The sequence below is a fragment of the Manis pentadactyla genome, chromosome 1 (genome assembly GCF_030020395.1).
Source record: "Manis pentadactyla isolate mManPen7 chromosome 1, mManPen7.hap1, whole genome shotgun sequence".
Taxonomy (NCBI): Eukaryota; Metazoa; Chordata; class Mammalia; order Pholidota; family Manidae; genus Manis; species Manis pentadactyla.
The window spans coordinates 138,419,951-138,539,095 of NC_080019.1; the positions used below are offsets into that span (position 1 = coordinate 138,419,951).

The 119,145-nt window shown below is 36.2% G+C and overlaps 1 protein-coding gene across 1 annotated transcript; it reads right to left on the bottom strand.

Moving 5' to 3' along the window:
* Positions 1-4,340: 4,340 nt before the first annotated feature.
* Positions 4,341-100,900, bottom strand: LOC118910409 (multidrug resistance-associated protein 1-like). Its single transcript, XM_036881526.2, has 28 exons — positions 100,702-100,900; positions 85,587-85,648; positions 71,639-71,786; positions 70,759-70,901; positions 64,544-64,721; positions 56,531-56,785; positions 54,228-54,293; positions 51,858-51,995; positions 50,305-50,451; positions 48,417-48,501; positions 48,258-48,324; positions 47,765-47,891; positions 38,924-39,100; positions 35,930-36,097; positions 34,621-34,783; positions 29,681-29,756; positions 23,828-23,888; positions 23,164-23,383; positions 21,343-21,497; positions 19,323-19,478; positions 16,109-16,308; positions 15,169-15,295; positions 13,732-13,833; positions 11,233-11,376; positions 9,299-9,457; positions 7,896-8,062; positions 6,725-6,919; positions 4,341-6,431 (listed from the first exon to the last, which is right to left on the bottom strand). The coding sequence occupies exons 1-28, from the start codon at positions 100,771-100,773 to the stop codon at positions 6,302-6,304; spliced, it is 3,888 nt and encodes a 1,295-aa protein (XP_036737421.2). The 5' UTR covers positions 100,774-100,900; the 3' UTR covers positions 4,341-6,301.
* Between the last annotated feature and the right edge of the window lie 18,245 nt (positions 100,901-119,145).

The following is a 119,145-nucleotide window of genomic DNA, read 5'->3' on the forward strand; positions in this document are numbered from 1 at the left end:
AGTTTTTTTAAAGAAATATGTTTAATTAATGTAGTCTTTTCAAATGAGCCTTTAAATAAAAATCAAGTAGACTTGATTCTCTAGCACTAGTTCCTGTGGTTCCTTCTTAGTGATTTTAACTACCATTGCCGAGGGACTCAAATATGTGAGAAAATACAGTGACCCTTCCATTATTTATTTAAAAAAATACACAGTGCCCCATCAAGGTATGCAGCCTCCAATATGGGTTCTGATCATCTATCTCTACTTCCTAATATTCACTTCCATGTGTAATCCTCTTCCTTTGAATTTGGGCAAGATTTAATGACTCATTACTGGAAAACAGAATATGGCAGAAGTACTTGGGTTGTCACTTCCAAAACTGGGTTATAGAAAGACTGGTTTCTGTCTTGATGCAAGTTGCTTCTATAAGGACCAGCTAGCCTGCTGGTGAATACAGGCGGAGAAAGGCCCTGAAAGATGAGAGGCATGTGGAGGTGAGTAAGCACGGCTCTGAGAGCCTTAAAAGTGAACCCTCCAGCCCTAGTCAAAGTCTTCAGATGATGCAGCCACAGTTGAAATCTCTTGAGAGACTAAACCAGAATCATCCAGCTAAGTGGTTTCTAGGTTCCTGACCTGTGGAAACAGAGATGATGCATTTTTGTTGTTCTAAGCTACTAATTTTTGAATTGTCATTCAGCAATAGATAATAAATGCTTACTATATGCCAGTAGTGTTCTAAATGTTTTAGTAACACCAATTTAGTTCTAGCAAATTTATGAATAGGTACTATTATCCCCATTTTTAGATAGGGAAATTAAAGACACAGGTGTTCAGTAATTTCCCCAAGATTTACAGCTAAAAAAAAGTCCAATCTATGCTTGTGTTGTGCTGTCTTATCAATCACATAATACAATCTCATAGTAACTGTTTTGTTCAGTTACTTAACTTCTGGATAGTATCCATGAAAGACCTTTCATATACCAAGTAATGTTAAAATTAAACATTTATGTAGTACTGTTTAAGCCTTCCCATTTCTGACAAGCCAGTTTGAGTTTACAGAGTTTTTAAATACAAAATGGAGATGGCAGTACCTGATTCGCTGGTTTTTCTGAGTGCCCGGCACCAAGAAAGTGCTAAATATCATGAATAGATATGATAGAAAGATAGGGAAATGAGCAAAGAAGTTGAATAACTTGCCAAATTTATGTGGGATTATAAGAAAATGCCATGATAAAATAGGTTTATTATTTTCCCTAAAATCCTCAAGACCCTGATTCTATGGGTTTAAAGTTTCTGCAAGTCACTGAGATTTCTCCTGATAAAATATAAAAGAAGATAAATTTGCCTTGGTAGAGCATTTATTTCATTTGGAAAGGGTAGTTTACCTCACATTAAGTTATTTGGACATTAAGACAAGAATAAATGCAGTTTAATTTATACTTCATTGAGTGAACTATTATTTGGCTTATCTAAAAGACCTAAAATATTTAAAATGATAAAACACTTATAACTTTATATAAAACACATAAACATACTTTTCCTGTTAAGAGTTCATCCATTCACCTTAAATTGTCTAACATGACCTATACAGTATTGGAAATTGGATCTCAATTACCAGTGATCACTACCCTTCCTCTGTTTCCCAAGTGGCTTAAATGTAGATAATTTTGTCATGGATGAAAGACTGGCAAAAAGTTTTGGCAGACCCTACTAAGTGCTATTGCAGTATATTTTCTGTCATACTTCCAGAACCCAGATTTTGTTTGTTTGTTGTTCATTTGGGTTTTCTTCAGAGCAACAACCCCTTCTTTAAAAACTATTTCCTTTAAAAACTTGCAGGTGGGGGATAGCTATGTGACACAATGCTAGCCAGAGATGTAAGCGTAAATCAGTAGGTAGAAACCATAGGCTTTATAAACTTGCACACTTGAATTATAGAGAATGTCTTGCTCCTCACCATTCCTTTCTCTTGGAATGCAAACATGATGCTGGGACAGAAAGCAATGGGTTTTGTGACCACCAACCAACAGACATGGTTTGGGTGGATGGTTGAGAAACACAGAAGTAGCCCAATGATTTTATAGAGCCACCCTGGCCAACTCTGTCTTCTCTACCTTGGGACTTCTGAGAAAAATATACCCCTTAGGGATTTTTAAGCTTCTTCCTTTGTTTTCCTTCTTTTCTTCCTTTTGCTTTGACCCTTATTATGACTCTTATATTTACAACACTTACTATGTGGTTAAACATTCAGTCAAATTGTTGGATTTGTGCTTCTGGCCAAGATGGAATAAAAAAGAACTCGTTCAACTAAATTAACAGAAAAAAATATATGAAACAACAGTTTTCAAGGTTTTACACATTGTGGTCAGCATTAATTCTTGTCCTCTACTTCTGTAGAAGCTTAAATCTAGGAATATTTATGGGGAAGCAGAAGGCTGTTCTGTAATATGTGGAAATTGTTCACAAATTAAACAGAAAGCCTAAAGCAGATGTTCAGAGGGTATAAGTGGTGACTGAAGTTGCATTAGTACATATGCCTAGTTCCCATTGCACTCTACTGTGACATATTTCAAATCACTAATTTTACTCTTTGTGATCACCACATTGCATTTTCTACTGTGTGTATTGGAGTAGAAAGATAGCAAGGAAACAAGGAATCATTCACAAGTATATTGATGAACTGAGTTTCATAAACATGAATTTCAAAAATTGATCCTATATCACTTCCTTTGGCACAGAAAATGCATATGTGTCATTTCCTCCTAAATATTTTGGGACAAGTATCTTAAAAGTTTTCACAAATAGCAAATCTTTTTTAAATTTATGGTCTTTTTACATTTTATTCATATGGCTATTCATTTTTAATTTGTTATTTGTGCTGCAATCATGAGATAAAAGTTTCCTATCTTTGTTCAGTGGTAACTAACCTTGTGCTCAGATTGGTCAGTATGTGAGCAACCCTGGTTAACTAGTCAGCAACAATCAACAGAATCCAGTCAGCCTTTACCTAGTTCATACCCAATACACTGGTCTCATTAACCTGGTGGCAGAACAGCCACATGAACTCCCAAGATAGTCTTCATTTCCATTAGAAGATTTAGAGAAATGTGACTCACAATATGGCTGAAGTCCTGATTTCTGTATTCTATAGATGGTCCACTTGTTTGGAAAATGACAGTTAGAAAAGTGGAAACTAACAGAAAAAGATCTATCCTGCTGCTGCCATCTCAAGCTTGTTTAATGTCACTGTATGTGGTATATTGTGTACCAGTGGGGACTATGTCTTATTTTAATCTCCAGTCTCCCCCAAAGTTGCTGTGTCGTATGGAACAGACTTTCATAAACATTGGCTTCATTTTTCCCTTTTTATTACTTAATAGTGTGTCCCATGATGTGATTTTGTTTGTAAATATGGGACTACAATTATAAGGAGCTCTGATTATTGGTATTTAAATAATAACTAATATGTTATTGAATGTTTTCTCTATGCCAGGACTGTCGTGTTATGTTTTGTATGATTTAATGCCCCCAAATCCTTAGAAGTTAGGTTGAATGAATTCTCAAGTAAGCCCAGAGAAGTAAATTAATTTGCCCAAGTTTATACAACTAGAAAGTGGTGAGTTGGGGTAGTACAGGCATCCTGTTTCAGGATCCTGAACTCTTTTAACCACTATAATATTTTCTTATTTTCTTGATTATTTTTCCTAAAAGGCCCTCTAGTTCAGCTAGAATTATGTACTATTAGTGTGTATATTAAAATACAGCATTACATTTTCTTAACACTTTGATATCAAAGCTATGTATAAGAGTATATGAAATCACTGTTATTAAACCATTTTTGACCTACAAAAATGACTGTTTCATATGTTTTAAACTACTCTATATTTGCAGAAACATCCTGCCCCCAATCTTTAATCCCATTTAGTATGCTTGCAAAACTGCTGGTTTCAAATTCTTCTTCCCCATTTTTGAACTACAGAGTCTTTTAAAGTGGCTCTTTCAGAACTGAGACACCTTGGTAGAGAACTAGAAAGAATATCATAAGTTTTCTGGTCATGTAGACCTGGATTCTACATTTTATTGGCCAAGAGTCTCTCCAAATCTTATTATTTTGGTAAAATGGGGTGAATAATAATACCTTTTTTAATATTCTTTAGAGAGGATTGAAAGTAAATGAATCCAGTGTCTTGTTTATTACTTGGCATATGATAGGCTTTTAATAATATTCTCATTATACTAAAAGAATTCAACTAAAGGCTGCTTAAGATTTTCCTTCTATCAGCTAAGGTAAATATTTCTGCAAATTGAAATTATAATCATTATTTTCTTAAACTATTTTGAAGTTAAAATCTTTAAACAAGTCAATACAATTATTGGGTAAACATGTTTTATTTTATTCAAAGTGCTACCACTCTGTTACCCTCATATTGAGTACCCTGCACTTTGCTTCTAGTGTACTTCAGTGTTTAAATAACCTTGATGAACATAATTAAAATGAGACTGAAATATTAATTTCTCAAAACACAGTAAGATTATATTTGATTAATTCTGATTTAATCATTTTTATGTTTATTTTTGCTTTCTTTTTACTCTTTATAATGTGTATGTTGTGCATGTGTATGTATATACATATTTAAAACTGCACATACTCTAATTATATAGTTTGGTGAATTTTCACAAACTGAACCAATACTTAGACCCAGATCAAGAAACAAAATATAACCTTAACCTAGAAACCCATCTTGGACACCCTTGCATTCATTACCCCTTCTCATCAAGGGTAGCCAATTTCCCTACTTCTAATAATATAGATTAGTTTTTCATCTTTTAAAAACTTCTGTATAAATAGAATTATGGAATCACATAATATTATTCTTCTATGGTTGCCTTCTTTCACTCATTATATTTGTGAGATTCATCCATGTTGTTTCCTGTAGCTGTTCATTCATTCTCATAGCTGTATTGAGTTTTATAGAGTTCCACTGTATGAATATACCAGTTTATCCATACCACTGTTGATTCCCTATTAGAGTTTTGAATTATGCAGTATCTCTGACTGATTTAACATAGGTGTAAAGAGGCTAAAACATTATCTTTTAACTTACATTAATGAAATATGTATGTCCCTTTCTTACTGGAATTCAGCAGATATTATTCAATGGTTACTGAGCTCAAAAAATAGTAGACACTTCAGAGATTGTAAAGGCAACACTTTTAGTAGCTTACATTTCAATGGGAGGAGGCTTTAGATAATACAGGGTTTTATAATTTAAGGCAACTTTTCATAAATACCCCTTAGACACGTAGTAGGTAAAACAAAGGTGCATAGAAATGAGAAAAGGAGGATGAAATAAATAATTGATGGGTCTTAACATGTTAAAATATTTTATTAAAATCATCTTGGAAGGAAAATACTTTTAAAGTTTGAATACTTCAAATTTGAAGGGAAATTTGGAGAAATAATGTCTCCAATTCATAAATTGACTAAATGAAAAGCCTTGGTTAGTACTACAAATCAAGAATATTGTGAGTGTATACAATCTAATACATAAATCAATGAAGTTAATCCAGCCAAAAAATTATGTCCCATAAAAATACTGTTTCTTTCTTATTCAAAGTAAATAGTACAAATATTATAAAATACTGTTTTAAAATAAAGTACACCATAACATTCAGTTAATATATATTTACTGTTTCTAAAGAGCAGCTGAATAACTCAATATTTTTTCTGTGATTTGTTCATTTTACATACTGTACAATAGTTCAACACATATTATATATGTAGATAAATACCTGTATCTATCATATTATTCTAAAATGCCTAGTCATTAATTCCACAAACATTTGTTGAGTATCAACTACATGAAAGGCACTATGCAAGGAAACTGACATACAAAGATGACTAACACTAGGTACTTGCATTCAGGTAGGTTTAGAGGAGAGAGAGACTAAAATAATTATAATAGGTATGGTCCCTGCCATGATACAGGTATGAGCATGGGGATGGATAGTGACAGCATAGAAGAATGGCATCTAGATCAGACAAGACGGCAGAGGGGAAATTCAGAGGGTGCTTCATGGAGAAGGTGACTCCTGAGTATTTAGCACTTCAGGCAACGTGGAGAAGGCAGCTATTCTAGAGGGCACAGATGTAAGAGAGAAGGTTAGGTACAGCCCAGGAAGGGTAGAACTATGGTGCTTATTGGTATCTGTGCCAACATGTAACCAGAGGCCTGCCATTGTGCACTTCTCCCCCATCATTTTTTAAAATACTAATCTATTTTTTTACTCAGTATAACCAATATATAGCTAAAACTATTTATTTTTTTGTCCCTGAGTCTTGTGTTATTCCAGCTTCTGTTAGCATTTCAAAGAAAAGTCCTTTCTGGTGTATCAAATTCTGTGGTGTTTCAAATTCTATAATCCGTCCATGGCCTAGAACGAGTACCCTGAAATGTGAAAAAAATTCAGTCAGATCACTTATAATCAGTTTTCCAGCTCACTCTTTCGGTTCTTGCGAATGTAAAGTTTAAATTACTGTGTAAGTTATATGACAACTGAACTCAAGAAGAACACCAGGTTTTCTAATATTTTTTAGCATTACCATATTCCTCTAATTATTTTGGAAAATTCCTTCCTTACTATTCAAGAAAATTTTGTATCTCAGCACAGTTACAATTCCTTATAAGTAACAAGTGATTAGTGTGTTCAGATTTGCTTTATTTCTGAAAACAAAGCATACCTATCTGAATTAATGATAGAATGCAGTCTGTGAGCAATTGTCAGGATGGTGCAATCGGAAAACTCCTTCCTTATTGTGGTCTGCACCAAGTTATCGGTCTCAAAATCGATGGAGGCTGTTGCTTCATCCAAGATAAGAATTTTTGTTTTTCGAAGCAAAGCACGAGCAAGACAGATGAGCTGCCTTTGTCCAACACTGTTAAAAAAAAAAAGTAAAATAATTTCAACAGTGGGCTTTATGGTCACACACTTCCTGTTCTAAAATTCTGATTAAATTGTTATTCATTCTCTTTCTAACCCACACATTCATTCATTCTTTTATTCAAGAAATATTTATTGAGTGGTTACTATGTGCCAGAGACTCATCTAAGCTATTTATTTTTTGGAGATAGGACAGTGAAGAGAAGACACAAAAAAATCTGTTTTTGTGGAGTTTACATTCTCATGGGGGAGACAAAAAGTAAACAAGCTAAGTGAGTAAAATGCAAAGTAATAAGAAGAATTCAAGCACAGAAAGGGAGGGTTTAAGGTGTGGGTGTGGGGTAGACATTTTAGACAGATGTGCCAAAGAAATCCTCACTGAAAAGGTGCCTTTTTATTCAGGACCTGAAGGGAGGGGAGTGAGCCATACAGATTTCCAGTGGAAACTTGTGCCTGGCAAAGGGAACAGCAGATGCAAAATTCCTGAGGTAGTCAGGATCTAGTCTGGCATGTTCATGAAATAGCAAGGAAGCTGACGTGATAGTGAAAGGCAGTGGGAGAGTAATCGAGAATCTATCCAGTCAGCAGTGCAGGACCCGTGTGTATGTAGCTCACTTTCTTTAGGTCTCTGGTTACACGAAAAGGACTATCATGACATCCAGCAGCCATGAAGAAAATGAGCCCTTTACAATATATTTTTTAGGAAGAAGTCTATTTGAGTAGGAGTTTTTACAGAAGAAGATTCAATTAAATAGTGACTTTTCATACTGCATTGTTCCTTTTTTCCCCTTTATCATAGTTTTCCAGCTGGTGGCTGCTATTTTATTCCTTGTCTCTCTTCTCTGGAGGGAAATCAGCAATGGTGAGCTTTAAAGAGACCAAACAAGGTCCTTGGTGGATCAGAAGTGATTTCCCTTTGAGGCTAATTCAAGTTGCTGAAGAGCCTGGACTGAATAGCCTGGTGAGCTTACCTGAGGTTCTCGCCACCCTCTGCGATCTCATGCAGCAGCCTCTTGGGAAGGGACTGCACAAATGCTTTCAAGTGACAGAGTTCCAGCACCTCCCACAGCTCACTATCAGAATACTTGTCTAGGGGATCCAGGTTCATCTGAAGGGTTCCAGAAAATAAAACAGGATCCTAGAGGAAAAAATAGTCACTGGTAATCTTACTGTCACATGAGGCATAGATACATTTTTTAAAAATCAGACTCAGAAAATTGTCAAACCTAAATAGTTATCAAATTCATTTTATGTTGAAAAAAGCAGAAGGGAAACAGAAAAGCTGTAAGTTAGATGAAATCATTATAAGCTTCCTGATTCTTTTTCTCCTCCCCTTATTAACAATATGAACATCAACTATGACAATGGTGATGATAGCTGGCATCTAGTCAAGGATATGATATGATATAGAATTGAATAAAATAAATATAAAGTATAGTATGTATAAAATATTATCATTCAGCACACCAAACCAGAAATATAGAAGTCAAAATCCCCCAAAAACTATAGTGAAAAAAAGAGACATTAGTCACTCCTCACTTATAAATAAATGCAAGTATAGTAAAATATAGTCTCACCAGGCATGTTGGTGTATTGGAAAGAGCATGGACTTGTCCTCAGAATTCTACTCAACCACTAGCCTCAGAAGGGGATTCCCTACCAGGATTCCAGATTTTACTCAAATATAGTATATTTATAGTATACTTGTAGTATATTTGGTGTATTTGTAGTATTTATACATATATATGCTTATACATTTATAGCATAAAAAATATCAAGTATATATAAATACACTCAGTAAATATATTTATATTATTTTAATATATTTTTAGTAGATAAAATATATTTCATAGATGCTCAGCTTAAATTTCCCAAACTCAGTTGAGTAAGTCATCTTTGACTATAGAGTCATATTCTTGAGCCAATTTGCATATTTGTTAATGATCAAGTCCTCTGATGTCACAGATGGAAAAAATCAAAGGTCTTGGGAAAAAAGATGTAACTGAATTATTGTTCTGTTTATTTTTTTTAATGTTCTAAACTTGAGGTGAAGAGTCAAAATCCTACACTCAAACCACTAAGGAAAAGCCTCAGTAATTTTTTTCTTCTAAGAATACCAATGCATTTCAATCTGATCTCTTTATTTGAATTTTATTTGAATTTACTATTTTGAAAGAAATGTGCAAAGTGAAATACTGGTTTTTCAAATAGATAAATACACAGGAAAAATGCTATCAATTATGTAGCAATTTTCTATAATACATTTTAAATGATCTGGCTTCCAAAAATGAATTCATATGCTAGGAAAGAACACTTTAAAAAAAATGTTCACCTGGATGGAGTTAAGAAAGACTACTGGCAAAATAGTCTTTACCTGTGGTATAATATTAAGTTTGCCACGAAGGTCATGAAGTCCAATAGTTGATATGTCAATTCCATCAATAATAATTTTGCCTCCTGATCTTTCCACAATTCTAAATAGGCAATTTGATAGTGTTGATTTGCCTGCTCCAGTCCGTCCCACAATGCCAATCTGTAATGAAATGATCATAAACAGTTTGCACTTTACTTTTTGTAATAGAGTAGGGCCTTCTGCACTCACAACAAATAGTTACGTGTTGGGTCAGTGGGATCTAATTTTGCCAACCGGAATAACCTTGACTGTTATGGAAGATGTCATATGACGCTAAGGATCAGTCTTTATCCACAGACTCCTTACTCACTGGTAAAGCTTGAGGTAATATGTGTATTTCCTCTAGTTTTTAGTAATTTAGTTACCGCCTAACTAGAGCAGCAGCTCCAGAAAGATCAGGTCATCCCTGAATGATCTTCCTAGCCTAGCTATTATGGGTGTGGCCAAAGGAGACACTGATAATGGGCTGGTTTTCCTGGAACTTTCAAAATGAGGTTTCTCTACCCTTCCTCCCAGCTAAACACAAACAAGCAAGCAAACAAAGCTGACAGGAATCCTTTGCCAGATAGGCTAGAAAAACTAAAGGAATGCCTGCAAATTTCCTTGGTGTATCAAACAACTACTGTATTAAAACTGTTGAGGGTGGCCATAGATAATGTCTGAGGACCTTGGAGTCCTGGCCAAAACCATCAGCTTGTCATAAACATCCATGACTGCACATGTGGCTTTGACCATAAGAACTAAACCAAAGTCTTCTAGAAGCTGGTTCATGTCTTAGTGTTAATAGGAACACTAGGCAGAGAGAACATTCAAGCAATTGGTTTGTCCTAATAAAAATCTTACACACTGTACCAGAAAGAACAAAAATATGTTGAATTAATTGGGTTAATCAAAACACCACAATGTTTTCATTTGTTCCAAAAATATTTCTGTCCTTGATGCCACTGCAGTGGACCTGAATTACAGGGTTAAAGAAATAGATGGTTGGGGTTATAAATGACAGGTTTCTGAAAAGAGGAAAGTGGGACCTTGCTATTAATTAAAAATATTTCTTTTACTTATTTGTAAAATATATTTCTGATTAGGGAAATAATATGTTTTTGTAAAACATTTTGAGAAATATAGGAAAAAGTACAGAAGTAAAATCCCATCACCTGGAGAAAACCACTATGTTTTATAATTGTTTTCCCAGGGTTTTTGCTAATGTGTATATTTGCTTTTTTAAAACACAAAACTGATGTATCAGTAACAGTTTTGTATATAGCTTTTAACTAAGTTACATCCAAGCATTTTCCCATCTCACTAATAGTCGAACTCATAGTATGAGAGAATAAATGGCAGTTACCAGGGGCTGAGGGGTAGATAAAATGGAGAAATATTGGTTAAAGAGTACCAACTTTCAGTTATAACATGAATAAGTTCTAGGGTTCTATTATACAGCATGGTGACTATAGTCAATAATACTGCATTGTACATTTGAAATTTGCTAAGAGAGTAGGACTTAAGTGTTTCTAACACATCCAAAAATAAATAAATATATAAAACCCTAGTAACTATGTGAGGTGATGGATGTGATAATTTGATTGTACTAATCATTTCATTATAATATACATATATATCAAACTACCTTAAATATATACAATTTTTATTTGTTAATTATACCTCAATAAGCTGAAAAATTATACTAAAATCATGTTTTACAATACAGTATAGGCAATTTCAAAAATATATTTTTTATTTATACAGGAAAAACTATATACACCAACCACATGTCTTTATTACTTTTATATGACATTTGAAGAAAGATCATCTCATATTCAATGACATACTTTGGCCATAACAATGAATACATTCAGATAAAACAGAAAGTGGAACTTATAAAATATATATGGTACCTTCTCTTCTCCATGCGTCTGGAAAGTGATACCTTGTAATGCCAAACTGAGATCGTCTCGGTATCGAGCCTGATAATTAATAAACTCCACTATCCCTTTATTGGGCCATTGTGAAGGGGGCCTTTTAGCCATTATCCAGGGTGCCTTAAAACAAAGAAATATTCTTTTAAGTCTAAATACAATTAAAAATACCTTTCTCTCGAATCGATAATTCCCAGGCATATAAACAAAAGCAATGAAGCAAAAGTGATTTAAAAAACAACACTTACAGACATTATGATTTTCTGGAAATAGTTTTAAATATTACCAACATAAATGTTCTCACCTAGTTATAAGAAAATCTCAGAAATAAATTTTTAGAGATAACCTGGCTTCCCATCTCCTAACAGGTTCTTAAGAAAATTCTTCTAAATCCTTGCAAAGTAGCCAAAAGTAACCTGCCTGAAATTTTAGCTGAAATGAGGACAGCTTGTCATTCATTCATTCCCCAAATACTGAATATTTACCTATGCCAGTAGTGATTTAGTTGCTGGAGATTCAGCAGTGAGCAAAACAGATAAAAATTCTTGTCTTTATGGAGCGTACATGCTGGTGGGGAGACAGGAAGAACCACAAAGCCTGTCAAATGTTAGGTGACCATGAAGCTTTGAAAGACAGGAAAGAGGCAAGGTTAGATGTGTGCGGTGGAATGACTTTAAGTATGGTGGTTAGGAAAGACTTGACTGTACGTGATGAAGGAACAAGTCATATGCATATGGACTGAAGAGCTTTCCAGGCAAAGGGAACTAACTACATGTGCAGGACCTGAGACTGGGGCCTGCCTGACACACTGGAGGAAAAGCAGGAGGTAGAAGATGCAGAAGGGTCTGGTGTCTGGGCAGTGAGGCTAGGTGTTTTCACGAGGGAGACATCACCAGTGTCAAACGGTGACAAGGGCAGGTTCAGTGGTGGCGGATGGAGATTGGCCAAAAATGAATGAGAGAGGAAGTATAGGCAATTATCCCAAATAATTCTGCTGCACAGAGGGGTTAGAGAGGGATGAATAGGGTTATGTGGACAAATTTACTTCCTCCACATCACGAGTTTTTTGCAACAGCATTTGTCACAACTTAAATGAAATTATATAAAGGTGACTTTTTAAAACAGACATGTGTGAGAAGCTTACTAAGCTGATAGACAGTGACTGTAATGGGACATATGGTGAGGAATTGATAATAGGGGGAATGTAGAAACCACAGTGTTGCTCATGTGAACTCTGACCATAAGACTGTATACCAATACTGTAATAAAAAAAAAAAAGGTGTGTGTACTTGTGTGTGTGCACATATTATATTGTATTTTTCTAATATGAAAAGAATATATATTAAAAGCAAAAAAATTAGAAAATTAGAAAAATACATATATATATATATATATATATATATATATATTTGTCATTTCATGGCAATAGGCTGAGCAAATTGCATATTGGTAAGTGGAGACTGAGGAAGGTAGACTAATCTTTCACGAAATTGCTATGAAAAAGGAAGGTAAGGCCTAGGGAAAAACCCAGAAGAATATTCAAAGTTCAGGGAGGAATTGGAGGATGTAGAATGTATTTAGCATATTTATAGGCTGAGAGGAGCACAGGATCAGGGTGCTGAGATGTAGCAATTAGAGGCGGTGGTTAATGGAGCAAGGCCTGAGAGAAGACACAAAGGGATATCTCCCAAAATACAACTGGAAATACTGATTTTTTTGTTTGGAGGAGGGATACCTCTTCCTCAGAGTTAGGAGCAAAAGAGGAAAATAGCTTCTGAAGTGATTGAGGAAGATACAGACATTCAAGTCACCTTTAACATCTGCCCTGTTAATTCATGGAACCAGGAGGCAGAAGAAACCCAGATTAGTAAAATATGTAAATAACTCAAATATTATACTCTGTCAATAGTCTGATTCTTCTCCCTCCCCAACTATAGTTATTTAAAAGGAACAAAACTGATCGATTTATTCTCCTCCTCCTTCCCATGCACAGAGGCTAATGGTGAGCAAATGGAACAGAAGGAATAAACAGTAAAAGTGTACTTAATTAAAAAATTCCACAATCAGACTTTAAATAATTAAGAGATGACTATATTAAAATACTTTTCTCATAGCAAAATCCTCACAAAGTTGTAATCTTTGTATTTCTACTCTACACTAGTAGAGGACCAGCTGCTGCACTGTTTAAAACCAGATGATCATATTTCATTTTTATGACAACTGGAATAGGGATGTCTCTTACAATGTATGTATTGCCCTAATTTAATTTACAGTGTTGCTTTTTACATTTTAGTAGTATATATAATAACAGTGTATTTTATAATAGATTGGGTTTTAACTTCATTGAAATGCCGAATATTATAATATGAATTTGGGAATGCAAGTTTTGTTTAAAATTTATTATTTTAAATGTCAAATCAAGGTCCACTACCATATCTTTACCCTGCATCCATTTAATGTTCATTTAGGAGCACTTACCTCTTTATGCATATTTTCATATTCACAAACTCTTTCAATGGAAACTGCATTGGTTTGAATTTCACATCCTTTCCTTACCCAAAAATTCAGAGACTGAGTAATCTGGGAGGCAAAAATCCAAAAGCTTAATGAATATTCTTTAATCTTTCACATAATATTCATAATACTTTATAAGGTTTCACTTTTCAGGGTTTTCATAAACTTTATCTCTTCTGATTACTTGACTTTAGAAGTAACAATATACATATATACATGTAAGTATTTCTTTAAGTATATTAAGCTCACTAATATCATAAGTATTTGTTATTTGGCAGAAGATAGAATGAATATAGTTCAACGTATTTCAAAGGAGTCCATGCTTATTGTCAGAAATGATGAATACCAAGGTTGGTGGGATATGCTTCCAGAAACGTGCACCCTAAAGGAGAAAAAAAACATGTGCAATGTCACCTTTGGCATTCCTCACTACCTCCTTCCATCAGAAGGTTCTCCTAACTTTCTGAAAACTCTGCTCTCTCTTTTCTTTTTTTTAAACTTTACTTTCTTCTCACCTTACCCCCAAGTATAGGTTCTTCAAAATTGTTATTCAAACCTAATTTAAAAGTCAAAAAACTCTGGTAATTCAGTTTTTTCTTGAGTTTGATTCCAAACTGAATGACAGCCAACCTTACCTGAACTGATGTAGGGCTCTTTATTTATTTAACCCAGTTAGGGTGTACATTCACACATTTCACTGCAGAACAAGTGGTTTGATTATGGGATTCTGCCCCAGGCCCTGAATACATAGATGTACCACATGTTCTTTCAAGAAACCTAAATTATGAATTCTGAAATGCAAGTGACCTCAGGATTTTAGATAAGGAACTAAGAGTATGTGCCCAAATTATCTAGACTACCTTTTAAATAATGTAGAATTTTATTAAGCAGTTTACAGAAGTTTCTCTTTAATAAAGGGGTCATGAACACATTCATATCATGGGCTTTGAAGTATAATATAAAAACAGGGCTTATTAGGGAAAAACTTAGAAGCAAAAAGAAGCAGAGCATATATTGTCCCCTTAGCTTGCCTTATCTCTCTGTTTCACTGGGCAAACTGGATGGACAGGCAAAGGTAGGGAGGGGCCTCCCCCTGTTATGCTCTCTAAATCTATAAGGATAGGAGAGCAGGAAACTTGTGGGTAACTGTGTAACAGCAGGAGTTCCGCAGGCCTCTGAGCACTCAGCCTTGGGTATCAGCCTGTACTTTCTGTGAGCTGACTTAGAACTGCTGAGCCAGCTTCCCCCTAGTAGTAAAAAACAGGAAGAAATGAGCCTCCAGAGCAATCCAGATTTGCCTCTCATTCCTTAGTTAATACAATCTATAATTCAGACAGGCAAAGAGAGTTTAATTAATTGTATTGTAAACATATCATATGCCAACAAATCGTTATTACTTACATTTAGGGCATAGGATATGGACAAACCAACTACTGCTGAATCTATAGAATTGCCAGCCAGCACAGCAAGCAGTGCAGCGAAGAACACCATTAAGTTGCCAAGAAATTCAAGTCTAACAGCCAGCCACCTGTAATAAGGGAAAATATTCCTAAACTGAGAAGCAAAAATTTTTCGTGCACTTAGGATGAACTCTCTCCTGGGATATGGAAAGTAAGCATCAACAGCCACTTTTTTTTTTTCCTCACTTCCTTAGAACTTGGTCAAACTTAGGATTGTTGCATAATGATATAATAAAGGATTCCTCTTTAATATAATATAAAAAGCCACTTTGCTTTTGCAGAACTTTGCCTTAAAACTTGATTGGAATTAAAAAGCAAAAGGAAAGAACATTAGCTAAAATGATGCATTATATTTTAAAATGCTATTGGAAAATTAATCATCTTCTGAATACATACACTTTTTTATGTAATAAAATTAGTCTCTAAAAGTTAAAATGTGCTCAACTACTATTTAATAGGTCATTTTTCTCCGATTTGTGAAATTATACTTTCAAATTTACCTTCAAATTCAAAATATTATAAATTATTGTATATAAATAAAATATATTCTACAAATATAAAATGCAACAGAATCATATCATTAGTAATTCTAATAGCATCCTACACAAACTTCAAAAAACTTGGGACCTTATTTTCACTTAAAGTAGCATGTACTTTTTATATGAATATAAATTGATACACATTTACTTAAATATATAGACATGAGGAAATATTTAATGCTTTAATAATAGAAATATTAAATAATAGAAATATTTAAGGCTTTAATCTTTTTTAAAATTATTTGATGAAATCCCATTACAAAACACTTTCTGTTTAGAAATCAGTGAACAAGATATCTAAGTAAGAATTACTCTTGAACTAGGTATTTTTATATGACTTACCGGTTTGAAATTACATTATTGTAGAAACAGACCAGGTTTTCATTCACCACATCTTTGTTTTGCTGGATAAACCTTTGTTCATGTCCAAATGCCCTGATAGTGGACACTCCTGCTAAAGTCTCACTAAAATGGGAAATGACGGGAGAGTGAGATGCTCCTGCCAACCGTCGAATCTGCCGAGAGCTTGCCACATAATATCTCTAAACCAAAAACAGAATGAGGCAGTTGGAAAGAGGTAGCAGAAGTTGATTCAATGGTTTGAAAATGGCAAGACACTGATGTGGTGGGTTTAAGAGTGCCCCAAAATGTTAAGTTCAAGTTCTAACCTCCAGTACCTGTGAATGTAACCTTATTTGGAAATAAGATCTTTGCAGAAGTCATTGATGATCTCGAGTTGAGATCTTCTTGGATTTAGGATGGGCCCTAAATCCAGTAGTGAATTTCCTGATAAAAATAGAAAAGGAGAAGACACAGATACAAGGAGAAAGCCAGGTGAAGAAGAGACTGGAGAGAGGTATCTACAAGCCAAGGAAAATGCCAGGGACCCTGACAGCCACCAGAAGCTAGGAATGAAGCACAGAATAGATTCTCCCTCAGAGCCTCCAGAAGGAAACCAGCCCTGCCTTCACTTTGATTTTGGAATTTTGGCCTCCAGAACTGTGAGAGAAAAAAATTTCAGTTGTTTTAAGCCATGAAGTTTTTTATAGGAGCCCTAGGAAACAAATACATTCTTGTAACAGTAAAAAGCCCAAATTCTGGACAACACAACTAGAACATAATTGGGCCAAATTTCACTTTGATAATGCTCTGAAACAACCATCACTGAGTACTTACAGAGGCAAAAGCTCTATGTCACATGTTGAAAATGCAACCAGGCAGTTAACCCATTAATGAAGGATGCCAACTAACTGCACAAACGATAGTGTTTTTGTAACTAAATAAAATTATGGGAAAATTTTCTTTATCTTTTTGTTATGTAAAACACCAGGGCAGCCAGTTATAATTGGCTACTTCCCCTCTGACTTGGGTTAAAGACGATGAGGATGGGTGGAGACTGTGTAGAGCCAGAGGGAGAGTGCCCTGAGTTAACTGCACCATCTTTCATCAGCCCCTGATTAACTGCTACAAACTGGAAATGAAAAATCAAGAGTTGCTACATCATGCAATTTTTTCAGGAAAATCTGTGGATCTGTAATTTTACATAAAATCTCTGATGTTAAAGGCCTTTGTTTAGGTAAAACAGTGAGCAAGCTCAGCAAAAACATATCTGAAGCTACATATGGTCTAGGAGCTGGCAATTCATAAGTTTATAAGCTCTATGCTTAGTGCTCTGGAGAAAATAAAGGATTATGGTATTCTGGGTGCAAGGAGATTTAAAAGATTGTCATAAATTTTCATAAAATTTCAGTGAATTACAGAAGGCCTGAAGTCCTGCCATGAAACTGTCCATAACACTTAGTTTAAGAATCTTTGATCTAGAACAATGAGTCTCATACTTCAGTAAAAACCACCTGGAGGATCTGTTAAAAACACAGACCAATGGGCCCCACCCTGAGAGATGTTTTATTTCCCCCACCTTTATTAGGGTATGATGAATAAATAAAAATTGCATATATCTTGGTTATAAATTATAATTTGTTTTTAGAAGAGGTCCAACGAGAGGTTCTGATTCAGTAGGTCTGGGGTATGGCTCATGGGTACAGGGAACACAGTTTGAGTAGCGCTTATCTAAAGCAAACGTCTTATTTCACAGGGGAAAGCAGTAAAGACTGGAAAGGGAAGTGAAGCACCAAACACAGGAGTCAGAAAACTGACTGGAATTTGAGGCTCCTGAGTCTACATTCAGGGCTCACTCTAAACAGTTCCCCCTAAGAAGAGTTTTCTAGACTCTTTACCACTCCCAGGCACCCTGTTATAGTTTACCAACCACAAAACTATCCCATAAATTCCTATTTGTGACATGACTTATTTCTGTTTTTATTTTTGTTTTTAAAGCAGGTACAATTGACTCTCAATACCATTTCTCAGTTTCTAGATTTTTTTTTTTTGTAAAGATAGGGTCTGCCAACGAGGACTTAGAGTCTTATTGAGGAGACAACTTGTGGTCTACTAAAAAAAAGTCTATAATACTAGCAGCATAATACATCCATAATACCTGGATGAGTCAAGTCTTTGCACTATTTGGAAGAGAATGCTTCACATGGAAAATGGAATATGACTTACACCATGAAGGGTAAGTAAGATCTAGACAGGCAGAGAGAACGGAGAAAACATAGGAAGTAGGAGCAAGGATGATAGCATAGGCGTAGAAATGAGAAAATGATTAACATTCAGGTTTGGGTGGATTAAACTCCTATATGAATTTTAAAATGTAGGATTTGGGAAAGCATTAAACTACAAGAACTGCATCCTTTTGTATAAAGAGCCTCAAAATACTTTTATTTTTAATTTAAAGGTGTTAAGAAATTTCATTTACACTGTAGCCTCACAGTGACATAATTGTGAAATTCAAACTGGTTGAGGATATTAATTGGAATATAAAGATCTGTAAGTATCATGAAAGATCTTAATTCTTCCAGCAATAGTTTGCTGATATCAGGGATAACAGGACCAAAAGGCAGTATCTGTTTCTTTCTTGGACATGCAAGCAAAATAATGCTCTGCTAACCTGTAAACAATCCATAGGTTTTGTGGTGGTCATAAAGATGCACAACTCAGTTCTGCTGCAGGGAGCAGAGCTGACTGACAGCCCAGATGGTCATAGCTGCCCATCCAGTTCCACTCCTGTTTAGCATGGAGGCCACTTTTCCCATAGGTTGCTCCCAGGCAATGCCTGAGCAAAGCAGGGGGTGGCTAAAGCAGGCCCATTCCAGGGACACACTGGACACACCAGTGGGCAACAGTTTGTGCATTTTCCATTCATTCAACTGAACCTTATGGAACTGTTCTGCAGTCCAGGACTTTTCCTACCCAACCCTTCTACCTCCTTCTTCTCCCTCATGGGAATCAGACCTGCATGGCTGTCTGAGGGCTCATCTATCCTCTCCTGCACCTTCTCCTTCAGCTTTTACAGGCATTTCCCCCAGTCACTTTCTAGCATATTTAATACATTCTTGGAGTCTGATTTTTGGAGAACTTGGACTACTAGGCAATTGAAGTGGGTCTGAAACTATATTTGTATTATTAATACATATTAAAAAATCCATGGACTTACTTGTATAGTGAAATAGAGGAAAACCAAGGGAATAACCCCCAGAATGAAGAGTGGTAGAGCTCCCACAATGACCAAAACTGTTCCAGTAATATCCAAAGTACAATTCAGCCAGGTCCGTAAGTAGTAATGGAAACGCATATCAATTATAAACATGTCCTAAAAAATTTGATATTTGGTCATTATATTTTTAACTCTTAATGGTTTAAAATAAAGGGAAGAAAAAATACATCATTCAAAATAAGAAAAACATTTGCCCAGGCGTAACAATCTGATTATTAAATAAGTATAACTACATGGTCTTTGCTCTCTCCAAACCACTCCCGTACATTTTCTCCTGTGATCAGTTAAGAGGGTGTTTTAGGAACTTGATGTCTATGGTCAAGCAATTTGTATTTCCCAATGACAGCCTCATAGCACCTAATTTATATGAGTAAATCCAAACTCTGTTCAGAAAAGAGTCCAAGCCCCAGTAGTTCAGGCGTTCAGGAGCAGTGGCCTACCACTATTCACTACTTAAAAATTGTAGAACACTCCTGGTCATTCTTATCCACTGAGAGCATATCCAGTGGTCTTCTTGGGTATCCAGATCCTACTGATATCAGAAAAGGGGAAAACAAAATAATCTTCATTTACAAAATTAGAAACCAAAAGATGGAAGTGGAGAATAAGAATGAGGGAAGGACATGAAGATCATACATCTATTCACATGATTTAATCAAGTCTATGTGGTATAAGGTATGACCTGAGAGAGCCCAGGGAATGGGAAGAACCCAACCTTGAAGAGATGCACTACTCAGTTCAGTATGAACTGACACAAAGAGTGGGGATAGAATTCCATTTATTCTCAGTCTTGCTTTGGGATTTCCTTGATCATCTCATACACCAAAGAGTGTAAGAGCATCATATTTAAATACAACTTCCCTGCCAGTGTTTGGAACACACCTACCATATTCTGGTGTGTTCAAGACCCAACTGTTTGATGTGTTACTGTATAAAAATGATAGTTATTCAGCAGGGTCATAGAGAAATGTCCACTGAGATAAACTGAATACTGGTAATCAAATTCTTCTATAAATTCTCAAAGAATAGCATGTCCATTGGTATGATTAAGCATCTATTATGCTGAATACTTTCATTTACATTTTCATATTTTATCCTCATTTTCCCATGTACAAACACCAAATTTTTAAAACATATATACATAAATATATTGGCATATTTTAAGGTTATGAACCTACACTGTTTAATACTGGAAGCACTAAAATATATGGTTATTGAGCTCTTGAAATGTGGCTACTGAAAATTAAGATGTGCTGCAAGAATATAATACAAAACCAGATTTTGAAGACTTTGTAGGAAAAAAAAGAATGTAAAATATTTAGTTAATAATTTCATATTGACTATGGTTTCGTACAATGTTTCAGACATTGTATTAAGTAAAATATTTTATAATTAATTACTTTAACTCTTTCTTTTTATTTTTTATTGCAGCAACTAGAAAACTTTACATTACCTATGTGGCTTGCATTATTTTTCTATTGGACCGTGCCATTATAAGTGCTTAATAGTAAACACAGTGAGGAAAACCCTAAAGGTAAGCAGAGACACTGGGAAGCTCCACCCATCGCCCATTTACTATAATGGAGTAAATAGCTTTCTTAAAGGCAGAGTGTTTAAAATTCCAGATACCACAATATAGACTTACATTTTCTTCTTCATCTGAGTCTGAAGAACTGACTCTCAAACTAAATGTGTGTAAGAACTGGAGTTTTAGACACCAAAGCACATGTTCTTCTTGGATTATTTGAGCAATTTTCAAGGGCTTTTTAAATTAAGTGTGTAAGATGTGATACTATTACATAGCAATCATAGATGTCCCAAGAATCAGACATAAAATAACAATGAAATTTATACTAAACATAACCTCATATTTTTAGGATATTTTTTTACAAATGAGATTATAAAGTACTTGACACAGATCATCATTTTTAGGTATTTAATAAAGTATGGCTTTACTTACCTTGGTGAACCGATTAATGATCTGGCCTATGGGATTGGTTTCAAAAAACTGGAGTGGGAGGTGCAGCACATTATCCAGCAGCTGAACATGCAAAGTTCGAGAGGCAGCCAGGGATCCTCTGGTGAGCACATAGGCTCCAGAGCAGACAAGGAGACCTAAATCATTATGAGGGGCATGTTAACATCTTAAAGGAATTTTGTATTTTAATTCTCAAAAGGTTGCTTATAGTAGCATTGATTTTTTAATGGGAAATTCAAATACCAAACTTAAAAATGTGTAACGGTGGCCCAAATTGAGTTTAAATGTATATGGTGCACTGGAAATAAACATAGATGGTGTGATAGACTGCCATGCTATCAAAGCCGGGCTGTAATTATTCACAGGCATGTACTCTCGAGAAATACACAAAAGATAAGAGAGCAATCAGGTTCACACAATTTTAGCAACCTATTAACTTTATGATGTCCTTTATAACTGTATAACTTTATATCTGCAGGATAATGTAATAGGGTAAAAAACAGCAGAAAAATGCATCCACACTTCCTATCAAATGTGTCCAAAATTGAATTCACCATTTCTCTGTTCTACCAATTAAGACTTTGTCCTGGTTTCCTTGCTTTTGTCTTTATTGTTCTCCAATTAAACAAACTGAACTTTGAAATCATGACCAATGCCCTCTTCTTACTTACCCTCAAATCACCAATTCTAACACGTTTTCACTGCAATGTCTTCCCTATCCATCCCTTTTCTCCAGTCCCATGGCAGCTCTCCGACCATTCATTTATTCTTTGATTCACTCATCCCTTATTTATTCAATCCTATTCTCTTCCCTATTCACTAGTTAGCACTGGACTAGATGTTTTGGGTGGCTCAGAGATGGATCAGGTAAGAGATCTTTCTGTACTAGATTATCTCCCACCAAGACCCCTGAAGATACTGGATTATTCCTTCCCTACCATTTGCAAATTTTCCCTCGTCTCTGACCTTAGTTCCTTCAATAAAAATCTCTTTTTTCAACACTGATAATTTATTCTTAGGTAGAAAAATAACTCCAGTTATGTCACTTATCTTCCTCAAATTGACATATTTTTCCAGTTGTCTTTCCAACTATCATCTTCAACACATCTCCAAACTACCTTCCCCCCTTGTTTTTTTTATTGCCCTACCAATAACCTGAAGACACCCTCATGCATGCCTACACCCTCCTTACCTTCCCCATCCCTGTCTTTGTTCACATCTTTTTCTCTGCATCTACCACCCTCTCACTTCTGTGACCTCAATCCAACACATTTCAATCCATCTTTTTAGTGTCACTTCAAATGTCAACTATTCCTTGGAAACTACCTTAATCTCTTGAACAAAAACAGCTTTCCCCTGCTCTGAATCTTCACAGTGCTTTCTTTTACTATTTTTATAGCACATATTGCTTGCCATGTAGTTTTAAACTTTACTTAAAATGTAGTTTTTAATAGACTCACTGATCTTCCCATCACTCACATACAATAAATAGCCATGTAATGAAGACTTTGTCCTGAATGACTAAACATATGAGCCTCAGTTTCCTCGACTGTAAAATGGGGATAATAATATCTTTTTAAATGGACAAATACATTATTTAGTGTGGGCCATGTAACTGCCACATATAAGTTCTGGTTTACTCAAACATGGCAAATTAAAAACATATGCATTTAAATTGTCACAAAATATCTGAAAATCATGGCATAGATTCTGTTTGAAATAAAATGACACCCAGATGCTTGTCTGTGAATCATTTAGGCCAGAAAGAAAGAAGAGAAGCAGCTGGACTTTTTCTTTCCTTACCTTGAATTAATCCCAATAATCCATAGATGTTAAGTTTATTATTTCTTATTTGTTTCCACTCTGTGAACTCATTCATGAGCTTTGCTTCCTTTGACCAGGCACTAAGCCATAGATTCTGTCCAATGCCCACTAAATTCTGCCCAAGGTAAATGGCCACAGTCAGCCACACCCAGAGCCAGCCAAAGGCTTGAAGGTACTTCAGAAAGATTGAGAACTTTATCTAAAGGCAAAATTGGCATAAAATTAGGTTACTGTACTTAAAAGTCAGACAAGCTAGACTTAAATCCTAGCAGATATTTCCTAAGCTTTATGACTTTGGTCAAATCACTAACTCCCCTGACCCTCAAATTACTCATCTGTGAATTGAAATAACAGTAGCTACCTTATAAAGTGTTAGCACAGTCATAAGCACTTAAAGATAAATGCTCAAATAATCTTAGTTACTGTTATTAGTAAACAAGAATATACATAGCTAATAACATGTAATCCTAATTAAACATCACTATAATAGCCAAACAGTTCCATTTTATTTAATTTCTTAAAACTACTATATGGCAACCCTCCTCAAATTCAATGAAAAATGAATGGTATTTTTTAATAATGCAATGCAATCTTTTATATTTCAGTGGTTAATAACAATAACACTAGTTTTTCTGGTGCTTACCCCACCAATAGGAATCTTCTCTTTTTTCACTGAGAACTGTTTTCCTTGATCCAGTGAGGGCCTGATAAAGCAATACAATGTTCACTTTTTGGTCTCAAATCAACCAGACATTTTCTCTAAAGTTATACCTTCTCCACCATTTTGTTGCATATTCCTCTACTTCTTTAACAGCAAGCTGACCTGCCCTAATGATAACATTGTTCCTTTAATCTTCAAATAGACAGATTGTTTATTTTTTCACACCCCACATATTACAGAACCAGGACATAGTGTCTGAATTTTCACTGCTTCTCTAGATAATTATGCTTCAGCCTTAAGCCAAATTCCTGTATTAAAGCTAATGCCACCTGGTGGTACCATAATATATGCCTTGTCATCTACTTGCCTCCTTGCCTAACAGAGGAATTGCATCAGGCTCATTCATCCCACTTTGTTCTGCCACCATCCTGGGTGACGTCATACCTTACATAGACAACTGTATTAAACTCTGTCTCTTTTCAACTTCACGACCTTCACACTTCCAGGATCCTTCATCTGCATTCTACTTTGGCCATCAACTTTCATGATCTAAGCTCTGAAACTTATTACCTGGAACTAACCCACTTCTGAAGCCCCACTCTAAACATTTCAGTCTCTGGCCATAACCTCTTCTATTTCAATTACTTTCACTACATTTGGTTTTTATTTCATCTTGACTCTCAGTTTCCAAATCCAGCTTTCTATTATCCTTGTGCTCTAGGATGATCAAAGATCCTGGTTTACCATTATTCCTGGTTTTAGCATTATCTATCCCACATTCCAGGAAACTTTCATTCTCCGGCAAACCTATGCCCTCTCTATATTCCCTTCATTATCCAGCCTATACTGTACTCTATGATTACCATTTCATCCAAACTGTGGTATTACTCTGAACTCTCAGGCCCTGTTTTCCTTCTATTAAACCTGTGTTAAAATCCACATGTCAGTCTTTGTTACACTTTCTCACCACCTGTGAACTGATGCTTTAAAAAATCATACAGTCCTCCAACTTGGTTCCACTACAAATTAGTATCTTCCTTTCACCTGAGCTGTTAATAGTACCTAGAAATTCTTGCATCAGTCTCAGAAGAGGGCCCACATCCTGCTTGATGGAGAAAATAGAAGCTGACAAGGAAGACAGTCACCAACCTCTACGTTTATCTGCATCTCAGCCAGTCTTCTCTAATTCTCTCCTGTAACAAAGGTAGTTCTCCCTCCAGAGCTAAGGATAATCTTATGACCTAAATCCCCTTCTGTCCCATTTTCTCAAAATATATTTATTAACTAATATTTATAATGTTTCCACATTTTCCTGTCAATGAGTCATTTGACAGTGCTTGTCAAAAATACAGATTATACAATTTCCTCTCTAGAAATCCGTCTTCTAAACAAATGACCCAAGGGTTCTTAAGACAGATCTAGGAAACCCTGAATTGTTCCCTCTCTTCTCTAATCTTCACCTTCTTCCATTTTAGTGACTCCTTCCCATCTGCCCATAGACAGCAAATTCGTCTCATTGTAAAGAAAGAAGATGCTCCCTCTCTCAACTCTGTCTCCCTTCAGTCAGCAATTCTACTTGCCTCCTTTTTATAGCCAAACATTTTTCTTCCAAATCACCTTTTCCTACTCAAACTTTGTGGCACCTGGTCAAAACTGTTTCAGCAACAGGGCCATATGATACAAGAAAATACTTACTGCTATATCCATGGGATACTTTGAACATTATTTCACATAAACTCCCTGTGACATTTAACATCATTGACCACCCCCTTGTCTAAGGGACCCTGATGTGTGTATATTTTCTCCAACTCTTTGACCCTCTGTTGGTTCCTCTTTAGGGTCCTTTCTCTGCATCCCCTTCGATGTTTATTTCCTCAGACTCAGTTGTAGTGGATATCTCCTTTGTATGCTTTACATACTCCTGAACAATCTCATCCACTCCCACGGTTTCAATAACCTTATTTAAGTGCAAAGCTCAAATTGACTTCTCTTGTCCATATCCCTCCCAGATCCATAGAGCAAAATGCTGACTTGCCATCTACTTCACCTCTTTGCTTATTTATCTCATCCACACCTGAAGTTGAACCAGTTATTTTTCTAGCTCCTCTAAAGCTTTCTCTGGCTTTGTAAAGGGCCACAACACTTCTGTCTTAATCTTGGCACATTTCCAACCAGTCACTAAGTACTCATCAATTCCTCTGGAATTGTATTCTCAGAGAAATATTTGAAAAATACTGAACATTAAGGCCAAAGAATATCATAAGAATATTAAGGACAAAGAAGGAGGGGAGGAGGGACAAGAGAGGAGGAAGACAAGCAAAGAAAGACAGATTTATAATCCTATGCGCCAGATAATGTCTGAAGACTTGTGGTGCTGACATGCTTGTGAATATTGCTATCGTCTTTTCTCTATGTGTGTGTGGTATCAAAATACAAATGTTCTTCTATAACTGGTCTTCAATTTTAAAAAAATTTTACACATGGTCTTTGTAACTGAATGTAATGAATCTCAAATATGATTCTATAACAACACTGTATTTTGTCATATGGCAACACAATACTTTATTATTTTAACAAAACAGTAGTTAAAGTGGTTGCAATGTTTCCTACTTTAATTATTGCTGTAATGATCATTCTTTTTACGCATCTCTCATTGTCATTTTTAGGGACACAGAACCATGAGGTATTCTAAATTCTAAGCATTTGATATACCTAATATCAAACTGACCTCTAGAAATATCAAACTAAGGTGTATGCCTCCATTTCGCCAGGTTTCCCAATGTATTTATTTGACTAGGCCAGTAGTTTTTCCCTTCCTCCCTCTGACACTAGTGTCAAAAAACATTCTGAAGGAGTGGCAGTACACGCCCCTTGGTCAGCTTCGCTGTCAGGAAAAGATACACTATTTAACAGACACTTCCATTGGAATAGCTCCTGGCATATGATTTGGGTTAATTACTTTCATCATCCTTCAAGCCCTTGGCATGGCTTCTGTCTGGATAAGTAAATTTAGCACTGGTGTCAAGCCAAAAAATTAAATCTTAATGTAGCTGGATATAAAATGCTGTGAAACCCAACTGTTAAAAGGGAATTAAAGCACCTTAATTAGATATAACTAACAAAGACCAACAATTTATTGGGCACTATACAAGAGGGTGTTGCTTTTCCAAACTACAGTGGTTTTTTTTTTTTTCCAGAAAAAATACTTAATTTGGTTCAGAGCACTTTGTTGCAAATAAGTTTTATTTGAATTTTAAAAGAGCAAATTACTTTATGCTGGTAGAGAAGTTTTAAAAATGAGTCTTGTTCTGTCCTTCAGAAGCTCTCAGGAAAGTTGGCACAATACCCTTCTGCATATTTTTGTATAAGAGATATAAAATTAACATACTGAAACCATTTTCCCTGAATGGAGCATACAGTTGCAAAATACAGAGTACCTACAAGAGGACTAAAGAGATTAACAGAGTCTGACATGAAAGCCAGAAGGCGGCAGTCTAGATACTAAAATAACATTACCAGTTTATTTTATTCAAAGATAGTAATAAACGTTTAAGGAAAAAAACTATATATACCGTATAAATTTAGACCAAAAATGAAAACTAAAATGTGGAAGTAGTTTAGATTATTTTAGTCCCTATTAGAAAATTGAACTAACATCATAAAGAATTCTAATTCTTAAATTTCGGAGGAAGGGATTCTCAGACATTATTTGGTCCAACTGTCTTCCTTTCCACCTGCTTACTGATGGGCAGTTAGCCAGTTTCCCCATGAGGAACTCATTGTATTCTACCTCAGTGGAGCCCATTGTAGGGAGCCTCTAAGTGCAGTCAAGCTCCTTCCTACTTATATCTTTCAACCTGTAGTCTATCTTGATTCTGCACTAACTGGAAATAATTGGGTGATTTAAAAAAAAAATTATGTTGAAAAGCCAGGAAAATGTTCTCATTTACTGTCTTACCAAATAGTATAGCAGATTAAAAAAATAAATACTAGAATAGGAAATAGCACAGAAAGTAATAAACTATGAATGCATAGGAAGTAGCAAACATGCACATATTTTGGAAAAATTAAAATACATTTCTGGTCTCTCAAACACAAGATAGAAAGTGATTTAATTACTATGATTAAAAACAAGAAAAGACGGGCATAGGGGGGATTCGTGGACATCCAGTAATATTTTTATCACAATCATTAAAAAGTAAGCTCAATGCTGGTTTGACATTGGATTTGAGATTCATTGAACTAAGTTTCAAAATGCTGGCTCCAGTTTGAGCCTCCACAACTCAAGAAATGATTAGAAACCAATTCTGAACAAAAATTTTTAAGGATTGGGATTCTTTCTTCAAGGAGAAATTTCCCAACAGTTTGTTTCACAGAAACCTTGAGGGATTCGATTTAGATAGCATGACTAACATTTATAATAAGGAAAATTGATTAAGTTACAACAATACTTACTGATTCTTAAGTTTTTAGCTTTTAAGCAAGCTACTCATTGAGGGCATGGTAAGACTATACACAGGGGGAAACTTTCTTTATAATTTAGAGATGTGTGGATCCTACAGCACATGGATTTCCAAGACTGTTTAAGGGCTTCTAGACTTGCTTTTCTAGAAGATCCTTAAAAACTGACACTCATTTAAATGAAGTTATATTTATTTAACTTAGACCATTTATTGTTATAATGGTCAAAAATAAAATAAATGATGGATTAAAGATCCTTGACTCTTCTTTCAGTCTCTAATTATTTATTCATCCATTAAAAAACTACTTGTTCAAAACCAGTTTGTATGTTATTAAGCGTTTAACTGAAACTTGTTTACATGGCAACAGAACAGTGAACAGACGAAAATTCCTGCTCTTACAGTTTATAATCTAGAGGTGAGAGAAAGATAAAAGTAAATAAGTAAATTTTTCAGTATGCTGAAGATTAATAAGATCATGGAAAAAAAAATAAATCCAAAAGGGAGTTGGAAGTATTGTGATACAAAATACTGTAGGTAGACAATCTTCACTGATGAGGTGATATTTGAACAAAGTCCTACGGAAAGTAGGTGAGCAAGCCATTTGGGTATCTGGGAGAAGTATGCCCAAGGCAGACAGATCAAAAAGAGCAAAGGACCTAGGGTGGGAATGTGGCTCATTGTTCCAGGAAAGGAGTCAGTGTTGGGGGAGCAGAAGTGTGAGGGGTGAGGTTTAGGAGGTTCTGAGACCAGAAGAGTAGACGGGGCCAGGTCCTGTTTGACTTTTCAGGTCATTGTAAGGATTTGGGATTTTACTCTGAGATGTGAATCCTTTTGAGACTATGAAATCTCAAAAAAAGAAAGCATAATATAATAAAATTAAATCAAAGTTTCATTATTTTTATTTCTCTCTCACTTCCTTCCATCCCTCTCTCCATCTCTTCCTTCCTTCCTTCTTTTTTTCTACACAGATTTTTCAATTCCTGTACCAAATTCATATTTCTAGGTCACGTATTCTGGCCTGATAATCATCCCAGTCCATTGTAGAATTTTATGTCTAAAGCCTATTTTGACATTCACATCTGTAGTGTATACAAATGCTATGGGTTGAGGATATTTTTGGCACACACACAAAAAATCACAGTAGATTTCTACTACTACAATTTGGCTAGAAATTACTGAGAGTCTAATGAGCTTATGTTTCCCACACTGTCACATCCATCTAACTTATAGTTTAAAATTTAGAAACCACTAAGCACATTTAATATCCATTATAATGTATAGATCTTTTTTATAGGATTCATTTTAAATGCTAAAAGAAATATAATTAATTAGACCATAATCTCAGTCAGCCTGATATTATCCTAATACTCACCTATCATTTTGCTCCAGGATTTGGTCTTTCAGTATAGTCCTGGAGTTGATTACACTGACTTGCTTTAAAGCTTGAGCTGGAAAGGAGGATGATGACTGCTTTTATATCCATATAAGGAAACAATATACAATATAGAAATCCAACGAAAGATTATACAAGTTGCAGAAATTTTTGTGTGCTAGATCCTCAGCTATACTGAGAATCCCTCCCTTTTCTGCATTATTTTCCCTTCACCTAAAATGACAATGAAACTAAGATTCCATAATGAAAAAGCCCATAGAGAAATTCTCTTTTGGATGTTAGAGAGGGATGCTAACTTGTTTTGGGCCTTCCACAGAAGAGCTAAATATTTTCCCAAGAGGAACACAACTCTAGTCTTTAGAAGAAAAATGCAATTTCATCAAGCTTTATAGACAAATGTGATTATTGTGAAGATTATTAAGAAAACACAACAGTAAATACCCCAAATGTCTGTCACGTTCTTATTAATGTCACTAATACCAATAATAGCTTCCTTTGTGGTGGCACTGTTGTAGATGTTTTATATAGACTTAACTCTTAATTCTCAAAGCCGCTCCTATGAGGAAGATACTATAATTACCCTTATTTTAGGGATAAAGAGATTGAGGCACAGAGAAGTTAAGCAGGTCTCACAAATCCAGGTCACACATCAGGAACTATAAGACTAAGGTTTACTGCTGTTAGTGAATTTAATAGGAAACATCCCAAAGCTGTTTTTTTATAGTTTGATAATTAAGCTCCTTGAATTCAGACTTGTCATCTTTAAAAGGAAGAAACTGGACTTACAGATTTCTCAGGTCTCTTACATGAATTCTGTTTTCTTATTTCTAGAAGTAAACATCTAACCCTTAGTGGAAGAACCTGATTTACATCAGCTACCTCTATGAAACATGGAATTCCATGTCTCACAAAATGAAAATTCAGTTTGGAGATGTTTCAGCCTCTCTTGTCTAAGGAACATTCTCATCATTATAGTTTAAAATAATAATGTTTATATTTATAAATTTATAATTTATAGAGCACTTTCACATGCATTATATAATTTAAGTGCCAAATGAGCTGATAAGATAAAAAGAATTGGTAAGCTTACCCATATTCTGCAAGGGAAAAAATGCAATTTCATAGGATAGGATAAGTGACTTGCCTGAAACTCAAAGTTGTCAAAGACATACAGAAAGAGAGAAAGTAATCTGAGCCATACACTCCTTTTCCTACTATGTCAAGTACGTGTTCTTATACATTTGATACAAAGTTTAAGAGTCTGGTTGGCCTCTGGCATGAAACAGGGCAGCATCCAATTCAAATTCTGCTACTTACAATCAGTCTTAACTTCTGCAAGAGATCTAATCCCTTTGTAAAACCAGGACCATGTACATTCAGGAGGTATCAGGAAGGATTAAATTAATGTAAAAATTGTGGACATATTGACATAATTAATACCCCAAACATTCTAGCTATCATCAGTATTATTAGCCTTGACTAAACCTATAAATATCTAAATTCATCCTTAGTCTTCCTATCTTTCTTGATTAACCCTTTCCTCACCACTGATACTCTTATATAGTAAGTATTTCCATGAGGTAGGGCTTGTTGATTTTTCAATTAAATGGATTTTTAGAGATCCAATGTATCCAAACCCAAATTATACTATAAACACTACTCTTCTAAGTTACCTGTTGTCAACTCCAATAGTGAAGGAGAGAATAGAAAAAGAAATGGCTGTATCATAAGCAGTTTGGGGCGCGGGAGTGATAAAAATGTGCACTGTTCAGCTCCATATCAACTGCTGGGGAAAAAAATCTACTTCAAGTCCTATTTTTTTATAAATGGAAAGAACCAGAGGAGTTAAGTCATTTCTGTGAAGACACATAATCATTCAGTGTTAGAACTAGAACCCAGGACTCCTAAAATTAATCCACTGTTTTTTACACAATGTTGTGCTGACTTTTACTCCCACTGTAGTGTGTCTGTCACATAAAGGACTGTGTACCTTTGAAAGGAATTCTTGAACAGACTCAAAAGCAAAAAAGGATAAATTACAATAACTAAATGACAGATCACATAAGAGTTTTAGAACTGGGGATCATGCTTCTCAAAGCCCACTCTTTTGGAATGTCCCTTTCCCCTAAATCCCAATAAAAATACTCTCAGATATATTCTGATTTTTCCTGATTATTTTTGCAAATAATAAAAAAAAACTCCCTCAACATCCGCGGGAATTGAGGCAGAGTGTAAATGAAGGCTTGCATGCCGTATTTCTATTTATTTAGCAGTTACAGATTGAACTGACAGATTCATAAATGAATTCCATAGTTTATCCTGACCAATACACCTTCCATCCACCTGGAAGGCAAGGACTGGTAAGAGCTCCTCTGCAGAACACGGCAGCCCTGGGCAAGGTGGGCCCTGTCAAGGTCCTTGCCCCCTTCTCTCCCACCACGCCTTTATCTGGCATCATGTCTGTGGCCACATCAGCCCATATGTCCAGGCTCTGCCCACACCACCAACCATCCAAATTCAAGAATAATATTGCTTTCTACTTGTTACCATAGAGGACTCATGTACATAATGAGGTATATAAATGTAGAGAAGGAATGATATGAAGGGGATTTAAACAAGAGCGAGTTCCACAACTTTCAAAAGACACACTGTTTGTATTTTTTGGTAAGTTAAATACTGAACTTAAAACTTGCACATTGCCTTCTGTTAAAGCTACATTTCCCAAAGTAATCTAACTTAAAAATAAATGGCCAGGTGAGGCTGTGGAGAAAGGGGAACCCTCCTACACTGCTGGTGGGAATGTAAATTAGTTCAACCATTGTGGAAACCAGTATGGAGGTTCCTCAAAAACTACAAATAGATATACCATTTGACCCAGGAATTCCACTCCTAGGAATTTACCCTAAGAATGCAGGAGCCCAGTTTCAAAAAGACATATGCACCCCTATGTTTATTGTAGCACTATTTATAATAGCCAAGATATGGAAGCAACCTGAGTGCAGTAGATGAATGGATAAAGAAGATGTGGTACATATGCACAATGGAATACTATTCAGCCATAAGAAAGAAACAAATCCCACCATTTGCAACAACATAGATGGAGCTGCTCAGTGAAATAAGCCAGGCAGAGAAGACAAGTACCAAATGATTTCCCTCATTTGTAGCAACTGAAGGAACAAAACAGCAACAGACTCACAGACTCCAAGAAGGGACTTAGCAGTTACCAAAGGGGAGGGGTGGGGGAAGGAAGGTGGGGAGGGAGGGAGAAGGGGATTGACGGGTATTATGATTGGCACACATGATGTGGGGGGATCATGGGGAAGACAGTGTAGCACAGAGAAGTGTAGTGACTGTGGCATCTTACTATACTGTTTGTTGAGCAATGACTGCAATGGGGTAATGGGAGGACATGATAACATGGGTGAATGTAGCAACCACATTGTTTTTTCATGTGAAACCTTCATAAGAGTGTATATCAACAATACCTTAATAAAATAAAAAAATAAATGGCCAAAAAGTACAGTGGCTGATAGTTTTTTAAATCATCCCATTAACTCCGAAGGAAACACACTTCCAGTAGAAACAATGGAAGGAGATTTACCCATCTAACAGCTACTGAATACCTGCTATTTGCCTAGTACTAGGCTACATAAGTGTTGGGGATGGAGAAAAATGGCAAAGCATCTCTTCATTCTCATCCTAGGACATACTCATAGACATCTCTTTCCTATACACTAAGCATAAGTTATTACTTAGCTTGGCCAAGTAGGCAAGGGATCATTTCCAAAGCTGCCAACATTAAGAGAAGTACTCCTTTTATTAAGAATGACCACAGACATTTGACGATACATGAGATACTTTGGGATGAATCTACACATAAAACATTTGAATTTAAGAAAGAAAGAAAACCAAGGAATAAAAAAGCAGTACACAACTAATGTGGATTAGCTTAGGCTCAAAAAAGAAATACATCAGCCATACAGCTTTGGCTTTTTATTTCAAGGCATTCAACTAATACATTACACTGATATTATTATAAACTGGTTTCATATTTTTATGAACTTTATATCCAGCTAATGTGTGAAGGGAATTTATGGATAGCAGTTCATGTAGGAAATACTGAGACATAGCTATATATTCCTTCTTTTACCCTGAAATGATGAAATAGTTAATAAGTTTGACAGTCATTTCTCAGTGATGTTCTGGAAAGGGACCAGGTAGGGATCATGATGGTGGTCTACACGAGAAACCATTTCTAGCTGGAAGAAGAGATGACGGCACAACCAACTTGCAGAGCTGGGAAATGAATGATCTCTGAAATATATTAAGCCAATGCTGGATCTCAAACATTCCTGTGTCCTAATCAGTTAAGGATCAAACCACTTCATTTACATAAACATCTATGAAAAAATTTAAAATGCTAGGAGTATAGTATAGCAACAAAAATTAGTAACTAAAATAATTATTTCATAACTGTTAGACAAATATCATTCCTCTTGTCCTTCCTCAGATTCTTTTTCTTTTATTTCTATCTCTCAACATGCAATAATATATTTAAAATATTTATTATTCATTTGACATGGATTTATGCTCCCTGTTCTTAACTTAAAAGAAAGGAGAAAGTTTAGACCCATTATATTCTAGACGGCAATAGATCTTATAAATCATCTAATCTGTTATTTCAGAGATGAACAAATAGACCTTGGGACATAAAATATTGCTTAAAAATCATAAATAAAGTTGATTTTTAGCTGATGTGTCCCACTGTATGTATTTCTTTTCTGGAGAAAGGAAGGTGTTTATTTAGCTCCTTTTAAGCAGGATGAAAAGCAGAAAAAAGTAAAGAAATCAGGCAGCTAAAGGACTTTCAGAATGGTAGATACAGTGTATCTTAGGCTTATTTTTCATTGTGTCCTCACCTTTTTCTTGTTCCCTGAAGGCCTGAAGCATGTTCATGAGGTTTTCAGTTTGAGACAGCAGTTCCTGGTACGTTCCCATTTGTGCTACTCTGCCACTCTCCATGACAATAATAAGATCCATCTGTGGTAGAAGTGTGAGGTTGTGTGTCACTAAAATACGAGTCTGAAAAACAGTGTTTTATTCCTTGGGTTACAAAAAATAGCAAAAATAAACTATTTTAAAATAGTTGCATTCATGTTTTTTTTTTTTTTGTCTTTACTATTTCAGAGTGTAATTCTTGGTAGGTACCTGTTTAAGGCAGCATATATTTCACAGTGAATGATGATAAGCTGCTAGACAAGAAAAAGTAGTTTGCAAATGTTTTTGACCCTTTGGTTTGAGTATTCTTCATTCATTAAAATGCATCAATTTAAAATAATTTCACATCTGTTATTCTTGCTTCCCTTTTTAGGGTCTGTAGCATTACAAATAAAGTGTTGGTTCGAGTCACAATTCATAGTCTTTATATTTAAATCTTTCCATATTATTGTATACATACATGTGATATTGAATGAGGAGTTTTTATCTTAGGTTCATTTAAATAAGTAAAGACATTTTTCTATTATCTACTGAGATACATATTTTGTACATTTATTTAATTTTTCCAGAGTGCTCTATATTAATAAATATATAAACACCTATTATGAAGGAAGGAGCATGACTCTGTGGTCAGACAGACTTAAAATCTCTGCTGTTCTTAAATTAAGCAATTTACAACAAGTCATTTTAAGCCTCAAGCTCTTTCATATGTAAAACAGGAATAACAATACCTATCTCCGTGACTTACTATAGGTACCAAATAACTAACTTACTCCCAAACATGGTATGCCTTTGGTAAATATTAATTCCTTTCTTCTTGGCCCCTTCACAAAACAACTGAATTGTTATTATTGCTAAATTACTAATGCCAATTTTTAAGTAATACATAATCAATAAAACAAATTTACATAAGCATACTTTGCATTTTTCAAATTAAAGTTAATTAAACTATAAACAACTCACTTTGACACATAAATCCCCTTAGAATATGGGGATTAGTATTAGTCTCTGAGGTAACAGTCACATAACTTGTCAGAGTAAATGGGTAAGTAAAACTTTAAAAATATTTCATTAAAATTTGTCTGTAAAAAAGCAATATAACATCCCATTTTTCAAGTGAAATTTGACTACTTTGCTTCAACAAATAAAGAACATATTGGAATATTAGGCACAATGCTATGGAGGATATCCTCTCTGTCCCCAAAAAAGCGTAAGTAATGCTATGGCTACCTTGTTTTTCAAAATGCCTGAGGATCCAATCACTTTTTCAAAAAGTTGCTTTCCAACATGAACATCAACTGCCGACAAGGGATCATCCAGGAGGTAGATGTCAGCCCCACTATAGACAGCTCTGGCCAGATTTACTCGATGCTTCTGGCCCCCACTCATATTTACACCCTGAAAATGAAAAAAAAGCAGGAGTAAAAAAGCAAAGACCAGAGGGAAAATGTGTAAATCTCAAAGCACAGATAGTTACACCCATATTCTCTTCTGTAGCAGAAGTAGACAATAACTCAAGACTAATGCTCAAGACTTTATCCTAAAAAGATTTACTCCCACACCCCATTTCCCAGTGCTACTAATTTGTGCAAAGTAACAGATACAGCTACTTTCTCTGAATTGCTGGCTCTCAAAAGTAGATACTAAGGGTTAAGGTGAAAAGAGTTTCCTATTCCCTGAGAAGTCTTGCCTGTGGGATATTAAACAAGACTTTTGGCTGCCAACCATATGCTGACACCAGTGATCATTTTTAAATTGACACACGGGAAGTTAAGAATAATAGCTAAATTACCAAAGCAATAATCAACATGTCCTATTTTCTTCGGTAGAAAGATTAGTACAAGTCTTGTTGGCAAAAGTACAACTTTAAGAAGCTAGAATAAGGAATATACATCACTCCATGCAAGGATTAAAGTCAACATGTACAGCCATGTATGAGAATTATGGGGCCAGACCCAATTTACTTGATTTATTTAATATTTAATTTTCATAGATCTTGTTTAAAAGCTCTCCGTGTAGCATGGAACTTAGTTAGTTACCTGTAACTTCTAAATGTCATTCCTTCTTTGTCTTTCTCTTCCCCCATTATTCAACAAATATCTCCTTTGCATAACTATAATCTGGGTGCTATGCTAGCACTTGGGATTCAAAGATAAATGAAATTGAGTTTCTGTTATGAGAAGGTCACAGTTTAGCATGGCAGCTGGGTATGAAAAAATATATATAAAGTAATATCATACATATATATGTGAGAGTGTATGTGTTTATGTGAGATTATAACTGCCCCCAACTCATGGGTTTGTCATGAGCATTTAATAAGATGAGGGTGAAATATTCAGGACAAATCTAACACCAAATACACATATGAACAACATTAGCTATTATCACCCAATCACTCCTCTTGCCCATCCATCCTCTGCCTTGTCTCACCTATCCTGTAATTACTGCCATCATCTTGCTTAAAAATCTTAATGCCCACATCACTCTCTTCCCGTCATCCATAAGCAACAGCAAATTTCCTAGTATAAATCTAAGATACTTACATTCTGGTATTAACTCATCTGTCAGCTACCCTTTCAAAGCTGCCCTCAACTGCCTGTGGCCTGCTAACCAGACTTGTTTACTCATCCCATTGCTAGCGACAGCAATACCTAGGTCAGTTGTTCTCACTAGCCTATGAGATCCTACCTAGTAATCCTTGCATTCCCAAAACATTGAGACGGTCTGACTCTGGGTGATTATAAATACTGGTAAAGACAACTGATAATATGATTGGCAGAGATCTACTAGGCTGCAAATCCCTTGAAGGTGGGTACAGCTCTCTTGCTCACCACTATGTACCCTATAGCAGATTAAAGACTAATCAGAGTTTGTGGTCAATTGAAGAATGCTAAAGGAAAGATGAATGGAAGTGAGGGAAATTCTACATTTGTTATCTTGGCTGTGTCAAAAACAGATTTCGTTTTGCAAAATTCAATTACATGTTTATTTTAAAGTGCCTCATCAGATTTGGAAAAATTTAATTTTAAAAAGCAGAAATTATAAATGGCAGTAACACTGAAAGCCTACATTAAATCTATAGCTCATATTTTAATTTTTTTCCTCCTTAAATTAGTTTTACTTACATACTGTTACCAGCTCTTTCATATTATTAGAGATTGGCTCTATCAGCCTAATGTTCAATGTATATTAATAAGTTTGAAGAAATCACATTTCTACATAACTTAAGCAGTGGTACCATTTTGCCTAGTAACAGTGAAGACACCAGAAAAAAAAAGAGGTTAGAAAAAAATTAAATCAGTTTAATATTTTAAGAAAATACATGAAGCCATTATAAGTCTAGTTAAAAGGAATATTTTATCTCATCCTTGATTTTATTATTTCTATATTCTACAGTTTTGTTCTGTGATAGATTTTATGTATTAACTTACCTAACAGGTATATTAAACAACATGAGGCCAGGGGTACAAGTGCCTAACAATGTTATGCCTACTCTCCTTTCAGAAATTCAAAGCACTCAATAAGGATTATTTACTCTCCTTCATAGTACACGTGAGTTACAGGCAGAGGCTGCCTTTGCATTCAATGGAGATTTTACTCGAGTTGGGGATAATCTCTCAAGTCATGATATCTCATTTTGTTCTATTTTGTTTAACTCCAAAACACTGAGCAGCATGACTACTCATTAACACAACAAAAATAAAATAAAATAGAAGAATAAAATGATTAGGAAACAAGTTTCTCTTAAATAAGAGGAATGAGTAAATGTGGAGTAGGCACCTAAATGAGAACATCCACCCAGAGCCTCTTTAGAGCCCAGACTCAGTGCCTCCACTGGAGACTGGTGCACAGTCTCCCCTGTCCTAGGCTTGTCTTTGTGCATAAGAGATAGAGGAAAGAACAAATCTATTATTTATTCATTAGACAGTGAACAGCATTATGTCAGAACTAAAATAAAGTGTTGATCATCCAGTTGGTGTACTTTCATGTCCTCACATGGATAGGAACAACAGAATTTCTTGCTGATTTTTAATCTGTTTTCCAAATAGTCAATTACAAATAATTATTTGTCCTTAGTACTGCCATCTTTTTCATAGGAATCCTATAATGATTTTTTAAAATTATAGTTACATAGCTGTTAAAGACATCAATTAAAAACTATAAATATTTTATTAGCACAGCTGAAATTTTATCCCTGCAAATGACAAATTATATATTCCTTACTCTTTCTCCAATCTCAGTGTGATCTCCATTTGGTAACTGCTCCAAATCGGGAAGGAGAGCACAGGCTTCCAATACTCGCTCATAAAACTGCTTCTGCATGACGGAGCCAAAGAGAATGTTTTCTTGTAAAGTGCAATTCTGAATCCAGGCTTGCTGGGAAACATAAGCCACAGAGCCCTAAAAAAGAAAGAAAATAAAGACTCTTTACAAGGGAAAATGAGAAGTTGCATGCACCATGTTAAGTTTAGGCCATCGTCTTGCCTTCTTTATCTTTAAATTGAATTTTTTAAAAAATCTAGGTTATTTCTTAAATGTTAGTATAACCTATTTACATTTTAATCTTATATATGCTTATTAGAGGCCACTTCAAATGAGTTAACTTGAGTTTTTTATTTACTTTCACTCTAGTATCTATCAAAATTATTTTTTGGTGGGATTATCTGTTTCTGGTGGGATTTTCTAGTAGATGCTGAGTGTATTAGTCAGCACTGGCTGCCCTAGCAAGGTACCATGGACTGGACGGTTTAAACCATTAGGTTCCCAACCTTTTTTGGCTCAGCACCCACTTTTTCAAAGAGTGATTTGATAAGGCCCCCTTAAGTGAATTATACTATACTATACATAAAACAAGGGCAATTTTTTTCAAATCATTTTATTAGAAGAAATTAACAATATTAATATACTGCTCAAAGTATAATTAAAATTTAAAAAATTAGAAAAGTATGTATTATTTTTAAAAATTAATGAAACCTTTATTAGTGAGTGGGTTGAGCTTGGTGAGATGACACTAATTTTTCAAAGTTTGATGTTATTTTTGAAATCAGCAATTTTAAATCGTCATGTTTCACCATTGACAATTTGTTTATTTTCTTTGTTAATAGATGGCTGATCATGCTAAATCCTCTTTCGACTAAATATGATGATGGAAATGCAATGAAAAACTTCTTTGCTACAGCCCATAAGGCTGGATTTAATATTGGAATTTGCCTTTGAAGCCCAAATTCTTGATATCCATTTTTTAATTTCAATTTCATCTCTTCATTTGTTGACAATTCTATCAACTCCTCCTGCAGTGATACTTCTGCTATTTGTAGGTTCAAGGAAGGTTCTAAGACAGTCTGGAATAATCACGCTGAGTAAATCCTGAAATCTATTTGTAAAATCTTCTTTAAGTGCTTCCAAATGCTGGCTATAAACCAGAATGTCATCATCATTTGTTTCCACTGAAAAAAGATTTAGAAACTGATAAAACTGTCTTTGACTCAAATTTCTTTTGTACAAGTCAAGTTTTGGCACAGAAGCAGAAATAGTTGCCTTGGCTTTGATCAAATTCACTGTTGAGTATTAATCAAACCTTTCATCGCGTTATGCGAGTATTGCCCAAGGGGGCGGCGGCTGGTCCCCAATGACCCGTTAATATGTCTCTGACCAAAAATGCTCCCTCAGGTTTCTTCAGCACCCACCGGTGGGCAGTACTGCCCCCACTGGGAACCAGGGGTTTAAACAAGAGAAATGCCTTTTCTCACAATCCTGGAGGCCAGAAGTCTGACACCAAGTTGTTGACAAAGCTGGTTTCTCCTAATGTCTATCTCCTTAGCTTGTAGACTCCTGAGTCTCCACATGCCCCCTCTGTGTGTGTGTTTTCCCAATTTTCTCTTCTCATAAGGACATCAATCATATTGGATTAGGGTCCATCCTACTGACCTTATTTTAATTACCTCTTTAAAGACCCTATTTCCAAAAACAGTCACATTCTGAGATATTAGGGTTTAATGGCAGGCAGAAATACAGGTATGAGCAGGATGAAAAGAGGATGGGGCCCACCAGGACCTCAGGGAGTTAACCAGATAAAGCCAGAGAGCCAGAAGGATTCAGAGTTAAATGCCCTCTGCAGTGTGAGTTCATTCCACAAGCTCTGAATCTGGGCTGACCTTGAGACTTGCTCTAGCTAATACAGGTGAGATAGAGCAGAGACAAGCATCATGATTAATTTTCCTTAAAAAAATGCCAAGATATGAATTGCATAATAAGAACAGGAGGGACTTATCTTAAGGCTAAGATTCCATTTTGAAAGAGAATTTGAAAGTTAGATTCCTGGCCTGTTTTTGGGTAATCAGCCAACAACCTATCTGAAGGAAAGCAGTCTTAACTGATACGTTCCCAGTGTCTGGGAGTAACCATTGTCTTGGAGAGAAACAGAAAGTTTATCCTACAGGATTGTCTAGAAGACTGACTATGAATAATGACATATTGTCTCTCACCGTAGATAGACATCATGAGACCTTGAGACAGGGACCATGGGTGTAGTCAGAGTAGGGTGAGGGCCTCTGGGAAAGGCAGGGAGGAATATTTACAGTCAGAGCAATGTAACAATGGGCAAAGAAGTCCCCATTGAAACTCTGTGCTAAGCATTATGCAAAGTCAAGGTCACACTAATTCTCTAGGGAAAGATACCAGACTAAGAATATAGACATTTTCAGTGAGATCAGTTAAAGGTCAAAAGGCCAGGAGCAACTTGGCCTGGAATATTTGAGTGTTCTGCAAGGGTATCTCAGCATAACCCATGACTTCACTGTGAAGAGCCCTAGCAGACAGACAAAAGCCCAGCCCACCTTGAGGGCAGGGCAGTTGATGCAAGTCCACACCCCTAAGTTTTTTTTCATGTTCTCGAAAAATCCTCAACTGCCTATAAAACCCCCTAGACAACGTACCACTACGGGCTCTCTTGTACCCTCCTAGCATAAGCCAGGAGCTCTTTCGTCTCACTTTATCTCTAAATAAAAGCCTGTACCTTGCTCTCCTACCTTGAGTGTTTGTGAAGCTCATTCTTCAGCTCTGCAAACAAGAACCCTGGCATCATCTTCATGACAAACCTATGCCCCCTGACCCCTTACCTTTATCCCATTCTTGAAAGCCTTAAAAGACAGAATCCTAAGCCTTTAAATGCATCTCCTCTCTGAGGTTGCCCACACTCCCCTTTCTTGGAGTGTGTATTTTTAAAAGACTTCTTACTGCTCAATTTATTATGTTTTGTCTCTGTGCTCTCCCAGTGGTGTCTTTGTTACTTCCGTATTTCATTCTATTTTCCAGACTTTAAGCACAAGTCTTCTCTCTCTCTGTCCTGCCTCAGAGAAGTAAGGAGGGGCTAACAAGAGCTCTGATTTGAGCTTGCAAGTTCCCATCAATGAGCTTCCCTTCCTCTCTGCTTTATTCAGGTAAGCCTGCCTTTGTCTACCTTGACTCTGTCCATTCCTCCCTTAGAGTGCATTCAAGTAAAGCTTTTGCTCTGCTTCACCACTATGTCTCTACCCTTCAATTTTTTGTTGCAGCGGGGACAAGAACCGAGGAGAACAAACTCAACCCCCTAACATTAGGGCTTCAACATATGTGTCTAAGTTGCAAGTTGTTTACTTGGGATTGCAATATAATGAGTTATAAGAAATATGTATTTGATCATTCAGATGACTAAATATATATATTCCCCAAGTATAGTTCGTCTTCTTTACAGTTCCTGAAAATACTTCAGACTCTTAAAAGTAAAATGGGTGTCTTGTCATGTTAATGGACTTTTGGACTCAACCCAAGGAGGTTAAATTATCCAGTGGCCAGTGATTTAGTCAATCTTAACTATGCAGTGAAGCCCTCACAAAAGCCCATGAGAGGAGCAGATCATCCATTTTGCATCCTGCTTCTCTGTTGGAGAGAGCTTCCATGCTTGGGGAACCAGAATGCTTACACATGCCAATTGAACCAGGCCCCAAGCTCCACAAGGATAGAGGCTCCTTTTATTTGGGACTTTGCCCTATACATCTCATCATCTGGCTGTTAATTTGTATCCTGTAGGTATTTCCAGAATCTCTCACCTGGCCTTAGTGCAACTCCATATCAATAGGCGTTTCCAAGGGGTGGAACAAAGTAGTCCACCTACATATCATTAGGAATTTCCAAGGGGTAGGGAGAAGTAGTTCATCTCCCTATCAATAGGTAATTACAAAGGCCAGTAGGGAATATCTGGACCAGAGAGGTTGGGTGGGGTCTCTTCTGCAGCTGGGTTGCAAGAGACATGGGAAAGAAGTGGACTGCTTGTAAGAAATAAATGGTTTTTTTCCCACTTTATTTCTCCCTTTGACTGATTTTGGTTTCAAAGATATTTGCCCCAGCATTTCCCCCCAGGAGTTACAATCCCTTACAGTATCATTTACTAAACTGGTAAATGGAAGTGTTTTCCTGAGTTCTGTGAGTCACTCAAGGAAATTATCAAACCTGAGTGGGAGGTCATTGAAACCTCAAATCTGTAGCTGGTTGGTCAGAAGCACAGGTAACAGCCTAGGGCTTGTGACTGGGTGTGGAGTAGGGGTGTGGAGGTCAGTCTTGTAGGGTGGACCCTTAACCTCTGGGAATCTGGTGCCATCTCCCTGCAGATAGCATCAGAATTGAGTTTTCAGACGCCCTGCTGGTGGTCGAGAATTGCTTGGTGTCGTGTTTAGGAAGACCCCCTCCACACCACACACATTGGAACTGGGTCCAGGAACCCAAAAGGAGTTGTGGAACCCAGGGATTAATTATTGTAGGAGGAAAAGAGGAAGGATCAGAAAGAGGGAGAAATCGCACTGTGATCCAAATCCGACAAGGCTTAGGCCAACCCTCCATGAGCTGGAAGAGTATTACCCTTCAAAGTTGTTCCATGTTAGGCTGAACTGGCCTGGCCTTTAAGAGAGGACTCAGCCAGGCCTCTCAGCAGCTGAGGCCAACCCTTCAGGGGTCTGCTGACTTGCCTTTGTACTCTCATAGCTGGGTGACAAGTCCTTCCTAGAAGGGCAGCACATCGCTGTGTCTTCTACATACTCACTGCTCCTAAATTTGTTCTTTGATGATTTTATATCTTGAAATGATTCCTGAATATATGAAAGTCTGCTGTATAAAATGTCCTCTTAACTAGCCCTTCTTTTCTTGTAAAGGGTCCACAGTATTTGAACTAGAGACTTATCATTCAATCTGCCCCATGGACTCTACCCAAACATTGATTTTGGAGTGTTTATTTGGACTACTGCACATTCTATAACAATACCAAACATTTAAAAATTCTTTCTGATCTATATGTAACTATTAGCCTTTTGATTTCTATCAACTACTTTAAGGATCAAAAGATTAAGTTTTAATTCTTCTTTGTTGAGTGTGTGAGATGTAGAATGGCTTTTGATCCAAAACAATATAATTCTGATCTGACTTGATCTTGAACACAAAAGTAATTGCTCTTGAATTGACTTGCCTAGTGAATAACCTTTGATTATAATAGCATATTAAATCAGACCTTGGGTGATAGAGATATTGAACACTTGCTACATATTAGACAAGATAAGGGGGAACAGAGGACAACACAGGAGAAAAGACTGAAGAACAGAAAAAAATGTCATATAATATAAAACAGAAACTGACCACTATTGTGAGGTATGGGTTCCATGTAATGATATAACAGGAGCTGAAAAAGAGTTAATCAATTCCCACAGAGAGAAAAATTTTTCCTTTCATTTTTATGATTGTTTGCCTCTCACATACAATTGAAAATGTGTTTTTGCTTCATTTCATTCTTAATAATGAAACTACAATAGAAGTTATGCTAATGCAAAAAAGGTCTCTAGATCTCCTATGTTTCACCAAAGATAATTGAAAACTGAATACTCTGCATGAATGGAGCCTGGTGTGAGTCTTCTGACACTGGGAATAGGGAGTTTGAACATTGTGATGGTATGCCACAAAAAAGTGCTCATGTGAAACCTTGAGAAACAGAAAGATGTATACCGAGGCACTTTGTAGACTAAACGTTAAGTTTGCCATGTTGTTATTATGATTATTAGTACTAGAGAAAATTAGGATGACATTTACAAATTTAGGGTTTAAATGTTTTGGGAAATAATTCACAGTATGATACTTCAAATTCTGCCACTGACCTAGACCAATGGGCTTGGATATTGTGGATAAAGTGGCCAGTTACATGGACAGAAAATATCCTCCTTCTTTGACGATTCTAGCTAAATATAAACATAGGGTGTCCTCTCTGCTTTTATGATTAGAAATAGCATTGGTATGTTTTTTTTCATCACCATGAACACTTTCTTAGTCACAAACTGTCAAAGGTATCAGAAATAATATTTAAATCTTACCATGAGCACCTCAACGATCATGAGGAAGACAATAATAACCATAAACATTCATAGGGAGCTGTGACTCTGTTCCAGGAACTAGGCTAGGTCTCTGCACATTATCTTATTTAATCTGCTCCTTAGCCTTTTATGCTTAGTATCATTTGTGCATTAAGTGGAACCAAGAATTGATGCTGTTTTTATCTAGATCAATACCTAATTATTTTTCAAGATCAAATAAAAGGCTACTACTCTCTGATTATTTTTCTAACTCTTCAAAGCAGAATTTGTTATTTTTTATACTTTGATTCTTTTTTTATATCTAATTTAAACACTTATTATGATTGATCTTAGTATCTCCCTCACTATACTATGAACTCTGTAAAAAGAAGGCAATATCATATTTGTATTTGTTTCCTTGGTACTAATTGCAAGGTACTAATTGATTGGTGAAAATAGCTGAAGGAACTAAATGAAAATAAAACCAATATGACAATCACTATATTTTTAAAGGATAGTCACTGGCCTAGGAAAAGTTATAGTCATCTTGAACTATAGACAAATGGCTGATGGCAATCATTATGAAGAGCATAGGGCTACAAAGATAATATACTTCAGGTTAAAAAGTACTGGTGAGGTAGGTAGAGCAAGGACATGGGACAAGCATCAAGATTAATTTTTCCTGCCTATGATGAAAAAGTGAGAAAATATAAATAGTATAGTAAGTACAGGAGGGATACCATCTTAAGGCGAAGATTCCATTTTAAAAATCAGGGATTTAAGAGGTAATATTCCTAACATTCTTTATGATAATTAGCCAACAACTGACCCTATCTTAAGGTAGGGCAAGCAGTCCTAAATAGTATGTTTCTACTGCTTGAGGATAACCACTATGTTGGAGAATAACAGGATCAATAAATTCCTTGTGTTAAGTTTATCTTATAGACTATCTAGAGGACTGACTATGGATAATGATGTAATGTCTTCTCCAGAGACAGACATCATGAGACCACATGTTGAGCCTATGCCCCCTCACCCTTTGCCCCATTCTTGAAATCCTTAAAAGACACAAATCCTAAACTTTAAGCAGGCCTCCTCTCTGAGGTTGCCAGCACTCCCCTTTCTTCAATATGTACTTTGCCATAAATAAAGATGTCTTCTTGCTCACTTAACTGTGTTTTGTCTCTGTGTTCTTCCAAGCCTCTTGGGAGGTTAATAAGAGACCGCTTTCCCAGTGGTAAGCCTCTTTGTTACTTTGCTATTTCATTCAATATTCTAAAACTAAGCACACGTCTTCACTCTTTCTGTCCTACTTCAGACAAGCAGGAGAGGGTTACTAAGATCTCTGATTTGGGCATGCAAGTTCCTGTCACCTGGGTGACCTGGATGTGACAGCAGCTGAACAATCATGCTCTTTAGTATTAAATCAGACCTTGCCCAAAAGTCTCCTTTCTGTGCCTTTGGGAAGTTCTCAGAACATAATCTCATTCCATCCAGTGCTCTGTGGTTCCTCCAAATCCTGGGGTGGCAGGGGCTTAGTTCTCACACAGTGCAGATTCAAGTGGATGCTGGATGCCAGAGGACCCTGAATTGGCAAGGGATTTTTTCTATGCAAAGCAGGAGTTCAATGAAATTCCCTTGCCTCCCTCTCTGCAGCCTGCATGCCTGCTGCCATTCACTACTCTTGCTTTAATGAATTCCTTCCTCACCCATACTTGTACGGCCCACGCGAGAATTCTTTCTTATTCAGACTCCAGAACCCTCCCCCATCCAGATTGAGGTTTCACCTAGTGCAGAGGGACAGACCTCCCCAGATGCAGCTGCCTGACAATCGTGGCATTTATAAAGTGCAATCCTATCATCAGAAGAAGTCCTAGAAATCATACTTGACCCTAAACTAAGTAATAGTAATCCTGACAGAGAAAAGAATAAATTAAACTATTATCATTAAAGAACTGGAATCAGGAAAGATATGAAGAAAAATAAAAGGAGTTGGAGTTCATTTTTCTTGGAACAACTGAAGAAATTGGTCTCAGAACTGTAGAGCTTCTCCATCTTGTCAGAAGTAAGGAGGGATTAGACCACTATTTTACTTAAAAGTTAGGTCTAAAGAATAACTCGTTAGCTAGACTAGTGCTTCAGAAAGAAACAGCTGATTAAGAAAGATCTTGTTGAATTCCTATTTCTATTGACCTTGAAGAATAGAACAAATGGCTGAAAGTAGATTTCTCCATTGTCCAAAAGCTAAAATTTAAGTGTCAGCTGTTAATATTGTTATTTTTCTGAAGTTTTTCTAGGTCAAAGATCCTACCCATGACCAATTATAAAACTTCTTAGAAATGAAATGGCTGCAATTACGTAGGGAACATTGCAATGAATAATAATTAGAAACCTAATCCAATTAAAGTATAAATCACATTCATTTCTCTATAATTGGTTGCAATTCAGTTAGTATCACCAAACAATTACCATAAGCATTCATAAATGATTTGCTGAAGTATTTGGAGGACAGAATTTTGTTACTAATCCATCCATAGCTAATCAATTTCTGTGGAAATTGAAATGTTTGTTACAAACTAGAAATGCCCATTAAATACTTGCATCCTCAATTCAGTTTGATAAACTCTTATTGACATTAATAGTGTGTTGGCTGTTGCCTATTATACTAGGAGATGTGGGAGGAATGTATCATTGGCTTTACCTTTCTTTGAACTACTCCTGTAAGTTTCTCCATCTCCCCGAGAATGGCAGAAAGCACAGATGATTTTCCAGACCCAATTTGCCCTACAATAGCCACCAAAGCTCCTTCTGGAATCTTTATGTTTAAGCTGCAGGGTAAGAAAGGGAGAGATGATGTAGGAAGTTCTTCTTACAGTTGATTCTATCATCCTAGACAATTTACAGCACTGAGCACCATTCTTAACATTGCTGCTATTCACATGATGATACATCATTCTACAAACACCCGACCTTCCAAATGCAAATGAATGCTGCAGAGGAAATTAATAGAAAAAAGTGTTAGAAAGCAAAAAAATAAAAAATGATAAGTACAGTGAGAGGCTTAAGAAAAGTCTGGTAAATTTCAATATATTCATCTTCTGCTTTAAAAACTCTAAGAAATAAAACTATGCAATATTATAGAATTCAATGCTAAAAAAATCCTTGCTTCTAATTTTCTCCAAACCATGACTTACTCTTTTAATACTGGAATCCTTGTTTTATCCCAGGAGAAGGAAGCATTTGTAAAACAAACAGCATGATCTGGGAAGAAAAATAATTACAATGAAGCATTTTAGAACCAGTTATCTTCAACCCAAAAGTCAAATAAACATTGAATTCAAAGAACTGCTAACCTCCTGTGTAGTTTATTTCAATATTTTGAGGAAGAAGCTCCTCACTGTTGAGAAAATCTTCCAAACGACCCAATGATATTCTTGTCTAGAAAAATAAACGCAGATGGAATTTATTTGGAGTTTAAGTAGAATCTAAACTAAGAAGCATTTACTGTGATTTATAGCATGATTACATTTTTTCATGCAAATTCAAGATACTGAGATGAATCTTCAGCAAGTACAGTTTGTTTTCATGTTTATAAATAAATTAATACCTAAAGATAAGGAAAGTTGCAAGAATCAAGATCAAAACAAATGTCCAATCTGCAGGAAGTCATGAGACTAAGAAACAAAAATTCCTCAATGCTCTAATAAAGCCATAATAACTCAGTAATTTATAATTATAAAAAGATTCATTTTTAAAAGCAACTTCAGGATTATTGAATGAATTCTGCTTCTGAGTATATTTAAAATAGTAGTTTTGGCAGTAATTACTTTTGGTTACAGTAAAATAGCTATAAAATGTTTAGCTACAATAGGATAAATAACTTCATTTTTTTCCACTGAAACTGACTTCCATGAATCTCTAGTATATTTTTATTCACTTTATGCTAGGAGACATCTATTTTTAATAGATAAGATGTAATTGGAAAGTTCAATATTTATATTTGTTGCAGAAACCTTTATTTGCCACTGGTAAAGTGGCTGGTCCTGGGGCGAAGAAAAAAAAAAGATGTAATTGGGCTGTGGTTTTGTTTACCAAGTGAGTCATATCAGTACGCAGGGCTAGCTGTTTTTCTGTTTTTCTTCTTCTTTTATTTCTTTGACAGTTGTTCTCTTTATTTATTTAGTGAAGGCAGTAACATATCACCAGGAGTTAGAGACCACTGAGATACCAGATCCTTAGCTAGATTCTAATTTCAAAAGCAGCACAAAACTGTTACTCTAAGAATGACATTTTCTTTAGATGTGTGCTGTGAAATGATTGTAAAAAGCACCCTATTGATACTACTACTATGCCCTCTGTTGGTGATTATTAGTAAAATAATATGAAAAAAGTATGATGTAACAAAAATGGCTTGACTGGTGTTTACCATGTAATTGTGTTACTCTTTATCCAACTAATGTAAAATTTTAAAGGCAAAGTTCTTAGATGAAAGAGCTGGTTCCAATAAGCAAAGGATCACTTTGTTTATGAACGCAGACTTGAGTTGAAGGATTTGATGTGGGACACCCAGACAACCCAAACCTGACATTCAAAAAATTTAATTGAGAACATTTCAGGGCAGAGGGAGCTATGAACTCACTTCTTTATAATCCCTGTGGTTTTAGCAGCCTTCTACTCATTATAGCATCGGAAGAGCCTGCAGTGACTGGAGATGACAATAAAGGAAGGCTGAACCAGAAACATCATACACGGTTTGTTGGCAGCCTGGTATTATCAATGCACTCACTTTTCTCCCTACTTTATTCATTCAGTGTAGATGAAATGCTGCTAAACCCTGGGAAAACATTCAGATCCAGCTCTATAGGAAGCACATAGTTAAAAAATTTTCAACTAAAAACAGAAAATGAACCCTTGATTGCATAGTATCTCACACCAGTTTTTAAAAATCTAAATAGACTAACACTCAGCTAAAAAAACAAACAAACCAGTATCTTATATTGAAATAATTAAAAGTCTCTCTGATCAAAGAAAAAAAAAAAAACACAGTCAAGGAAGACATGTTTCCTTCCATTCTATAATCTTCTCTATTACTCATTAATTCAGGGAGATTAATTTTAAAAGCAGTGGAAACAACCTCAAAAAGTGAAATAAAATAAAGAAAGAAAAAGACAAAGAAATAGAAATGCAAAGTCATAGATTTCAATTCAGGAATGTTTTGGTTAAAGAATACTTTGGATATACCTGGACCACAGCTGAGATCACTGTTGGTAAGTCAAACAGAGGAAGCCTTAAAATATTAAACAAAGACACAGATGTGAACACTTTAGTGGCTGTTAAAATGTTTCCATCATCCAGTAAGAAATAGATGCCAAATGTTGCCAAGGACACCTAAAAAGAGAGAAATGTTATTTTCTTAAATTATTCAATACTAACATTATGAGTCACAAAAAATATGAGTTACAAACTAATATTCAACTTTATGAGTTATAAAAATTGGGGAAGAAAATTATAATAACCTTTCTTGTTGTTTACTGAAATTCAGTACTATTCAGTACTAATGCTGAAGAATATAAAATACATGTTTAGTACAGATCATACAATTGTGTACATTAGACAATGACATCCTTGAGATCATATGGGTCAGCTCCCTTTTTTAAGACATTGTATATTCCTACTAGAGTTAATATTCCCATTTAAAGTCCATCTTTTCTTCAAGAAGGGATTTTATGTAAACTTATTTTCCAGTGGTGTGTGCATTCTGATTCACATGTAATATTTATACTTTCCTTGTGCCATAAAATTAACTGAAGGAAGTATGAATAAATCATGACTGATAAGATTTTATGTTTGCCCCTACAGGTTCCATTTAAGAAAGGTAGAAAAGTTCACTTATGCATGAGACTGTATTGACTATTTATCATGCACATAGGAGTGTCTTAAGCAAATGTTTCTTGGACATTTTTACCAAAGTATTTTAAATATAAATATCACTTTTACTTTCCTAATACCCATGTTTAAATAAAAAATATATATAGTTTAAATTATCAGCAAGGAAGACATATGGAACTTCCCCTGGTCCTATCACTACCAGGAGCGGTAGTTTTGATTAAAGCTGCTGGTTCAGTTACATGTGGTTGGTTACCTTTGGCTCTCACCCACTGCTTCATGCTTAAAAGCAATTTATACTCTAGTTTAAGTAGCGTGGGTTCCCAGTGCTTAAACGATGTGATAGAAAGAGAATGACCTCAGTACATATCAATTCACCTCCAAATACTAATTCTGTAACTTTGAGGATGCTTCCAAACTACTATGGACTTCTACTTCCTCTTGTGAAATGAGAAAAGTAATGCTTTATTATTGCAAGAAAAAATGCAATGTCTATACTGCTGGCATACCATAAGAAACACTCAGCAAATGTTACTTCCCTTCCCAACTCTCTATAGTAGGGAGTACCTTTGGATCTTGCTTAAAAGGGATTAATCATACAAATAAAGAATCTTAGAGCTGAAATGAAACTGAAATTCAGGTCATATTTTTTTTAAGACTAAGAAGGCATTATGTTCAATCTCTGAGAAATTAACAATGAAATAAAATTTTATTAAATATAAAAAATATGGACCAAAGAGAATGAACATAACATCTTCCCCTTTAAAATTTTCATTCTCTAATCTACGTAAGTTAATGACTGCATTCCTTGAAAATGTTTAGTCATATATGGACAATTAAATTCCAGGTAATTTGAAGTGAATCTACAAATCAAATTTGAAAATTGAAACAGGATATATTGTACACACCAAGAATGGAATGCAAGTTAATGTCAGCATAGAAAATACAGCAAGATATCCAGCTGATTTTTGAAATTCCAATTCCTGTTCTCGAATTTCTATAATCTTCTTTTTGTAGGAGGGTTCCCATGCATAAAGTTTGAGGATCTGTAAAAGTCAGTTAAAAATAAAAAGGTGGTACACTCATAAAGTAAATTACTCCTATTGTCTACCATGTCAAAATATTTCCCTCAATTATGGTTCTTTTGAGGTGGGCGGGTAGCAAGAAGAAATCACCATCTCCTCAGCCTTATGTCCCTCTTCCCCACCAACAGCTTTTTCTTGAGCCAGACTTTGGCAACACCCCAACTCTCAACATAAGCTCCATAGCACTTTCTGTCTAGCTCCATCCTGTTTCTCTTCTTGCCAGTCCAGTTCTCACTCCTGTCCACTCCCCATCTCTTAATAGTTAAGCTCCTATCCCTGGCCTCCTAATTCTTGAAGACTGATGGCATGGGACTTCAAGCCATTTTCTGAAAAGTGACTGGTGCTCTGAGATTGTAAACTATTTTCTGAGACTGAATACATTGAGAAGTAGGATTGGAAAGTGGTGCTCGCCACATGCATTTTAGAGTGAGATAAACCTACATTCAAATTCTAGCTTTATCTCTTTGTGACGATTCATTTTAGGTGTCAGTTTGCTTAAGTTTATGGTGCCCACTTGTTCGATCAAATACCAGATACTGTAAAGGTATTCATTAGCTGTGACTGATATTTAAATCAGTAGCCTTCGAGTAAAGCTGATTATTCTCCATAATATGGATGGTCCTCAGTTAAAAGCCTTAAAAGACTGAGGTGTCTCTCTCTCTCTCCCTTCCCCACCCACCTCCCCCCACCACACACACACACACACACACACACACACACACACACACACTTATTGGTTCTGTTTCTCTGGAGAACCCTAACAATTTCTCACTGGCTCTGTAAACTTAGACATGACACTTTAACGACTAGAAGACTTTGTTTCCTTATTTGTAAAATGGGGATGAGAGATCTTTTTCTTGGGGTTTATAAGAATTATATGGGAAAACAGATATAAAGTGATAAGTACAGTGTGTGACACACAGAAAATGTTCACTAAATGGTAGCTACTATCATTATCAGAGAGAACCTTAATGGCACCTGTTATCAGACCCCAAGGTTGCTGGCTGCCCACACCTTTAAACAATCTTCATTGACTGCTACTTGGACCTCTACTAATATTGTAGTGTATTGGCTGCTGGGACTGCTATTTCAAATCTTTGACTTTGCTCAGATCGGGAGGGAATGTTCTTTCATTTTAATCTACATTTTCCTGGTACTTCTGATAATAGCAATTTCTTTCTATGAATATCAATATTTAAAACCTATAAATATACACTGCTATACTTTGGATGCAGAGGCTTCCAGTTAATTCACTAAGAGATGTAAAATGCATTTGGATCATATTATTTTGGGGATGTGTGGCCTTATTAAATAATCTGGATTAAATTTCAGAACTATTGAAAGCTACCCTTGATTTCAGAAAAATAAGTAGATATCAGTTTCTTTTCCAGGTATCTTTAATCTAACAATGATTTTCACTTCAGTAAGTTATAATTTTGTGATAGTTTTACACTGCACAATGCAGCAATTTATTGATTCTAAGGTGAATCAAATGTGGACATATAATGGGTATATCCTATATATATAATGATAAATACACCAGAGAGAGAGAATTTTCTATGCAGTTGTCAATGCCAGAAGGAAATTCCATGTAGGCTTTGCAAATATTGCCCCTCAGAAAAATCTGGTGAGGTATAATCTAGGGGCAATAGGATTTGAAATCACACACAGAAACACATATATGTATGTTCATGAGGTTTCACTCATTTTATCACAGACAAAATATTAGTGGCATTGGCAGGGGTAGTTAGTTTTCCTAGGGAACAAATAATTTGCAACATGGCTTTTGTAGAAAAGCATTTGTATGATCATTTCTATTCCACATAAAAGAACCTGAATGACATCTCAACCCTTTAACCCATCTTCAAAAAACCTGTCTTCACCCTGATGACAGTGTTATTACCACTCTTGCCTGCTTCATTCCATCTCTTCTATCTAATCCTTAAAACAAGTATTATTTTTGCTTTTTGGTATATTTGTATTTAGCTGTTGAGAGAAAGAAAATACCTGCATTTTATTTGACTTCATTTAAAGGTTATTTTAGCAATAACAATTACTATACATTTGAAATCTGAAGCAATCTCCCAACAATTATACATGTATAATTACTCTGATGTTGAGAATGGTAATAACTTCATTTAGACTAACATTGCTATATTCTAATAGTAAAATAGCATATCCCTTTTATATTACCTTAATTCCATGTAAGATTTCATTGAGTAGTTTTATCTGTTTATCTTTGTTCTTTGTTTGGCTTTTCTATTTAATGGAAAAAAAATGAAAGCATATTTGATAAAAGTTGCTAATACTTTAACTTACATGGCCACAGCTATTTAAAAAATAGTGTATTCCTTCTATTTTATATAATATTTAGTAGAAGTAAATGATCTTATAATATTCATACAACATTATTGTATTGATAATGTTAGAAAATAGCATAAAAAGATATTTAAAAATAAAAGTAGCTAGCAGTAGAATAAAAAGAGGGTTCATATTTTCCAAAATAGTAGAAACTATATTTATTTAGACATAACTTGTTTAAAGTTGAATTATAACATCCATATTCTATTAAAATGGGATAAAATTCCCAAACTCTATCATTATATATGTATATATCATATATTATATTTTACACACACACATATATATATAATAACAGATATATATAATAGATACACATAAAATAACAAGTATCACAGGAATAACAATAAAGATCTCTGTATTGCAAGTACACAATCTTGAGTGTTATTAGTCCTTTGGAAATTAGAGTGATTAAAATTTTTATTTTTCAAATAGTGACCCTGCAAATATTAGGTAATATTGTACATTTATTCAAATATTCAACATTTATATTATTTTTTACTTGGATATTACCTGGAAACTTGTAAGCTTCCCCCAATAATATTACCACAATTATGTTATATATACTAATTAACATTTATATTACCTAACAAAGTACACATTCACAAGTTAATAACTGTAATATTGTTTTAAATGTTTAAAGGTATATTTTCTGTTTAGTATATTTGTAAATGATACTGCAGTCTCCTTGAAGGTTTTAAGAATCCAGATTAAGGTCCCCCAAATCTATTTTCATTTCTAAGAATTTGACTTTAAATTATTTAAAATCCAGAATATTTTTTTAAAACTATTTTAAAAGTATTCATTATAATTATAACCTGTTATTCTAAATACTGGTGTATTTAGTAATTCATAATTATATGTCATTTCTAGTTCTTATCTTTAAAGACTAGTCATCTGGTATTTATTTGAAAAATACAAAAATACATAAAAGAAAGTGTAAATTCTCATCACTTAAATGTATTAAAGTAATGAGTAAAAGCTGGCCCCTACTTCCATCTTCCATCTAATTCTACTCTACAGGTAAGTATTCTTAAAAAACTGATGATTTATCTCTAGATTATTTTTATGTTTATGCAAATATATTTTATATCTATATCTATATATCTGCATTTGTTTATCTCTATCATACCCATGTACATAGGTAAAGTCACGTTTTAAAAAATGGATTAACATATATATATATGTGCTTAAATATACACACATATAAACATATAAAAATATGTATACATAATATACAAACAAACACATATACATCAGTTTCTTTATTTATCCCCTAATTTTACAATTGACACATTTCCATGTCGGTACATAGATATTATTAATCTTTGATCCATTTAAAATAGTGTCATAAGCAATACATCAGCATCTGTGTATGTTACTTTAACATGTGAAACCATCTATCTCTCCCTTCACAGTGTGGTTTCCTCTAGTGCAGTGAACTATGTCTTGTTTCTCATTCCTACAGTAAGCATATTGCACACTGTCCAGCACATGACATATGTCAAAAAATAAACTGACAGTAAGATGAATGATTGACTGTAAAGAAAGAATATTAAAATTGATTTAGTTAAGCATTTGCTGCCCACTGCTGCATGCAGTCACTCCTTGCTCACTGCAGCCCTCTAGCCTCCTCACCATTCTTCAGACAAACCAAGCTGCCCTATCTCTAGGCTGCACACACATTCTTCCCTTCACTTGATATATCTTTTCCTCAGTCATCCACATGGATTGTTCCCTTACTCTGCTGATATATCATATACTTCCTGAGGACTCTCCTGTCCCTCTCTGTGAATGGCACTCTTTGTTACTTTGTCATCTTACCCTAACTTATTTTTCTTCATACACAAATTAACAGCGGGCATTGTGTTGTGTATCTATTTACTTGCTTGATGCCTACCTCTTCCACTAGCCCAACGAGAGCTGGAACTTGTCAGTTTTCCTCAGTGCTGTACTTCCTATGGCTGACACAGTGGCTGACAAAGTAGATGCCCAATTGATACTGGGTTGAATGAATGATAAATCTGTATTAATTCCATATATATGTAGAATTAGCTAGATGGTTATTGTCAACTCAAGTAAGAAATCTCAGCTTCTGTTTGACACACATGTAACATGAGGCAGTCATTTCTTACCTTCAGCTTTTTAACTCTATTTGCAACTAAAGCATTAATCGGTATCACAAACACAAGGACAGCCACCCCTGCTAACACTGCGGGGCCCAGCTCCTGCCAGAGGAGCGTTATGGCCATCAGGATTTGAAAAGGGGCTGACCAAAGAAGATTGAGGTTTGTCATCAAGTCCATGAGCTGCTGGGCATCAGCTAACATCAGGTTAATAATTTCCCCAGTTGAAAACTTTTTTCGAGAAACATTAGTTAAAAGTAGGGCCTGGAAAAAGAGGATCAAATATTTAGCATTCTATAGATCATAGGGCATCTCTCTAGTCAAACAATAGAAACTTTTAATACCAGTTTTTAATATATTTCAGAAATATACAAGATTACTTATATATTTCAATCATGTAGTGCGGATATGTTTTCAATGTTTTTAAATGAGAAAAATACAATTGTTGACCAAAGTGCAAGTGTTTGACTTTACCGTGTATCAGTAGAAAGCAACATCTGGATTCCCAAGCAAATATGCTCGCCAAGAACCCTCTACAACTTGTTCATCGCAAAGTTACAAAAGAAATTTTCTAGATTTCTAATATTGAAGCTCCCCTCTATTTGTTGGCACCCCTTTAAGGCTTAACCATCTAAATTTTATCAATGCAAAGTACACAAATGAATCAGTGAATAAACAGTATTATGAATACTAATGAATATAGTGAATCTAATGAATGCTGATGAATAGTATTATGCTTCCAACTGTGGAAAATTTTTAAATGGCACTGTCCCAATTCCCAAGGAGATTACAGTCTAGTTGTGAAGTCCATTCTACCTCCCCCATAGACACCTCAAATACAGGAAGATTGTAAAAACAGCTAAGAAGGGCCATGGGAATTTAGAGAGATAAGAATACTGGAAATGCTTCACAGAGCAGACAGAAATACATCTTTTCTTCCAAAGCTCAATTCTCATTTTCTCTCTGTGCATGCTATTTAATATTTGTATAGTGAGCTCAATATTCCTAAGTTTAGCTATTGATAACTTCTTATAAGGTTGATGTTAGAGTTCACTTATTTAATTGCCCACCCATTTAAAATTCCCAGTGAAATGCATGAATGACTATAAACATAGCGGGAAATTGGTGTTTGCCTGGAAAACCTGGCAAAGTTCTATTCATATACCAGAGATTTTAAGAAATTTTGACTACAAGGACTTAAATAAAGACAAGATTGAAAGTTATGACTAAGAAGAATATATGGGACACAGGAGGCAGTCAAAATCTCTTTATTCAATAAATGAATAATACAAACCCAAAGGAAATGCCCATCTGGAAAATAACGTAAGGCTGTCAGTGAAACTCTTCTAACATTCCCTGTTTAAAGCAGAAGGGCTTAGTGTAAGGGAAGGACCATGGGACCCACCTGCATAGCCCTGGAAGGCTCACAGGGTGCCAGAATCCCCCAAAGCTCTATGGCTACTGCAGTGTTCAATCCTCATTTACGTTTCTGCACAGTAAATTGGAAACATTTTTGCTACTGACTAGTAAGGGGGACAGTCATACTGACAGTAAAACAGAATGACTACTACTGCCACAAGAGAAAAAAGGAAAAAATACTAGTTACTGCAATAGTTAAGCTTCCAGCTGTATCTTCTTCAAATCTAGCTCTGCAGTCTCACCCTAATAAGTTACTCATCACCTAATGCAGCCAAGTGTAATAATGGAATCCCAAGAACTGCAATTCTCATTTCATTATATAATATTTTTTAAGAGAGGTCTATTGATCTTTAATAGAATCCACCAGCAACTTATAATTATAAAAATATAAACTATTTTATCCCACATCTCTACAAGGAAAAGATAATAATATTTAGTATTTATGAAAATACTAAAAGGTCAAGTAGTTCAGAGTAACTAAATTATCCAAGGATTCAAATAAATGTCCTCCTACTGGAAAAAAGATCACAAAAACATGAAAAAAATATGTGAATATCTCTTTATAATCTTGCTTAATGGCTACCAAACTATGTGAAAGAACATTATATCCTTCAAAAATAAGTAAGAATAGGAGATATTCTGAAATTGAGAACACAACAGTCAAATTTAAAAAAAATGCAGTGGAGGCACCAAAAGTTCAAATTGATATCCAAACAGATACTACAGTAAAATGGAATTTTTAAACTACTAGATACATTCAAAAGCTAGTCCCAGAAATTTGAAGAAGCATATTTTAAAACATGAAAGGATGAAGAAAAAGATTTAAGGTATGGAGAAGAGGAACTCAAACACACATATGAAATATAAACACACATGTTTATATATTATATAAATATATACATTTTCATATCTATATATTTAATGTGGAGCACAATCTCTACACCAGACTGCCTGGGTTCCCAGACCGGCTATTCTATTTAATAACTTTTTGACTATGGGTAAATTACTTGATTGTTCTCAGTTTGTTTCCTTATATTATATATATGAGCATTATATCTACAGCGCTACATCTATATCTACAACAGAACATACATATATGTCTATGCATATAATAGTGCTTAAAACAGGTTGCAGTGGACACATATATAACACGTGCATATGCATATATATATTATTGTAAAAGTAAAGAATGAGAAAAAATAAAGAAAAAACTAGAAGGCAATCTCTCTTGAGTGAAAGAAATATTTCAAACCAAAAGCATTTGGGCAGTGCCACTGAAATTAATTAGCAAACAGTAGCTCACCCTACCCTGGTATAATTTGTAATTTTGTACCCTTAGAATTGTATTTAAAAAGAAATCCTTAAAAGCAACCAAACACAAAAGTCAAAATAAAACAGGCTAGCCTAGAATGGGATAAGTGGTAGGGGGTTCGCAGCAGCTATCTCTATCATACCTACTACCTACTATCAGAAGACAACGTTGTAATTATTACAAAGGATATATGGGAAGGGTATTTTGATATGGGTCTATAAGAAATATACATTGCTCCAGACTTTTTGAAAAATATTTGGAATCCCTATTAAAATTAAAATTCTTTAAGCCCAGAAATTCCACTCTTGTGACAAGACCTAGATCTTTACAAGAATGTTTTTTGCAGCATTGGTCAGAGTGGTTGAATAAATTTTGGCTATAGATACAGGAAAGACTATTATGTAGCCATTAAAAAGTATGATTAGAATTATACTGGTGAGATGTTCTATTTTTGAATAAGAAAAGCAAAACGGAATTTTAAAAAAAGGTTTTTATAATGTCATCCAAATTTTACAAAATAATGTAACCTCTCTCAAAAGAAAAAAAAAAGAGACCCTATATACTATGAGTGAAATGGTAAGCAAAGTGGAAAGCAAACTAGAGAAAAGATGTAAATCGATGGAAAAAGTACTATATATCTATATTTGAGTTTCTTCTATGCACTTATTTAAATTTATATATAAGAAAAAATGCATTTAAAAATAAAATCAAAGATATTAAATACAGAAAAAATCATATTATAAAATACTTCCTCAGTACATGTGCTGTGACAAATTATTTAGTAAATTATAGATTATAAAACAGTGTATACCAAAAATACATATATGCATGTAAAATAAGTATTAGAGGAAAATGCTTATCTTTGCAGTTTAGCAATATGGATGGTGGTTATTTTAACTTTCCTATTTTATATTATACACATTTTCTTCAATATAAAAAAGGAAAATACCTTTAAAAATTAATTCTTTTCAAAATGTTAAGGAAAAAAGGGGCACCATATAATTATATGTTGTTCTGCAAAGCATTTTGACATCAGTAGCACAGATTTTTCCTTCAGTATTTTTTCCTGTCAAATAAACTTTTACATTTCTGTAAGGAACAAAGTTTACAAGACATAAAGTGCAATTTAGTTACTATTTATTGCTAAATTATACAATCTAAACTGCCTCTTCTTTGTTATATGAAATAATTATGCCACCACAATTACAGTAGCCAGAACAACATGTTCTAGAAATGTTTGGTAGAAAGTATTTAATCTGAAAAAAGAGATAAAGCAAGACTGAGGTAAGAAGCAACAACTGCTTCTGTAAAATCTCAGTGTAAAAAGTTGGGAGTTTATAAATACACTTCAATCAAAATGAAAGTTAACCAGTTGTCATTTAACAATTATATTATAATAATAATCACTTTTACAAAACTTATTTTTAGATTCCATCCACATTTTACATTTTTTATACAATATTTTCATTTCTTATGAATTCTAGTCCACATACTCTCATAAAAAAGCTATAGCTATGTCATTTCATCACTTTTTGAAACTTTACTTTCATTTATTAATAAACTATGCTCTAAGAAGACCCAGATGAACAGGATGTAGCTCCCAGCCTCAACACCCCTCCTACTTACTGTCAATATCTTGATTATTACTAAGCTCAATTCACTAATATTTTGTTTTATCATCTGATGATGAAATTTGTCCTACAATTTCACATTCTCCCTTTTACATATTTGTTCCTTTCTGGACTCACTGCCATGTTTTTAGGTCATACCTTTACTGAAATATTTCTAAGGTACTCCTTATTTCCAACCCTATCCATTTCATTCTTTTCTCCTGATCATCCACCCTATGGCTTAAATGAGTCCTAATTTCCTACAGAATTAAGGTACATTTTTACAGTGTATCTTTCAAAAGTCTTAAAAAAAAAAGCTGCAGTCCCTTCTGTTCTACTACCCTACCCCTCCTCACCATCCTATTCATAAAACATTGCTTTTAGCTAAATTAATCTACTCATCATTTTCTGAACAAGTCTTGTACTCATTTCTGTTACTTCCCTCCTCCCACTCCATATATTTCCAAGAGAAGAGCCTTTGCATATGTATTCATCCTTCAGATTTACATCATGTAATATTATGCGATATTAACCATGAGATTTTTCCTCACCATCCTAGCTATCGCAGACATCCTATAATTTAGAGCTGGAAGGATCCTAAAATTTCCTAACCCAGTGATCCTCAACCAATGGTTACCATACTAACAATGAGACAGGGTGCATCCAAAGGTGAGACCTCATAACATTTATAAGAACTCATTCTTCTTTGTGCAAAAAAATATGCCAGGATTCTCTCTCTGACTCTAAGTGCAGGATTTGGATTCTGTCTCTCCACCCCTTGACCCCATTTAAGTATCTCTATCTTAAAGAACATAACTAAATTTTATCAATTTTCTTTGCATTTTATAATTATCACAATTATGGTAAGAATAAACCTTTAAGCTTACAAATGTAGTTTAAAGCACTACTGTCCAATATCATAGCCAATAGCCACATATGTTTATTAAATTTCAATTAATTGAAATAAAAAATTCACTTCCTCAGTCTTCTTAGCCACATTTTAAGGGGTTAATAAGCCTTATGTGACTAGCAGCTACCAAACTGAACAGTACAGATATAGAAAATTTAAAAAAAAATTCTTAGAAGTAGCCTATTTTTATTTTATTTTTCAGACACCTTAAATCCTTTTATTTCATCAATGGAAAAACAGCCCTTCAGTCTCTAACTCACAGCTGTTCTCTCTGTCAGCACCCCAAGCTCAAAATCTCTCCTGTTTTTACTTTATTTTTTTAACTGAGATATGACTGACATATAACATTATATTAGTTTCAGGTATACAACATGATTCAATATTTGTATATATTGTGAGATGATCACAAAAGGTCTAATTAACATCCATCACTACACATAGTTGGAAATATTTTTCTCATGATGAGAATTTTTAAGACCTCTCTTAGTAACTTTCAAATTGCAATACAGTATTTTTAACTATAATCACCATGCTACACGTTGTTACATACTTGTAACATTTATTTTATAATGGAAAGTTTGTACCTTTTTAGCCCCTTCACCCATTTTTAAAACCAAAGATTCTATTGGACAGTGTTTGAAGCAGGAGTGCCCCCAGACTGCCTACATTAAGCCCAGAACCAACTGATGTAGCTTTTGAAGCATACCTTGTTTCTTAGCCTTCAAGAATTCTTATGGAGCCTGAACCATGACAAAGGCGTAACATTATCTGAGTTTTGAGACTCCAGGACTCTCAAAGTGATAAAGTGGAATAAGGCTCAGGTTTTTCTCCCAAACCTTCAAAATGATAGTGCTGAACTTTACTCCCAACGAATAGCGGTCATATGAATGGATAGAGAACAAGAAAGTCCTAACAATCCGCTAAGAAAAAGGTCTGAGCCCAGCTTAAGAACAAGTCCCTGATGAAGCAGGGTTAATGTCAGATTAATGTGGGTGATCTGATGGCACTATGAGAGCATTCATTCTGAAGTTATCTAAATATGGTAATAATCAGAGTCCTGAAGCCTTCCTGTAATGAAGAAAGGGGCAATTTAATAACCTCAGTTAGTCTCATGGAAGAAACTCACTAGGAGCGGATGTAACATATGAGGCTCAGAAGCAAGTCCTGCCTCCTATCAGTGCCATCCATCTGCACTAGGCCAGTGCTTCCTAACAACGCTGGTTACAAAATTAAATCATAATCTCTACAGCAGAAGCCACTGAGCCTACTTGACTGCTGTACTCCTTTGATACCTGAGTGCTCTTTGTTCTTAAACAATCTCTCAAAGGAAACATATCGTCTTCCTCCTGCAGTCCGTTTCTCCTCCATTTTCTCCAGGGTCTTTTTGCTTGCAGTGGACTTATTCATCTACAATACCTGATTTTCCTTTTTATTTCTGACATCTTGGTCTAATTTCTATTGCAGTCCACTCTTTATGCTTGTTAAATTACCCAAATCCTATACCCAAACTCCAGTGCTTTAGTCACTGAATGACATCTTGTTCCATATGGACCACATATCAAAAGCAAGTGTTAGCATTTAAATGGATTCCTACAGTCTCCTATCTTGCTTCCATACTTGGATTTCTCAGAATTTACAACCTTTAGAATTACTACTGCGACAGTCTCTGACCCTGTATTTGGTCTGTGCTATGTAGAGCTGGCTCTGCTGCAATTTGAGCTTCCTGGCTCAATTGGTCCTGTGTCATTCCAGGATACCTAAAACCACTCTATACCCCATTTTGCCCAAATATGACCAAATGGCCTATAATGCTTCATGGCCAGCTCAAACCAAATTATATTTTATTCCACTTACAGAAATTCTATAACACTCCCAAAGACCATTTCAAGGCTTCCATTCTATATGAAACCTTTGTATGTGATCATCATAGATTTCCTGCTCAGCTGACCTCCTATAAAATCTACATTCCACACATTCATTATGAATGCTAATAATTCCCCCCAACTTCTTGAATGAAGTGGCTCATTTTTTCATTTACTTAGTCATCGAACTTTTACAAAAATGTATAAAGGTCACTCTCTTAGATGACAAAGGTGTTAACAGGTAAATAAATTTCTATTCTAAATACTGAAGTACCCACAATTTACAGAGTAACAGAGTAAGAATGTAAAATACACCTGCTGATTGAATAACTCGTGATTAACTATGGGATAGAAGAAACTCTGTTTATAATTATGATGTAAATAAAGACTCTGAATGGTAGAGGTGATATTTAAAAGAGAAGACAAATTAAACTTCAGGTTTTTGACAAGTATAAGGATCAGCCAGGTTTTTGTGGGGTAAAGAGAAGCAGATAATGACTGTATAGAGGAGGATGGCTTTACTGCACGAAAAAATTTAGCAGAGGAAGAAAAAGGCAGTATATAGAACAAAAATGATTAAGAAAAGAAAAAAATTTATTGATTAATAAATATAGTCATGAAACCATTAAATTACACTCACTTTCTGAGGAGTGAAGTGACAAAACAGTAGACAAAAACTAACATTTAATTTCATGGATTAGGGTTGCCTAGAAGTTGCAGGGACTTTAAAGACTATTGAAAGCCCTATAGAGAAATTAATGCAACCAATATTGATGGGTCAAAGTTATTTTGAAGCAAAACAAATGAATGTTCAAAGAGCACCCTCAGAACTTTTTAATGTACTCTCCTGTTTTAAAGCATATAAAGGAACAGTCCATTTAGAAATCAGAAATCCTTACATTTCTTTACCTTTTTGTAGATCAATCCAGTTACAGATGTCTTAATTTTTGCTGAAGTCAGCATGTTAAAACGTTGATATTGCTGAAAGATCAGGGTTTGCAAAAAGACTACAACAAAAAGTGCCAAAGCATAACCATAGCCACTCCATCCAAAATCTGAGTGGTGTTCGCAGAAAATGATCATTTGCCTGAATGTTGTATAAAAATTGGGAAAGTGCAAGAAATGTTAAGACCTGAATTAATTAAATGCTTACCAAATAAATGTCAAAATATTACACACACACACACACACACACACACACATTCTTACCTGTTCTTTTTTTCTACTTGTCCAACTTGGCATCATTCCCCTCTTTATTTTTAGCCAAGCATAATATAATGAAGTAAATAGAATCAACAGTTGTTTTCATAGGCTTGTGAGTACAAGGTTTACTTCCCAGTTTTCATATCAGAATTTCATGAAATAGTTAACTGTTCTGGTCTAACTTCATCATAAAAGTTGGGATGCAGAGACATTTGAGACTCCTTTTTTTTTTTTTTTTTACAAAATCATACATTTTGTGAAATATAGGGAAACATGACAATTAGAATTATTTTAAGAAAATGTCTTGGAATGGCCCACAGACAGATTTTTTAAAGGCTTGAATTACATCTCATCAGTTATCATCACTTGTATCCATATCCAGTTTCTCTCTCCTCTACCTTCCTTATTTTCTCTTAAGTTTGGTGATAGCATGGTCATGATGATTAGGATCAATCCTGGGGTATATCTAGACAATGGGAATGGTTCTAATCATAACTATCCTGGTTGCTCATTGTCCTTCAACTATAAACACTGAATAAAAACTCACTCAACTATAAATACTGATAAATAACACTATATAGGTCCTCTCAACCTTTTGAGAATTGCATCTATGCAACTAAAAATAATTATAATTTTTAAAAACTAAATATACTCTGCATAATGGTGAAAACAACTTGGGTATATACTCTGAGATACTACAAATTAATACACCACTTATTTTTCAGGCTCAGTTCTTGGTTTATTAAAATAGTTTTGCTTTTTTGTAGTTAAAAGGCACAATATCAAATTTTTGAGATGGACCTTTTATACCCTGAACTCTGGAAATGCAAAAAAAAAATGTGCTTTGTCATTGTAAAGAGGCATTTTGAGTGAATTTCCAGGTTGTTAGAATAAGAAGGAAGTCATGTGTAATTAGCTAAGACTATACCTAAAGTTTTTTCTAAGACTACAGTATTTTAAAAAATTATTCCTTATGAGAATTTACATTTTCAAAGTGGATAATAAAAAATATATGTCTATGCTTTGATCTGTTTTATTGGCAGCTAATGGGTGAACAATCAAAAACAATTGTGTTGCCAGAATTGCTTTATAAACCAAGTATTTCAAAAGATTAACTTATTAAAATCATACTTTAGAATCAAATATATACCACTGTTTCTAAAATACTATTAAAGTCTCTCTCTAGTCACTGAAAATTATTTACAACCATTCATTGGGACACCATATTATTGTTAGAAGAGCAATTTATTACATGTTTTCTTGGTCTTCAAATTAAATTTCCTGAAAGAGGAGCACATTCTTATTGCAGCTGCACCTACCAATTAGAATTTTTCCATTCTAATAAAATCAAACAACTAAATGACTATCAGCAGGTACCAAAATGGTTCTGCATATATAAATCAGGAAATACTAAAAAAAATCTTGTGATCAAGATATGCTAAAGACCATAAAAGTATATTCATTGTATCAGATATGAATACTCATTTTTTTGTTTGACTAATATTAGAATAAAATTCATATAAAGGGGAAAAGCGTAAGCACAGCAATCATTAAGAATATTTCTTTTACTAGTAAATTAAGTAAAGTATTATTTATGTATGCTTTTTACACATTAGCCTTGATAACATGACAATAAATTCTTATCCTTAAAGATAGTCCTCTCCAGTAACTTGACCTTACCAAAAGAAAATATATTTCAAAATTAGCTTACAAAATTAGCTCCTCCAGGCTCAAATTATGATCATATACTCATAAAATTCTTTCTGATCACTCAATCATTCCTCAGTATAGAAATATTAAGGTTATTCAACTACTCTAGAATGAGGGTTCCTTGGAAAGTTTAACTTAGGATAGACTGATTTATCCAATATTCCATTCAAGAAATGCATTTGAATTCTACATATCAGGCTTTGTGCTAGGAGCTAAGGACATAAAAACTGAATAAACCGGGATCCTTTACCTGGAGGAGCTCATAGTCCAGGCAAGGAGAAAGACATGTCAACTGACTCATTTCAGTGCAATACTGAAATTACTCTTTTGCAGGTATGGTTAAGCTTGTGTGTTACAAAAGTGTGTCATAAAATTTGGGAGATCATTCTCTACCCCACAGTCAAGGACTTAGCAATTCCTCAGTCCTCCTCAGACTGCACCTTTTGGGGGAAGATAGAGACACTGAAATGTCATGACCTATGGCTAGTTTAGGAAAGACAGTGGCCATAGTGAGGTTCTAAAATGAGTTTCCAGAGCAGCAGTCATTGGAAAATGGGAATCAGAGCATGACTAAAAATAGATGTTAATCCCTTATTACTCCTTCCTTTGAGAAATTAAACCTAACTCTCCTAATTCCCCTCCTCTGGGTCTGGATTAATTTAGAGACTTGCCTGGCCAAATTAATGTGGCAAAAGTGACAATCTGGGATTTCCAAGCCTAGGTCATAAAAAGACTTATCTGAGCCTCTTAGCATGTTGATTCTGGGGAAATCCAGCCACCACAGGAGTTCAACTACCCTGAGATCTCTGTGGTCAAGCTAACCATTTGGAGAAGCTATGGAGAGAGAGATAGATATCTTGCCCATCTCCAGCCATCCTAGCCAAGGCATCAGCACGTAAGTCAGGAAGCCATCCTGGACATTCTGGCTCTAGCACATGTGGAAAAGAATCCCGGTCATCCAGCTAACAGCAGACTGAAGGCTCCAGACATCTGTTTCCAACTGAGCTGCTGCAGCCATCTCCAGCTCTTCAAGCCACTCAGCTAAGACCCCAATCATTGTGGAGCAGAGGAAATTCTGGTCCACAAAATCATGCCTTGTTTCTATAGTATTGTGGTTACTACATTCACCTCACACAAAATTGTGAACATAATAAAATCACTGCTTTTTTATGTCACTAACTTTTGACATGGTTAATTCTGCAACAACAGGTCACCAGACAGGAAAGGAGAAAAAGATGCTAGTCAGTGCATCTCTGAAAGACAGATTTCTGGGATCCATCTTAAAAATAACTGGGATATTTGGAGGTAAGGGGCAGAGGCAGGGTGAAGAAGAGGTATGTGACCTTGTTTCCATGGTGTTTTAATCCAGGAAGACTTTTGGCTTATACATCCATAGACAAGGGAGCCAAACAGAGACTTTGGGATAAAAAGGAGCAGTTTTCTGACAGTAATGAAACACCTTCTTGCCTTGAATTTCCTGACACCTTTCTCTCTTGATTCTCCTCTCTCTGAACTGGTCATTCCTTCTCACTATTTTCTGGCAGATTTCCGTATCTTCACCAACTCTACCCATGGTGATCCCTATAAAACTTAAATCTAATCACATCAATTCCTGTTCAAAATCTTCCAAAGGCTTACTTTCTCATACAGGTAAAAGTCAATATCCTCATCACATTCCGTAAGAACCTTCAAGATCTTTTCCATTCCAGGACCTTCTGATGGTTTATTTATGGATATCTTTACTTCTCTTCACTCATGCTAAGATGGTTTCATCTAAAACAATGGTTTAATATACCCAATCTAATTTGGAACAGTTCCCAAATTTATCACTCAAGCCAATATCTTTCCTAACTCCAGACTTATGTAGATAATTGTTTACTCAATCTTTTTACCTATATGGCTGTCAGAGATCCCCTAGACCATCCCCTAGTTATATGATTCATTAGAATGATGTACACTCAGCATCTAGTCATACTAATGGCTATGATTTATTATGATGAAAGGACACCCAAAGAAAAAAATCAGCCAAGAAAAAAGGTTCATGGGCTGAAGTTCAGGGGAAAATGGGCCCAAGCTTCCAAAAGTCCTCCCTCAGAGTCACACAGAACATACTTAATTATCCAGCAACTACTTTAGAAACATCTGTGAAATGATGTCTACCAGGAAAGCTCCTTAGAGACCCAGGGTACCCTCTTCCTAATACATGCCAAAGTCAAACTCCCAGAAGGAGAGCAGGTATTCAACATGAACCATACTGATAATATTAGCAGTTAAAACATACTGAGCAACTCTTAACAGTCAGGGTAGTTGTTACCCTCCTGAAATCCAAATTCCACTTTCCAGCCAAAAGTTACCCCTATAAGCAAGCCTTTCAAGAGACAGTTGTAACCCTGATATGTTCATTTTTCTCCCTGAAAACGGCTAATACAGATTTTGAACTTAGCAAGTCCAAAAGCAAACCCCAATCCCTTCACTACTGTTCCTGAGTCTTCAATACCTCAGGAAACGGCACCTCATTTACTTTGTGACTTACACAACTCTGAAGGCATCCTGGACTACTTTTCCTCTCTCAACTGACATTCAATCCATCAGGATATTATGTTGACTCTACCTTAAAAATGGAGCCAGAATCTCACCACTTTTTATCACCTTCATTGCTACAACCTAGTTGAAGGCACCACTGGCCTTTGCCTGGATTATCTCAGTCTTTTGCCTGGTGACCCTTCTTCTCCTCCTGCTCCTCTTTACATTATTTTCTGCTAGCAGCCATAGTGATACCTATAAAACTTAAACTTGATCACATCAATTCCTGCTCAAAATCTTCCAAAGGCTTACTTTCTCATACAGATAAAAGCCAGTATCCACTCACATTCCATAAAGCCCTTCAAGATCTTTTCTACCCAAGGACCTTTCTAACCTCAATCATACTTTTCCTCTCAGCTTCTCTGCTCTAACTTCATTTGCCTCCTCAGTGTCCTCAGAGATACCAAGTGTGCTCCTGCCTTATGGATTTTGCCCTTCTTGTTCTTGCTATTTGACATAGATACGGTCTTGGCTTCCTCCCTAACTTTCTTCAGGACTTTGCTTGAATGTCACCTTACCACCAATGTCTTCATAACCACCTTATATAAAATAGCCACTTCCATACTATTACCCCCTTACCCTCCTGTACTTTTTTTCCTTAGTGCTGATTATCTCTTAATGTCATTTATATTTGTTCATTTGTTTACTACTTATCTCTCCCCTCTAAGGGTCATAAGAACAGGGACTTTTTGATTTTTGCTCTATTCCCATGGTCTATTTAGAACAATGTTTGGCATGTAGTAGGTGCTCAATAAACAGTGAATAAATATTCCTGGTTTATCTTGGATTCAGGTAACTCAAGATTAATTCTATTTTCATGAGTTGAATGGTTCTTAAAAACTCCAAAAACTTGGAAATGATTCAATACAGGATATATAAATCATAGGTTAAAAAACATATTTCCTTGTGTTTCCTTCACATAACAGTTATAATATATAGCAAATATAACATATAACAGTAGGACAATATCTCCTTGAAAGGGTGGCACACAGTCAAGAGCTCAATTTTATTATCTGCTATAAAACTTTGCATACAAATATTAAATATTAAGATTTTCAGATATTTTCACTATATAAACACACACACATATATATGTACATATATACATACACTATATATACACACAAACACACATATAGATTTATGTTTATATTTACATTTACATATTATTACCCTAGCTGATAAAGTTCAACTTGCAAAAGGTCACAGCTGAGAAAAATAGTGAAGGTATGTATCATTTCATTTTCCCAATATATGTTCAAGCCAGATTTCCTGGATTTGAATGATGACTGTGACCATTTTCTAACTGTGTGGACTTAGGGAAATTACTTAAACCTCTTTTTATGTTTCTGCATTGTTATAATGGGTGTAATAATGTTACCTATTTCATAGGATTGTCATAAAGATTAAATAAGATAATATAAAGATTTTAGAATAGGCTTAGCACATGGCTAGCTTCAGTAACTACAGACTATATCATCATAATTTACATTTGGCAAACCTAATAGAATGTCTGCACTCTAAATAAAATTTGCAGTCATTCCACCCATAGTACAACTAAAAACACTTGCTTATTGGAACACCTGCTTATCATTTACCTGTAGGGAAGAAAAAAAGACTATACTTACTTCATAATAAGTGGGCTAGTAAAAGACAAAATATCAGCAAACACTTTGAATAAAGCAGCTTGAATCAGGACAAACTTAAAGGTGTTCCACAATGCACAGAGAAGAGATGGTTTCTTGCTATGTGCCTCTTTAGCAAAAGATGCCTACATAATGAAAGAAAAAAAAATGAGAAAATTAGATTATGAGTAAAAATGAAAAATATATACATATATGTACAAACTAACTATAAATTTAGTAATGTACTTCAAAGATAATAAGATAACAAGAAAGGAATAAATTCAGTTAAACTTGAAAATACGACCCATATCATTGGCACCATGTGTCTCCAGACTGCTTGGTGTTACGTATAACGTGGTATAAATGAGCAAGAGAAATAGTTGTATTTCACCATTTTTGTGAATTTTGAAACTGTTTCACTAATATAATTAATTAATGGAAATACAGTTTTTAGCTTCAAATCATACTTTCTTTTCGGGAAGTCAGTAGAGGGTATCTATGTGTGTATATATGACACTCCATGTGGAGTACTGTCCCTGCCCATAAACTTTGCCTTGGCCACTATATGACTTATGTTAACCAATGAAGCTCTGAGATACAGAAACCATATTCACTAAGATAATTGAGTAGAAGATATTGGTGAGAAGCCAAAGATATAGACATATCAACACACCAGATCCTGAATGTTAAAGGGAAAGGATGCTGAATAATTTGACGACAGAAACTAGCTGCAATCACAACCAAATGTATGTATGAAAATGGCTTGCCTTTTCACATATTTTAAGGACTTTTTATATTAAAAATGAACATATCTCACATTTGGAACAAGCTTTATATAACTTTAAGTACTAAGTAAGTATTTAGGGATTTAACAATTCATTACCTTTACTTTCTGTCTCTCTTGATTCCTTAAAACTTCCTTCCTCCACTGTTTTTCAAAGACAGGACACACAGTATAGGAGGAATCGTTTTCATTTAGTTCAAAAAGATCCTCTCTTTCCAAAGGTTTCTTATAGCCTAAAATAATTAATCTAAAAATGAAAGAGTAAGGCAAACAATTTAGCAAAACCAATAATCAAGATACAAATAATTTGCATGTGTTTGTTTCATTCCTTGACCGACTGTACTTTTTTTTTTTTTTTTTTTTTTTAGATAATTATTTTTTATTGAAGGGTAGTTGACACACAGTATTACATTACATTAGTTTCAGGTGTACAACACAATGATTCAACATTTATATACATGATAATTCTAGGTACCAGCTATCACCATACCAAGTTGTTACAATATTTTGACTATATTCCTTATGCTATACATTACATCCCGGTTGCTTATTTATTTTACAATTGGAAGTGTGTACTTTTTTTTGGTTGTTGTTGTTAGGGCATCTCTCATATTTATTGATCAAATGGTTGTTAACAACAATAAAATTCTGTATAGGGGAGTCAATGCTCAATGCACAATCATTAATCCACCCCAAGCCTAATTTTCGTCAGTCTCCAATCTTCTGAAGCATAACGAACAAGTTCTTACATGGAGAACAAATTCTTACATAGTGAATAAGTTACATGGTGAACAGTACAAGGGCAGTCATCACAGAAACTTTCGGTTTTGCTCATGCATTATGAACTATAAACGGTCAGTTCAAATATGAATACACATTTGATTTTTATACTTGATTTATATGTGGATACCACATTTCTCTCTTTATTATTTTTAATAAAATGCTGAAGTGGTAGGTAGATACAACATAAAGGTAGAAAACATAGTTTAGTGTTGTAAGAGAGCAAATGTAGATGATCAGGTGTGTGCCTGTAGACTATGTGTTAATCCAAGCTAGACAAGGGCAATAAAACATCCACATATGCAGAAGATTTCTCTCAGAACAGGGAGGGTGAGGTTCTAAGCCTCACCTCTGTTGATCCCCAATTTCTCACCTGATGACCCCCCTGCGACTGTGCCTGTCTTAGGTTGTTCCTCCCTTGAGGAATCTTACCCGTCTCTGGCTAACCAGTCATCTTCCGGGGCCATACAGGGAAATGTTAAGTTGGTAAGTGAGAGAGAAGCCTTATTGTTTGAAATGGTTAGCTTTTTATTTCTTTGCATATTTATGCCCTGTGGCTTCTATGCCCAGCATTTGTCTTGAGGTATCTTTACCACTTGGAGGAGTTATGATACTCGGTAAATTTGATATGAGGCACGAATTCTATTTAAGAATTCGTTGTAATTAGGAAGGAAGAAGAAAAGCTATAGAAGTAGCAGGCGGGAGAAAACATGGGAAGATTGATTATTTCTTTGACATATCTTCTTGTAGAGTAACTTCAGCATGTATAGATTTTAAGCTACTACTTAAATTGTGCACATACATTAACATAATAGGAGTATAGTTACATAACCAAAGCATACCTGTAATTACCAGCCATCTCCAGTGAAACCAAGAAAACCAGTTAGGCACCCTAGGCATTTGTGAAAACTTATCAATGATATGATGGTTATTATCTAACTGAATTTGAATAGTTTGAGAAAAATCAGACAAATTAAAACAACCCATTCCTGGGCACTGTTCACATCCCATATGTTCTTTTAACAGTAAATAGTCTGTAGTTGTAAGATTTTGGAACGCTACAATTTGCACTTCTCCAAATTCTTGGTTGAGTTCCAACAGTATAGATCCAGTCAAATTTGTTGTTTTACTGTATGCACAGGCCAGCTTAGATATCTCCTTCCTCATTCCCATGGCAAGTCCAGGAGCTGGTGGGATGAGTGCATCTACAGCTGTAGCAGTGCGTGGATCTTTGTTGGGGTTTTTTGATGATCATCTTCTGGCATGAGTCTTCCCGAGAGTGCTGATGTTGGAAGTTCTCTTTCATATCGTATCTTAGTTCATTTTCGGGGTAGCCAAATTAGGCTTTGATCCTCTGTATAAACACAGACAGACCCTTTGCCTACACTTTTATATGTCCTTTATATCATTGTGTAGAACTCATTAGAGGTCACCACATAGGAACTGCATTTTTTTTTTAAATCATTAATCTACACTTACATGACAAATACTTTGTTTACTAGGCTCTCCCCTATACCAGGTCCCCCCTATATACTCCTTTACAGTCACTGTCCATTAGCGTAGCAACCTGCTGTAAAATCACTACTTGTCTTCTCTGTGTTGTACAGCCCTCCCCTTTCTCCCACCCCGCTATGGATGCTAATCTTAATACCCCCCTACTTCTCCCCCCCTTATCCCTCCCTACCCACCCATCCTCCCCAGTCCCTTTCCCTTTGGTACCTGTTAGTCCATTCTTGAGTTCTGTGATTCTGCTGCTGTTTTGTTCCTTCAGTTTTTCCTTTGTTCTTATATTCCACAGATGAGTGAAATCATTTGGTATTTCTCTTTCTCTGCTTGGCTTGTTTCACTGAGCAAAATACCCTCCAGCTCCATCCATGTTGCTGCAAATGGTTGGATTTGCCCTTTTCTTATGGCTGAGTAGTATTCCATTGTGTATATGTACCACCTCTTCTTTATCCATTCATCTATCGATGGACATTTAGGTTGCTTCCAATTCTTGGCTATTGTAAATAGTGCTGCGATAAACATAGGGGTGCACTGATCTTTCTCATACTTGATTGCTGCATTCTTAGGGTAAATTCCTAGGAGTGCAATTCCTGGGTCAAATGGTAAGTCTGTTTTGAGCATTTTGATGTACCTCCATACTGCTTTCCACAATGGTTGAACAAGTTTACATTCCCACCAGCAGTGTAGGAGGGTTCCCCTTTCTCCACAGCCTCGCCAACATTTGTTGTTGTTTGTCTTTTGGATGGCAGCCATCCTTACTGGTGTGAGGTGATACCTCATTGTAGTTTTAATTTGCATTTCTCTGATAATTAGCGATGCGGAGCATCTTTTCATGTGTCTGTTGGCCATCTGTATTTCTTTTTTGGAGAACCGTCTGTTCAGTTCCTTTGCCCATTTTTTAATTGGGTTATTTGTTTTTTGTTTGTTGAGGCGTGTGAGCTCTTTATATATTCTGGACGTCAAGCCTTTATCGGATGTGTCATTTTCAAAGATATTCTCCCATACTGTAGGGTTCCTTTTTGTTCTATTGATGGTGTCTTTTGCTGTACAGAAGCTTTTCAGCTTAATATAGTCCCACTTGTTCATTTTTGCTGTTGTTTTCCTTGCCCGGGGAGATATGTTCAAGAAGAGGTCACTCATGTTTATGTTTAAGAGGTTAGTGCCTATGTTTTCTTCCAAGAGTTTAATGGTTTCATGACTTACATTCAGGTCTTTGATCCATTTTGAGTTTACTTTTGTATATGGGGTTAGACGATGGTCCAGTTTCATTCTCCTACATGTAGCTGTCCAGTTTTGCCAGCACCATCTGTTGAAGAGACTGTCATTTCGCCATTGTATGTCCATGGCTCCTTTATCAAATATTAATTGACCATATATGTCTGAGTTAATGTCTGGATTGTCTAGTCTGTTCCATTGGTCTGTGGCTCTGTTCTTGTGCCAGTACCAAATTGTCTTGATTACTATGGCTTTATAATAGAGCTTGAAGTTGGGGAGTGAGATCCCCCCTACTTTATTCTTCTTTCTCAGGATTGCTTTGGCTATTCGGGGTCTTTGGTGGTTCCATATGAATTTTTAAATTATTTGTTCCAGTTCATTGAAGAATGTTGCTGGTAGTTTCATAGGGATTGCATCAAATCTGTATATTGCTTTGGGCAGGATGGCCATTTTGACGATATTAATTCTTCCTAGCCATGAGCATGGGATGCGTTTCCATCTGTTAGTGTCCCCTTTAATTTCTTTTAAGAGTGACTTGTAGTTTTCAGAATATAAGTCTTTCACTTCTTTGGTTAGGTTTATTCCTAGGTATTTTATTTTTTTTGATGCAATTGTGAATGGAGTTGTTTTCCTGATTTCTCTTTCTGTTGGTTCATTGTTGGTATATAGGAAAGCCACAGATTTCTGTGTGTTGATTTTGTATCCTGCAACTTTGCTGTATTCCGATATCAGTTCTAGTAGTACTGGGGTGGAGTCTTTAGGGTTTTTTATGTACAGTATCATGTCATCTGCAAATAGTGACAGTTTGACTTCTTCTTTGCCAATCTGGATTCCTTGTATTTTTTTGTTTTGTCTGATTGCCGTGGCTAGGACCTCTAGTACAATGTTAAATAACAGTGGGGAGAGTGGGCATCCCTGTCTAGTTCCCGATCTCAGCGGAAATGCTTTCAGCTTCTCGCTATTCAATATAATGTTGGCTGTGGGTTTTTCATAGATGGCCTTTATTATGTTGAGGTACTTGCCCTCTATTCCCATTTTGCTGAGAGTTTTTATCATGAATGGATGTTGAACTTTGTCAAATGCTTTTTCAGCATCTATGGAGATGATCATGTGGTTTTTGTCTTTCTTTTTGTTGATGTGGTGGATGATATTGATGGACTTTCGAATGTTGTGCCATCCTTGCATCCCTGGGATGAATCCCACTTGGTCATGGTGTACGATGGTTTTGATGTATTTTTGAATTCGGTTTGCTAAAATTTTGTTGAGTATTTTTGCATCTACATTCATCAGGGATATTGGTCTGTAGTTTTCTTTTTTGGTGGTGTCTTTGCCTGGTTTTGGTATTAGGGTGATGTTAGCTTCATAGAATGAGTTTGGGAGTATCCCCTCCTCTTCTATTTCTTGGAAAACTTTAAGGAGAATGGGTATTATGTCTTCCCTGTATGTCTGATAAAATTCCGAGGTAAATCCATCTGGCCCGGGGGTTTTGTTCTTTGGTAGTTTTTTGATTACCGCTTCAATTTCGTTGCTGGTAATTGGTCTGTTTAGATTTTCTGTTTCTTTTTGGGTCAGTCTTGGAAGGTTGTATTTTTCTAGGAAGTTGTCCATTTCTCCTAGGTTTCCCAGCTTGTTAGCATATAGGTTTTCATAGTAGTCTCTAATAATTCTTTGTATTTCTGCGGGATCTGTTGTGATTTTTCCTTTTTCATTTCTGATACTGTTGATTTGTGTTGACTCTCTTTTCCTCTTAATAAGTCTGGCTAGAGGCTTATCTATTTTGTTTATTTTCTCGAAGAACCAGCTCTTGGTTTCATTGATTTTTGCTATTGTTTTATTCTTCTCAATTTTATTTATTTCTTCTCTGATCTTTATTATGTCCCTCCTTCTGTTGACCTTAGGCCTCATTTGTTCTTCTTTTTCCAATTTTGATAGTTGTGACATTAGACCGTTCATTTGGGATTGCTCTTCCTTTTTTAAATATGCTTGGAGTGCTGTATACTTTCCTCTTAAGACTGCTTTTGCTGCGTCCCACAGAAGTTGGGGCTTAGTGTTGTTGTTGTCATTTGTTTCCATATATTGCTGGATCTCCATTTTGATTTGGTCATTGATCCATTGATTATTTAGGAGCGTGTTTAGTCTCCATGTGTTTGTGAGCCTTTTTGCTTTCTTTGAACAGTTTATTTCTAGTTTAATGCCTTTGTGGTCTGAAAAGTTGGTTGGTAGGATTTCAATCTTTTGGAATTTACTGAGGCTCTTTTTGTGTCCTAGTATGTGGTCTATTCTGGAGAATGTTCCATGTGCACTTGAGAAGAACGTGTATCCTGCTGCTTTTGGATGTAGAGTTCTGTAGATGTCTATTAGGTCCATCTGTTCTAGTGTGTTGTTCAGTGCCTCTGTGTCCTTACTTATTTTCTGTCTGGTAGATCTGTCCTTTGGAGTGAGTGGTGTGTTGAAGTCTCCAAAATGAATGCATTGCATTCTATTTCCTCCTTTAGTTCTGTTAATATTTGTTTCAGGTATGTTGGTGCTCCTGTATTGGGTGCATATATATTTATAATGGTTATATCCTCTTGATGGACTGAGCCCTTTATCATTATGTAATGTCCTTCTTTGTCTTTTGTTACTTTCTTTATTTTGAAGTCTGTTTTGTCTGATACCAGAATTGCAACACCTGCTTTCTTCTCTCTGTTGTTTGCTTGAAATATCTTTTTCCATCCCTTGACTTTAAGTCTGTGCGCGTCTTTGGGTTTGAGGTGAGTCTCTTGTAAGCAGCATATGGATGGATCTTGCTTTTTTATCCATTCTATTACTCTGTGTCTTTTGATTGGTGCATTCAGTCCATTTACATTTAGGGTGATTATTGAAAGGTATGAATTTATTGCCATTTCAGGCTTTAAGTTTGTGGTTACCAAAGGTTTAGGGTTAGCTTCTTTACTGTCTTACTGTCTAACTTAACTCGCTTGTTGAGCTATTATAAACACAATCTGATGATTCTTTATTTCTCTCCCTTCTTATTCCTCCTCCTCCCTTCTTCATATATTGGGTGTTTTGTTGTGTGCTCTTTTTAGGAGTGCTCCCATCTAGAGCAGTCCCTGTAGGATGCCCTGTAGAGGTGGTTTGTGGGAGGCAAATTCCCTCAACTTTTGCTTCTCTGGGAATTGTTTAATCCCTCCTTCATATTTAAATGATATTCGTGCTGGATACAGTAGTCTTGGTTCGAGGCCCTTCTGTTTCATTGCATTAAGTATATCATGCCATTCTCTTCTGGCCTGTAGGGTTTCTGTTGAGAAGTCTGATGATAGCCTGATGGGTTTTCCTTTGTAGGTAACCTTTTTTTTCTCTCTGGCTGCTTGTAATACTTTGTCCTTGTCTTTGATCTTTGCCATTTTAATTATTATGTGTCTTGGTGTTGCCCTCCTTGGATCCCTTGTCATGGGAGTTCTGTGTACCTCTGTGGTCTGAGAGGCCATTTCTTCCCCTAGTTTGGGGAAATTTTCAGCAATTATTTCTTCAAAGACATTTTCTATCCCCTTTTCTCTCTCTACTTCTTCTGGAATGCCTATGATTCTTATATTATTCCTTTTATATTGATCACTCAGCTCTCTTAAAATTCTTTCATTCCTGGAGATCCTTTTATCTCTTTCTGCATCAGCTTCTCTGCGTTCCTGTTCTCTGTTTTCTAGTCCATTAATGGTCTCTTGCATCTCGTCCATTCTGTTTTGAAGTCCTTCCAGAGCTTGTTTTATTTCTGAATTCTCCTTCCTTAGTTCTTGCATATTTCTCTGCAAGTCCATCAGCATGGTTATGACTTTTGTTTTGAATTCTTTTTCAGGTAGACTGGCTAAATCTATCTCCCCAGATTCCCTCTCAGGGGAAGATGTAGCAGATGCTGAAGCTGTCTGGGTTAGTCTTGTCTGGATCATATTTTTTTGCCTTTTCATGTTGACAGGTGCTATTGACTGTCAGCTGGGAGGGCCAAAATTTTCACTTACTACTGGCCTTTCTTTACTGGGGCAACTGCGACCCCTAGTGGCTTGTGTTGGGTAATTGCGTGTAGACTGGGTCTTTGTGTCTTGCCTGGCCGGAAGGGAGAAATTTCCCTTTCTGTGTGCGGAATTTGTCTCAGGCTGCTTCTCTGCTTTCACAGCGCCCAGTGGGGTGATGGATGGGGGGGCTGCTTGACTGTTTGCCTCCGTGAGGGGTCTCAGAGCTGTTGCCCAGGGTGTTAGTGCACCCGGTTTTCCCTGTAATTTCCAGCTGCTGTACTGTGACCTGGGTTGTTTCCGTCAAGCTGTTAAGTCCCTGTCCCTTTAAGACTTTCAAGAAGCCCCCGCTTTTCTTTGTCACAGGGGCATCAGCTTCGGCACCCGCTCAGAGGTCTTACTCCCTGTTCCCCCAGTATCCAGGGCCCCCTGGGCACGTACTGTGTCTGCGCTCTGGCCCGGATGGCTGGGGCTGGGTGTTCGGCAGTCCTGGGCTCCGTCTCCCTCCCGCTCTGCCTATTCTTCTCCCGCCGGGAGCTGGGGGGAGGGGCGCTCGGGTCCCGCCGGGCCGGGGCTTGTATCTTACCCCTTTCACCAGTCGCTGGGTTCTCGCTGGTGTAGCTGCAGTCTGGCCACTGTCCTGGGTCTTCTGGTCTCTCTTTTAGGGCTAGTTGTGTTTGTTGTATTTTCAAAAGTATATATGTTTTTGGGAGGAGATTCCCACTGTCCTACTCACGCTGCCATGTTGTCTCCGCCTCCCCCTACTGTACTTTTTAAAATCATGAAACTTTATTCTGGAGTTCAATCATGTGTAATAATCATGTATAATTTTTAGAAGGGCTATGTAGACATCGAATTATTCAGTGAAACACTCACTTCATTTACTCAGCTCATATTGGAGGCACCCATTACCTCCCTTACTGAAATTTAAATAGCTAACTTTCACAGTAAAGTATTCACCCCAAAACCCACATTTGTTTTTAGGCTTGTTTTAGAGGGGACATGGATCCAACTTTATCTGAAACTTCTCTTATTTCTCTAGGGCTTTATATATCCTTTGCCACTGGGCTTTACAGATTGTCCAGCTAGATGTGGAGTACCTGTCTGTGTCCCCATAAGCTTCAGCCTTGGCCATATGACCGACACAATATGAGCCTATGTAACAGTGCCATTTTCAGGCTGATGCCTTAAGAAAAATGGCAAGTTACATCTAGTCTCCTACACCCTCCACTCTCCTCCATTCAAAGAACTTGCACCAGGGGACAGTGTGTATAATTATAATAAGAACAATGGGTCTAAACTAGGACTGTCGCAAGCAAACCAAAATGCATGATCTAGTTTTACCAAAGATGTTATTTTGCAGCAGACAATGACTTATACTTACCGTGTAGCCATCCTTCTGTCCAATCATCATCCTACTAACAGGCATCTCATATTTACTCAGTTGAAAATATATTGAACTCAGGGTAAGTCCTCATTTATTCTAGTCACAGAATTATGAATTACAGCTTGTCTAAATTAGTCCTAGTAATCTCATTACCTTTTTGCTTGGCATTAACAATATAACTCATTTATGACTAAGGATATCTAAACAAAAATCTGCAAAGGAGTTTTTTTTTTTTCCAAAAGAAGGCATAAAACTCGAGTAGAAAGCATTTTGCCTTCCCTTCCCCTCCCTTTCCTCCTTGCTGCCTGCACTAAGGACATAATGCTGAGATCGAGAAGTCATCTTTGCCATCATGGGTTCACAGACAAATAATAAGCATTGAAGTGGAAAAATAGAAAAAGCCTGGGCTCTTTATAACATTTCTGGGGCAGTTCACCAACCCATTCCCAGCCTTCTTCCCAGTAACGTAAAAAAATAAATACCTATTTATTTAAGCTATTATTATTTGGCCATTCTGTGGCATGAAGTCAAACAAATTCCTAAGTGATGTAGTTCAGATATACTCAGTTTATGAGCTTGGTGACATGACTTGTTTAGTAAGAAATGAAACCCACATTTAAACCTAGGCTTTCTGACTCTGTAGCTTCACTTCTTTCCATTATAAAGTACATTTGTCCAAGAGCCCACAATGTCATACACTACTCCAAACTGGGATGGCTTTCATTGTCTTTGCTACTGAACAATCTCAGTTGATTGACCCTGGGATAGATTTAAACCCTGTGATAACCAGTCTCCATTGTATTTAATTTTACTTTTATTATACTACATAATATCACATTACAAGTCATACTTAACAAAAAGGCTTAAATGCAGTAAGAAAGGACCTTCGTAATCATGTTTCTGTTTGACTCAAATATGCTGGGCATTTTCCTGTGGTGCACTTTTAAAAATTTATTAAGCAATAAATTACTTTTACATCATATTAAGTCCTTCTATTCCAATGCACAAAATAAATATTCATTTTCAAAATAAGATAGCATTGATTTTCACAAAAGCATTTTTAATAACATTTACCATCTCAGCATTTTGAGTTGTAACTGTGCAAAACTCAGCGGTTTTGGTTCATGGGGATAAGTGACCTCAGCTTTCATGCTGAGTCTCCAAATAATGCAGCAGCTAAAAGTGACACTTAATGCTAAACTGATCATGATGCACATGGCTTAGTTGTTTAACTACTGTGACTTCCCTTTTCCCAGGTGTGTACTTCCTCCCCTTCTTTTGCTTTCTTCTGGGGGATGTAAATGCTCTCATCAAAGGGGCTGGTCTTTCACACTTAAGCATCACAGACCAGAGGAAATGGTGCTTCTTTAAATCAAATGAATGAGGCAGCTATTTTGGAAGCCCCTAAGACCAAGAGGTGACCCTCCGATAAGTGGAATGCAGCATGCACCAGGTCCCCTAAACTTGCGGACTTCATTCCTTAGCAGGAATAAGGTTCATTCATGCATCTTGTATTTTTCAGATTGATATTGTTTTTCAAAGGCCATTCAGTTGAGTTAATTTGATCCTCACAACTCTCAAAAGCAAGCAGAGCAGTATTAATTTCCCATTTTTACAGGCACCTAATCACCAGGAACTCCAGAGATTGGTCACAGTTTTTTAAATGTGACATAAACCAGTGCTAACATAACCAAAGGCAGACAATGCTTTTAAGAGTAATATTCCCACTTTGTTTTCAGTTTTGTTATTGGGAGAATTTTGAATATATTTAACATTAACATGTGTGTGTAAGTATCTACCCAAAAGTATTAAGAGTAGCAAACCAGTGACAGTTGGCTAGGAAGATGAGATGAAGTACAATTTTGCAGATGGGTAATATTTGAATATGTGGCAAGTACAGACATGTAGTAACATTATCTATTTTATTACAGTTAATCACCTTTTAAACATTTCTAGAAAGGGGTGATTGTGTTATGGGAAAAGGCATAAAGTCCAAATCATAAGGTAGGGCAAAGTCAGGTAATGTACAAGTTTTATTAAAATGTGAGGAAAAGGTAAGACAGACTGAATAGTGTAAACTTGATTAAAATAATAATTCAACTGTGATCTATAAAATCTTTAACTAGATTTTTTCCATGTATGTCAAGGGGATTATTCTATGACCATAATTATTATACATTGATGACAGATTATATTTGCTAATAAAGGCTTCATAATTATTTGGTCACCAGAACATTCTAGACAGCTACTACCTTAGGAATTAAGGTTCATAAGCATATAATTCCTTAATTATTTGTATCATCTGAGCACATTTTATTTGAATTATTCATATAATTATGGGAGGTTGAATCTATCCTAGGAAATAATTTCTGACTTTATTTTGTAACGCAGAATAGATCTGAGAACGTAGTTAACCACTGTCTTCAAAGAGACATTCTCTTAAACAACAGCTATGCTTCAGTTGCAATTGTTTAAATACCAGATAAGAAATCAAATTAGATTCATGCCAAGAACAGTTGCAGATAATAGCATGCTATGAAAATATTTCCTATGTACTTCTGAGATATTACATTTAAACAGAAAATAAATGTGATATTCAACAATTATAGCTTATTGGTTCGTTTGACTGATCTCAGATATGGCCTTCAATATACTGAGTTGCCATATTTTAAAATTTCTTATTCCTTATCCTGCCTATTAAATTTAACTTTAGCTTCTTACTTTAAACCTCCTAAAATGGTGTTTGCAGTAGTTAATACAAATTCATATAGTTTTTATAGTTTGATAATTAAAATGTTTAAAGTATATTTTCTTAAAATTAATTTTATTTGCAATATTTAAATTATATGATATCCTGTGACTTAAAAGTGACAGTCTGTAAATTTTAAAGCCATAGCAGATGCCACTTTCTCCAACTCATGGATGAAACATAATTCAGATTTGGAAAGCATGTCTGCACATATACAAAATAACTCACTGTAAATAGCCCACATTTGCATAATTTCTATTCAATATTTCTTTTTTTCTAGTGTGTAACTTAATGTAGCATATCATTGTATATTTCTGCCACCCTCTTTAAGTGATTCCTAGATTTCTGTAACTTGGAGTTCTGATCATAATTCAACCTCTTGTACCCAAATATTTGCTCACCAAGTGTATCAGTTTTCTATTTAAACTGTTTTCATAATGATGTTGATATTGACAAATTCAATGGAGAATACTCAGTTCTTCCTTTAATGTACCCCTATGGGATCACTTTATTTTTCTCTCTTTTGGACAGTTTCCTTAGCTTTCAAGTCGCCCTTGTTGCTTTGTTTTTCTCTTACAATCTGAACACCTTTACTTAGCTCTCTTTGTACACTCCTGCTCCTCTCCCAATTTAAATACTGAGGATTTTTAATGTTCCGTTTGCTCATCCTATTCAATAGGCTCTCTTTCTGTGTGATCTCATTCATACTCATGGTTACAACTACTGACCCACAGTCGATGACTCCTGACTATATCCATGCATCCAAGGTTTACCTAAGCTTGCAATCTACATAAACACCTGTTAGATATTTTTTATGGGGATGAGTCAGGTGCATCAAAATGAAGCTTCCCCAAACTGATCACACAATTTTTCACTACACTTCAACCTCACAGTTATCGGAGCCAATAAACGAAGATTTCTTTCAACATTTTTCCCAGTTCCTCAGTTTCCTCATCCAATCAACTCCATCTCTTAAACAGCTCCTGAATCTGTTCCTTCCTCTTTATCATCTTTATCAGACTGTGCCATAAATCTACCTGTAACCATAAGTCTACCAGGATACTGAAACAGCCTCCTAACCACCCAGTGTCCATTTTCATCCCCTACACACCACATCCACACATTGCAAAGGTGATTTTCTGAAGTGCAAAAGCGATTAAGTCACAATTTAAAATGCTTTCATGGATTCTCATTATCTTCAGGATCTCGCAGAGAATTCCTTATGATTGTTCCTTCGAGCCGGAGGGCTTGCCACATGGACACTCTGCAGTGTAGCAGGAGTCAGTTCCCTCTTGCCTCAATAGTTTGTATATTTGCTCAACTTGGAATGCTGGTTGGCTCACTCCTACACATTTTTAAGTGTTGAGTGAGCATTAATTACTTGTGAAACAGTCCCTAAATGTTCAGACTTGGCTAGGTGACACTCATGAAAATTGTTTTTCTCTATAATGTTTAGATTGCCTTTTGCCTTTTTGGGTAGTTGAAAGTGCGCTTTCTAATATTTTTAATTCTATTCTGAATTCCTGGAAGATAGAATTTAGGTCATTTATCTCTACATTTTTAAAGGTTACCATCATGCAGGGCATCTAGTACACAACCTTTTCCCTTTTTTTTTTTTAAGTATTCCCCTACTCTTAAGAACGTACTTGTAGATCAAATTGAGCGTTTTTGTTACTACCAACTACAGAGCAAGAGGCACAGAAGTATGATTTGGTTTCATATTATAATAAACTTTCTGTTCTAGGGACAAGAAACACATTTTTATAGAAAGCTTCTGAATTTATAAAATTAGGAAAAAAAATAAACTCTTCTCATTTAATATGACCAAATTCTTGTGTGAAAGCCCTTGTCATACATTAAAGCTGAGTTATTCTGTGGATAAACCGCATAATATGTCTTATAATAATGATTGTGTGTGCACATTTTAATAATAGCATATGAAAGTATATAGGGAATATTCCTAGTAAAGAGTAGAATGAGAAAGTGAAGAAAAAGCTTGAAACATAGATTCAAAGAAACTCTAAGTCAGTGTTTTCTTACCTGGGTATCAATGGATAAGCTACCGCCTCTTCCTAAGCCTCAGTTTTCTCATCTGTAAATGTTTCTCTCATAGAACTTGAGGGAGAATTAAGTGAAATAATGTATATAAAGTAGGCAGCGCAGCTGGATGCTAAAAAAAAAGAATTCATAATACTGCCCTTCCCTAGTACTAAGAGCAATACAAATCATAAAAAAGGAAGCCACATCACAGGAGTAACTAGTCTAACCTGTGGAACTATTTAGTATGTTACTGTGATTGCTCTATGATAAATAATGTGAAAAAAATCATTACAAAGTCAAAAAATGTTCACACGTATATTAAGGTGTCCTTTCCCTTGGAATTATCCTCAGTGTGGTATGCTACAAACAAATTAATAAAATTCCTACCTGCTAAACCAGGAATACGTCATCTTACTGAAGAATGAAGCACTTTCCTCTGGACCGCATTTCTGAAAAGAAAAATACAACAAGCAGTATATGAAGAAAATGCCTTTATTTTATATTTGAATTATCTTTGTCAGCAGGTGGAAGAGTAAACATGAAATAACTTTTTTTACTAATAGTTACATCTTTGTTGATATAGTAATCCTTAAGGAATACAACTAAGATATTTGTAGATTGTGGTTGGCCTAGAGAAATGAAGATTTCTCCCAACATTATGACTCTGTTTACATAACAACCACATAGGAAAGGAAAACCATTTCTAAAATTCTTATTTTTCTGTCTCTCTCTCTCTCTCTCTCTCTCTCTCTATATATATATATATATATATGGAACTATATATAGACCCTCAATACAGTTCCTTGAATTTATATGACCCTGTATATGTATATGTATATATATGCACATATACATATAATTTAACTTATATATATGTTTAAGCTAAATTTAAGACATTTTAATTGCTAAATTAAAGATAACTTTGTCTTTTCTCTGAAAAATATAAAAATAAGAGACTATAATAAGCATTTGGTTTACTTACTACTATATATTTAATTATATATTTTTACATAAATGTATAAATACATACACAATTATATACTTATCATAATTACATATTTTGGGGGGAGGTTATAACATTTCCATAAAATCCTTCCCACTGACCTGATGAGTTCAACCAAAAGAAAAGAGGTTTAAAAGGGAAGTCCTCAAAAGATAACACTTTATATTTTTAGAGTCAGCCTCAATCTCTGTATTTTAAAAAGTAAAACTGATCATTACATTAAATCTAATTCTTAGAAATCATTCCATATTTAAAAATTTTTGCACTGAAACTTCCTAATCTAGTTCTGATTTCGTACCCAAAAAATGTTTAGCACAAGCACATTAAAAAATGTTGATCCTAGAAGGAATGAGTGAAACAAAATTCCACACTGTTCTGCAAAATATCCTGAGTATAGGGGAGAGAACATGCTATGTACTCCAAAGCTGTTCTCTGAGTTACTGAACTCTAAGTCTTTGAAGATATACAGAATTTATTAGGTATCTATCCTCATATGACTGTTGAAAGAAGTAAATGAAATGACAAATGTAAAACATTTATCACACTGTGACCTAAAACAACCACTCAAACGTTAACTATGATGTCATCATTACTACTATTGCTACCAAACACACAATTTGGAAAATAAGTACACATAATACTATTAGGAGAAATATTCTGAAAATTCTCCAATTAACCTGGAGATCACATTTTATTTCACAGGAAGTTGTGAACTTGATAATTTGGCAGGATCTTATTCACATCCAAAGCATACACATTTCTGTAGCAGTCTGCAATGGCTATAAATTCTTAAAAGCTTTTCCCATAGAGAGGTAGACTACTCCCAGCCCCTTGAGTCTGAGCTGACATTGTTTCTTGATTTGATCATAAGAATACAATCGGAGTGACATTTCTTGAGAACTCCAATTGGACACCTCAAGAGGTTTGCTATGCTTGGAACTAGTGTCTGAGCCCAAGCTAGCCTGCTAGAGGATGAGGGACTACACAGAACAGAGGTGCTCATCTGACAGTCTGTCATCCTGGCCAATTACTCGAAAACTGCCAGACTATGAATAAATTGGTCCTAGACTATCCAGCCATCAGCCTACCCCTCAGCTGATAGTAGATGCTTAACAGACCTCAGCAGAGATCAGTCAAGCTGATCCAGAAAATCATGAACTCATATTTGGTTTCACATTCCCTCTAGGCCCATTTCCATGCGAAAGCATTTTACATGAGGCTTTCTGAGTCCTCTGGTAAACAGACTTCTTAGATGTGAGCCAGGCATCTTATGCTGATATCACAGTGCATCCCAAGCATGTTTACCTCCCAGAAGAAAATAGTAGGCAAGTATTTGATAAAGGTAATTAAGCCTTACCAAGCACCAAGAATGTGTGAATGACTTCTCAAAAAATAAGTAATTACTGAATTTATATCATGGGTCTCACTGAGTTTATTACTGATATAAAGCTACAAAAGCAACATGTATCTAGAAAACTAGAACATGACAGTTCTGAGAGCATCTTTCAATGCTCCAATTTACTCCTACCTTCTCTATGAAATGTCTTTCAAACATTCTAACCCACTTATTCTCACTTGGATAGCACCTCCGGTCTGCAGGCCTAATGACCCCCTAGTGAGAGTCTCATTTTGTCTCCTGAAGCCTACTACAGATTTCTGTTTTCTTTTTTTCTTTTCTTTTCTTTTTTTTTCTTTTCTTTTTTTTTTTTTTATTGAAGGGTAGTTGACAACAGCATTGCATTACATTAGTTTCAGGTGTACAACACAGCGACTCAACATTTATATACATGATATTTCTAGGTACCAGGTATCACCATACCAAGTTGTTACAATATTTTGACTATATTCCTTATGGTATACATTACATCCCGGTTAATTATTTATTTTACAATTGGAAGTGTGTTTATATATATATATATATATATATATATATATATATATATATTGTGAGGGCATCTCTCATATTTATTGATCAAATAGTTGTTAACCACAACAAATCTCTGTATAGGGGGGTCAATACTCAATGCACAATCATTAATCCACCCCAAGCCCAATTTTCGTCAGTCTCCAATTTTCTGATGCATAACGAACAAATTCTTACATGGAGTACAAATTCTTATATAGTGAATAAGTTACATGGTGAACAGTGCAAGGGCAGTCATCACAGAAGCTTTCGGTTTTGTTAATGCATTATGAACTATACACAGTCAGTTCAAGTATGAATATTCATTTGATTTTTAAACCTGATTTATATGTGGATACCACATTTCTCTATTATTATTATTTTTAATAAAATGCTGAAGTGGTAGGTAGATACGAGATAAAGGTAGAAAACAGAGTTTAGTGTTGTAAGAGAGCAAATGTAGATGATCAGGTGTGTGCCTGTAGACTATGTGTTAATCCAAGCTAGACGAGGGCAATAAACATCCATGTATGCAGAAGATTTCTCTCAGAACATGAGGGGGGAGGTTCTAAGCCTCACCTCTGCTGCTCCCCATTTTCTCACCAGATGGCCCCCTGCGACTGTGCCTGTCTTAGGTTGTTCCTCCCTTGAGGAATCTTACCCGTCTCTGGCTAACCAGTCATCTTCCGGGGCCATACAGGGAAATGTTAAGTTGGTAAGTGAGAGAGAAGCCTTATCGTTTGAAAAGGTTAGCTTTTTACTTCTTTGCATATTTATGCCCTGTGGCTTCTATGCCCAGCATTTGTCTTGAGGTGTCTTTACCACTTGGAAGAATTATGATACTCGGTAAATTCGACATGTGGCACGAGTTCTATTTAAAGGTTGTGATTAGGTAGGAAGAAGAAAAGCTATAGAAGTAGCAGGCAGAAGAAAACCTGGGAAGATTGATTATTTTTTTGACATATCTTCTTGTAGAGTAACTTCAGCATGGATAGGTTTTAAACGACTAATTAAATTGTGCACACACATTAACATAATAGGAATATAGTTACCTAACCAAAGCATACCTGTAATTACCAGCCATCTCCAGTGAAACCAAGAAAACCAGTTAGGCACCTTAGGCATTTGTGAAAACTTATCTATGATATGGTGGATATTGTCCGACTGAACTTAAACAGTCTGAGAGAATTCAGATAAACTAGAACACCCCATTCCTGGGGACTGTTCATATCCCATATGTTCTTTTAACGATAAATAGTCTGTGGTTGTAAGATTTTGGAGTGCTACAATTTGCACTTCTCCTAATTCTTGGTTGAGTCCCAACAGTATAGATCCAGTCCAATTTTTGTTTTACTGCATGCACAGGCCAGCCTAGATATCTCCTTCATCTTTCCCATGGCAAGTCCAGGAACTGGTGGGATGAGTGCATCTACACCTGTGACAGTGTGTGGATCTTTGTTGAAGTTTTTTTTTTTTTTTTTTTTTTCTGATCATCTTCTGTCATGAGTCTTCCCGAGAGTGCTGATGTTGGAAGTTCTTTTTCATATCGTATCTTAATTCATTTTCGGGGTAGCCAAATTAGGCTTTGATCCTCTGTATAAACACAAACAGACCCTTTGCCTACACTTTTATATGTCCTTTATATCATTGTGTAGAACTCATTAGAGGTCACCACATAGGAACTGCATTTTTTTTTTTAAATCATTAATCTACACTTACATGACGAATACTTTGTTTACTAGGCTCTCCCCTATACCAGGTCCCCCCTATATACTCCTTTACAGTCACTGTCCATCAGCGTAGCAACCTGTTATAGAATCACTACTTGTCTTCTCTGTGTTGTACAGCCCTCCCCTTTCTCCCACCCCGCTATGGATGCTAATCTTAATACCCCCCTACTTCTCCCCCCCTTATCCCTCCCTACCCACCCATCCTCCCCAGTCCCTTTCCCTTTGGTACCTGTTAGTCCATTCTTTTTTTTTTTTTTTTTTTTAATTTTAATAATTATTTTTTATTGAAGGGTAGTTGACACACACTATTACATTACATGAGTTTCAAGTGTACAACACAGTGGTAGAACATTTATATACATAATTCTAGGTTCCAGCTATCACCCTACCAGGCTGTTACAATATCTTGACTATATTCCTTATGTTATACCTTACATCCTGGTTACTAATTTATTTTACCATTGGAAGTCTGTCCTGTTTTTTTTTTTTTTTTTTGGTGAGGGCATCTCTCATATTTATTGATCAAATGGTTGTTAACGACAATAAAATTCTGTATAGGGGAGTCAATGCTCAATGCACAATCATTATTCCACCCCAAGCCTAATTTTTGTCAGTCTCCAATCTTCTGAGGCATAACAAACAAGTTTTTACATGTAGAACAAATTCTTACATAATGAATAAGTTACATAGTGAACAGTACAAGGGCAGTCATCACAGAAACTTTCGGTTTTGCTCATGCATTATGAACTATAAACAGTCAGTTCAAATATGAATACTCATTTGGTTTTTATACTTGATTTATATGTGGATACCACATTTCTCTCTTTATTATTATTATTTTTAATAAAATGCTGAAGTGGTAGGTAGATACAAGATAAAGGTAGAAAACATAGTTTAGTGTTGTAAGAGAGCACATGTAGATGATCAGGTGTGTGCCTGTAGACTATGTGTTAATCCAAGCTAGACCAGGGCAATAAAACATCCACGTATGCAGAAGATTTCTCTCAGAACGGGGGGGTGAGGTTCTAAGCCTCACCTCTGTTGATCCCCAATTTCTCACCTGATGGCCCCCCTGCGACTGTGCCTGTCTTAGGTTGTTCCTCCCTTGAGGAATCTTACCCGTCTCTGGCTAACCAGTCATCTTCCGGGGCCATACAGGGAAATGTGAAGTTGGTAAGTGAGAGGGAGGCCTTATTGTTTGAAAAGGTTAGCTTTTTACTTCTTTGCATACTTATGCCCTGTGGCTTCTATGCCCAGCATTTGTCTTGAGGTATCTTTACCACTTGGAAGAATTATGATACTCGGTAAATTTGATATGAGGCACGAATTCTATTTAAGGGTTGTAATTAGGAAGGAAGAAGAAAAGCTATAGAAGTAGCAGGCGGAAGAAAACATGGGAAGATTGATTATTTCTTTGACATATCTTCTTGTAGAGTAACTTCAGCATGTATAGGTTTTAAGCTACTACTTAAATTGCACACACACGTTAACATAATAGGAGTATAGTTACATAACCAAAGCATATCTGTAATTACCAGCCATCTGCAGTGAAACCAAGAAAACCAGTTAGGCACCTTAGGCATTTGTGAAAACTTATCTATGATATGGTGGATATTGTCCAAATGAACTTGAACAGTCTGAGAGAAATCAGACAAATTAAAACAACCCATTCCTGGGGACTGTTCACATGCCATATGTTCTTTTAACAATAAATAGTTTGTAGTTGTAAGACTTTGGAGCGCTACAATTTGCACTTCTCCAAATTCTTGGTTGAGTTCCAACAGTATAGATCCAGTCCAATTTTGTAGTTTTACTGTATGCACAGGCCAGCTTAGATATCTCCTTCCTCATTCCCATGGCAGGTCCAGGAACTGGTGGGATGAGTGCATCTACAGCTGTAGCAGTGCGTGGATCTTTGTTGGGGTTTTTTGATGATCATCTTCTGGCATGAGTCTTCCAGAGGGTGCAGATGTTGGAAGTTCTTTTTCATATCGTATCTTAGTTCATTTTCGGGGTAGCCCAATTAGGCTTTGATCCTCTGTTAGTCCATTCTTGAGTTCTGTGATTCTGCTGCTGTTTTGTTCCTTCAGTTTTTCCTTTGTTCTTATATTCCACAGATGAGTGAAATCATTTGATATTTCTCTTTCTCTGCTTGGCTTGTTTCACTGAGCAAAATACCCTCCAGCTCCATCCATGTTGCTGCAAATGGTTGGATTTGCCCTTTTCTTATGGCTGAGTAGTATTCCATTGTGTATATGTACCACCTCTTCTTTATCCATTCATCTATCGATGGACATTTAGGTTGCTTCCAATTCTTGGCTATTGTAAATAGTGCTGCGATAAACATAGGGGTGCACTGATCTTTCTCATACTTGATTGCTGCATTCTTAGGGTAAATTCCTAGGAGTGCAATTCCTGGGTCAAATGGTAAGTCTGTTTTGAGCATTTTGATGTACCTCCATACTGCTTTCCACAATGGTTGAACAAGTTTACATTCCCACCAGCAGTGTAGGAGGGTTCCCCTTTCTCCACAGCCTCGCCAACATTTGTTGTTGTTTGTCTTTTGGATGGCAGCCATCCTTACTGGTGTGAGGTGATACCTCATTGTAGTTTTAATTTGCATTTCTCTGATAATTAGCGATGCGGAGCATCTTTTCATGTGTCTGTTGGCCATCTGTATTTCTTTTTTGGAGAACCGTCTGTTCAGTTCCTTTGCCCATTTTTTAATTGGGTTATTTGTTTTTTGTTTGTTGAGGCGTGTGAGCTCTTTATATATTCTGGACGTCAAGCCTTTATCGGATGTGTCATTTTCAAAGATATTCTCCCATACTGTAGGGTTCCTTTTTGTTCTATTGATGGTGTCTTTTGCTGTACAGAAGCTTTTCAGCTTAATATAGTCCCACTTGTTCATTTTTGCTGTTGTTTTCCTTGCCCGGGGAGATATGTTCAAGAAGAGGTAACTCATGTTTATGTCTAAGAGGTTTGTGCCTATGTTTTCTTCCAAGAGTTTAATGGTTTCATGACTTACATTCAGGTCTTTGATCCATTTTGAGTTTACTTTTGTATGTGGGGTTAGACGATGGTCCAGTTTCATTCTCCTACATGTAGCTGTCCAGTTTTGCCAGCACCATCTGTTGAAGAGACTGTCATTTCGCCATTGTATGTCCATGGCTCCTTTATCAAATATTAATTGACCATATATGTCTGAGTTAATGTCTGGATTGTCTAGTCTGTTCCATTGGTCTGTAGCTCTGTTCTTGTGCCAGTACCAAATTGTCTTGATTACTATGGCTTTATAATAGAGCTTGAAGTTGGGGAGTGAGATCCCCCCTACTTTATTCTTCTTTCTCAGGATTGCTTTGGCTATTCGGGGTCTTTGGTGGTTCCATATGAATTTTTAAATTATTTGTTCCAGTTCATTGAAGAATGTTGCTGGTAGTTTCATAGGGATTGCATCAAATCTGTATATTGCTTTGGGCAGGATGGCCATTTTGACGATATTAATTCTTCCTAGCCATGAGCATGGGATGTGTTTCCATCTGTTAGTGTCCCCTTTAATTTCTTTTAAGAGTGACTTGTAGTTTTCAGAATATAAGTCTTTCACTACTTTGGTTAGGTTTATTCCTAGGTATTTTATTTTTTTTGATGCAATTGTGAATGGAGTTGTTTTCCTGATTTCTCTTTCTGTTGGTTCATTGTTGGTATATAGGAAAGCCACAGATTTCTGTGTGTTGATTTTGTATCCTGCAACTTTGCTGTATTCCGATATCAGTTCTAGTAGTTCTGGGGTGGAGTCTTTAGGGTTTTTTATGTACAGTATCATGTCATCTGCAAATAGTGACAGTTTGACTTCTTCTTTGCCAATCTGGATTCCTTGTATTTTTTTGTTTTGTCTGATTGCCGTGGCTAGGACCTCTAGTACAATGTTAAATAACAGTGGGGAGAGTGGGCATCCCTGTCTAGTTCCCGATCTCAGCGGAAATGCTTTCAGCTTCTCGCTATTCAATATAATGTTGGCTGTGGGTTTTTCATAGATGGCCTTTATTATGTTGAGGTACTTGCCCTCTATTCCCATTTTGCTGAGAGTTTTTATCATGAATGGATGTTGAACTTTGTCAAATGCTTTTTCAGCATCTATGGAGATGATCATGTGGTTTTTGTCTTTCTTTTTGTTGATGTGGTGGATGATATTGATGGACTTTCGAATGTTGTGCCATCCTTGCATCCCTGGGATGAATCCCACTTGGTCATGGTGTACGATGGTTTTGATGTATTTTTGAATTCGGTTTGCTAAAATTTTGTTGAGTATTTTTGCGTCTACGTTCATCAGGGATATTGGTCTGTAGTTTTCTTTTTTGGTGGTGTCTTTGCCTGGTTTTGGTATTAGGGTGATGTTAGCTTCATAGAATGAGTTTGGGAGTATCCCCTCCTCTTCTATTTCTTGGAAAACTTTAAGGAGAATGGGTATTATGTCTTCCCTGTATGTCTGATAAAATTCCGAGGTAAATCCATCTGGCCCGGGGGTTTTGTTCTTTGGTAGTTTTTTGATTACCGCTTCAATTTCGTTGCTGGTAATTGGTCTGTTTAGATTTTCTGTTTCTTTTTGGGTCAGTCTTGGAAGGTTGTATTTTTCTAGGAAGTTGTCCATTTCTCCTAGGTTTCCCAGCTTGTTAGCATATAGGTTTTCATAGTAGTCTCTAATAATTCTTTGTATTTCTGCGGGATCTGTTGCGATTTTTCCTTTCTCATTTCTGATACTGTTGATTTGTGTTGACTCTCTTTTCCTCTTAATAAGTCTGGCTAGAGGCTTATCTATTTTGTTTATTTTCTCGAAGAACCAGCTCTTGGTTTCATTGATTTTTGCTATTGTTTTATTCTTCTCAATTTTATTTATTTCTTCTCTGATCTTTATTATGTCCCTCCTTCTGCTGACCTTAGGCCTCATTTGTTCTTCTTTTTCCAATTTTGATAGTTGTGACATTAGACCGTTCATTTGGGATTGCTCTTCTTTAAATATGCTTGGAGTGCTATATACTTTCCTCTTAAGACTGCTTTTGCTGCGTCCCACAGAAGTTGGGGCTTAGTGTTGTTGTTGTCATTTGTTTCCATATATTGCTGGATCTCCATTTTGATTTGGTCATTGATCCATTGATTATTTAGGAGCGTGTTGTTTAGCCTCCATGTGTTTGTGAGCCTTTTTGCTTTCTTTGAACAGTTTATTTCTAGTTTAATGCCTTTGTGGTCTGAAAAGTTGGTTGGTAGGATTTCAATCTTTTGGAATTTACTGAGGCTCTTTTTGTGTCCTAGTATGTGGTCTATTCTGGAGAATGTTCCATGTGCACTTAAGAACGTGTATCCTGTTGCTTTTGGATGTAGAGTTCTGTAGATGTCTATTAGGTCCATCTGTTCTAGTGTGTTGTTCAGTGCCTCTGTGTCCTTACTTATTTTGTGTCTGGTGGATCTGTCCTTTGGAGTGAGTGGTGTGTTGAAGTCTCCTAGAATGAATGCATTGCATTCTATTTCCTCCTTTAGTTCTGTTAATATTTGTTTCAGGTATGTTGGTGCTCCTGTATTGGGTGCATATATATTTATAATGGTTATATCCTCTTGATGGACTGAGCCCTTTATCATTATGTAATGTCCTTCTTTGTCTTTTGTTACTTTCTTTATTTTGAAGTCTGTTTTGTCTGATACCAGAATTGCAACACCTGCTTTCTTCTCTCTGTTGTTTGCTTGAAATATCTTTTTCCATCCCTTGACTTTAAGTCTGTGCGCGTCTTTAGGTTTGAGGTGAGTCTCTTGTAAGCAGCATATGGATGGATCTTGCTTTTTTATCCATTCTATTACTCTGTGTCTTTTGATTGGTGCATTCAGTCCATTTACATTTAGGGTGATTATTGAAAGGTATGAATTTATTGCCATTGCAGGCTTTAAGTTTGTGGTTACCAAAGGTTTAGGGTTAGCTTCTTTACTGTCTTACTGTCTAACTTACCTCGCTTGTTGAGCTATTATAAACACAGTCTGATGATTCTTTATTTCTCTCCCTTCTTATTCCTCCTCCTCCCTTCTTCATATGTTGGGTGTTTTGTTGTGTGCTCTTTTTAGGAGTGCTCCCATCTAGAGCATCCCTGTAGGATGCCCTGTAGAGGTGGTTTGTGGGAGGCAAATTCCCTCAACTTTTGCTTGTCTGGGAATTGTTTAATCCCTCCTTCATATTTAAATGATACTCGTGCTGGATACAGTAGTCTTGGTTCGAGGCCCTTCTGTTTCATTGCATTAAGTATATCATGCCATTCTCTTCTGGCCTGTAGGGTTTCTGTTGAGAAGTCTGATGATAGCCTGATGGGTTTTCCTTTGTAGGTAACCTTTTTTTTCTCTCTGGCTGCTTGTAATACTTTGTCCTTGTCTTTGATCTTTGCCATTTTAATTATTATGTGTCTTGGTGTTGCCCTCCTTGGATCCCTTGTCATGGGAGTTCTGTGTACCTCTGTGGTCTGAGAGGCCATTTCTTCCCCTAGTTTGGGGAAATTTTCAGCAATTATTTCTTCAAAGACATTTTCTATCCCCTTTTCTCTCTCTACTTCTTCTGGAATGCCTATGATTCTTATATTATTCCTTTTATATTGGTCACTCATCTCTCTTAAAATTCTTTCATTCCTGGAGATCCTTTTATCTCTCTCTGCATCAGCTTCTCTGCGTTCCTGTTCTCTGTTTTCTAGTCCATTAATGGTCTCTTGCATCTCGTCCATTCTGTTTTGAAGTCCTTCCAGAGCTTGTTTTATTTCTGAATTCTCCTTCCTTAGTTCTTGCATATTTCTCTGCAAGTCCATCAGCATGGTTATGACTTTTGTTTTGAATTCTTTTTCAGGTAGACTGGCTAAATCTATCTCCCCAGATTCCTTCTCAGGGGAAGATGTAGCAGATGCTGAAGCTGTCTGGGTTAGTCTTGTCTGGATCATATTTTTTTGCCTTTTCATGTTGACAGGTGCTATTGACTGTCAGCTGGGAGGGCCAAAATTTTCACTTGCTACTGGCCTTTCTTTACTGGGGCAACTGCGACCCCTAGTGGCTTGTGTTGGGTAATTGCGTGTAGAGTGGGTCTTTGTGTCTTGCCTGGCCGGAAGGGAGAAATTTCCCTTTCTGTGGGCGGAATTTGTCTCAGGCTGCTTCTCTGCTTTCGCAGCGCCCGGTGGGGTAATGGATGGGGGGGCTGCTTGACTGTTTGCCTCCATGAGGGGTCTCAGAGCTGTTGCCCAGGGGGTTAGTGCACCCGGTTTTCCCTGTAATTTCCAGCTGCTGTACTGTGACCTGGGTTGTTTCTGTCAAGCTGTTAAATCCCTGTCCCTTTAAGACTTTCAAAAAGCCCCCGCTTTTCTTTGTCACAGGGGCATCAGCTTCAGCACCCGCTCAGAGGTCTTACTCCCTGTTCCCCCAGTATCCAGGGCCCCCTGGGCATGTACTGTGTCTGCGCTCTGGCCCGGATGGCTGGGGCTGGGTGTTTGCAGTCCTGGGCTCCGTCTCCCTCCCGCTCTGCCTACTCTTCTCCCGCCGGGAGCTGGGGGGAGGGGCGCTCGGGTCCCGCCGGGCCGGGGCTTGTATCTTACCCCTTTCACCAGTCGCTGGGTTCTCGCTGGTGTAGCTGCAGTCTGGCCACTGTCCTGCGTCTTCTGGTCTCTCTTTTAGGGCTAGTTGTGTTTGTTGTATTTTCAAAAGTATATATGTTTTTGGGAGGAGATTCCCACTGTCCTACTCACGCCGCCATGTTGGCTCCAGATTTCTGTTTTCTAAGACATTTTATTGTCTATTGTATTTGCCTTCCAGGGCATACAGTAGACATCCCACAAACATACCTTAACATTGCTGACTTAAGGGCAATTTTCATTTGAATGAAGATCGTGTAATCACTGGATTATGATGGAAGAGCAGTAAGTCTTTAAACCAGAGGACCTGGCATAGTCAGGTTCCAGGATTTACTGAAGTGTGGTGCTTTCAATCTTCCTTGGATTCAGCCTAGATAGCCTCTTGACTGCTGCATTTACCAGTATCTCATAACCCTTAACTTCAAGAATTCCCCTTATAAGTATTGGAAGAGGGTTCTGGGAATAGTGAAGGAAGTATGGGAAAGAACAGGTTCATGAAAAAGGGGAAACATCTAGAAATCAAAATTAATTTATGTCTCTTAATCACCTCTTATGTGCCAGATGATGTATCAAGTATATTATCTCATTAAATATAACATGTCTTTTGGTGAGGGCATTTTTATCATCCCATTTTACAAAAGAGGAAACTACAGCCCAGACTTTAAGAATGTGCCCAAGATCCTCCAGCTAAGAAGTATAAGAGACTGGTCTACTTCAGGTAGTTCATTCTATCTTCTAGTAGTAACTTCACACTCTAAATTCTACCTGTTACATGCTGTTTGCTGCTCACTTAGAGATCTCTTTCCTTCTGCCCACCTCCTTCTAACTCAGTTCTCCTGGCTAACTCTAAAACCTGTGCTTCAATCCTATTTAGAATTTACAGCCTTTGGTAACTCCTCTCCTCTCCTCCCAGCCTCCAAGGCTCAGATTCCTGTTCTGTTGCCATAGCAACCTCAACATATTCCTTAAGGGAGTTTCAAGCGCTCTTGAGGTCTCTCCTCACTGAATTTGCCCTCACTCTTACCTGATTATCTATAATCGTGCTGACAGGTGCTTCTCACCTGCTAGACTTAATTCCTCTGAAGGACAGGAACTATATCTTTGTATTTCCAGTTTTAGCCCAGGGCCTGGCTCATAATAAACACGTTTGGATGAATGAATGAATAAATGGACACTAATCCCTGCCAATGAAAAACACTTAGCATTCTATTCATAGGTTACCATGCCAGTTCTAGAAACTTAATCAAAAAGTCATGTTCTTAGCTTATAAATTCGGTGGGGATTTTTATCTGAGATCTAGTAGGTCAAAAAAGTCTCAGCAATGAAATATAATCATGCAAGGTTTTTAACATTAACCTTTGAAGCCATCAACTTCTTTTTTTTTTTTCTTGAGAGGGCATCTCTCATATTTATTGATCATATGGTTGTTAACAACAATAGAATTCTGTATAGGGGACTCAACGCACAATCATTAATCAACCCCAAGCCTAATTCTCAACATTCTCCAATCTTCTGAAGCATAACGAACAAATTTTTACATGGTGAACAAGTTCTTACATAGTGAATAAGTTCTTACATGGTGAACAGTGCAAGGGCAGTCATACCACAGAAACTTTCGGTTTTGATCACACATCATGAACTATAAACAATCAGGTCAATTATGATTATTTGTTTGATTTTTATACTTGATTTATATACACATTTTCCCCTTATTATTATTATTATTATTTTTAATAAAATGCTGAAGTAGTAGGTAGATGCAAGATAAAGGTAGAAAACATACATAGTTTAGTGCTGTAAAAGGGCAAATGTAGATTATCAGGTGTGTGCCTATAGACTAAGTATTAATCCGAGCTAGACAAGGGCAACAAAACATCCACGGATGCAGAAGATTTCTCTCAAAACAGGGGGGGTGAGGTTCTAAGCCTCACCTCTGTTGATCCCCAATTTCTCACCTGATGGCCCCCCTGCGACTGTGCCTGTCTTAGGTTGTTCCTCCCTCGAGGAATCTTACCCATCTCTGGCTAACCAGTCATCTTCCGGGGCCATACAGGGAAATGTAAAGTTTGAAGCCATCAACTTTTTAAAAATATGTCTTCATAAAAGTAACAAATAGAAAATGCAATTAAAATGAACATTTTCAACCCTGTGTAAATGGATTTGTGGTCCATAAAGCTACCCAGGTTGAATAGTAGTCAAGGAAATAAACATTGTTGGAATCCTAAAGGAGAAGCTGACTGGAATTTTGGGTGAGGGAATAGTTTGAGCTTCATAATTTCCAACTCCACAAGTTTGTCATTTATTGCCTTGGGCCACCTCTTCAGTTACACTGAAGATGTTAAACCAGTTTTTCCGATTAAGCCTGCTATGTTTACTGTAAAAAAGATGTATGTTCCTGGAGCCCTTTCACATTTTCAAAGGACTTATTCAACACCTACTTTTACAGTGCTTTACATGTAATATTTTACTCTTAAAGATGTACAGTTTGATTTTATATGTAATAATAAGAATAGCTGTCCTATTTATTTGACATTTGGAGTTACTAACAAAAGCCAGGATTAGAACAAGGTCTCCCGAATCTGAAATTTCTTTTCTTTCCATTTTAGAACCACAGAACTACTTTTGTTAAGAGCTATTTCTAAGACCCGGATGAGAAATAAAACAAATGGAATTTTTGTTAAGGCTCATTTCCCTGTACTACTGCTTTAGCACATGACTTCTATTGTGGAAGAAGCACGGGTTATCCTGGGGGCAGAGCAAGGCACAGTAACGCGTCTGCAGTTCCTGGATTCGCTTCAGACCTCAGTGCTCCAATACCATGTGAGTTAATACACAGAGCAGTATTTTTCGCGAACGTATCCTGCTGTTTTAGTGGGCTCTACCACTAGTGGCAGAACTCCGTCCCAACCTCTTCTCCTTCAGGTTGCCAGGTCCGTTCGTTCTTTTCTTAAATGCTAGTTTATGTTTACGCGGGAGTCACTTTCTTCTTCAAAGATACATCTCTCTTTAGCAGCCACCTGGACTGGGATCGTAATGGCTCAGGTTTCACACCATCCTGGGGCTGCCCTCAGCTCTCACGAGCGAGCGAGTGAGCGTGTGTGTGATTAAAACAAGGACCTAAGACACCAGTTCAAGGTCTGAACAGTCCGCTCTCCTCGCTTCCCTTTCCCCACCCAGAGTGGCCAGAGCCCGCCCCGCCTCTGCCCCCAGGACCAATGAGTTTTACCTGTGCCTCGGGACCCCCTGGGACCCGCTCGTAGGGGCCGCCGGGGCCCCACCTCCTAGGGCTGGAGAACATGGTCCGCGTGGGCGCCCAGCGGCTGGAGGCGGACAGAGGAGCCGCGGCCGTCACCTCTCTAGGCCGGGGACTGTCAGGCGCGCGCTCTGCCCGGGCAGAGTCGGCTGCAGCTCTGCGCTCAGCCTGCGCTTCCCGGCAGCGCGCCCTGCGGGGAGGGCGGGAGGCGCGGGGAGGAGGGAGAAGAGGAGGGGCCTTCAGCAGAGTCCGCAGATCTCAGCCTTTGCGCGAGTTTGAACCTGACTCAGTAGGTTCTCAACTCTTCCTTTCCAGCGTTGCTCCTTTAGAAAAATCTGTGTCCTTTTATGATAAAAGCTCAAAGGTTTTTCCTCCTCAGGCTGACCATTATATGCTTGCCAAGAGAATGTTACAACTGTTATGTGCAGAAAACTGCTAAAGACAAAAGGAGTCAGTGGAATTTTACAGAGGGAAGTATATAGCAATGGCTTTAAAACTAGAAACAAATGAAATATTTCCCCTAGTATTAGACAACCATAACAGTATCTGGAATCTAGATTTTACTCTTCAAATGATTTATAAAACAACATAATAAAAGAAAAATATCACAGCAACCAGAATTAGGAAATAACTAAATGAGATTACATGACATGTAATGGAGAATATGAAAATTAAGGATGGCACCTTGATTTTAACTAATACCAATGAACCGTAAGCCTTGTATAAAGAAGTACTGGCATATGCAATACTTTGAGGAAGACCTACTAACCCATGAGATGTCATTTGCCTGATGAAATATTTTGTTTCGACTTACTTAGAACCTGAGGTAACAGAGGAGGACATAATTTTTGAAATTCCCAATAATGAAGATAAAAATAAGGCAATGTGATAAATTTACAAGGATGGGTATTGTGTTTCAGGACCAACGGACATTCTGTCTGCTTCTTGAAATTAATGTTAGATTAGATGGAAAGAATTGAGGATTTAAGATTAGAAAAGACCAGCTTCCTGGAGAAAGGGGCTCAAAAATGATACCCTGGGAAAGCTTTGGCATGCCCATAGAATGGGTCAAACTGTAAGAAACCAGGCAACTTCTATGTAAGTCTTAGACCAAATGGTACCTCATGGAATTAAAATCCTGGGAAATGTTTAGACCTTTTTTTTCTTTTTTCAGCTTTCTTCCTTTCTTTAGATCATATTTTGGCTAGCTCCATGCAAAGAGGAAATTGTAGATTTTACTTTAAAATAAGTGTGTCTGTGAAGAATTGAGTTCACAGCTCTGGATTTAGAAATTTGTCTTCTTCCATAACTTTCCACAAACTCATGTGTCCATTTGGGACGTCTCATATTCAGCAGCCTTAGGCTAAGGAGCTGTCTCCCCATCTGCACTTTGAAACTATTCACTGCATGGATTCCATGTAGAAAAGACAAGGTCTGCTTGTAGAGATGATCCTTGCTTTTTAAGTTACAGTTATAAGAGAAGAAGATACTTTGAACCTTTGCCATAGCGGAGGAAACCAAGAAAAAGAGGCCTAAAAGTAGCTGAGGCCCTAAACTCAGCATTTGTCTTTGTTCCTTTTCTTGGATTCAACCTTTCAAGGAAGGCTGGTTCTATCAACTGGAAGCAGACGATTTTCTACAAATATTTAGCTGTATAATGATATCCAATTCCTTGACTGGTGGAAGGAGAGAGAGATCCCAGGGTTCTTTAGAAGTAGAGAGGACTACAGGTATGCTGGTAACTGGAGTGATGGAGTCCCCACCCAGAGACTGGGGGAGAAAAATCTCTGGGAGCCCACAAAATGACATTATAATGTCAGGTTTCTCTATTTAGGAGGTACAAGATAAGGTTGTGTTAACAAGATGGAGGGCATGAGGGCTTTTCAAGAATGAAATTACAATTTTCATTACTTCAATGCTAGTTAAGGAAAACTCAGTGTAATATTCAGTTTGCCTAGGGAACAGAAAGTATAATATAAAATGATTTTGACATAAAACATTACTGCAAAGTTAGCATACTGATTCACTGAATTGTCATGCTAGTTGAATTGTGAAATAAATATTTCCTTTTCCAGTGAAAAGAAAATCATAGAGAGGTGGAATAAAAGGGTGTATAGATTTAGTAATTAATGAAACATATTTTGTGTCACATATTCAAATTTTTTATTTTGCTGGAAAGATTCATTATGAGTGTTCTTGTCCTTCCAGGGATTGTGTTCTACTTTACACATTCTGAAGGCCCTCAGCTCTCCATTTTCTTTATTGAGGAAAGCCTCATAGATAAGGGTCAAAATCTCTGGGGCTGATTAGAAGTAGGGGCTGATTAGAAGTAGGGGCTGAAAGAAAGACCTTCCTGTTTCCCATAGTTAGCTGGGCATGTGTATGTCATCACCATGGCAGAGAGGGGAGAATTCTTTTCCTCAGTGCAGTTGCAATTTATATCTTTATGGGGTGTGGGAGATGGAGTAGACTTTTAATTTTTCTTATTAACTTTGGTATTAAAATTGATTAAAATACCATTCACTTCATGGCATACTATCATTTTGTGAAGGGCCATTTTTATTTTATTTTGTTTTATATATATTTCCCCACTGTTTTATTTTCCAATCCATGTTTCCCCACAATAAGTCAATTATCTGGAGTAATGGTAAGTATCATCCCAATCCAGCTTCTATACATTTATTGAGATACTTCTGTATCCTTGAAAACTACATGGACTGTTTTATGTGTTTTCAAAATCTGTAGAAATAGTATTTCCCTATAAAGTCATCTTGATACAATTTCCTTCTCCCAATCTGCATATTTTTTAAAGTACCAGTATTTATAGAACATCTACCCATGTGAGGCTACGCAATTCTCACCTATCGTTCCTGACTTCTGGGAGGTGCTGTGTTCAATGCAAATTACATAATCTACAGTAACTCAAATGTAGTCAAACAGTAATTCATAGGTTCTAAGGTAAGATTTCATTCTCATCTGGCTCCACTGTTTGCCAGCAGTTGATTAAAAGCATCTCAGGGCTCACTTTTCCATGTACAAAATGGAAGTAATAGTGGTGCCTTCCTCATAGGTTTGCTGTAAGGATTGCACCGTTCAGTCGTGTAAGTAAAACACTTAGAACAGCAAGGACACATGCCATATACTGCATAAATTTTTATGATGATCATTACTTATCTAGTAACCCAGTGAACAACACAGAGGCTGACTCCAACTCCTTTCACCCATGTCATGCTGTGAAGAATATCTATCTTCTAGGAGTCTCAATCAAGGACTCTCAAACTTTTTGGACACAGGACCCCTTTACAATCTTCAAAATGATTGAGTATCTAAATAACTTCTGTTTTTGTGGAGTATCTTTGTGGTATTTACCATATTAGAAATTTAAATGAGAAAGAATTTAATATTTATTTATTTAAAGATAATAATAAACCCATTATAGGTTTTCATTAAGTGATAGATTATTTGTGAAACTGTATTTAAAGAACAAAAGTTTTTGGAGAATACTGCCACTGTTTCACATTTTAACATCGAGTTATTAGAAAACAGTGGAACCCCCATACCTGCTTCTGCAATCAGTCTGTTAAAATATATGCCTTTGATTGAAGTAGAGAAAGAAAATCTGGCTTCACACACATATGTAGTTGGAAGATGTGGGTTCATTTAGTTACTTTTCAGGTAGCTGTGAATAGTTTTCTTTGATATAGTGACAAAGTCCTGCTAGTTTCCTGAAAATTAGTTGCAGTGTGAAACTTGAAACAGGGTCAGTAAACTTTTTGTGCTCTGTTACTTTAAAATTAATTGGTCTACCTTACACTTTGATTGACTCTTTTATCACTATGTGGTTTTGTAATATCATTTATTGGTTATCTGGAATATATTGGCTCCCTGAATCATGAATATTTTCCATTAGGTGATACATATCATTATATAGTAACAAAAAGTTTATTGATTAGATATCACCACCAGTTTCATCAGAAAATTCTTTAAGTGTTAGGAAGCTGTCAAGTTCATTGTGGTGGATGCCAGCATTCTAAAAATATAACTTTCTCTATAAAGCTTGAATTTTTCATTGGCAGCAAACACTGTCAGCTGCATTCTTTGAAGTGACAGAATCACTTTATTTACTCTTGAGCAAATGTCTGCCATATATCCAAGTTGGAGTAGCCATAGTTTGTCTCTATTCATTCTTTCATGTAAAAATGGTGTTCCATGAAATAATGCATAATTCAGCCTCAATTCAAAGTCATTCAAGTGTTGCTCCTCAAGACAACTATCATGCTTTGTCTTGTAGCAGAAGTGCTTTGTGTGTACTTAAAATTTGATCACACAAAATATTAAGAAGACATACTCAGGGGCCAAGATTTACTAATATCTGTGCACACACATTTTATTGACTGTGGATGCCTGGTAGTAAAGAATGCAATGCTTACCCATAGTTAGTGTTATTGCATTCCTTCGTTCTAAGGAGCCAATAGTTTTACCTAGAATTGCTTTTGTGCAGTTAGTCCAAATAGCAACCTAGTGAGAAAGACAAGTGAGAAAACACTAGGTATGGAGACTAGGTATTTGTCCATGATGTGTAACAAGACCACCATCCAGGAAAGTTCTGAAGAAGATTTACATTCACATTAAATTTAAATGTAAATTTAAAATTCAATTTTAAATAACAGAATTAACCATTGGTTCATATTCTATCCAAAGGAAATAAACAACAAAAAAGTGAAATATTTTATTGATAAATATTTTCACTGGGTCATTTATAAAAGCAGAAATAAAGTAAATTATAATAATAGGACAATCTTTGAGTTAATTATATATACATCCATATCATGGAATATTATATAATAATAAAAAATGAAATTTTTGGTAAAAGTTAACATCTGAAAATGTTCATAATAATAACATTTTAAAGGATGAAGACTATATGACATCAACTGTGTAAATATATGTAATTAAATTATTGTTTAAAATGTTAAATTATTTAAAACATTAAATAATTTCCCATTTGCAACTAATCAGATGTTAATAGTGATCCACATTGCATTGTGAGATTATGAATGATATTTATTTTATTTTCTTCTTTATGTTTATATGTCTTCAAAATGTTCATGCATTCATTTTAAAAGTAGACAAAAATTAATGAGGGATGTTTCTCCATTTGGCTGCTGTTTTTAAGTAGGTGCATAATTCTTCCACACATGCTTGAAAAATCCCTTGTCAGCACCTCCATGGCTAATACTTGGCCCAGTGATTTATCAGTTTAGGGGAGAAGGAGATCGTTGAACACAGAGCTTGAGTGGGAGAGACCAGAGGTTGAATCTCAGGGGCTGATTAGAGGTAAGGGTTCTAATAGTTTGCATTTGCAAGCTATGTGAAACTAGACAAATCACTTAGCCTCTTTTTCTTAGCCTCAGTTGCCTCAGACTAATTTTTACCTCAAGGGCACAAGTACTGAATCAGAATCTGAATGTAAAATGTGGGGCTAGAAACTGGCAGGAGACAGGTACTCAGTAAATATTACAATCATTATTATATTTAGAGCCATATCTGAAAAGTCCAAAGGTTAGGGCCAACTAAGATTGGAACCAGAAATGTAAACCCAGCCAGTGAGCATAATTATGAGGTGTCTTCCCAGATCTGGACATGGGAACAAGAATAGTAAAAGGAATGACCAGACTTAATCAACAAAGAGGACCTGTAAAATGTTAAGACACAAGAATTGAGTGCTTGTGAGGGTGTCACTGTGGCGATCTCGACTGGTTAGAAGAGTGATAGGGAACTGGAGACCTAAACATCTCATGGAATATAAACCTGTATGCTTTGTATTTAAACATCAGTCCCCAGATCATAATCCAGCTATGCCCTTGGAGGGACAGACCAAAGAGCACTCCCCTGACTCTTCTGACAGAGTGCTGCCTGGCAACAGTGAATTCGGCATTTTGGGGGCATAAAGAGGGTCTCATGGGAAATCCACTGCAAGTCTGTCACTTGGAATTGATAGCTTTATTCTCTCCTGGACATGGCTACCATTTCTTCCCAGCTTTAAGCATAGCTGAGTCTCTTCAGAACTTCCATACTGATCACAATAATGGTAGTTAGCAGCAAAAGGGCATGTGTTGTCTTTGTCAGGGAGAGTCAAACATTTTTTAAGTTGGAATGTCTTGGATTATTTCTATTAAATATGCACAGGTTTTTCTCTATGAAGCTCATAGAGAATCTGATAGCATTAGGAAAATCGCCAACATTTTATTCCTCCATTCCTCTTAAGGTGACAGCTGATAGTAAAATAGAGTTAGAAGAATATTAAGAAAAGTAGCTAAGTCACTTGCTAATTCCATTTATTAAAAGCAAGTATAACTTGCTATACTTTAGATTGCATTACAGATTGCATTAAAACTCAACACCAAAGAAATTAAAAATGAAGAAATGGTAGAAAAAGCTCAGCATTCCAAAGATTTATTCCAAATGCACCATGTCACAGAGGACGAGACAAAGCCAAGAGAGTTCAGTGATATTCCCAACATTGCAATTAGAAGGAAAACCAGGGCAAAACATCAGATTGCCATGAATCCAGGATTCTTTGTGTTTATTTTTCTACTCTACCAATCTCACACCCTTTCATTTTGCTTCAAATTAACTACTGATTTGAAATGTGAGAGAGAAGCTACAAAGTCTACTTATTTTTATACTACCAAATTATTGTGTTCACTTTTATTGTGACCCCAAAGTTTTATACACATTATTTAGCAAAAAGAAATTTCCAAAGAATTTCTTAAAATTTCTCCACTGCATTTTACCAAATGCTGCTTTTTTTAAATGAATGTATTTAATAAGCATTAATTGACTAACTACTGTGTGCCAGGCATGCTGGTACACATTGGAAATGTAATGAATTGTTCTTGTTCTCATTGTATTGCACAATAGAGGGACAGACCTATAAGAAATAAGTACACCAAACAAATCAAAACTGTACACTGCTACACTGCTATGAAAAAAAATGAACAGGATACAGTCTTGGAGAGTAATGGATCAAGATAAGCACTACCTTTCAGATTAGCCAGGGAAGGCTCACAGGTTATAACAAGAATAAACTGTAGCCAGCCACAAGAAGGGCAGGGCAAACTATTTCAGGAAGAAATACTGTGGGCAGAAACCTAAACACTTCTATTTGTGTTTGTTTTTTTCATGCTTTTTATAATGCAAATTACTTGAAAACATACAATCTGTTCCTTATTAGATATTGCTAAAGCTGCAACAGAACTGTGCTCTTTATTTCTCTGCCTATCTTTCCGTACCATCATCTGAATCATCATTTGGTTTCCAAGGAGACACATAAGGGGTGAAGTCCACATTTATCTTATTTAAATGAACGAGTGTTGAGCCACATCCCACATATCTATGTTTCTTTCTGTATATTCTGTACATAATGCATAATGCAAATCTATTACATTTAAATATTTTAATCAAACTCAGGTAGGATGCTAGAATAGAGCCCTGACTTTTAGATCAAAGCTTAATAATAGCTAATTTTTATAGTGCATTCATTATATCAGTTGATGTACTAAGCTATTTAAGTTTAGAATCTAATCAAGTCCTCCCAACCAAATTCATGAATTTTTGAGAAAATAAATGACTTGATAAGAGGCATATGACTGATAAGCCAAGAATTAACCAGAAGCAGTTTTACCATCAAGCTATTCAGAATGGAAGGAAAGTGGACCCAGAGCTCAAGAATCGTGGGTGTTTGTGTGCACGTTAATATTAACACAGCTAGGGAAAAGAGTGTCAACAAAAAGGGGTGGGGTTGTTACCACAGAATAGGGCTCAGAGAGAAGGACCTTTTCTCCGTGTATAAACCCTGTAATTCAAAAGGAGGGCAATCCCTGTGAATGAGATTGACTTTTCTGAATTTTCCATAGTTGAGGTGAATAGTCATTTATTCATTCATTAGTTTTCACTGAGTGTCAGTTATGGGGGTAGGCACACTGCTACATGCTGATTTAAAAAAAAAAGGAGAAACTAAAATCCTGCCCACACAAAACTTCCAGTCTAGTGTATTTTGGTGAACAGAAAATAAATACATAACTAAAGCAATGTTTGATATCAAATGGGAATAAGCGATGTGGTTGCGTTGGTGGTATAGTGGTGAGCATAGCTGTCTTCCAAATGGGAATAAGTGCTTGGGGGAAAATGAAGAGAAGAGGAAAGGAATATGGGTAATGTTGCAATTTATATATGCTGATCAGCAAAGCATACATATATTTGCTGAAAAAGGGTCTCTAAGCAAATACCTGAGGAAAAAGAGGAACAGAAATGTGGTATCTGGCAATATTCAAGGAATGAAATTTCATGTGCATGAAAACTTGCAGAATGGGTGTGAGCAGTTTGGAAGAAGTCCAGGACAACAATGGGCCCCCCTTCTCAGAATGCTCACCTCACCTTGGTTCTTGATGGCACAGAAGATGATACTGTGTGGACAAAGGACTACAACAACTCTCATTCGAAGAGGGTTTCATAAAAGTCGGATCTGAGGGTGAAAAGCTTTCAGAAATGTATTAATTGATTTAGTTTGCTTCTATTTATCATTGTATATAGGCACAACAATGATACAGTAAAACCTTTCTGAGGTCTATATGAACTCTCTTTAGAAATACAAAATAACACACACAATAGACAAGAAAGCATTGTTTCATAGTTTAACTGGTAGTAAATTTTTTTCTTTGTAGTCCATGAGATAATGGGTTGTCTACAATCACTGACCTCTTAGATGCAATAAATTACAATATTGGAAATAGCAGATGGTGGAATTCAATCAGGGATAAAGATTTGTAAAGGAATCTCATTAAAAAAATAATTTCAAAGTAAGGCTAATGTGTTTTAAGTACTTAGAAGTAAAAACAATAAAACCATGTGTATTTGAATGCTTGAAAAAGAGGTCACACGTGTTGGATCCAATTTCTGCCTCTTTTCTTCCTCTCTTAGCCAATATTCACCTACTTAGAATCACCATTAATCTTTATGAATTAAAGAAAAGGTGGTGGTTATGACAGAAGAATGTAGTCATTATCTTCCCATTAACATTAACAAGATGAATTTATGGGATAAGGATGAACTATAGAAGGAGGAGTTTTATTAATTTGGCTTTTAAAATAGTACATTAATGAACAGAGAGAAGTCAGGAAATCTTTAGATTCTTCAATGACTACCAAAGTAATTAGCCTTAATTGTAGTAGAGACATTGTTTCTTCCCCCAATAATTAATTGTTAATTGGGAATTAGTTTAAAAATTGAAGAGGAAAAAAGTCTTTATATCCAAATTTGAAAAAAGGGAAGATAAAGTGAAAACATGTATTATTTAATATTTTAAATGTATATCTTTGTAATAGCTGAAACAATCTAAAGCTCACATTATTATGAATTTAAATGTCAAATATACCTATGTTTATATTTGGAATAATAACTATGCTCATGAATATATTAAGCAAATTACCTAAATGTATTACCTCCCAAATTTATGATTGAACAAACTTAAAAAATCACCTAAACTCCATCCCCTTATAATGGCAATTCTGTGTGATTTTCTATGCTCTACTTTTCTCTATAAACACCATTACTTTTTTTAATTTGACTTTACCAGGACTACATTTATGTTCTTCCTTTTGCTATGATGGTTTCCTTTTGCTGTATTATCTACATATTGTCATTTTAAAATATCTAATATTCTATTGTGCCTATCAATACTAATTTAATTAATATAGTAGTATCAATTCTTCAAAGTTCAGATTTTCAAATTTTTACTATCACATCAAACCCTGTCATCAGCTGATTTGTGCAGAAAGTGTTTTTATCTATTTTTTTAAATTACTTACTTGAAATGAATTGCTAAGAATTATTACGTCAGGAAGTGGAAGCACTGTGGCTCTACCTAACTTTTGGCAACATTATTCAAGTGTGCTACTAACTTACATTGCTTCCAGGGTGGTATTTATTTATAAAGTGATTTATTTATTTCACCCAATTCTGCAGTTCTCCTGCATTCTATGGATAATATAAGGTGGATAATATGATAAATATTGATATGATCCTAATGAGAACAGCCCCTACTAAGAATGGTAAACTAACATAGTTCAAAACATGTCAGGCACTATTCTAAACACTTTATGTAGAATTGCAATAGAAAATTACAGATACTATCTTCAGGGGAACTTGTATTTGATTCCTACTTTTCTGCTAATTAGCACAGTGACCATGGGTAGGTTACTTAATCTTTAGGAGGTAAACTTTCCCAGTCATACTATGCAGTTAGAATTTTAAAATCTTGTAAGATTTTTGAGAGGGTTTTTTAAAGACTTTATCTTTTTTACTTATGCCTTTAATCTATCTGGGATTTATATTTTAATGTATTAAAATATGTGGACTGAATCTTTTTTTATAAATTGTTCATTTATCATCACATTGCTCATTAGATATTTTCCCTTTTGCCAAAATTTAGTGCTCTATGTACTTCCTTATATTCTAAATTACATATACAATTGTATCTATTTCTGAAATTTCTGTTTTTTATCATTGGCATATTTTCATGCCAGTGATGCCGGGGTTCTTGTTTGCAGAGTCGAAGAATGAATTTAGCAAACGCTCAAGGTAGGAGCCAGGGAGAGGCTTTTATTTAAAGATAAAGTGAGAAGACAGAGCTTCTGGCTCACGCCAAGAGGGGACAAGAGAGCCCGGGGTGGTGCGCTGTCTAGGGGAGGCAGTTGAGGATTTCTGGAAACATGATAAAGGGCTTATGGGTGTGGACTTGTTAAAAGTGGTCTTAGAATGTTCATCCTTGATGAACCATTAAGTCCCTTTTAGTGTGCTAAAGTGAATCTTACACATGATTATAAATGATTAGCATAAGAAAAACATGGGCTCTGCTGAGATACTTATCTGGGGAATATTAACTGATTTCACTGAAGCATGACTCTAGAGCTTAATGTTTAACATGGAGTTTTGGTTGGGGGTTTCCTTGCATGTTGTTACACTGCTCTGACTGTAATTATCTTGCCTTGCCTTTTCCAGAGGCCCTCACCCTACTCTGGCTACACCCATGGTCCCTTTCTCACCAGTACAATAATACTTTAGTAACTGTTGCATCAAAACGCAGTTCATTCTTTGGGAGGCTGTACTTTGCTTCCTAAACTCATGACTTTTGTTTGTTTCACAGTATTTCATAGTTCTGAAATGTTATTTTTGCCAGAAAATTTTTATTTTATTGAGCTGGAACTAAGTGTACACGGTAGGATTGTGCTAAATGTATATGTTAACTTCAAGAATTTAGGTACCTTTCCGTATAATCAAAGTGAAAGTGTTAAGGCTTTGCTGAGAATGTCTTAGTGTCTGGCAGGTGCAGCCGATTGCCTGAGGCCAGACAGGTGAGGAGAGAGGTGTCTCCAGGGCTCCCATTAAACTTGTCTTGAAAAACTTTTATAACTAGAACAAAACCCGTATCTGAGAGCAGCTATAGGAAATACATTAAATTGGATACCTTACTTGAAATATACAGGGCATGCATTCTAAAATGTTTGTTACATTTATGTATAAAACTTGCAACAATTTTAATTATCGGAATATAAATATTGGTATATTGAACCAGAATGTGTCATTCATAAAAAACAATGAGGAAATTCCTTAACTCATAAATTAAATCCTGATTTGATTGGAATCCATTTAAATTTAATTACATATACCCAGAGTGTCATGCTGTTAAAATGGAAGATAATAACATTGCACTTTATAAAAAATGTTAATTTGCCTAAGATATTTAAATCAGAAACAAGGACAAATTTAACCTAAACAAATGGTCCAAATAGTACAGTAAAGTTTTAAGATTTTAGACTGGTTTTTGAAAAATTTAAATTTGTTAAATAATAATAATAATTAACATTGTTAGTATTAATTTAGAGCTTGCTGAATGCCAGGCATATTCTAAGTACTTTTTTGTACTCATATTATCTCAGCATAAGTCTATGATGAAGGAAAGTAGAATTATCCTAATTTTATAGGGGAGGAAACTGGGGCACAAAGAGAAAATTTAAGAACTTCATTTCAAATTGTACAGAGCAAGTGTGTGAACCCCTGTTGTTTGTCTCAAGCCTATACTTTCAACCATTTTGCCCAAAACAATTACATTGTTTATGTATTATAATTCTCTTTACTTTGCTTAGAAAGTGTTTTTGATTATCAATAGCTTTGCAAATTTAAATTGGAACCCTTTACAATATCTCAACTAGTCATTTCCACTGATAGAGATTCCTATAAAAGATAAAACTTGGCTTAACAAGTATTCTTGTTCAGGCTTAAAGACTAGCCCTAGAACAAAACAGTGTGCATAGTATGAATAAAAAATAAAGCACACCTTCAAATATGACTTTTCGATTAAAAATATAATATATCATTATGAAGTATTGTCTTTATGTCCACAACACTTCTGATTTAATTTGAAGAATATTTTATGATTCCATAAAACTGTATCAGTAAAGGTCTATGGAAACTGTAAGGTCTGACCTTTATTCTTTCTACACCAAATGTAAAACAAGCAATTATATTCAGCTCCTATATAGAAGCAGACGGCCATCCAGATAGCATTAATTGCAAATAAAGCCTCTACCTTTCTAAAACAAGGATGGCTGGCAGTGAGAGCAAATCAAATCCTGGTCAGCCTGCAGGACCCCTAACCCACCCACTTTCCTATCAACTATACATGTTACTTGGGCACCATCTGCTGGACACTTTCAAGAATAACACATTGCTAGGGTCTTGGTATACTAAGAGATAAAGGAGAATTCCTGAATTCCAGATACACTTCTACTTATGCTCCTTGTATAGTATCAATCCATTTCCTCCAGCTGTTTAGAATTAATTACTCACACAGGATATTTCCCCCACCTTCTTTGTCTATTAATTTACCGGCATGAGGAGTACCAATCGGCCAAGTGATAGGCTCAACTTCCAGCTTAAAGAAACGATTTTATTGGTTTTTTTGGTGAAAGAATTCATCCCTTGGGAACCACGATCACTAAACTAGGAGAAACACAAATCATGGAAGCCCTAAGGTTTCTGACACAGCTGTTCAACTCTGCCCTTGCAGGGTGAAAGCAGTCATAGACAATTGTGTAGTTGTATTACTACAATAAATACTTATTTAACAAAATAAGCAGAAGGCTGAATGTGGCCTGTAGTTCGATATACCAACCCCTGATATATATGATACAAATATTTACAATTTTTAATGACTTGTTTTATGATCCAGTATAAGTTTGGCAGTCTTGTTTAATGTTTTTTTTTGATGATGTTAGATGAATATATATATTAGGGAGAGAGTCAAATGATTGAATTATCAGTTGTAGCAATGTAAAATATGAATTATCAATATATTGATACCAATATCAATATCAATTTTATCATTATAATTGATAATTATAGTTTAACTCTTCTAAATCTTTTGTTGACATGTATCTGCTTTATATTACATATGAAGGTGTGTAAAATCTCTCACTATGTGCATTTATTTCTCCTTGTATCTCTGGCAATTTTTGCTTTCTGTGTTTTGAAGATGATATTAAGTGCATATGACTAGATTTACATCAAAGTAATAAATTGAATCTTTTATTATTTTCAAGTGCCCACTTTGTCATGTAAATTAGTATTTGCTTTAATGTCTCTGTTTCCTGATATAAAGAAAATAATGCCAGGTTGTTTTGTTTTTTCTTTTTCTTTTTGTTTTCATGGTATGTAATTTTCCATTCTATGACTTTCAGTATTTCAGTATCCTTTTCTATTAGTTCATTTCTTATAAATAGCAGACAAACTTCTAAAAAATCTAGCATAAAAGTGTCATTTATCTAAAGTTTTCATATTTCATGCAATTACTGTTGTATGTGGGTTTAAATGTACCTTCTTATCTTGTGCTTTTCTTTATCCATCCTGTGCTTCCTTTAGTCCTCAGCCCCTCTGGGACTGCCTCATTTTCAGAGAGCAGGCTGACCCAAAGCTATGCCCTCCTGTGGGCAGCTTACATTAAATGACTGATAGACTGGAGTATAAAGACTACCCCATTTCACTCCACACCAGGATAGCTCTGATTATGATGGGACAATGTCCTCCATTCAGGCTCCATGCCTTCCTCTGCCCATTACTGTTCACGTGTCCCTGTTTTCATGGGTGTTGATCCCAAGGGCACTGTCCTACAAACATTCTGCACACTAAACTCCATCCCAGAGTTTATTTCCTGAAGAACCTAATCCTGTGACACATCCTTTAAAGAGCAGGACAGCCATACCAAAGGACTGCATAAAGCATGTGCTTATGTGAGTATGTAAGATCAGTAAGATCAGTATAGTATACACAAATCAGTACTAAGTGAGTGTCAAGGTGACAGCGCAAAGCACTGACTCTAAGAAATACTCTCCAGAAATCTATGGGAATAGTTTTCAAAAAGGCACAGCAGAGATAATACATATTGAAGGGGATCTGAGCAGAAGAACCCTGGACAAGAGTCCAGGCTTCAGTTAGATTTTGCCTTGAGAAGAGAATACCTTCTGGGTGAGATGCTCCAATTCAGTGAGGGGCAGATGGGAAAGATCTGAAGCTTTTCACAGACAGAATTTATTGTGTATGTTTTAAAAATCTTACTATCGGTGACTCCTCAAAACCAGAAAACTAGTCTGGGGCAGAAAGGAAAATAAACCAGAATGAATGGAGCATTTAGGTCTAGCCAACATTAGAGAAGGAAAAGAATCATCCTACAAGGTTAAATTCTCAGAAACTTCCAGAAACTGTTGAGTCTGGCTGAACCAACAGGGCAGGAGTAGAGGGAAATTGCACTGTGTGGCAGATGCTGCAGCCTCTTCTTCCCTGTCTGTCCTTAGCCCACCTGAGCTCCCCCCGAGAGCCAAGCACAGTGTCCCGCAGCTCCCATTGTCTCCCTCCGGCACCGCCAACCTCTCTTCTCTAGATCTTCTCCAGAGCCCTGGGAATACTGGAGACGGGGAGTTACTGTGCCCAGGGCAACGCCTGACTGACTGGGGATGGCAGTCCACTGACGAATGTCCCAGCCTCCTCACCCTCCAGTGGGATGGCTCTGGAGTAAAATGTGATTTGTAAACAGAAACAGGTTTGGTGCTTGTCTGTTTCTGACACAGAGTTCCTAAAACTCTCAGAATCTCCTAAGTGTTGAGGGTTGTAAAAGTGTCTCATTCTATTAATGAGGTGACTTTTGGACCGCACCTGAGGACGGAGGCTGGTTACCCTGAGAACCAGCGCTGTGATTAGAGGGTTGGGAGGAAGGGAGGAGGAAAGAGATGAGGGGAGGGAGATGGGCTAGGGGGTGAGCCAGCTGACAATGGTCAGTGGTTTAATCGTTCATGCTTGTGTTGTGAAGCCTCCATAAAAGTCTAAGAGGACAGGTTCAGAAAACTTCTTGGTTAGTGAACATATGGACATTGGGGAGGGTAGTACACTTGGACAGGTCATGGAAGCTCTTTTTTCCATCTATGCCCTATGTATCTCTTCATCTAGTTATTCCTGAGTTATATCTTTTTATAATAAAATAGTATAATCTAGAAAGCAAAATGTTTCTGAGTTCTGTGAGCCACTCTAACAAATTAATGAAACCCAAAGAGACGGTTGTTGGAACCCCAGATCTATAGCATTTGCAACTGATGTCTAAAGTGGGGGTTTTGTGGGACTGAGCCCTTAACTTCTAGAACCTGATGCTGACTTCAGGTAGATAGCATCAGAACTGAGTTGAGTTGTAGGGCACCCAGCTAGCATTAGGGAATTGCTTGTTCGTATGGGGGAACCCACCCCCTACCCTGGAATTAGGTGCAGAACCCTTTTAGATCAATATTGGAGTTCAAAGGACCCCATGGGATCAGCCCCAGTTGCCCACATCAGTAACCTGCTCACCTATGCACTCTTGGCTGGATCTTCTCCTTTTCCTTATCATTTCCCCACTGCCTCACTTGTGCTTCCTAGGATCACTGCAGGAAGTTTCTTGGTTCTTTTCAAGAAGACAAAATAAGATTCAGAATATTTCACTTAAGGGAGAAAGGACACAGCAAAAAGACTCACATACTGTCTAAAGCACTGAAATATTGAGGAGAGATCCTGTCTTGAGGGCAGCCAGCAGAGACATTGGTCTTCACTGGGTCTCCACAACTACAGACTCCAGAAATCTTACCAACAGCTATAGTTCAGAAATCTGGAAACAGTCACTGTGTCAACAGACCAAGAACAAACAACAAAATGTCTAAAGGGAGCTTGCCCTTGCAGGCTTAGAGGATGAGAAATCATAGTTGAAAGAGGAAATTGAAGTGATAAACTTCTGAATATTTGGAGGAGTACTAAAATAAGGAACCTCAAAAATCCTGGTGACTGGGGCCATCACTATGGGAATTTTCTAAATTTCAGAAATATCTTTGAGAGAAGAAATGGATATGTAGATGAACTTTTCCTTTCAGATGTGATAACCATATTGCCATAATCAATCTTTGGATGGAAGTGTTCTCGAGTTGCTTTTAATGGATCTAGAAAATTCATGGAGACTGTCAGACAGAGGCCCCAGCTGTAGCCACAAAGGAAACCCAACTCCATCCAGGCAAGGTGAATAGCTTGGGCTGCTACAGAGAGGAATACAAAACCAGGAAATATTTAAATTTCTTCAGACTCTAATTTAAAGTTTCAGCATTTGGGGACCATTAAAACTCACAAGGGCAAGACTGTTTGATTTCAGTCTGTGGGATTTTAATTTTCTTTAATTTCTTTTAGGTTGTGAAGGGATTAACTTTGTTATTTCTCCTTGGGAACATCATAAGAAATTATATTAAAACAAGGAACTCCCTTATGGACATTGTATTACTGAAGCATTTCTGCATTTTACTGTTCAGTATCTTAATGTGATTTGACTTCCTTATATCACCATTTGTGGTCTATTCTAGCTATCATGACTGGATGTAGTGGGAAGGTGAGGTCAGAATTTGCAGTTCCAATTCCTTAACCCTGAATGAAGGACAGAGCTTAAAATTCCAAGGTCAAAAAACTTCTGTGGCTGTGAAACACAACAGGAAACTGCAAACAGTGATTCTAAGGAGAGCCTTTCAAAGAACTAAGGCAAACTGGGAAGACCTGAGAACACTGCCTCCTGTTGAGTGTACACACTGAAACAGCCAAGCAGTGAAAATTCAGTTGTGCAGAGCAGATCTAAGTTTCCAGGGCTGTGACTCACAGGAATGATGGAGAAGAAGATATGAGTTGAATACCTAAAACTTCCAGTTTGTATTAATGTATCCTAACAATTAGAAATGCAGATCAGTAGGTTTCTTCAGTCAAGAACCCCACACCTGTGTAGGGTCAAGTAAGTGAGATATAGGACAAGGAGCCATAAAGAATGAATTTTGGGGGTGTCCATGGAATGGAAATGAGGTGAATGAATGACATATTTACCTCTAACATCCCTAGGTTTTTCCTTCTCTTAACCCTTAGGTCAATAGCCAACCAGGGACAGGATCTTCCTGTTCAGAGGAGGCGACCAGCAGTCATTCTATCAGGGCACGTGGCTTCCACTTCTAACAGCCAACTCCTGCAATAACTAGCATTACTTTGTTGGGTTTCCTCCTACGTTCATTAATGAGCAGTTTATATATCCTCGCTGGAAGCCATTAGCTGGGGCAGGGCACAAAATTAAATGAACCCCAAAGTGAGTTTCAAGGTGGCAGTACTGTCCCAACTTTGAGAGCTATGGTCCAGAATTCTAAAGGAATACTTGTCCAAGGGAAGGCACAAAGTATCACCCAACGCCTTCTGATAGAATGACCTCCCTATATTCTAACTACATTCATCTTTCCAGCCCATAGCACTAGTCCCAACATTGATGCATTAATACTGTAGTTTTCTTTCTATCACAAAAATATAAATATAAATGCATAGAATCAAAGAAGAGTTGACAGAGTTCTCACTAAGTGTGACACAGGTCTTCCATATCTACCCTGAGGCAGAGGCCCCGGAGCTGCTGCTGAAAAGAGGAGCACCCACTGGAATGGGCTGGGGAGTGCAGGGCCTGGATCCTGCAAATAACTTAACAGATCACAGTCCGTTGCACCTGCCCCTCATTTGGCTCTTGTTCTCTGCAGACTCCAGGACTAGAGAACTTTTGTTGCTGTCCCCACTATTAGGAGCAGCATTTCCATTATCGTTTTGTAGTGTGCTTTCCTTTATGTTTTTTTTAGCCCTTATTTTTGGCAAATAGAGATAAAGGCATAGATTTACACATAGATATATTTGTAGTACTAAGGAGAGTCTACTTGGCTGCTGAGACTATTTTATCTGCCACTGTGAACCAGTAACCTTTTAAAAGCTCTATGCTAATCTTTTTCTCAA

What these genes read in the sequence shown, in the direction of transcription:
- LOC118910409 (XM_036881526.2), bottom strand. Translation starts at nt 100,773, where the DNA reads ATGTTCTCCAGCCCTAGGAGGTGGGGCCCCGGCGGCCCCTACGAGCGG. An exon ending in AGAAGATTCCTATTGGTGGG is followed by an intron (nt 23,384 to 23,827) that starts GTAAGCACCAGA and finishes TTTTGCCTTTAG; the next exon opens with ATAAAGTTCTCAATCTTTCT. An exon ending in CCATATCCTATGCCCTAAAT is followed by an intron (nt 13,834 to 15,168) that starts GTAAGTAATAAC and finishes TTTGCCTCCCAG; the next exon opens with ATTACTCAGTCTCTGAATTT.